This window comes from Anarhichas minor, unplaced genomic scaffold (assembly GCF_050575085.1).
Source record: "Anarhichas minor isolate MPS153535 unplaced genomic scaffold, ASM5057508v1 ptg000007l, whole genome shotgun sequence".
Taxonomy (NCBI): Eukaryota; Metazoa; Chordata; class Actinopteri; order Perciformes; family Anarhichadidae; genus Anarhichas; species Anarhichas minor.
This window is the reverse complement of record NW_027466453.1, coordinates 19,132,310-19,254,205: the sequence shown is the minus strand read 5'-3', so window position 1 is coordinate 19,254,205 and position 121,896 is coordinate 19,132,310. Positions and strand designations below refer to the sequence as shown.

At 41.9% G+C, this 121,896-nt stretch overlaps 5 protein-coding genes across 9 annotated transcripts; 3 read left to right on the top strand and 2 right to left on the bottom strand.

Moving 5' to 3' along the window:
- The first annotated feature begins 471 nt into the window (after nt 1-471).
- lfng (LFNG O-fucosylpeptide 3-beta-N-acetylglucosaminyltransferase) lies at nt 472-7,504 on the top strand. The gene is made up of 8 exons (XM_076086429.1): nt 472-1,007; nt 4,583-4,631; nt 4,791-4,893; nt 4,982-5,135; nt 5,245-5,330; nt 5,479-5,644; nt 5,738-5,823; nt 5,919-7,504. The coding sequence occupies exons 1-8, from the start codon at nt 609-611 to the stop codon at nt 5,983-5,985; spliced, it is 1,110 nt and encodes a 369-aa protein (XP_075942544.1). The 5' UTR covers nt 472-608; the 3' UTR covers nt 5,986-7,504.
- Nucleotides 7,505-16,389: 8,885 nt separating this feature from the next.
- ttyh3a (tweety family member 3a) lies at nt 16,390-35,575 on the bottom strand. Of its 3 annotated transcripts, XM_076086428.1 has the most exons (16): nt 35,104-35,575; nt 34,545-34,715; nt 31,305-31,474; nt 29,461-29,572; nt 29,081-29,301; nt 28,626-28,721; nt 27,770-27,842; nt 26,905-26,980; nt 24,772-24,827; nt 24,084-24,176; nt 23,168-23,260; nt 22,292-22,428; nt 20,826-20,999; nt 20,369-20,444; nt 19,198-19,294; nt 16,390-18,445 (listed from the first exon to the last, which is right to left on the bottom strand). In XM_076086428.1, the coding sequence occupies exons 2-15, from the start codon at nt 34,668-34,670 to the stop codon at nt 19,214-19,216; spliced, it is 1,584 nt and encodes a 527-aa protein (XP_075942543.1). In that variant the 5' UTR covers nt 34,671-34,715; nt 35,104-35,575; the 3' UTR covers nt 16,390-18,445; nt 19,198-19,213. The 3 variants fall into 3 exon arrangements, with proteins under 3 accessions (XP_075942543.1, XP_075942541.1, XP_075942542.1); XM_076086426.1 differs by lacking the exon at nt 19,198-19,294; XM_076086427.1 differs by lacking the exon at nt 19,198-19,294 and having other exon boundaries at nt 35,229-35,575.
- A 487-nt stretch (nt 35,576-36,062) lies between these two features.
- On the top strand, nt 36,063-45,120 carry snx8a (sorting nexin 8a). Of its 3 annotated transcripts, none has more exons than XM_076086421.1 (12): nt 36,063-36,301; nt 37,766-37,895; nt 38,728-38,918; nt 39,108-39,228; nt 39,809-39,945; nt 40,106-40,186; nt 40,276-40,436; nt 40,643-40,772; nt 40,870-40,938; nt 41,439-41,588; nt 43,379-43,528; nt 43,985-45,120. In XM_076086421.1, the coding sequence occupies exons 1-12, from the start codon at nt 36,296-36,298 to the stop codon at nt 44,063-44,065; spliced, it is 1,407 nt and encodes a 468-aa protein (XP_075942536.1). In that variant the 5' UTR covers nt 36,063-36,295; the 3' UTR covers nt 44,066-45,120. The 3 variants fall into 3 exon arrangements, with proteins under 3 accessions (XP_075942536.1, XP_075942538.1, XP_075942537.1); XM_076086423.1 differs by lacking the exon at nt 36,063-36,301 and adding an exon at nt 37,049-37,172; XM_076086422.1 differs by lacking the exons at nt 36,063-36,301; nt 37,766-37,895 and adding an exon at nt 38,264-38,634.
- Nucleotides 45,121-45,315: 195 nt separating this feature from the next.
- nudt1 (nudix (nucleoside diphosphate linked moiety X)-type motif 1) lies at nt 45,316-48,779 on the bottom strand. Its single transcript, XM_076086425.1, has 4 exons — nt 48,487-48,779; nt 48,240-48,403; nt 47,166-47,311; nt 45,316-45,773 (listed from the first exon to the last, which is right to left on the bottom strand). Exons 2-4 carry the CDS (start codon nt 48,392-48,394, stop codon nt 45,601-45,603), a joined length of 474 nt encoding a protein of 157 aa, XP_075942540.1. The 5' UTR covers nt 48,395-48,403; nt 48,487-48,779; the 3' UTR covers nt 45,316-45,600.
- Nucleotides 48,780-48,896: 117 nt separating this feature from the next.
- Nucleotides 48,897-52,090, top strand: mrm2 (mitochondrial rRNA methyltransferase 2). Its single transcript, XM_076086420.1, has 2 exons — nt 48,897-49,224; nt 50,249-52,090. Exons 1-2 carry the CDS (start codon nt 48,900-48,902, stop codon nt 50,677-50,679), a joined length of 756 nt encoding a protein of 251 aa, XP_075942535.1. The 5' UTR covers nt 48,897-48,899; the 3' UTR covers nt 50,680-52,090.
- Nucleotides 52,091-121,896: the final 69,806 nt, after the last annotated feature.

The following is a 121,896-nucleotide window of genomic DNA, read 5'->3' as shown; positions in this document are numbered from 1 at the left end:
GTCTTTTGGTCAGCCTCCCGGCACCAGACGGCACTCGGTTGTGAGAGCCAGAATTTGAATAACAAGTGTTGTCAGGAATGGCCAACTGTTTAGAGTCCTCACAAGGTCAGTGAAGAACAATAGAGCCCGTTTCTCTGGTGAACACCCGGCAGAATTCAAATAGCTTCACCTTGAAAAGAAGACAAATGCAAATTTAGATCTGGAGGAACTTCTTTTTCCTCCAGGTGCATTTTGAAACACACCTTTCCTCGTGACCACCTGCAGCTCTGTGTTCTCTGGGTCAATATTTTACTCCTATTATCTCTGTAAAAGCCAAACTGAACTCTGCATAACACACACACGCACACGCACACACACACGCACACACTAACCACGCCCTGTTGCTGGCATGCTGCATTCAAGGCCCTCCCACGAGGCGTGGCCAGCATGGAAGCTGATATATTCTCCCCTGTAACAAACTACTTACTTGCGATTCCGCTATGCACAGGGACGGAGCTGTTCATCCTTTTGTTTTACTGAGAGAATAAAACACCTTATGGACTTTGCATTGGGGATTTGTTGCGCCGCTTCATAGTTTTTTTTTTAGTCTTTTAAAAAAAAGTTGAATCATGTCGATGAATAGCAATAAGAAGACAGCCATCTCTGTCGCCAGCACAGCGTGCCTCTGCCTGCTGCTGCTGGTCCTGGTCGCCGTGCAGCATCACCGCGGTCAGGTGGACGACGAGGCCACCGGAGGGGACGCCGGCACGCGCTCTCTGCTCCAGGATGCCGCGCGGCACGACGAGAGCGACGCGCAAACTAAGAAGGGATTCTCGGCGTACTTCACCAAACTCACGCGGGGACGGAGGGAGGCGGAGCAGCCCGCGCGCTCCTCCGCCGCCGAGCCGCCTCCAGCCGAGGACATCAGCGCCGACGACGTCTTCATCGCCGTGAAGACCACCAAGAAGTTCCACCAGTCCAGACTGAATCTGCTGCTGGACACGTGGATCTCACGAAACATGCAACAGGTAAAGGAAAATGTGGGATGCATGTGTGCAGCTGGAAGTGTAGATATGATGGGGGGCTTGTTTGTGGGCTGCAGAGCTGAACAATAAGTGATGCAGGTGATGCCTGTTTGATGGCTGCTTACAGTGCTGCATTGTTCCCCCTTGTCACCACATGACACACTGAAATAGCCACACAAGCCCTGTTAACCGTGCTGAGTCTCCTCGGCTCTGTCACTTTTTATTCTCCTCTGAGTGATGTCCCTGAGAACGAGAGGGAGCAGATTCAGGACTCCCACTTCTCCCTCTCTCACCCCCCTCTCTCCCTCTCTATTATCCCTCCTCTCTTTGGGTGTCCCTGTGAATGCCCCCGGTGCAATGGATGCTTCACAGCACCGACTCCAGTGCTGTCCCCCTTCCAGCACTAACAAAGCGTCTTTCTGAAGGGGAAAGAAAAGCTTTCCCAGCCCCTTGTCTCCCCTCTCTCCATGGGAACGTGGGAGCCGAGTCTGGGTCAAGCTCACTGGAGGGATGGGAAAACGGGGGCTTCGTTTGAGGGGATGCCTGGGACAAAGGGGTGTGTCTATAGGCGAGTTTATGCGGCACGCTGAGTGTGAAAATGTGGCCTTGAGAAGCAAGCTCCTTCAGAGAGTGCACAAAGACACGCACGGCTATAATGTGGAGGAAACGGCTGCTATTCAAAGTGGTTTTGTCCTGCTCCCAGATGTGCGTTTTTAATTTGCCTCGGCCGCTGTCACACACAGGTTCTCCTCTCTGGTAAAGTTTGGGGTTTCTTCTCTAGTGTCTGATGTCAGTAAAACTGTAAAGATAACAGGCCCGGCACAATCACCTGCACGGCTCACGTTAATGCCCAAACCTTGCACCGCAACATCTGCTCGGATGAGACTTGACTGTGCTAATTGGTTGTAATCACTGCACTGGATGATGTTAGTTAACCCAGCCGACAGAGTTAACAGCAGGGCTTGTGGGCGGGCAGCTGGTGGGTGGCTGCGTGGACAAAAAAAAGGACAGAGCGGGACCCACAATGCAAGAGGGAGTTCCTGGAGGAAGGGTGCCAGGTGGTCAGGAGCGACGGAACAAAGGACGGTCCCTAATGCCAGCCATATGATGCTCCGAGTTCCCACCGTGTACATATGGCCATCCTCGGTCGATTCTCACGCTCAGCTGATGGACATCTGTGGAGTTTGGATCACTTTTGTAGAAGCACACACGAGGGACAAAAGTGTTATTCATGCAAACTGCTCTTTAAAAGACTTCTTGTTCTGCTCCTCTTCCGCTCAGAGGGACATCTCTTTCTCTCGTGTGCAGATGGCGCCGCTATCTGCTGGTGTTTACATGAGAACAGAGAGGGAAGATTATCTCTGCGATAGATGTGTTGACACAATAGCGCCTGTGGCCGCCTTAATCTTTGAGCCCATTCAGAGCACTAACAGCCTTTTTTGTAGTGTCTTTATGTAAAATGTTACCCTCTGAGGCTATTAAACGCCAGACCCACTTTATCTGTGAATTGGCGCTTTTGATGAGAAAGCCTCTTTCTCATCAAAAGTCATTTCAACTCTTTCTTGTACAAAACGCCTTCCTGTTCTCTATTAATCACCCTTGAGCGATATGACTTCGTACTGAGAGCAGGGCCATAAAACAAGAAGAAGAAAATGGATCACAACCGCTCCAGAGAGTAGATCGGATTGATTTGTAAAACTTGCACGTACCGTCTTCAGATGCATTCAGCAGCTGGCACCGGCGTCTTCACGGTGTGCCATGCATTCCTCTCTTAAGAGTATGATAATTAGCCAGCACTCCTAACAATGGGCGCTTTTTAAAAATGTCTTCGCTGTGAAGTACAACTGGGAGGGTGTCATTGAAGAGGACAGATGGCTATAAAAAATATGTGACTAATATGTGCACGCCATTTACCCCATCCTGTGCAGCGGTGGTACAAATAATTTGTCCTGATGAAATGGGCTACAAAGGCTTTGAATCAGGAGGGTGTGGAAGTGGTTGCAGGAGGGGGTGTGTGTGTGGGGGGGGTCTGATGCCCTTCCTTCCCGTGGAGCTGGAGACAGCCAGCCAGGCACCACGTTCAGCTCAGACAGGACCGTGCCAGGTCTTCCTGTGGTCAGGAGTGCAGCTCTCATCTCCCTCCTCTCCTCTTATCTCTGCTTCACACACGGCCATCTGGTGCTTTTTTCTTTTTTTTGTGGTATGAATTAGTATTCCGAGAAAGTAAGTGTTCTCTTTAAGTTTCAGTTCAGAAACAAAGACGGAGGGGGAAAAAAGCCTTCCCAGGGAGGTTTCTCTTCAGTTAACTGCTGCAGCTGTATGCAAATGCTGGCAAACATATTTAGAATTTACCCAGTGGAGACTTTACCCAGCATGAAAACTCACAGCATTGTTCTATTCAAGAGGCTCTGGCCGTGTACGTGGGCCTAAGGGGGGGGGTGAATGGCCACACACGGTTTTCAATTTACTAATCAGCAGTGAGATTCCTCCCCTCTCTCCCCCAGCCTCCCTCCCTCCCTCCCTCTCTTTCTGTCAGTGCCCTGGCAGCTCTGGCAGCTGCCTCAGTGATTAGGCCGTCTATTCAACGGGCTTTAAAGCAAACAGCGCCAGCCTCTGATCCCTTCTCCTCTCAAACCACCACTCTTCCTTAAACAAATACCGGCTCATGGCTTCAGCATCGAGCAACATCTGCTTCCACGAACTGTTTCGGTCGGCCGGGAAAAGAAAAAAGTAGAAAGATGAGTCTTTTCATCCGAGTGAAGTCAGCGGCCTGTTTTCTGGATGCAGAGCATAGAAATGGCAGTTGCTCGGCGGCAGCAGGGCAGAGACGTTGCAGGAGTGCGAGTCATAGTTGACACCGGCGTGTAGGGACACGTGGCGCAGATAAGGTAGCGTGACGTTGGGCAGGTGCTGCCTCACCTGAGGTGAAGAGTAAACACGAAGCTCGGGGCCCCTTTTCATCATCAGTCGCCATTCACCGGCTTGCACCTGCTCAGTGTGAGGCGTCATAAAGAGGAGTCTAATCCTTTTGTTGTTCACTCCTTTTATGAGTAACTGCTACATTTAACAAGCGCCTGCAGTCTCGTGGCTCGATTCACGGGTCTGTCAGTCGTACAGCGGCGAGCACACAGAGGATCGTGTTGGTAGTTTATCTGCTGTTTGCTTCTGTTTTAGCTGCATTCAACACGTTGAAGCCCGGCAGCAGGTCCGGGGGGGGGGGGCTCGGCATGGGATACATGAATGGGGTGTGTGTGGGGGCGGACAGTCTGCCTCCTGCTTTGTTCTATGTCTGGGATGCTTCGGGGCGGCAGCACAGTTGCCATGGAGAGAGTGAAACGCGGGACAAAAGGCCTTTCTTAGAGCCGGGGTTGTTTAACTCGATGTGTTTTCCGCTGCATAAAAGGCATGTTGATTGATGCTAATCACAGCGCACTGGATGGACGTGAGGAAGGAGGGCTTTGGACACACCGTTGAATTTGATCGTGTGACCGGGCGCTTCACATGACCGTCCAAAGCGCTTATCATTTTTTGTGGATTTAACGACCACTGATCTGAATTCTCCCTTTGTTTGTTTGCAGACGCACATCTTCACAGACGGAGAGGATGCGGAGCTGAAAAAGAAAATTGGTAAGTGTCATGTTGGGAACTGAGATGCTCTTTGCTTTATTAGAAAGGGCACGCTGAATTAATGAGAAATCTTATTTTTAAAAGGTCATTCTTCTGTGAAAGCCTCTATTCATGGTGTCATCTTTCATTAATAACCTGTTTATTGAATTGTTGCCACAGGAAGTCACGCAATCAACACAAACTGCTCTGCAGCTCACAGCCGACAAGCTCTCTCGTGCAAGATGGCGGTGGAATACGATAAGTTCATAGAGTCGGGGAAAAAGTGAGTCCTTGATATTTATTTGAATTGTGATTTTTTTGTATTTATTAGTGTGAATATCTCAGGATCTAACGGTTCTTCTGTTTCTTAGGTGGTTCTGTCACGTAGATGATGACAACTACGTGAACGTTCGGACTCTGGTGAAGCACCTGTCCCAGTACCCCCACACCCAGGACATGTACATCGGTAAACCCAGTCTGGACCGGCCCATCGAGGCCACAGAGAGGCTGGGCGACAACAAGATGGTACGCAGAAGATTCTTATATTTGTTGAATTGTAACTTCCAGATCATACAGGCTCGTATTTGTCGGATGATTCTGCATATTGACCAACTTCTTCTCTGTGTCCTTACAGAAACCAGTCAACTTCTGGTTTGCTACTGGAGGAGCAGGCTTCTGTGTGAGCCGAGGTCTGGCGCTGAAGATGAGCCCGTGGGCCAGGTGAGATACCGAGACACACACACACACACACACACACACACACACACACACACACACACACACACACACCCTGTGTTATCTACAGAGCGCTCAGGGTGAAAACAGCAAAACTCAGCACTGACCAAGTGTGTATTTTCTGTTCCTCCAGCGGCGGCCACTTCATGAACACGGCGGAGAAGATCCGGCTGCCCGACGACTGCACCATCGGCTACATCATCGAGTCGGTTCTGGGGGTTCCTCTGACCCGCAGCAACCTGTTCCACTCCCACCTGGAGAACCTGCAACAAGTGTCCAGATCGGAGATAAACAAGCAGGTGAGAGGCTTATTAAATACACAGTCCGTGTCCAGTATTCTTGGTGTTTTTCTTCTTCTATGTTCTAAGTCTCCCCTGTAATTGTTGTTCCAGATCACCCTCAGTTATGGGATGTTCGAAAACAAGAGTAATATCATCAATTTCAAAGGGGCTTATCCTGTGGAGGAGGATCCATCGAGGTGAGCGATTGTTCTGGATTTAATGACATAGATTTAAATCAGTTTCAACACTTTTCAACAAGTCTGACTCCAACGTTCTTCTCGCTGTCTTCCAGGTTCAAGTCGGTGCACTGTCTCCTGTACCCAGACACCCCATGGTGTCCCCCTCAGGTTGCCTTCTAGGGCGACCGCTCCTTTCTCATCCTCGTCCCCGTCGTGCCTCGGTATCTGAAAGGCTCGCGGGGACCAGTGTTTGTTGTTAGACCGCACGGCTGCTGTATTGTTGCTGTGCGGTCTTTAATAGTTTTACTGGGCTGCTGTGCGGCCCGCCTCGGGACTATTCCTTCCTGTCCGGAGCCAGGACCTCGCCCCATTATGTTCTGGTGGAAGGACCCCGGCTCTCGGCAGGAAGTAGCTTTCAGCGTTAAGCTTTGCAGGCAATCAGTTGAGCTTTGTGATGTATATGTTGCTTGTAAATGTATCTGCAATTCTCATAGAATGTATTGACATATATTCAAGCCTTTTTGCCAGCTTCACATTAACTTTTTAATTTTATTTTTTTCGCTTTTTAAAAATGCAAAGCCATACAGGTCTTTGTTTCTAGGCTTTTGTTGGCTTTTATCGCATATAATTGGCTTTTTTGTTTAGATGTTTTTACTCCGATGACTCCGGACAAATGTGCTAATATGAAGATTTTGTTGTGCTTTTAAGTTAACTGTTATTTCTCCCATGAACTGAGCTGGCAGACTCCCTAATGCATCCTTTGGTGACCTAATCTGAGGTATATCAGGACTAAGCACTTTTCCCTTTGCGATAGTTTTTTGGTCAACTGACCTAATTTATGTCCTTTTTAATGACATGCCTCAGATTTATGTCCAAACTATAACAAAGAAAAGAGAAATAACCCGTCGCAATCTCTCATCCATTCATGTTTTTAATAACACTCCTTGCATTTGTTACAAAGGAGGATGAATAACGAGTGGAAGAGATTTTGATGCAGGGTTACAATCAGCTTTTAAATTGCTTTTGAAATGTTTTTTTATTGTTGTTTGAAAAATTGCACAGCTGACTTTCAAATGAGCTGATGATTGCTCCTGAAAAGTTGCTCACCTCAAAAAAAGGTTCAACAGTGAAGAATTAGTGAAAAGCAAAGAAAGAAAGAAACAATGGCATCTAAATAATAACCACGTGTGTAACGTGAGCCACAGTCTATAATAGTTTGCACAAAAGACTGCTGAGCTTCTCTGTTGTCCTCAACATGAATGTTCTTTATTTACACATAATATTTATGGGCTGGTTGCCGCTGAGGTGAGAACTTTACAGGAGCAACATGAGTGTTTCCACATGGAGGGGTCCGTTCCCTCCGTGTCGTCTCTCACCCATATTGGGTGGCCCTGTACATTTTGACTGCAGTATTGTGTACTGTGCCCTTTGTTTTAAATGCGTAGTATAATGTGTAGGATGGAATTTCCCCTTTGTGGTTTACATATGCGTTTATTGACCCGGACATGATATTTTTGTACTGCCTTGAACTGCGTTAAGTGACTGTGGTGTTTATTCTCCAGTATCTGGAGGGTTCGAGCGGTTCATTCCCAATACTGGCTTCTCAGGGATTATGAGCTGATCCTGGTATTAACTACCATGGGACCCACGGTGGGACCGACAACTTTGAATAAAAGTGCATAACCACTGAGAAACATTACATATTTGGTCGTGTTTTTATTTGACTTTGTCTTCCAAGTTCAAGATAATGGATCTTCTTTTAGTGTTATTGATTTATTAATGCAGTGGTGGAAAGTAACGGTAGCCTACATTTAGTCAAGCACTGACTGCTATACAAATAAAGTTATTATTATTACTGTTCTTAAGTATTTGTACTTTAGTATTTCCATTTCATGCTACTTTATATGCGTCTACTTCATTTGACAGTTACAGACACAGTTACCTTGAAGACAATTTCACGTAAACATGATAACCTTGTAAAACAATGCATTATTAAAGATTAAACAACTCTTGAGTGATGTCACCTTTAAATAACAGGTTTAAAGAAGCAATAATTAACATTTTACACAAAACAAATCGAACATCAGTGATTAGTCCAAAAATGCTAATTTGTGTAGCAGGACTTAAATTAAACCTCCTACATATTTCATATTCTAACCTAACCGCTGGTTGGGAACCACTGGACTGAAATATATCACTGTGTATAAATGATTATTCACTTTCTATCATTCTGGTATTTAGAGTTTTGACTATTTTATGCTTCTACCCTGAGGAAAGTATTTTACTCTTTACTCCACTACACTTATTGGAGAACGTAGTTGCTAATCTATTTGCTGATTAAGAGTTGAAATATCTGTATTAAACATAGAAAATATGATTTGTTTAATTATACAGTAAAGTAAAGCAGCCAACGATCAATAAAAATGGGTCAAATTAGCTTCACAACAGACAAATATAACGATAAGACGCTGCTTACATGTTAATGCATCAATCCTATTATATAATACATGATAAAGTAACACTGTAAGGAGTCCTTCTCTGACTTTTACTTCTAATGGACTATTTCTTTCCACATTATATCATCTCTGAATGAATTTTAGGGTTGAATTTTGGTCTAAAAAACTGCCTGAATCAGAATTATCAGAATTATATTCTCTGATTATATTCTCTGTCGAGAATATAATTCTGACTAAAAGACAGATTACTTGCAGTTTTACTAATTATCAGCACAAAAGTGCAGTTTAAAACGTTATCATCCTGCATGTGCACATGCTGGCTGAACTCTGGCACACACAGAGCAGAGGATCCATCACCAAAGCCTTGCATGGGAGACAAATTACTCGGTGCAAACATCCTCACCACAAACCCATAACCACAGCTTTGCCTTCCAGAGACGTGAAGTGGGAAAAACTGCAGTCTTTCATGTGTCTAAATCTCATGTTCAAACAGACATCTGCACCCTCTCTCTCTTCTCTCTGTTGACTTGTATAACGTTTACAATAAATCTGTGCAGAAGTTTCCAATCATACATTGTATGACAAAGAACAATCAAAGCAGTCTGAGTTATAATCACCATGTATTCAGTGGCAAACGCTTGATCAGCTTCACAGAATAGGAAGAGAGAGAGATGCCTCCTCTGGCACTGCACATGGGAAAGAAGGGCATGAGGCTTAAGTTAAAACTCTTGTCTTAATAAACTGGCAAGCTGTGGATGTGCAAACAGTAATCACATCTGCAGCACATTGATCTTTTCCTACAAAAGATAAAGGTTTTTACATACATAACAAATCATTAAAGTGTTGGTCTAACGCGCCCCTAATCTTTTTAAACTCTCAAAACTGTCACTTAGATGTAACATTTTTTAAAATCATAACAGAAGAGATGTGCACACTATCACAGAGTTAAGAGTGTTTTTGTTCACTGGTAAAACATTAAAAAGGCAAGTTTGTTTGTGTACTATTACAAAGAGGGGAAATAAAGTAGAAAGTCTGAGATTTAAATTAGCCTAAAACTGTTTCCTCCCACTCATTTCTAATCCCTCTGCGTCAGTAATCCTTCAAACACACTAATCTGTTATTATGTGATTACTGTACTTTGGTGCTTTTCCACTGTTTATCTTTTCTTAACGTTTGCTACTGCAATTATGACTGTTTCCATACCAGAAGACGCAGAATAATATATACAGTCGGAGTGAGCTTTAAAGTGTAGCTACACTATTAGCATTTAAATTTACACTCCGAGCTGAGGCCAAGATTTCAGCTTCACACAGAGACATGGCAGCATTTCTACTACTGGTAGTATAGTGAATCAGTTGCTAGTATGGATACTTAAATTCAAGTACACAAGTTTGTTAACGTTATTAATTCATACAAACTGAAAAATGTGTTGGTCTGGGCCCAGTTGCCCAATGACCAGCTGCACATTACCCAAAGAAAAACAGCCAATTGATGTTTTTACATTCCTATTTTTATGCCGATTTAACAAGCAAGATACAGCGTGTTAATTAGTGAGCTTTAATGGTGCTAACAGGCCGTTTTCTTACCTTTGGACAGAGCCAGGCTAGCTGATTCCCCCTGTTTCATGATGGTAAGCTAAGCTAACCAGTTGCTAGCTGTAACGTTAGCTTAACATTTAGCGAGCTAACTGACAGATCTCGCTACCATGTTAAACTATTCCTTGAAGTACATGTTTTAATGTAGTATGTTAACATTGAGGTATTATAACTAAAGCAAGGGTTTTCAGTAGTTCTTCCACGCTAAACTGCGTTTGTTTTAATATATTTAGACAGTGTAAAATATGGACGTGAAGTCCGTGTTAGTTTTAAAACGGCCGTTGTGAGGCTCAAAGTTGGGTCGCTCCGGTTGCCGCCGCCATCTTGGCAGTTACGACGACACCCAACTGTCACTTAAAGCGGCCACGCCCACAATTATGCCTAACTTTAAGCCTTTCATTTTATTTAAACGGGTGAGTTATATAAAAATTCAACCCCCGTACAGTTGTCATGAATGGGGATATTGGCTGTAGAGACCAAACCCGTTTTTTGTACCAGTCTGTTAGCACGTTTATTTCAGCTGTAGAGTTGGACATTTTAACATGGTGGTCTATGGGGATTGAGTCGCTTTTGGAACCAGCCTCAAGTGGCCATTTGAGGAACTGCAGTTGTTGGCACTTCCTTATTGTCTTCACTTTTCAGCACAGGAGGCTGCCGCATGGTGAAAAGTATAACTCAGTTGTAACGTCTCCAAAGATCTGTCATTCAATGGAATGATTTTAATAATTCCAGCTGTTTTGCATACGAGACAGGTAAGAGATTAGAAGAACACAAACATCCAACTGTAGACATGGCTGACCAACTGTCAGCAAGCCGCACATGGTGAAATATGACTGGAGGCTGTTGCTGATTATCTTCCAGTGATAAAGGATCCATTATCCAAAAAGTCGATCATGCTCTGTATACAAAACATAAAAAGTCCCGCATGACTTGCGTCTGTCTCAGTTTGAGTCACACTTGAGGAGAAATCTGCCCGCCTACAGTTTTTCGCCTCAGGGAGAAACCCTAACCCTAACCGTTTTTTCATTTGGCAAAGCCTGGTTCTGTATGGTTTTTGTACTTGTTAAAAAAAATTTTCATGAGCAAAAATAAGTTATAATAAAGGTGAGCTTTGAACCCTGGGCTCCGGATCTTAAACCACTATACTATCATAGCTTTAAAAGAGAAAAATGTGATTGTATTTGCAGGCAAATTACTATTTAATTAAAGCAGCACGTTTGGGTTATAAAATTTTTTATTGTTAATGTTCAAAGATGAACCAGATCGGTCATTAGAGGATGGTGAGGAAGAGCATCATGGTGCTGGTCCTGCTGCTCCTAAACCACTCACGGGTAGCTCTTAAAAGAGCCGTTTTGGATGTGCTTGGGCATTGCACGGCTTTACCGTGGCCGCAGGACCGTCGCTGGGTAGCCAAGGCAGAGTGTCTGCAGTGTCCGAGACCAGCTGAGAATCTACGGAGGTGAGTGTCAGCAAGACTGGAATATAGCATAAATGACATCTGCTTCGACTGGGCCGCCGCCATGGATACACCGTCCAGGCGGTGGAAGACGTCCCTTAACTGCAAGTATGATAGTTTGCAGTGACATAGCCATACTATGAGTAGAGTCCAAGAAAAAAGTTTAAAAGTACGGTGGACAACTCAATATACAGAAGGATAAAAGCAATCCAACGATCGGAGTAGCGCTACAATCGGCTGTCACCTGGCCTCGTGACGTCCATGTTGGGATGATTTCCTGCTTCCGTGGGTTTCTCCTTCAGTTCACTCGAAGTGAAACGGAAACAAGGATTCGCAACATGTCTCCAGATAGATAAGACGACGGATAGATAGGTAACGACGACAGATAGATCGTCGTACCGGCTACCTGTGTGGAAGCCGGTACGACGATCTATCCGATAGCGACGACGAATAGATAGATAAAGACGACGGATAGGGTTAGGGTTAGGGTTAGGGTTAGATTTAGATTTGTTTGGGGACATATGATAAAAAGGGTTTTGCCTTTTAAAGGTAGCTTTGGTTAGGTGGTTAGGGTTTAGGGTTCGGGGTTAGGGTTAGTGGTAGGCACAGCCATAAACTCCTCCACAAGGCAGTCCCAAATAGCTGTGGCAACATCTGGGACAATACTGGAGACAGTGGAGACCTCAACACGGAAGCTGTTTGCAATGGTCCTAAAGGAGTCAGATAGTAAGATATCTGCAGCACAGAAAAACATTCAATTTAACAGAGTTATATTGAAGATACTGTAGCTGCTAATAGAAGTAGTTTTTTATTGATATGAAAGCACAGCTGCTATCATGAATAATAAACATCTTAAATGCTGGTGATTTTACAGGCTTATCAGACACCAGGCCAGCGGCCCCTAGACCAGTCTCTATATGAGGTGACTGGTAACGTTTGTTGATGGAAAGTCGATCAAATAACCACAAAGTCATGCAAAACAAGAGGCAAAATGAATAAAAAGTAATGCAAAATGACTAAAAGGGATGCATTAAATGATTGAAGTGACCCAAAACGGCCACAAAGATGCACCAAACGACTATAAATAAACATTGCAGGATTACAAATAAATGCAAAATGACTAAAAAGCAATGTAAAACCACCAACTAAATAACTAAAAAGAGACATTAAAAGACTGAAGAGACAAAATAATCACAAAAAACAGCACTCATTTTGACGTGTCAAGGTAGGAAAAGCACAGATGTTACTAATAACACTAACGATGGCTCGGTTTGAGTCAGCGTGTACAACACCAGCAACCCTAAAGCCAGGCAGCTAAATGCAGCAACCATCAGTCCTGTGCTGTTCCTACTGTGACAAGTCAGAATGTGGCCTATTGATATTTATTAATATTTTCTGCATATTAAAGTATAGACACACCTTTAATGCACTAGATATCGAGGCTTCACACTGACATCATTTCAGCCCTGCTTCAAGGTGGACTGACAGGAAACACTTAAGTCTGTTAACGGTTCGTCTCCTGCTGATTACAACACAAACACCTGGGTGTGCTTTCTTGCACCTCCCATCAGTGCAACATGTGAAATTTCACAACTCTGCAAAGTCGCTCTCTTTGTGTTTGTTATGACTCGGAAGAAAAACAACCCGAAACAGCGACTCTTAACTGTCAGTAAAAGGGAAAACCCCAGAGTGTGAGGTGGATGTGGTGGAGTGTGGATGGCTGCCACAGAGGGACATTCCTCACAGTGCAGGGGATTACAGAGACGCTGGCCACTCGCACATTGTCTTCATGACTGCCCTCTGCTATATCAGTCAGTCTCCAATTAACAGGCAGCATTGTCTGCAGGATTAGGAGCGGCGGGACACGTCCCACCGGCCCGCAGGGACATCTCACAGCAACTGGCTCAGGCCTTAATCCTGAGTTTACCATAATCCAGGTATCACGTATCCCTGCTGGAGACTGGAGAGGGACTTGAACTTCCTTATGAGCAGCACTTGAGTGAAGGACTTGAGGAATTTGGAGGAAGACATTTTCTTTTTTTTTTTCTCAGTTGGAAGAGGCATTACAGGAAACCATTGATTTTCACATTAAGTGTTGTTGTTTTAAACCAAATTCATTTCATCCTGCAAAGATCTGCACAAAATGTGTTTAAGATTTAAACATTAAGACTTTTAACAGAACACCATGAATGCCAAATATGAAACAGTATATACTGTTTATGCATGTTAAATGTTAATGATTCTAACCAATGCTAGGTTATATTTTTAATGTCGACACCTTTGCACACGGCGTTTAAGAAGCATTAACAGTGATTTGTTGTATACGTAGGTCAGTTGTATTAGTTTCACTTTTATTAACTCAATCATTGTGTAATATTCCTCATCCTGCTGGTTTGTTTTTTTTAAAGGAAAAGGTCAAACTGTTACATACAAATAACACATTGTTATCTAATGATATCCCTACATTAATTACAGTTTATATTGTCTGTAAAATGTGTTATTTGATGGTCATTTGCATCAAAGTAAAATAACTGAGTCATGGTACTTTGCAGAAATGCAAATCCGGATGCAGATGAGGTTGTAAGAGCCGTGTGGCATTGTGTTATGCCTTTTAAAATGAATCGTTACATCAAGAAGAGGTGAAGAAGGTTTCACGACAGATGTTGTGCAACCTCAGTCAGAGATACCTCATCACTGTCATAAGAATATGGAAAATACTTTGACTGTATCTGAATGCAAAAGCCTCGACTCTGTCCTTTGTATTGTAACCGTGGTTAGCTTAGATAATGTGGTTAAATCGCTCATGTGGTTCATTTTTAAAGGTGCTGGTGAACCACTGGGATCAAGACAGATTCTTCACACAGATGACTTTAAGAGAACAGGAAGGAGAGGGAAGAGCTGTGAGAAAGCCCTGAAGCATCAAGGTGAGGACGGGGATAAGCAGACAGCTCCATAAATCCTTCATGTACGTGCTCCCTCTGACTGGAGGAGGTGAGGTGTGAATAACTTGAGCGGCGGCTCCCAGGACACAGCTGCCTCCCTCTGAGCCCGGCCACAAAGGAGACAAACCAGGCACGTCCCCCCCCCCCCCTCCCTCGCATAAGCATGGCAGCAACAAAGCAGCAGGACTCCCTCCACAAGCGGGACATGAACGTCCTGTGTTTGCATTCAGTGTTCCGGAGCCTCATCCGTCCTGCGATGACACGGCGATCATGTCGAGAAACGGGAGCAGAAAGTGAACATTATGAGCAGTGAAAGGCAGGAGAGACGAGGTACTTCTGACTTCATTACATGTGTCTGTAGTCACTAGTGCTCATTAGTTACCTTTCAAATTGAGATTTTACATACACAAATATGAAAGATTATCATTATTGTTGAGGATTAAACCAGTGGATCTGAATCTTTTTGTCTTGCGACCACACACACACACACACACACACACACACACACACACACACACACACACACACACACACACACACACACACACACACACACACACACACACACACACACACACACACACACACACACACACACACACAGCTTTGGAAAATGTATTTGTATTTACGTACAAACCCACAGGTTTATGCTCTGATACATAATTCGTTTTTCCGGCGGCTTAAACAGAAGTTTTTTTTTAAATGGAAGTCTTGCCTCGTGCAGCTTTAAATCTCTGGAGTGTCTCCTGGCCGTCCTGCAGCTGCCTGGCATCGAGGAGAAGGAGAGCCGTGGTCCGACCACCTGGCAGAGAGCCCAGCCAGTCTCGGGAAGTCTGGCTGGGGGGGGGCAACCACCCTCCTCCTCCCCCCCTCTCCATTCAGCTCCTCACCTCAAAGCATTAGTAATGCATTCCTCCAGTCCAGCAACAAGCCGGGTAATTCAATTTCCTCGACAGTGAGACCGTGTGAATTGTTCATTTGCATCTCTGGGTGTCTGTGTAAACCCCCCCCCCCCCCCTCTATCACGCTTTGTTTGTTTACTGCTTTGTTTAGCTCGGCCCCCACAATAAACAGCAGGGAACCCAGGAGAAGATGTAATCTCGATATTCATCTTTTCAGACAGGAAATACCTTGAAAGATTAGAGGAAAGTATTGTAGTTACTGCAGAGAAATGGGTACGCTTTAATCATTTTGTCGTCTGTTTGTAGTTACATTTTGTATGAATAATGAAAGATTTGTAGAGCAAATAACTAAAGTGACGCCTGTAAGAGGAAGGACCACTTCCTCCGTCTCTCTATAATCCAGACTTCAGACACGAGACGTCAGAGTTTGGGGCGACAGCAGCTGGCTGGCGGGATGAAGGAAGTAGAATAAACCAGACTGGTGGAGCCGACACTGACCTCCCGCCTGCTGTCGGCCCAGAGAGGTCATGAACACAGGACGGCCTTTCTGCTCCTCTCAGACTGATCTGCATGCAGCTTGCGGCCCGTCGCTGCACTGCAGAAACCAAATAGCAGATATATACACACACAGTCTCCAGGAGAAATACCAGCACTAAGAAGTAGTTCACTATTCTGTGTATCCGTCGATAGTGTTTGTATTTAGCCTCGTTGAATCACTTCTTGCTGTCGCTTTAACCAAATGTTCACGCAGCCGCCACCTCTTCATCTCACTCATGGTTCTGATGTCAGTAGTCAGTGGATCTGCGTGGTTATCCAGGATCACCAGTGAGCCAGAATAAGTTCCATTTGCTTCGTCTTACAGACCCCAGATCATCTTCAGTGTCTCAGAGGGTCTGAGCCACTTCGGTCAGGCCTCTCTTGTGAAATAGAAAATGTAATTTAAGAAACTTCAGATTAAAAACACACTAAATGCAACAATAAAATCCTCCGGGAAGCATTAACTGTATAAATCTAATACAAACAAGTCACTATTTGTTGGTATGAGTGAAAACATCTTTCATGTGTATAATTGTATTGAATCCCTGGCTATTAACATTTCATATTTTGTATTATTTCCCTCTTAAAGAGACGCATCTTCTGTGTTCTAGCTAGTGAACGTGGTGAGATCAGAGCAGTGCTGCCCCCTGGTGTCTGCTTCAGCTTTTACATCCAATGATGCACCGAGCAGGTCTCTACAGTTAAAAGGTTGTTTAATTTTAAAACACAGCATTCAAGCTCAATATAACCACAGGTTTTACATGAACACATTTCAGAGATTGCAATAAAAAGGATGTATAAAATAAAAATTACAAAATGACATCTAGTGAAAAAAACTCAAATAAAAATTCAAATCTATTGACCGTATTCACATTAATGAAGCAACACATTGTGCTCGCTAGAGAGTCTGAAAGCAAATCATAAAACTAAAAGCAAATCAAATAAAAACAATATTTAAAAATGTGGAATAAGTTTTTTAAGAAATTGAAAATGAAATTCTTTTCTCCTTCATTTGTAAATGTTTATAATCTGTACAAACAACAAAGAGAATATGACCACTACCCAAAAACACAAAGACTGCGTCAGTGTAATAATGTTTAAAGAGCATAAATGATTTGGAAAAAAAGTCTCATTTGATTACACGAGCAACCAGGAGCGGTCAACGTTACAAAGTGGCCTCAAGTTAAGACATTTTAGAAGATATTCAGAGAGTAGAAGAGTTGCGCTGCACTCGTTGGCACAGAGTCAGCTCTTGTACTGGTCACAATGCACATCTAAGAGAAGCAAGCAGGAGTACAAACATCTCGCGTCACGTTTCAACAGGAAGTCAGCAGGTTTCCAGATTGTAGAGAGAGAGAGAGCAGAGTTCTCTCAATCCCTTCACAGCATCCGCTCTCTCATCTACGTAGTTAGAAATGCTAAAACACATTTGTGAGACGCTGCATTGCCAATGCATTAAGATTATCTCTCCATATGCAAACTGTCGCATAAACCTGCATTAAGATTCTCGTGAGACGAGGTTCTGACTCTTAAGCTGCTGCAGTTGGTGGCAAAGATCAAGTGTGTGTGTGTGTGTGGGGGGGGGGGGGGACAATTCCCAGTTCTGTTCAGGGAGACGAGGCTTTACAACCCAACAGGAACATGGAGAGAATAACAAGCAGTCTGGTGAAGAGGCAACGTATCCTTAAAAAGTCTGGAGTAATGTTGCAGAAGACGGCACGCGCAACTCTGCCTCTGCGTCGTCTACAAAGGGCTGTAAAAATAATAAAAACTTCTTCCAGTAGTATAAAAACCTCTCGTCTTGGTTGAACGTCGTCATCCTGCTGAGACTCTTCTTGCCAAACAGCTGCATTTCCATCATGCAGCTCTTCTTTGTCCTCTGGGAGCATGTGCCACAATACAGTTCACAGCTTCACAAGTCACAGTCTTTTACTGTAGAATAGTGGCTCATCAATGTATATGTGAAAAGAACTATTTCATACCTGCAAGACGTGCTGCAGGAAAACTGGTCCCAGACGTCGGATTTAACACAAATACAAGCCCGTGTGTGTGTAATATACAGTACGGTAACTTTAACTGGAGAGATTCAAACATAGAGCTGCATTTTAAATTCCTCGAGCAGAGAGACTGTGGGCTGTGAAAGGAGTCTAATCTACGCTGAGTGAGAAACAACGTCCACACGTCAGGTGGGACAACAGTGGATTCCTCCCACATTCATGTGTGAGGCTTTTCCCTCCCACAGCAAGGAGAGCGTGCAGTACAGTACACAACAAAATCAACAGCCAGTAGTAGTCGGTGTTAGTCTACGAGCACTTCCAGAGTCCACTGCAATGCCTTGTTAGATGTGTCGCGGTGCGTTCACGTGTAAAGAAATAACAAGTTGGAGTGTAAAAGTCAGTTCAGGCTCCGTCACATCAGAGCTGCAGATGAATTCATCGAGTCCCGTAATAGTAAACATCAGCCAAGGATTGTGGAGAAAGTATGAGCACTATGACGCGCGAGATTCATCAAGTTTTGCTTCAACTGAACAGCAAAAAAACCCCCGCACATTTTGGTTTTTCCGTTTGAAGTCACGTGAGATGGTGGAGGAGTGACCGAGAGAGGTGACAGAAGAAGACTGACTGGGTGAGAGGCTTCAGAGACGTCAGTGCTGCGGACGGGAGGAGTCCAGCGGGGTCTGGTGAGCTGGAGGAGGGTCGGTGGGCTCTGGTCGGCCGGTGGCCAGATACTTGGCCCGCATGCTGGAGGTGTACTGGGTTCAAACAAAGAAGAGAACCAAACATGACGAACGCTTTCACTCTTTATGGTTAAAATAAGTAGGACAAAATAAGGATAAAATCACTCCTTAAAACCATGTAGGTAAAATGGATCTGTTCCAAACAGACTCAGAGCCAGTGCTTTGCTGAGTGAGAAGAAACCCTTCAGGTAAATAAAACATCAAAAAGCAACTCTACTTTCAATCATTTCACTTTTTGCTTTTGACCTTCGTGCACATTCATAAACATTTAGGATGCACCCATGCATTTTGTTTTTTTAAATACAGGCGATACAAGCATGAAAAGGCTGCATTTCAAACTCAAGTGGAAACACGAAGTTGACTTTGTTGCTTTTTTAGTTGTAATATATTTTTCTTATGTTGCGATCGGGCTTCAGAGCCTCTTGGACAGCCTGCTGAGGATGTGCACCAACATGGGCTCAAGACTCACCTCGCATGTTGAAGAAAAATATGTAGAGCTGTGATTAAAGATTGTTTCATCATCATTCATTTCTGTTCTGCCGATAATATGTCGGTGTTTTTATTTCCCACAGCCTAAGGTGGTCTCCAAAACATGCAGCCCAGGGCCACAGGAAACAAAACGTCAGGTGAGACAGCAGGTGGGACACGTAGCAAGAGTCAGGACACGGGGGAGGGACCTGAATAGAGGGTGAGTGGAGCTGGGAGTGTGGGAGGTGGCACAGAGGAGGAGCAGGCCAGCAGGTGGAGGAGGCGGGCATGTTTAGTACCTGTTAGCAGACGAGGTTACCAAAACGATCTTGAACTCTCCGACGGCTTTAACTGCCAGCTGTGACCGCTGTTACTGTCCGCGGCAGTCAAATACAACTGGATGGATACGCAGGAAAACAAAAAAAACAAAAAAAACAAAAAAGAACGACAAGAAGAGAGTATAGAGAAGATACACAAAGCAGCTCCAGCTCCAGGCTGTCCTTCACTTATTTTATTAAGTCAAGTTGCACCATACGTACGTATAAAGGCCGTAAACATAAACTGTAAGAATGTAACTGAGCTCTTCAAATAGAAACTCAAGCCTGTTGTCTACATATGAACGCTGCTGTTTGTCTATCATGTGCCCGGTGAAGGTCTGAGGACATTAAACTAGTACAAATGACGGAGCACGTGTGCAGGATTCTGTATTTTCTTTCCAACTTGTATCAAATAAAAGACAAGAAACAAACACGGCTATCTAAGATACATATAATGTCAGGTGTGACACTTCCCATCACATACTGATGCATGAAGGGAAATTCATTTTAGTTTCGCCTCCCTATCCATGAAAAAGGGTCGAGTACAGAGCTGGAGGAGACTCGCTGTGTCTCTGTGACTGTGTCTAGCAGGATGGAGGAGCGGTACGTTGCGATGGTTCAGGCATTATTAGGGCTGACTGTCGCTGATTGGTCAAACAGACACCGCGGCTGCTTCAACTTGTGCTCACAAAACAAGTACTGCGTGTTACTGGTATTAATACTTCTCTTGATATTCATTTAACTTAAAAACAAAGTTAGTGTGTGTGTGTGTGAACGAGAGAGAGGAAGCGACGATGAGGAAACAAAGTGAGCGATAAAAAAACACGAGCTGATGGTTTGAAATGAGCATCAAACACAGATTACTGTGGAGACAAACACTCACAGAAGGACGACTCTTTATGATAACTGTGTTTCAAACACCGCCATTGTTTTTTAATTCTTTATTGGTCTAATTTGCCTCACCGTCACGGTTCTTCAGATGTGTTGGAAACGCAAACAGGAACGTGCAAAGTTCCTAGTTTAGTCCTGATGTTAGTTTCTGGATCATTAGTAGAATAGGGGGCGGATGGTCACTCCCTTACCAGAGACCCAGAGGTGTTCCTACAGCTCTCGTGTGTTTTTTTGTGTTTTCGTTACAGGACACGACACTTACCGAGGGCGGCGGAGACTCTCGTCCTATCAGAGGCGTGTTCTCACAGCGAGAGTTCTGAAAGTTGGCGTTCTGAGCCCTGTTGAAATCAAAACACACATTGAGATCAAACACAACAAGCTGAGAGGTGCATAAACCCCGACACAGCGCTCTAGAGATTATGAAACTATACACCGCACACAAGGAACTCTCCACGTCAGCTTTCAGCATACCGAGGCCCTAAGAACACAGAGAACGGATCCCCTCCCCCAGCTTCCCCAACACATGAGCTTGACTCATGAGGCTCCACAGCTGGAGAGCAACAGCTGCATCTGCTGCCCACTGCATGGCTTTCTATAGGAGAGCTTAGCTCCTCTCTGGGGACAAACTGGCTCATGAGTACATCGAGTATCGAATATCAGCCACACAACCTTGACACCGGGCCTTCTGCCTTTCACTATCGCATGAAGCGGTGACTTACATGTACTCGGTGACGGGTGCGTTGCTGACGGTGTGGGCGGCGGCGGGGATGGAGGTCTCGCTGCCGTAGCTGCTGCCGCAGCTGTACAGGCTGGGCATGTGGACCCGGTACAGGTTGTCCTGGTTCTGCCTCCCCCCGTGGCTCAGGGACTCGTCCTCGCTGTCCTCCTCGTTCCTGCAAAACATCACACAGCACTGCAGTGAAAACCACCACCACCAGCAGAGGGACCCCCTGTCCCGTCTGACTGATAACAAAGGAGCAGGAAGAAGCCACGTGGTCCCCGCTTTGATTCACGCTCAGCGCTGCCTGAGGGGGGAGAGAACCAGATGAATCCTCTGCTGCGTGAAGCAAAGACGACGCAGTCTTTCCCGCTGACCTTAATGGGACTGAACAAAGGCGGTAAAAATAGCCTCGTGTAATTGGATCAGGGTTTTTTTTTTTTGCAGGAAAATTAAAAGCCCTAATTTAGCGTCAGGACAATAAATGCATCGGTTCACGTTGTCACACAGAAGCAGGAGCTTTCTCACGCAGAGAGAATGTGAGTCCACTGGATTCTTTTCAAACAAGGAGGCCCAATATGTGAGATACAACAATGCACTCAACATGGTCAAAACAGAGCAACATGGAGCCTGTCTCCCTCTAGTGGTCACCCCTCAGGCTTCTTAAAGCAGAGATAATCCATCAATCCACAGAGATTCATTCAGTGCATGAATGTACAAAACATATTTACCGTAGTGTGCATATCAGAGAAAACAGCGTCTTACTAACTGATCAGCTCTTATTAATATTAATAATCCTACAATAGGTAAACTAACGCAGCATAATAATTATTAGTCTTCATATAATTCCAGAAGGGTAAAATTAATTAAACAGTAACACTGAACAAGCTTAGGACCACTGAGACAACACACTGGTAGCGTGTCAGCTTTGTTTTATAACAGGAAGCACCAGCTGAGATCAAACTGATGAACACGGCTCCCAATTGTCAGCAGAGATCAGTTAATTACGCGGTGCAGCTGAGCCGACGCCTGCGTCTGGGAGACCACTTTCCTTATCTGCTGCTGACGGGACGAAGACAATCAGGATGATTTTAACCCATCTGCTGCAGAAAGAGCCACCGGGCCAGGCGGTGGTTACGATAGATTTAGGCCAACTCGGCACAATTAGGGGGGGGGGTAACGGGAAGCGATGTATTTGAGGAAGCAGCTGGAGCCTTCTGGACGAGTCCCGGTGATAAAAACAGCCTTATTTATCCCAAATTACTTGGTCTGCGTCATTCTCATGCTGCGCGAGTGCTGAAGAGGAATAGGAGGAATGCCATGAAAGCATCATTTATTGATAGGCTTATGTTCTTAAATTATTTCTCACTGTATACGCAGTCCCGCACACAAACTCTGCTTAAAAGCCTTTTTTTTTTTATGCGGTGGGGAGTTGAAGGGCGAGTGTGTGGCCGGTGGACGTCTCACCTCTTGCTGTGCCAGGTGTGAGGCACGCTGCAAACAATGGAGCTGAACATGAGAGCCGTGATGAAGGAGAAGAGCACGAGGTAGATGAGGCCCTCGAGTCCGTCGTAACACAGCCCCGTCATGGCCTGGACAAAGTCCTGCAGCAAGGAGAGACAGCTCGGTCATTATGGCACGTGTGATTAGGTCAGGGTCATTAAAAACAGCAGGACATTTGAGAAACACGGGAAGGAAAGAAAGCAAAACAAAAATGCAGAAGAAGTAAAAAAAGGGCTAGAGTTTTCTAAGAATCTTTAAAATGCATCTGCTGTGATTTCTCCTTTAAACTAGGTCACACCAATGAGCTCATGGTTGGCAAACTAGATGGAAGGCCACGCATTTCTTTGAGAAGAAGCACTACACCCAACAGTATCACGGTGGAGAATCTCTATTCTGTGTGCACGGCACAGCAGAAACACAGTCCGTATTCTGCCGGAGACGCCCCGATTTTCATCAAGTAATAAGCTCGGTCGGGGGGGATGTTCAGGAGAGACGGCGGGAAGCAGGAAGCAGAAAGCACGTGTGCACTTGGAGTTTGGAAGCCACTGAGGGACGACCCTCCTCAGCATTGCAAGAAGCAAAGGACTTGTCGTTCAGCCCGCTTCAGAAACGGCACAAAGCCAGCATCAACTGGACAAGAACTCACACACGGGACGGCAAACGTTATTGGTGGTGACAGGTGTAGTCGGCTGCACTCGCATGAAAAGAAAGGTTGCTGTTATACAACCGAGCTGCACTACGAAGCCGTCGCAGCTGATCAATCAGCAGGCCCCCCGTTTATCATCCGACGTGGAGCGACTCTATGAGAACGGTTTGCAAGTCTTCCTCCTCCCTGCTCACCATGTGCAGGCTGCGACAGTCCACCAGGGCAGTGAGCTGATGGAGACTGATCTCCGTGGTGTTCAGGATCCCCTGGATCTCTTCTAAACTTCCCTGGAATTAAAAACAAACAAACACACAATTAGCACTTTGGAAACAGGCTTAACTTGAAGTCCAACTTTGGCATCTGGGCATGCTTGGATGACAGAACCCCCCCCAAAAAAAGAGCTTTGGAACTAGTGTAATTCTCATTATCTGCATTATAAAAATGTCACTAAGTGGTCGTTTCCTGCCTGTCAATGGTACAAAAAGTCAAGAATAGAAGACGCAAACATTCGCAAAAAAAGAAGGAAGCAGGTGACGAGTAAATCAAATTCTTTATCAGCGTCTCTCATCAACATACAACAGAACACAGCAGCTCCAGCTGAACAAGCAGATTTGACTGTATGATACATCTGAATAGACTCTTCCTCCAGCGGAAAACCCGTCTGATAGCCAGATAGAAACATTTCCACAACCTCAGCACATTTCTATGTGTGGGCATGTGAAGTGGAAATATGTCCCTCTCTATTCCCGATGTCAGCCCTCGTTTGTGCCTCTGTCAACGCAGCGCAAGGACCGGCGCTGGGACAATACGGCAGTGTTGTATTGACGAGGGCCGGTGAAAGCCTAAAGCGCCTAAATGGACATAATGCGGGTCCCAGGTGGGCCGTCAGCACATCTTTATGTGGAGGCAGGTGCACTTCACTCCTCTGCAGCTCAGTCGTTTGGTCTCATTCACTGAGAGTCACAAACAGTACAATAGTACGGGACAGCTTGTGGCCTGGTGGGGGATGTGTGTGTGTGTGTGTGTGTGGGGGGGGGGGGGGTACCCAGGGGGTACCCTGTGAATGTGCCATGTCTGGTAAAGAGTGTAGTGACGGGGCCAGAAACATACCTGAGTCTGTTTGTACTCTCTGGTGGCAGAGCGCAGGAGTTCAGACACGTCGTCCTGCATCTCCACCAATGCTTTGTGGCTCCCGGAGAGTTTCTGAAATCAATTATGAAGACTGTAGTCGGCATCGCAAAAGAATTCCCATTATTTCACTCATTAAGGGCCTTCGGTTGTCTCCCTTTGTAGTCACGTGGACGTCTAGTGAAAGCTTGCCGACAGCTCATAGATGCGAGCTGAAAGGCTTCTATATCGTATCTATAGCTTCCTTTCCTGTCGTACTCACAATAGACGGCTGGACTTCAGCAGCACTCACAAGCTGTGATTTATTCATATGGTGTGCTGAAGGAAGTCCATTAAAGCAAGAGTGCCATTCTCCTTCTCCGGCTTCTAACACACATTTTCTTATGTAAGCGCATTCTATCAGCACGCACTCACTCACTCACTCACTCACTCACTCACTCACTCACTCACTCACTCACTCACTCTCACACACACACACACACCTTCTCTGCATCACTCTTCCTGCTGGCAGGATGGGTCGTATTGTACTATTACATGGAAAAACATACATGTGTAGAATGTTGTTGCTGCTGAGATTTGAGTATTATCATCACACTGCACATTTCAGCCCGTTTCTGACCCGATTGTTGAACCGCGCGACTCATTCCAGAGTCAACAATAAACAACAAACCTGCTGGAAGGGGTTCGTTCGTTCCAAACTGCAACTAAGGTAGTGCTGCAGGATGTCTGTGGATAACAAGAACAGTAGGAACAGAAGATGTCAGCAGAGTCGCATAAGTTCACGTGTAGAAAAGAATGATTTTCATCCATCAACAGTCTGACCAGATAAATCGGCTGGTATTAGCTGACTACAGATATATTAGTATCTATGGATATGTTGGCCGATAAGCAACAAGAAATAAAAAAACAAGGTCTAAGGTCATTTATAAACAGTGTCGCCATCATCAGCCCATATATATGTATATCGCTATGGGATGTATTTAAATGCCAGAATATCAATATAGTCCCCAAACATACAGTGTTGGTCGAGCAGTGATACGTTTGGGCTTTGGACTGTTAGTTGGTTGTGATAGTTGGTGTTCGTTGTGACATAGTCCGTCATTTTATTGACCAAACAAATAATCGTTTAAAGGAGAAATAAACTGGCAGATGAATCGATAATGAAAACAATCTTTAGCTGCAGCCTCACAATATTTGACTAAGAAGAAGAACTGACATGGAGGCGTGTCAGATATTTGAACACAATGTTTTAGGACTAGAATGAGCACGGTGCACTAATGGCGTTAAATACTGTGTTTTATTGAATCAGAGCTGCTCATCCCTATCTCACTAATGAAAACCTAGATTTCTGCGTCTGGTATTTCCCGATGCATTGTGCCTCCTCTTCCTCGAGTCACTGCTTCCTCCACCCCCTTGTTGCTCGGTGAAAGAGGCCGACAGTCCGGTCGCGTCGTATTTTGTTCCCCGCTCGCCTCGTTAGAGCTCGACTGCTTCTGTAACTGTGCTCCCGCTGAGCTAATCCTGAGCTCTGCAGCGAAATGTTCCAAAAGAACAAAGTTCACACGTGCTGTGACAGTATACACGAGAGTGTATTTCCCATGATGCAGCAGCAACAAGAATACAAAAGGTAAAACCCTTCTTACTGCACACAGGCTCTAGCTACACATCCCTCCAGAGCGGTTTAATCCTCTCTGGGCTTATTGTTTAAACTGCAACATGACCAAACCTGTATTCTGTTCACAGAACACCAGGAAGCAAAACAAGCTATAATTGAGGTTTTGGACTTTTCACATGCTGTTACAGCCCACTCGGGCTGCTAACCCACAGCAGTGAGTAGGATCGGATGAGGAATCCTCGCCGAGTGACTCAAAGGCAACAGCAAAGCGTCCACAAATACAAGCTGCGAGAACACCACCGCCGCCGACCCGGCTCATGGCGAGAGTGACGTCGGCTCTCGCTTGCGGTGTCAGGAGCTGCTTTCCCACGCAGCCGAGCGGACTTCCGGTACAGAGAAGTACAAATCAGGCCACGCATGCACCCACACACAGAGATATCAGGAGGAGCAGATTTCTTCATAATAGACGGAGCTACTGAAGTTCTTCATACAATAATAATAAACATAATTCAAAATAGAAAAAGATTTCTTTCAACGGCTGAATGTGTTACAGGGTTAAATATAGAAGAGAAAACCCCCATTCTGCACAACTCAGCCCTGGAGCCACACACAGCTTCAGAATACGGTTTAGTGCAAAGAGGAGGTTTACAGCTCTGCTTTTCTGGCCTGATTAACCAAAACGCTCGGTTCGTGCATTAAAGCAATCGGCATATTCTAGAGAGGAGAGCAGGAAAAAGAGACATTGTGAAGCAGGAAGTCTTTGGAGGGAGGGCTGTTGGAAACATATCGTGTCTTTGATCCTCCTCTCCGCTGCTCTTATCTCCCTCATACACAACCGAGGCGCTCATCATTTCTGCCCCCATCACGGGACAGATTGGGTAATTACTAAGCGGAGATGTGTTAGAGGCTTCTGTACTGCGTATAAAAGGCAGCGCATTGCCCTCCTGACCCCGTCGCAGATGTGGCAGTCATTTCTGGAGACTTTTTATGGGCCGTGGACAACACGGAGCCCCGGCTCTTCAGAACAATGCCGCCTCACTGCTGCACCATAATCAGAGCATTGAGAGCAGGAAGGGGGAGGGGACTAACTCCGGCTAAAGTGTCCTCTTCAGTGTGAGACGGCTAATATTCACCATGTCAAAGAGATCTCATTACACCGCCCCAGCAGCCTATGAGTGTTATTCATACCTTGATTGATGACGCCATACTGGGCTGCCACTTTGGTCACGTACGTGTCAGGAGACGCACAGAAGTCACTGGAGGTCTAGAAAAACAAACAGGACAACACTGTCATGTTGGATGGAACGAGGGAGGGATTGATTGCAGCTTCAAATCTGCAACGACGTGACAGGCCGAGTCCTTCCCAGCTGAGGTCCAAGCATCAATAAAGTTGTTTTTGTCCTCCATACAGCAGCCAAATGAGCTGCTTTGGTCTTCTGTGAACAGCGGCTGCAATAGTACGACAATGCTAATCACAATCATTTGGCTTGACGAGAAAAATGTAAAACCTTGTAATCGTGACGGAACCAAATACGACAACTCTGTAGTTGTTCAACGTAAATCCCTCCTTGCTTTGTTAGTTCACTTGGATGTTTGAGCTTCACTGTGCAGATTATACAACTTACACAAGTGTGATGAGGAAACATGAAACCTCCAGCGCTCATAACATGAGAACGGGCTTTTCAGAGAAGTAAGAGACAAATATTTGAAATGAACGATATTTACATATTCATAGATTTGGGGTTTTTCAATGAGGGAGAAGGAGAAGAACTTTGATGTGTGGAAAAAAACATCCGATGATGTTTACGTGTTGAACATGTCTGGAGGGGAGGTTACTGCATTACATCATACAGGTGTTTCTATTCGCCACATTTCATCAACCTCTCTCCACTCTTCACCTCTCCAGATTAAGCGAAATAAAACATCCCTCTAAGGCCACATTCTGCAGTCCTCGGCTGAGCACACACACAAAAATCGTGTTACCCAATTATACGTAATGAACTGTGCAGCTCTACCCCGAAAAACAGGATCACGCTCCGGTGGAGACACTTACCGCTGAGACGGCCAGCTCCAGCCCCAGGGAGACCCAGCTGATCACCAGAGCGACTACGCCAAACAAGCACACCCTGGGGGGAGAGAGGGGGGGAGGGGGTTAAGTACCTTTAACCTGCAGTGTCACAGCACTACTGGTCATCTGTACAGCGGAGCAGGAGACATGTTTAAGCGAACTACGGTGGTCCTTTAGTACGCGTCAAGACCGCTCATGCGTCACATTGGACCAGCTTTCTTTAGTCAGTAAACACGAATCTCATGTCAACAAACAAACACTGTGTTGACATCGTGAACGTTTAAATACGGCTTAAAAAAGATGATGTGCAAAGTGTGAAATGGGGGAAAACAAACTACTTGTTGAATTACCTTAGAAGATTATAAAATCTTAAACTAAGCATTTTTATGACTTATTTAACGTACTGTGTGCAATGTATTTGATTACCCATTTGCTTAAATCTGCCCTGATCTACCCTTAAAAGGGAAAGACTGAGTGGTCCAAGTGGTCTCACTTTCTTTTGCAGACTTTACAGCATTTACAGTATTATTTTTAGTGCCTATAAAATGCAAATAGCCTTCTTTATAGCTGCTCTATTGAATATACAACAGATTTAAGGGCAAAGCTGCAGATTTAAGTGAGTCATTAAGGGTCATTAGATCCCCCAAATACTGAGGATCTCAGGGCCATGATGCTGGATGAATGGTGACTGGGCTGACATCTTTATGGGACATAAATTCATCCCGACTAAACGATAATGACAAGGTGGCCTTGATGGCTTCATGTACATTTATTACCACTCATTCTGTGAACAGCTAAAATAATCTTGCGGGGCAGAATGAAGTGAAGCGATGAGACTCACCCTATGAGCGTTGCCTTGGAGTTGCGTATGAGGCCAAACAGCACCAGGAGGCAGATGAGGACGTCGAACAGTAGCAGGCCTATGTAGCCCAGCCACCTGTGAGGACACATGTCGTTAACAACAGATGGCCACGAGCAGCACAGCACACCATCTCCTAAAAATATATATAGAGCTCAATCTTTAGAGCAAGCACAATAATCTCTCTGCTCATAAAAGAAAATTCTTAAATAATAAACAATTAACTAGATAAATGTGCTCACAAACAGGAGTCATTAGTCGCATCTGCTTCCTAATTCGTCTCATAAAGAGAAGAAGCACATGAATCTTGGTCTGTTGTTGTCTGCGTGGCTCACTGCTGCCCCGCCTTGCTCTGCAGCATCAGACAGGAGCTGAGTATGTAATGTGTTGCATTATGGGGCTCTTTTGTTTGAACGACTGCTCTACCACGGCCTTACCTGTACCAGTCGTACAGCTCGATGGTGACGGCCAGCTCCTCCAGGGAGATGTCGGCTCTTTCCCAGAAGGGGATCTCCACCATCTGCCCGACCAGCTCGTCCAGCTGGCCCTGCAGCTTCTGGATGATGGACAGGTAGTCGGCGTGCTCCGCATACTGGCCCTCGAGCTGCTGCAGATTGTTTTCTACCGTCTGGTTCAGTGAGGATGTGCTGTCGTACACCTAGAGCCAGCACGGGGATGAACAAGGACATGGTGGAGTTGAAAGAAGAATGGTGATTCACTACAAAGCTCTGCTGGTTGGGGGGGGGGGGGGGGGCTCATGGCAGACGGGCGATGAATTATTAAACAGGTTGGTGGAATTTGCGCCTTCGGGTCTTACCAGCGTCTCCACTCCAGTGATTGTGCGGTTAGCGTGGCGCAGCGAATACGTCAGCCGGTTCACTCCATCGCAGGTCTCGCCGTTCCCATAGAAACCGACAGCAATGCCAGCGCTGAGGGGAGACAAAAGGGAAGGGGGGGCGGGGGGGTTGGGATCAGCCAAAAGAGACTCAGAGAGGAGGCAGAGGAGAGAGGCCAGTCAACAGGCTCCTTTCAGCTGCAGCAGAAAGAGCCCATACAGAACCATGGAAACACTCAGGAATGGACCAGCTATGCCCCCCAAACCCCCCCCCCCCCCCCCCACGGCTGACAAAGGCCGTACTGAGGCGGGAGATTGGCTCCGGTTCGAGCAGACAGACGGGCCTCAGGTGGACAGAAAAACAGTTCCGGCGACTGCATGGGAAACAGTTCGTACAGGTGCATCAACCAAAATAAATTAAATATTCTGAGAATTCATCCGTGTGCACTTTGTGATCCTCTGACCTGATGTACACGAGAGAGGAGACGCCTCTCACAGTGATATTGCTTAAAATAAACTCCCTTTCTGATCCCCGAGAAGCAATTTGAAGCAAGAGCCGATATCTCGTCCTGTGTGCCCCCCCCCCCCCCCTATAACAGAGTGGATTTTATCAAGAGGCATGATGGTGATGATGGTGATGATAAACGAATCACTCCAAGCTGAAGTCGGACCAAGTGGAAGCCAACAGCACTCAGTGAATCAATGGGTTTCCCCGCTTCCTGGAGGGCTGCTAATCTCTTCCTCTCACACTCTGCAGTGTGGAAAAGGTGAACAGGAGCAGTTGTCACAGCAAACCCCCTGTTGAGAATGTTGTTTGTGTCGGTTTCAGTGCTTTGTGCAATGACGCAAAGCACTGACTCCCTCAAAGAACAAACGCAAAACAAAGAAATGAAGGATCTCTTCCTGTTTTCAGTCAAACACACTTAAACAGATGCAGTGATTGTGATGCAGTTCTTGTACTCGTCGGCTCCCCGAAGCTCTTTGTGCTGCTCTGAATCAGCCGGGATGGCTCTCCAGTCGCCCATCAACCGGAGGAGCAAAACAGGAAACTAGTGCAGAGTTCAGTGATAGGAAGCATGTGCAGATGGAACAGTTCTAGCACGATCTACTTCAAAACTAAATATTACAAAACATAAAAAACGTTTATAGTAATGCTGTCGCCATTTGTGCTTTAAGTGTGCACACAGACGAATGTAATTTCCCACAGGACTACTGTACAGTCCCCACTGTGACTTCTACAACCCCAAATTAATATGTATTCAGCAGTTTTCATTAAAAATTCCAATTAACTTTGTACTTGTTTATCAATGCAATTGTGTGGCTGTCAGTCTGAGTGTACGTCTGGCCTTAGATGCTCAGTTTGGGGGAAATTAAGTCCTTCATCTATTTCATAGAACTGTGATTTCATTTGACCATGGCATCCTTCTGTGTGTTGAATTATAAAGAATATTTTTCTTTTATTGAGCGACTGAAGAACGTTTCAACCCTCTGCTGTTAGATGGTTTAGTGTCTGAATGAGACAGAGGAGCAGGCTGTTTCAGGATGTATCTGTAGCTTTCCATGGTGTTTACTGCCGACCACATCATCCACATGCGATTTACATATTCAGCTGTGATTGGTCCGTTGTTGACTGGTGCCCTGCCTCTTCCTGCATCTCTGTCTCTAGGTGTGTGAATGCAAAGCAGCGAGCAGCAACGGTACAACTGGTGAACTCATCTTAAAGATGATTCGCTCCAGAGATATAGATACGTTTTCAGGATAAAATTAATCGCCTTCCTGTGGTTAAATATGTTCGGGGATCTGAAGAACACGGCCTGAATCCTCACCTGCAGACGAGCGTTGCGATGATGACGCACCACGCCGTGCAGCAGCAGTCGGCGTTGGGCCGATCCTCGTTTTTGCTCCGCCGGCAGCACAGACAAATGGAGTAGAAGAGCAGGAACAGGAGGTCCAGGGCCAGACAGGCCAGCGCCACACCTCCCAGTAACAGGATGGACTGGTGGACAGAGGGACGGGGTTATGGACACTTCACAGCTGATACCACTTTCACATCAATAACAGAGGGGATAATGGGCCTCCACAGTGTCCCACAGAGAAGAAGAGCACAGAGCTCCAAATGCATTGCCTTCTTGTCTGCAGAATATATTACACTTTTAGCTTTAATAAATATATTAGATGTCCTAAATGAAACTGAGGGCAGGTGTAGTGGAGTGGAGCATGCTCTCTAATCAGGTGAAAACATCTCTAAAGTAAGACGTCTCATCTTTCTCTGTGATTTGAAAAGAAACCGATGCTCGATGTACTCGATGACGTACAGAACAGTCCGTTCATTTAGGCACAATAACGCGGTCATAACCGCGGGGAAGGAAACAACAAAAACAATCTATGAGGTGATATAGTATTGAAGAGAATTTAAGAGATAAATGTAGGTCAGACAGAGGGCCTCTGCGTTCACTGAACACTCCTGAGGACTGACGGCCGGGCGGACCTCCACCCCGACACTCTGCTTTGTAAGAAGCCGGGTTTGATGTTTGATCTGCTCGTTCAGTTTTCTCAGCGATGCATCACAGCGACCGACACGCCCCGATGCAGCGGCCGTGGACCCGTTTCATGGCAGCGGATGAGCTCGATCTTGGAACAATTGCGGGCTCAAAGCACCGTCTTGACAACATAATATGTGGAGAGACTCTGTGTAGTGTCGACTGTGATACTGTGAATAAATGACAGACTGGATGATCACATACACAAATACCATTGAACATGTTGCTCTGCACAGTTCAACCAAACAAAGCTCACCGAGTGCCACAGCGATCCAGGAGTACGGCCAAACATATATTATACTGACATCATGATATGAGACTACGTATTGTCTGAGGTTTTGGATATTGTAATATGGCATTAGTGTATTCTTTCCCTGGTTTTAAAGGCTGCCGTACAGCACAGTGATGTTATTTCTGACTGTTTTAGCTGCTCTATTATTTGACTTTACCTGCTTAGTCATCATATCCTCATTACTGATGATTATAGATCACAAATCACATTGTTTAAATATATAGTGAAAGCATCTATAGCTAACCCTACTACATCGGCGCAATATCCACATCGAGGATTTTGGACTAAAATATTGTGATACTTGATGTCCTCCATGTCGTCAGACCCTACCCAGGAGTTAAACCCAGGAGTTAAACCAGAAGCGTGCTGCATGTTACTTTTGGTGCATTGCCTCCACATCATCTGTGCAAAGGCACCCAGGGCTGCTTATTCATGAAGGCGTCTCAACGCGTCTCAACGCGAGCACTACAGCCTGTCATCACCGTGTGATAATAAGTGTGGTTAATGATGACCTCTTATGTTTTGTTCTTGTTGAGATAACGGTGTGAAGGGAGTGACAATGTGCTCCAACAGCTGTATCACCTGCATGTTATTCAAATATGCTTCGTGTTTCCACTGAACATCCTCTTTAAATAGTGATGTTGTTACATTGAACTTCTAGCCGTACACACTGAGTGCCAAACAGCTGCAGCCATTATCCAGCCAATGATTCCTTCCTGCATCCGACCAGGAAAAGGGCTTCGATCAGACTTCAGAGAGCCGAACAAATGTTCACAATGTCGTAAAATGACCTGTTTCAGTAAACGGACTCCAGGGACACTTCAGGTGAACAATACGTTCCTTGAAATACTCGTTTTGTCTGAACTAGATCATTCTTTCTACTAAAGAAACCTGACGGCAAACATCTGACACCTACACAAGTTAGTCAAAGTGAACCGTGGATTTATAGCGTTTGACACTTTAGATTACTTTCATTTTCAAACACGAATGTCTGCACAAGCTTCAACACATCCCCCCCCCCCCCCCCGCTGATGACGATGCATGTCAGGAACCCGTCTTCCTGTTTCTCAGGAGCGATGATTTTCACTTCTGCTGTTTGTGAATCATACCGCCACTGTAAAATGGACGCACCACTCTCTTATGCCAATTTCTCCCTTGTGTTTAAAACGCCCCTCTGTCCTCAGTAGTCTCTGAAGCTAGAAGGCCACACACTCAACAAGCAGTCTCTCAGAGCCTTTTAAAAACCCACAGCAACACAGAAATGATGTTGGCACATTTAACTCTTTCTCACACCGGTGATGAATTAAACAACCTCCCATCCGACGAGACGGAAGATTAACAGTTGACTCAACAGTTTCCACAGAATTTCTTAGGAGGATTTCTTTGTTGAACAGAAAGAGTTCATCTGAAGTTAATGCTGTGCCATCTGACATGATCAGAGATTCTGGTTTTCTCATTTTTCAAACAGGATACATGTGCAGAGTTATTTCACTGGATCCTGTGGGTGAAAGCTAGTGGGTGTGAGTTCTGAGAGGCAAAACCTGCACACCAACCGAGGCGTAACAGAAACCAACGACATCTGCATCAATGCCAATATGGTAAACACCTAAAAAACCACAATAAAAGCATCACTTGACCTAAATGTAGAGAGTCTCTTTAATATTAAACTTGTGAACACATGCCCTGCTGCTCTCCCCTCCCCCAGCCTCAGCTGATCTCCAGCCTCTACAGTCTACTTATGGACCTCTGCTACCATGGACCTCTTTAATCCACACACCTTGAGGAGTTACGGTTGTCTGCAAAGCTACTCCAGAGTCCACATGCCCCTTATATAGTATAACCAATACAGGTTAGAATTATATATTGATAAAATATAAAGAATTAGGCGGTTTAGGTCAATTAAAGTGGCTCGGATCACACTACACCATGCCAGCTGGTTGATGTCTGTCAAAGGTCAAGACGTGGACAGAACAGCTACACACAGATGGTGACATGGATCACAAGGTGAAGAGGGGGAACAGGTGCAAACAGGTCATCTGTCACTGAGAAACACCGATACATTCTAACTTCAATATAAGGCTGCAGACCTGCAGAAAGTCGTATTGTCCTGTTCCAGAATGTGGAGGATATATTCATCTTAAATACTGAACACTTAAAGTAAACATCTGTAGTAAACATCTGTAGAATGGGTCATTTGATGCAAGACAAAGGGGATCAGTGAGGGTTTATTTTACCTGTTGATACGTCCAGTCCTCCGGTCGGAAATCACTGCTCGTTCGCTCGAACATGAGGTTGAAATGTGGAAGTCTGTGCAGAACGTTCACCCACCATGGTGGAGAGTAGCTCACCACTGCTGCCATGGCGAGCCAACGTCACCGGGATCCACTCAGAGAGGATGCTAGAAGCTGTAAACACACAGAGAGGAGAATCCACTTCACTGAGTCCGTCTGTGTCCGAGATGAAACACGGAACAAGAGCAGCGCTGCTCATCTAGTGCGAGGAACGAAGTTAGTCAGGATCAAAGTGTTATTTGGACTGGGACAATCCAAAAAAAAGTCTGATTGTTGATTTTAAGGAATACATACGTTAAAAACTGGCCATATTAGATTATATAAATTAGTAATAACAACCACAACTGCTCGCTAACTTCACAAACACTGATGTAGCGTTATGTGGTAGCTAACTTAGTTAGCTTATGTGGTAGCTAGTTAGCTTGCTAACATTAACTAGTAGCTATAACGCTAGCTTTAACGTTAACCCGAAGCTATTTAGCTCGTTAACACGTCAACTTACGTCAATGTTGCATCGCGGACTGTGGTCCTGTTGTAATGTTAGATGTAAAGTCCCGACTGCACGTGATCCATTTAGTTTTTTTGTTTAAAAAAATAAGGAGTTTTTTTTTTTAGAGCTAGTTATACCCGTAATGTAGCTTAGCGTTAACTCGGCTAATGTTAGCCGGTTTAGCTGCCCCGGTTAGTTCAGTCCGCTGAGACTCGGAGTAGAAACACAAGAAGAAGAAGTCTCTTTTGTTCCACTTGTCATTCTGGTCCGCGGTTGTTTACATCCTGTTTTTGTTTAGTTGGTATTTCCTCGGTTCCTCTCTTGCGGTTTTATTCCACTTCCACCGATCAGACAAGACAAAACCTCCATCCAGTTACTGGACGCAGAGAGAGAGACTGGAGCCAAACACAGCGACTGTTCACGACATTCACCCAGCTGGCAGTTCACCCGGCCCGGCCCGCACACAGCCCACCTCACCGGCACAAAACTGACCCAGCAGCGCCCCCCAGAGGCCCAGAGGCGCCATAGTGTCGCGCTGATGAGAGATTCAGGTAGCGTCGGAAATATTATAACTACTTATAGACGTGAATTCAACCAAGACTGGCCAATTTCTGAGATTTGACAGCAGCTAAAGCATATATCCCTCATCTCAACCAAAACGATGTGCATAAGAAACCATAACGGGTTTATTTCAAATCCTAAATTGTTATAGCTGTGCCACTTCATACCTGCAAATACTCTGATCGTGGCATGTATTTTCGACATTAGAAATAAAGGAGCTGAAACATACAAGGAGCATTTTAAGGCAACGTTAGTTATTAGACTGAGTTTCAAGAATGTCAAATATAAAATCAAACTGGTTTTCAAAAGTGAAACCAGGAAACAAACAGGTCTCAACAACACAATATTCCTTCATGAACAGAGCAGCTGATTGAGCTGCTTCGATACAAGCTCATGCACCAGCGCTTCTCCACCTCTTAAAACAACTTAAACATTTAGATTACTGTATGAAATGCCATGCTCATGAGCTGCCAGTGCGTCAGTTTAGAGTGTCAGTTTATATTGCTCCACTCCGCACTTGGACTTTAACCAGCGCCCTCTACAACTTTAAGAAACAAATTACTTGTTTTTCCTTTTCTGCAGGAAATCACATGGAGGTGCTCTTGCGCTCACATGACAGTGTGAGCGATGGCAGGAGAGATCAATGAAGGTACAGTGCGAGAACTTCTTACACTCTTCTTAACGCATTGTTGCCAAATCCTTTCCTTAATAACGACGTTGTTGTTGTTGTTGTTGTTGTTGCTATTCGGCGTTGCAGTCGAAACTCTTGTATTCGATGTTTTTAAAAACGTGGATAATCCTGCTCGCTGAAGGCGCGGTGGGAGCGAACCGATGAGAACTTTTGGGTACATAAAGATCTCAAAATGACGTTGCTCCATCTTAAAACCCTCCACGAGTGGTTGACGTTATATCGATTCGCCTGTTTTGTGTTTTCTTGATACTCGATGACCCACAGTAACAATAACTGTTAAAGATAATGCCAGAGGAGAAAAGGCTTTATGGAAGTTGTCATGCTTTTCCCCCCATGCCACGTGAAAAAGGCATTGCAGTACTTTAGTAGTATATGAGTTAGAACTCAGATTTCATATCTTCATTTTATCTGCTTTCCACTGTAAAGCTATGATAAGGTTGAATCTCTAAGCTTGTCTGTTTTGTACACCGTTTAAACTATCAAAACGGTACAATCTGTTTTGGGACAAAGTCATGTGATGGGAAATGAAACGAGTTGTCCTATAAAAGGTGATACGATGGCCATAACCTCAGTATTGAGTACCGCTGGTGTTAAGTTAGACCCTAAAGTTAAAGGGGGGCATTAATAGGGGTTTGCTGCAGATCAAATATTTCTCCCACTTGGGAGGCTGTGATGCTATGTAGGTGTTGATCCTCTTTTAGGCTCAGTTCTTGCCTATTACAGGGAAGTATATGAGGCCATCCGCTGTAGGACAGATGAGAGAGTGCAGGTTGAAGTGTTTCAGCGGTTACTCCAAAGGACCGATATCTCCGAGACGGTTGTAGGCCAGGTGAGGGGTTCACACAGCAACAATCTATAAAAACATGTGTTATACAGCTGTAATGAGAAAGAGGCAGCACCTACCAGAAACAATCAAATATCACTCTCTGATTCTTGTCTTTTACTATAATAACTTATACAGCTTGTGTATCCATCCATCCAGCCACACACTCTTTAGATCCACTGATTGGCTCTTGAAGGGGCTGGAATATGAAACGTGCTAATACTTATTTGATTCTGATAAGACGTTGTATGTTTTGTAAATTTGTATTAGGCAATGCAGATAATATAGATACAGGTGTAATGTCTTATCAGCAGGGGGTTTGTGAAAGCTTGGTGTAGGCTAGCAGACTGTTATTATTCACAATCTGTCCGATTTGGTTCCGGTCATGCTGAGACATAAGCTAATGTCACAACACATCTGAGTGTGTTATGCCTGTCATGGTTCAGTAGAATTTCCCTTTTATACATCATCACCTTTGTGTCTAGCGAGCACTTTCTGTTTTTTTTTTGGCGTGGAGGAATGCAAACCACAGTTTGAATTGTGAATCTCGGACTGAGAAACAGGGACCTTCATCGTCACGTCGTCTTTGTCCTCCTCAGATTGCTGAGCATGTTGACTCCTCAGACGGATTCCTGAGCAAGCTGTCCCTCTATAAAGCGCTCGCTTTGATCGCCCTCGCTCAGCAAGGAAAGCCACCGAGTCCCAAACTCCTGGAGAACTGCATACAAGGTAGGCGACAGTGACAGCGGAGCAGTAAAGCTTTTGCTTAATGAGTAGCTCGATGATTCCTCTGATTGTCTGAGGGCAACCTCAGCGATCCTCCTACTGTTAAGAAATGTCATCACTCTTTTATTGGCTAACAGAAGTTCTCTGTGACAGTTTACCACTGGGCTGCACCCACTTATCTCTTTAAATTAGATACACGACAGCATACAATCATAATGATTATAAAGTAACAGAGGGACATTTGGGAGTATTTTATATACTGTATACACTTTCAATCCATACTTTAAGTTTCTTTTACAACAAAAGAAAATGTACTTAAATTCAGCTGTTTGTTTTATTTTATTTTCGTAGGGAAGCCTGAGCTGTGTGCAAGTGTTGCATTCTTTCACTGTGCTACAGTGGGAAGATGATAGGGGGAGTTTCATGGTTTTCATAGAGGTAGCCATTATGCTGGCTTGAGATTCATTCCCGACCTTCTGTGATTATTTAAGGCTCTCTCTGTTATTTCAGGTGGGGCCCCTATGGCAGCCAGCTGCCTGCCACTTCCTCAAGTGCACAAGAACAAGCTTTCTGCGTTTTGTCGCGGCACATTACATTCAATTCATGAACCTCTTGGAATCTACAGAAAGGGACGAACAACAGACGGCATGCACAATACTGTGCTAGCTAAAGACAAACAGAGCGAGACACGTAGTTATCTGTTGATAAGAGAAAAGTGGTTTTAACACCAGCATTCCTCACGGTTAGGAAACTCAGTTCATTCAAGAGTTATTGATTTAATCATACAAAAAAAAAAATCAAATTTTAAAGTTGGTGCTGCTTTTGTGCTCGGCAGAGTTACCAAAACCTCAGCTCGGGGAGCCGAGGGACCTGAACGCATTGAGGATGCAGCCGGCTCAGGAGGACGTCCTGACGATGTCCCAGACGCTGGACAAACTGCTGGTCAGCGACACGGTCCATTTGGAGCTCATACCTGAGAAGAAGGGCTTGTTCCTCAAACACGTGGAGTACCAGGTCACCAGCCAGGCAAGGGGTCCCGTAAAATCCCACCGCATGTAAATGAGTGTGTTAGAAATTACACTGTTCCAGTGTAATTTGTTGAGTTTGCAGTCTACATGAATAAAAGTACAGATGTACCTTCTATTATTATGTAACTAAGTTTGCAACAGAAAACTTTTATTCTGATTATTTTCTTTCTCTGCTTTTTGTTTTCAGCGTTATAAGGTATCAGTTTACCGGCGCTACAGTGATTTTGATGTCTTCCACGAGGTTTTGCTTCAGAGGTTTGCCTACAGAGTGGTGCCGGCGCTGCCGCCTAAAAGGATGTTAAAGGGAGGTACGTTACACATTCATCAGTGTATTCCTTTGTTCCTGCATTTCCTGCATCTTTCTTTCTGATCCCATTAATGTTTTCAGAGCATTGTTTGGAATATTTGGGTTCGTACGCTTTACTGAAAGGTAGTTGTAAATATCCAGGTGCCTTTGGATTTTCTTTTTTGTGCTTGATGATTTTTCCTTGTCAAAACCTGGTGCCTACATTACCCACAATGCAACTTGACCACGGATATTTGAGTTGGAGATTCAGGTGTTTTATGCTAGCAGCAGCTAAAGTAGCTTAGCTACTGAGCTAGCCTCAGGCCGAGAGGAGGAGCAGCACTTTTTTCTAAAAAGTTATCTGATTTGTAACGGCTCCCTATGAAGCCACATAAAGATATATACAACTTATTTTCACATATGCAGTAGTACACCTGTCAAGAGGTGGAGTTGTCATCTGATATTTCTATTTATTTATTATTATTTTATTTATTTCAAATGGTAAATCAACCGTAAACATTTGACATTAGTTTTTGACAACTGTCTAATCCTTTTATAGTGTGTCCTCGTCTCATGGTGTTTTTTCTGGTGTCCGTCCACAGTGCTGACCTCCGTCTCTGAGCGCGACTTCATCGAGGGGAGGAGACGTGCTCTTGGCAGATTCATTAACCTGGTGGCACGGCATCCCTTCTTCTCAGAGGACGAGCTGGTCAAGACCTTCCTCACCTTCAGCGGCTCCGTACGTAGTGTCATTGTAACTCGCTGCCTCGTGCCGTGGCACCGGCTGTTGCACAATAAAGCGTTATCGTAATGATGACTGACAGTGAGGAGCATCCTGTTCCAGTTACTCACTGTCTTTTTCCACTCACACACTCCTCACCCCCGTCCTCCCAAAACAGGATGTTCAGAGCAAGCTGCGCGACACTTACAAGAAAACGGGCGATGAGTTCATGACCAACAGACTCGCAACCCAGGCGAAGGTTTGTCACATGTGTGCAATGAGGGTGGAAAAAAATACTTTTTTCACAAACAATCCGCTGCATTTTAAAGGATTGGATTTGTTTTGTAGGAATATCTCCCCGCTGACATCCAGGCTCAGTTCTCGACAAGCAGAGAGCTGATTAGAAATATTCACAACAGCTTCCAGAAGCTGCGGGACAGAGCTGAGAAGATGGCAGAGCGCTCTAAGGAGAATGCAACTGATCTCCTCATGTTTGGCAGAGAGCTCAGGTATTTTTATTACTGTGGGTATAAAGTCTTTCTCTACAATCCAGATGTTTTGGACTGAGAAAACAAATGTTAATGAGATTCCAAATCCTCGGTGTTGTTGTGTCTCTTCGTGGTTGTTAGTTTGAAATTAGTTTGGCAGCTAAGATGCCACAATGTCACATTCTGGCTCTTTAATAATGCTTCTTTTATTTTATTTTTTTCATCAGTACTCTGGGCTCAGATGCTTCGACTCTTCCCTCCTTGGCCTCCTCTCAAAGCACCTGGGGGACGCTTCGTCAGTCTCTGAAGAGTCTGTCTGTGGAGTTCGCTGTGCTGTCTGACAAAGCCGCTCAGCAGGTACGGCCCTCGGCCCTTCATGCCCACCACCTGCTCTGCCGCGCTTGTCCGAGACTGGCACCGGGTAATGAATGTTGTTTTGTTTTTGTGTCCTCAGGGCAGACGGGAAGAGGATGATGTTGTGGAAAAACTGAATCTTTTCCTGGATTTGCTGCAGTCGTACAGAGTAAGTCAGTTTCACTTTTTTATTTTATTGTGCTCATTTTAACCTGAGCATGGACAGGTGGTTCTGTACTGACGTTTGCACATTTGTAATCACAGTCTAATGATGGTTCACTTTATGAAGCACTGTTTTTATCCATCAAGGCAATACAAATATCAATCTCCTGTTTTCTGACGGAGAGACACAACGAGGAGCTGTATAGTTGAAGTAAATTCCGGTTCAGTTAGTAATTAATTCAGGATATTATGCAATGAGTCATTTAACAACAATGCACCCTATTTTTTTCATCTCACTTGGAACCATAGTTCTTAGTAGTGGGTGGTTTGCAGAGATTAAACAAGGGCACTGGTGGGCAGATAAAGTGGCATTTTCTATAGCCTCTATTAACTGTAATATGGTAATGTCATAATTTGTACAAACAATTCTCCTATCGTCCTTGGCTGTTGTGTATTATATAACCGTGCCATTTTGCGAGACATAAGCTTCATGTGTTCTTTCTCTAGGACCTCTGCGAGCGGCACGAGAAAGGCGTGCTCCACGAGCACCAGAGAGCTCTGCACAAGTACGGCATGATGAAGAGGCAGATGATGAGCGCCACGGTGCAGCCCAAAGAGCAGGCGTCTGTGGAGCAGCTGGAGTCACGAATTGTTCAGGTGGCCAATCTCTTTCCACACTTTTAGACCGTCAGGATGCTTCCTGATTGATAGCACACTGTGTTAGTTTAGTAGTAGATAAGCAAGATGCTACATTGGCCCGGGTGTATCTGTTGCTAATACACACACACAAACCTCCTAATACTCCACTAGCCAAAACTCAAATATATGCATGTTTTAACCATGGATGAGAACTAGAAACAGCGTTCATTACTAAGCAAGTTGCTCAGTGGCACATGAAGCAGAAAAAGTTAAGTATAAAATTCAGATAAAATCAATATTTAAAAAATGATCGGCTGAGATACAGACCTCTCTTTCCCAATGTTAGTTTCTATATACAGTTTAAAATGCTCACACTTTCATATTTCCCAGGTTGAGAAATTAAATCAAAAACAAAAATACAAATTCTATTGAAAAAGTCATTGTGAGGAGGCTGATACAATGATATTACTTCATGAATAATACGTTTGAATGAACCAAGTGACCATTTCAAACAATACCAATCATCATTATGTGTCACTGTTGCTGGATACTGCTGTTGGTTTTCATCTTGTGACTGTCGTTCCTCTTAGTCAGTGTGGTTTGTGAGTGTTTGACCTATCTGTGTCATGAGTTTCAAGAGTGGCAGTTGGCAGTTTTCTTACCAATGTACCTTCAGTCTGGGCCCAGAGGACTGTTCTGTCAGTCATTAGCTGTGATTCAGTTACTTAAGTGTTTAGATTATTACATCATTATCACAGACAGAGTGTTTGATATGCTGCCGAAATGAGCAGCATTTTGTTTTTTAAGGGACATTTATCAAATAAAAGCTGCCGTAAGTCTGATTTAGGCCTCAAAGCAGTTAGAGAATAATTGCTGAGTTTCGGAGATTTGCGCATTAACTTGTAGATGTTTGTCGATTGAGTCACAAGGAAACTATTGCTCAACAACTAATGTTAGATGTGCTACGTTATTCAAAAGATGTCTACACATCTCAGCTAGCAGCTCTACGACTCTGTAGCTACTTGTGCACAGTGATGCTTTGAGCTAACTGCTAATCAGCATGCTAACACGCTCAGAATGAAAATGCTAACATGCTGATGTGAATACATCGTTTACCATGTTCACCAACTTAGTTTAGCGTGTTAGCATGCTAACATCTGCTAATTAGCACTAAACACAAAGTACAGCTGAGGTCGACGGGGATGTCACGAGTTTATCAGGTCGGCTTTTTGGTCACAAAGCTCACCAAAGTTATTACAAATCATCCTGAGGGAAATATGATTGTGTGTACCAAATGTAAATATATCTAATGGTTATTGAGACATTTCATAAAAAAACACAAATGTGATACTAGAGTAACAGCCAGGGGATCACCAGAGGATTCATCTTCTCATGAATGTCTGAGGTTTCTAGTCGGACTGAAGTGACCGTTGGCATTTTAATAATAGAAGAGTAATATGCTGAGATTAATGCATCCTGGCATTTCATTTTGAATATCTGCTCAGTCCTATAACTGTGACTGCAAACTTCCACGAGGCTTCTTCGTCAGTGACAGACAGCAGTGTTGGTGTCAGTAATGGAGAGTGAGTCGGTGATGAACAAGATTAAGAAATAGTTCACATGTGAATCAAACGTGGAGCCAATTAATGACCTAATGGAATGATTTATGGGCATCTCCCTGTTTGAGCAGAGCTTCATCAGCCTCATCTCTGGTATCGTTTGAGGAAAATGTATTTTTTTCATTACTCATAATTTGATGAGCGGTGCTAATGTCACACTGAGTTCCTTTTTCATTATTCTGTTAATAGCAAGAAAACGCCATTCAGACCATGGAGCTGCGTAACTACTTCTCCCTGTTCTGCCTCCACCAAGAGACACAGCTCATCTTCATCTACCTCCCAATCACATCCCACATTCTGGGGGCTTTTGTTAACTCCCAGGTCCAAGGACACAGAGAGGTGAGGCTGCTTGTCTGGAATTCATTTCTCCACAGACCCTTCAGGAGGGTCAAATCACTTTTAAATTGGCTTTTAAAGTCCAACAAAAGAACTAATAATGGTGGATGGTATCACTGCAAAGAAACCCTCTCCTTCTGTAGCTTTGAGCTGACTTTCATTCCACAGGAACAAGTGAACCTCTCATATACCTCTTCCTGTTTTAAAATCAAATAAAGCACACCAGTATGTATTTCTTTGGTTGGATGTTTTTTTTATCTGAAGCTAATCTTTTTTACTCAAATTCCAATATGGCAACATTTTGAGAGGGTTTCTGTAGATACTTGAACTTAGATGTTTCCTGAAAAGGATAACTTGCGAACCACTACAAGTAATGTTTTGAATGCTTGAGATTATATTAGTATGATGAGTTTCGAGGAAATGTAGGTAAAGAGAAGTGGCTATTTGCTTTCTTTCCAGATGGGAGCGGTGTGGAATGAACTCCAGCCAAAGCTCGGATGTCTCTTTGGTGGAAATAACGGATTGAAACCTCTCACCTGAAACCTAAATACAGCAGAGAACCACTGCCGCCGACGAGGATCACAAACTGGAAAATAACTTGCTCTGTGAGCTAAAGAGAAGTCTTCTTTTACACCATTTACATTCCATTCAACAAGAGTATTTCTTTTTATGTAAATGGGTTCTCATCTTATTTTTGGGGGTTTTGATCATCAACCATGTGGGTCCATTTAATGCCATGCTTGATGAGGAAATATAAATGCTGTTTTTCAAGGGACCCGTCAGAATGTCAGACGTGAGGGATGACAGTATATTAATGCGGTCCATCTCCTTTCCTAAATCACCTGTTTCTAACTTGTGAGGAGTTTTATACACTAAGATAGTTCAGAAACATTGAGAGAGCGACAGCAAGTTTTAGTTTATTAAAGGATGGGATTCTTTTAAATCTCCAGTCATGAAGGTTTTACTTTCAGAATAACTTCAGACCAATGTCTTTTTTATACAGATTTCAGTTCATCAGGTTGTGTGGCAGCGTACTTTATATGTTTAATGGACAATTTTGGCATTTATCTTACTTTTACATTGTTTACTTTTTTGTAAAGCAACATATTTGCTTCCTCTGCTTAAATTGACTCCCAGTTTTATATCATAAACTGCTTTGAAAGGCCGATGCTCCAAGTACAATACTACACAGAGTAAGCAGATTAAAAATGACAACCTTTAGCTCTAGTGGCATAATGTCAATAATAACACTATAAGATATTGATTTACTACCAAAGGGAAATTATATAAATCCACACAGCGGTGCATAAATCATGTAACAGGATCACTGCACAGTGTGAATTTAGACCTTTAATAATCAGCACTTTTTGACCATGTCACATTGTAGATGGAGGCTATTTTTCAGTTAGAGAAATCCTAATTAAAATTTGTTTTATAAGGGTTAGGGTTAGGCTTATCAGGAAAAACAAGATCTGGTTATTGCCTTTCTACTCAGACATTTGGCATGAAAACAATCATGCACCTTTATGTCTGCACATACATAGTTTATCAGAACTTTATGTATTTTTCGAAATAATAAAATCAAAGGGACAAGTTGCCGTATATGTGCTCATGTTACCTCACAAACTGATATCTCAAATACACCGAACTGACTACATGCAAATCAGGAAATGTGCGCATAGATCGACTTTTGTTTGATGAAGAAACTGTGATAGTGTGCAAAAGAAACTCATCTGGAATCATATAACTAACCTGCACACTATATGAAATCCAATAAAATGATTACTGTAGATATTGTAAATATTTTATTGAACAAGTCCTTGTTGAATTGTGTTAAATCAATTATCCTGAAAATAAAATCACAGAATGGATATTTCTGTCAGTATAATTCTGCTTTGATTGATTTTTATCAGAAAACAAAGAGTTAAATCTCAATGTGTCATTTCACATGTAAACGTTTCCTCCCACAACAAACACTGAACAGCGGGATTACTTTTGCATTTAAGGAAGAACTTTGGAAGGCCGATGGTTTTCTTTTGTCACCGTCATAAATGTCCTCTGAAACGCAGGTCTTCTCACAGTTCCTCCACCTCTTCCAGTTTTTGGCTGAGGATCACATCGTGACCCTGAAACTTAAAGTATCCGACAAATTTCTTCTTCTGGAGCATCAGCGGGAACCACAGGATGTCGTCGGCCCACATTTGACTGAAAGGAATTTGGTCCCAATCGAACCACTGAGGCCGCATTTCTAGAAGACAATAGAGGACAAAATTAGTAGACCTAAGAATTAAACCCATTTTATCATCTGACACGACCTGTTAGAGGAGGGTCAAGAATTATTGAGTTGAGAACGTATTTTTTTGTGAACTCATTCTTTCTCTGAACTCCTTATCTGTTCTATACAAGGAAAAACCTTTTATAAAAGGTCCCACCTGGAACCCTTTCAGAGGGTTATACCTAAAACCAAACAGAAAGGGTTAAGGGTTTCATCTAGAAACCACACAGGGGGTCTATTCAGAACCCTTTTTATTCCGAGGGTTTCATCTAGAACCCACCCACAGGGATCTACCGAGAACACTTTTCTATTCCAAGGGGTTTCATCAAGGGCTGATGTGGTGCAGCTGAACCCAATACAGTCATGGTTCACAATCACAGTTTTTTGGGGGGGTTTGTAGGCTGGATTGTGGATCGTTCCCTTTTAACACACTCATGCTTTCAACAATCCTTGAAGAACCATTTATTAAAAAAAGGGTTCTTCAGAAGCAAATGGTTCTGGGTCGAAGCCTTTCAGGCTGAACCTTTCTAGAGTCCTCTCTTGTGAAATCAGTGTCAACACCTCCACATTCTTTCTTTCCACTAACTTCAGCACATCTGCTTTTCCCTCCATTTGTCTCTTCGCCCCTTGGCTGTTTGGCCTCTCTTGACCTCCCGACTCTTTGGTCGAGTGCTGCACTCTGCTGCGTGTCTCTAAACTTCCCCCAGTTGACTTTTGACTGAACTCTCAGGAAACCCTTCAGGTCTCTGCATTCCTTCTGCTGGGGGCCTCTTCATCCCTTTGTGTGTTTACAGTCTTTTAAACGTCACCTCTGAGAGCACATTCTCAAAGACTCCTCTTTACTAATGTGCTCTCCCTGCTCACTGGCATGTCTGTGAGAAGTGTCTCAATCAGTTTACTTAGAAGGATCGCTGGTCAATGTGGTTTTAAAAGTTGAACCGAAAACTGTTTCGATTCTCAGAAGGTCTCATTATCTCAACTTTAAGGACAAAGTAGTGCTAAGTGCTGAACTGGAAGTCATGATTAAGGGGAACCAAAAGTGAAAAGATTGTTTTTCTGCAGAATCACATGTTTTTGTTTTTATTTACACATCAGCAACTTGAAATTATGTACAACAACAATGTGGAGTTCTTCTTCGACTCCACAGATGTTTCTTTTCATGGTAATAAAGGGCACTTCTATTTTCTAAGCGTTTTAAAACTGATGCTGTGTGAATCTCATAGAGCTGTTTTCTAGCTCCACTGATCCATAATATTTATTATCACTTTTCATAAAACACAAAACCCTGAAAAGAAATGATGCCGCAATTGTAACACGACCGTCTTTCTCCACAGTTGAGTGTGGTGCAGTAGAAAATCATACAACCTTCTGACTCCGTCGGTTCTCCGTTATAAGCGTCGGCTCTGAAAACGTGGACGTCGAGCAGCTGCGTTTCACCGACAAATTCAAATTTGATGTTTCCGACCTTCTCGAGAGCGTCCACCGTGAGCCCGCTTTCTTCCAGCAGCTCTCTGAAAATGAAAAACATCAAATGAATATTTAATGAGGTGGATTTTAAAACGTGAACTCACAGTAGACTTCACACAGACACTAAAAGCAAGTAAAGTGATAATATTGGTGTTTTCCAGACCGGACATCTTAGCTGAACAGTATAAAGTATCTTCACCGATACAAAGAGGAAGGACTGGTCTCTTGCTTCCGAACACTAACGCTGGCTTGAGATGTTCCTGATTTATTTATCCTGCCTGTATTCTTCACACAGAGCAGGTCTCTTTCTATATCTGAGAGCAAACATCTTGGCCTTCAGGGTTTCCTTCCTTTAGCTTTGGAGCAAACTTCCTGCTGATGACTGATGACACTTAGACTCTGCAGAAGTGTGCACTCCAGATTAAAATTTGTACAGAGTTATAAAGAGAGTGATCAAGGGTGGGGGCCTGTTTCATCCCATGCAGGCCGTGCATAAATAAGTGCTTTATCTGTGCAACAACAGACACACAGATGCATACGTTCTATCCTTAAGGCACAGAACATGTGAACATACAATAGGTACTTGTTATCCAACAGGAAGAAGAAGAGGACATGTGTGCAGGCAGTTAGCTGCATGGATCACAAGTTACATGATGCAAGCTTATGATAGTCTGTGACACAAGTTATAAAACAGTTGTATTTTATAAGAATATAAAATACACATGAGAATATCAGGTTGGCATGATGTAATGCAGCTGAAAAGTTGATTGTGAAATCAATTAAATCTATAAGAAAACACATAATTGAAAGTAATACTTTGTTTTTCATACTTTTTTAAAGGAGGAATACATATAGAAGTTTCTGCTTTTATAGCTTGTTTTCATTCAGACTTTGCTTACCTGTCAAACCTGTGAACTGCATCTTAACAACAACAACAACAACAACAACAACAACTGGAGAGACAGTTTTTACCTTCTTGCACCATCTTCAATAGTTTCTCCAGGCTGAACTTTGCCTCCAAACCCGTTCCACTTCCCAGCCCCAAATCCTCTCTTCTTCATGCCGAGCAGCACTCTGCCCGGCTGGACCACCAGCACCAGGGTCAGCAGCTTGCTGGATCTCAACATCTCACCTGTCTATTCCAGTAAACACAATGTAAACAAAGCCTGACGCAACGTGGTCTGATGTTCATGTACTGTATGAGCTCAGTCCTCCTCACCTGTTCAAATTCTGCTCTGTGGTACCAGAAGAAGACAGCAGAAGAATATATATATTATATAGAAACAAGACTTCACGTTGAAAGACTCCCGCGTGCAGCGCCGCAGACGTCGTCACGTGACGCGCTGACGTGTAGGAGCGCGGATTGGTCTGATCAACGTCAGACTTGAACCACGAGTCCCATCGTTTGAATGAGGTGTGTTACCTTAAAGTATGTCCGACTAGAAACTGTACCGGACCAACGTGTCCTCCAGTCAAACCCATTTTAAAAACAGAGACGTGAAACATGACTGTCCCAGATAGGAACTACTGTTGTTAACGTTTTGTAGTAAGGGGATATATAAGAATGACGCACAGTATTGAGCCAATGGGGAGTTGCATTTGCACGCAGGCGCAGTTTACCAGACGTTACACATGCACCCTGTACCATTGACCGCAGTAAACACAGTAATGTGGTGCGTGTCCCTCCAGAGGAGACCCCTCCACTCCTCGTGGAGTTTAATGAAGAAGTTAACGGGGAAAAGTCCCGCCGAGCAGCGGTGGCTGCAGCGGCAGCTCAAAGACCCGTATGTCAAAGCTTCCCACGCACAACACTTCCGGTGCAGAAGCGCCTTCAAGCTGCTGGAGATAGATGACAAGTTCAGGCTCCTGCAGCCGGGATGCAGTGTGGTGGACTGCGGAGCTGCACCCGGAGCCTGGAGCCAGGTGGCCGTCCGGAGGGTCAACTCAGCCGGGACAGGTGAGGGGGGTGAGACGGGTCCACAGACATTTAAAATACCCTCCTGACTGCAGTCCTCTGTGGATGGAAAGGCCTAAATAAAGCAGTTTGATCATTATTTATCATTAGTGGTCCTGGAGGATGTGGTCATTTTGCACCACATTAACATTACAAGAACACTTATTATATGTTTTACTCAGTAGGCTACGTCTGTTTAAGTAATACTTTACATGTAATACATGATGTGTTATTGTGGCACAAGTAAGCAGTTTGTTATACATTGTATAAATATTATTTCTGCTAAAAAACAATCAATAAATAATAACGTACAGCAATGAGAGACTCATTTTACAAGTTTTATTCATAAAGCATCACTGTAGTTGACATTTGGCTGTAGCCTCTAAACTTTATACAAATGCAGGAAACCCACGTTGCTGCAGTTTAATAGTATCTGTGATGTAGAACATAATGAGAAGTATAATTCTTATGTAGTAGATAGATGACACAGTTGATGCCAAATGTTTTAGTCCATGCAATCGTAGTCCTAACCCAACTGTCACCTACATTTCTTACTTTTGTTATTCTTGAGATTTGTTTCCCCCACCTTGCAGTCAGTCTCTGGTTTTTATTTACTTTATTAAGAATCAACATCAACATTTTATTATTGTTGCTTTATGTGGAGTTGTAGGTGCAGATTTTTTCGAAAAGTCTGATGCTAAATGAGATGGTTTGTTCCAAACTCTAAATTCAACCAACGGAAGCTAAACAACGTTGTTTTATAACCTTGAATAACAGCTTTTGAAGGATCCATGGCCGTTGTAGTATAGGAGGTTTTGAATGCATTTCTTTTGGAAGATGTATTTGTTTAGACAGGGAAAGAAGTGACGGGTAGCAGGGAGGTAATACTATATTATAATTAGCTTGTATTTGTTACATGACCACATTGCTTGGGATTCATTAAATCTGATGGAAGAAACCCAAATAACACTCTCTCGTACACACAGAATTATCTACGTTCCAGCTGACAGGTTTTCTTGCGTCCTAGATCCGGCGCTACCACATGGTACGGTGGTCGGCATTGACCTGCTGAACATACCACTGCTAGACGGTGCCCACTTCCTGTCCAGCCACGATGTCACCGACCCCGTCACGCACGCCAAGCTGCTGGAGCTGCTCCCCGGCGGCCGGGCCCACGTCATCCTGAGCGACATGGCGCCCAACGCCAGCGGTTTCCGGGAGATGGACCACGAGAAACTCGTCACAATGTGTTTGTCTTTGATAGACATGGCTGAGAGGGTTTTACAGCCGGGGGGCTCCCTGGTTTGTAAATACTGGGACGGGATCCTCGCTCACAAACTCCAGGAGAAGCTCTCGAGTGTGTTCGGTAAGGTTCAGACTTTAAAGCCCAACGCCAGCAGGAAGGAGTCAGCTGAGAGGTATTTCCTCGCTCGAATGTACAGAAAGGCAGCAAAATGATCACCAGGAACATGAAGAAGAGGCTTACTTAATATCTTTGATCAAAAGGTGGCACTGTTGAGGCACCGGTGAGGCTCACAGCTGCAGGCGCAGTCTCATCACACGCTGCTGGATGCTGATTTCTATCCCTGCAAACGCAACACAGCGGCAGCAGTGAATCAGTAACATGCAAACTTATGCGAGAATCATCAGTGTGGTATTCCTCAAAAGCCCCGTTTTCTCTGAAGTTATTGTTTGCCCCACAGTGTTTGTTCTACACAGTCACTCCGGTATTTGCTTTGTTACAGAAAGTCATTTACCAGTTCTGCTTATGCTAATAATTTGCACTGCCAGCCATGTAGAAATATGTAATCATTCTCTCATTGAGAGCTTATGAAGGGACGAGCCAATACAGAGTCACATACAGCATGACTAATGGGAAGTGGGATGATACGGAATCTTGGCACGCCGCAAGTGTTGTCGGGCTCTGCTCTCTGAGAGTGCAGAGATGTCCGTTTCCTGTGCGGAATATTTTCAGCCCAGTAGACAGATTTCCTCTCGAGAGTCTTCTTTAAATCACGGTGTTGGACACTGTGGGAAAGTCCTATTTATTGTCTTTGTTTCATTGCTTTCTCACACTGATATGATTCTGGTGAAGCCAGAGTTCAGAACCACTGGTGATGGAATAAAAGGATGCTTTCTGTCAAAGCTGCATTATAGAAGACACAACTCATATATTTGATGTCACAGAGATCTATGGAGGGATTGACAGAATGGCTTTTCTAATATAACATTGTCTACAGTGACATGTGTACAATTGTTCTTCTTTGACTTGCAGTCCAGTGTCTCTGTTTATCAGGGACGTAGCACCAATATTTGGGCCCGGTGCCGAGGTCTCAGTGGGCCCCCTTCCCTTCTTCATACGTCCTTTCTCATGCATGTGCAAATCATTTTTTTGGTGCAGTTTATGCCTCAATTATAGCCAGAGAGAAATGGCAACATTGTTTTAGATACAAAGAATAATCCATCAAACTAGTTTATTTATCCACCGATAATTCACCAATGTGGCTGACAATGTGAAATTTAAAATTACAGATGGAAAGAAACTTTGACTCACAGGCTTCGTGAGTGGTTGGTTCCACCTTTGCCCTCACCGTGAGGCTCCTGCTCATTCACAGATTAATAACAGGCCCGATAAGCAACAATTAGAGGACGTTATGAGTTATGGATGCTGCATAATGTGTGGAGATAACCTTTTGAGAAGAGGTGATTGTACATATGTATTGTTCTTGGGTTTAAGATCAAGTATATTTAGATAAACGACATATTTTCTGGAAGTTTTATTAAATTGCCTTTTCCATCTGAATTCACGTTTCTAATAATGTAACTGTATAATCATATTACTTATTAAAACAAACATTCTTCAAATGACCGATGGCTTATCATTATCATTGAAATCATATTACTCATAACTATCTTAAAAGTCTGATTGTTCCACAAAATATAAATTAGAAGCTTAATTAAGACTGAATTAGCATCTATGGCAGCAAAAGGAAGCGATGGCTCACATGAATACATTAATAAAGCTGCTATTTAGCCTTTCTGTCTCAGGAGTGATGAGTAATACAGAAGGAAGTGAAACATTCATGCCTCTTGGTTAAATAAACTGCAGAGACTGACCTCTAAATATGATTGTTTGGAATGAATGGGGAGCAGCCGAGGCCGTTGATGAAGCCGATGGTGAAAGATGTGAACAGATGACCAATTCTACTTCTCATTACTTGTTGATTATTGAGCCGTTTGCTATTTAGATTCAAATTATTCTCAAATTACTGTGGGATTTATGTTAATTCCACCGAGCCGAGCAGCCCGGTTTAGGATGAATGATGATTCATTCGCAGGTTAATTGATTCTTATCCGGCCAGCTGCAGGTTCGGATGTAAATATTAGTAAATTAAGGGGAAAAACAGTCGCAAATTTCCAATTCAGAGCGAACGCTGAGATGCTGCAATCGACTCAATGATTGCTTGAATTTTGCAAACAAATCTGCCGCACAAAAAACCTCTTTGAACTGCTGTGATTGTTTTCTTATTGAATTTGTTTGCGTGCAGTTGATATTCATGATATCAAAGGTGACGTAATATACAACAGCTTAAATACTATTAATATAGTTAATATGTATTGAACACATAGCTGCTGAATATCTCTAAGTTCCTCCTTCAGTTTATACGTAAGAGGGGATTTTTGATCACGTTATGAAGATGAGTATAATCAGCTGCCACTTAGTGTCACCTTAATGAAGTATAAGCTGGAGATGTCTGTGCATGAGGAAGGTGTTTCTTTTTACAGGTTCTTATGAATATAATTGCGTTCATTAGTGAGCTCTTAATAGATGCATCTGCCTCCTGTGTGCTCTCCCGTTATGTGCTGTGGTGTCAGAGGCCTAAAGGAGACACAAAGTTAGAAAAAGCTCCGAATCGATCTGTTCCCCCGCATGCATGCTTTCATAAACACTGCACGGCGTTTTCAGACGAGCAAATGATGATCATGAGATGCAACGAAACTCCTTTTCAAATGTTGCTCCGTCTCTCCAATGAAAACAAACAGTCTCTCGAATATGAACACGGTGGGAGTCTGAAATTGACAGGAAATTAAAGAAACGGTAATATCATTTTGAACCATCGTGGTATTCATTCCCTCGGCTGACCTGAGCTCCCAAAATGAATTGCCCGTCTGACAACATTCATCACTCCCTGAGCCAAGCAGGCATTCACTGACACAACGTAATGACTGCTATTATGATGATCATCTCATACCATCTTCACGGCTAAATGCATCTGAAATCTCAGGACGGTATGACGAGTGAAACTCTTTTTTTTTTTTTCGCTCTCAGTTTATGATGTCGATGTTTTTGCAAGCTGTTTGACAAAATGACACTGAGAAGTTTCCCCGTAAGCAACGGAGAGGCTCAGAACACGTGGGAGTTTTCAAATGAAGCATGCCATTTTGAATATGCATGTCCGTTCTCACGTGACGATGGAGCCGCAGCGCTGCAGTGCCTCTCTCACCACGACGTGTTCAAGTTTGCCAAACACTTCCAGGTATTTTGTATCACACAAAAGGGACCCACGTGAATAATCAAGCAATCTCCTCTTGATCTTTGCCTTTTTCTCGCTGTGCACTTTTGTTGCGTCAGTCCTGCGGAAAAATGTCAGGAACATTATTGCAAACAGGGTGAAGGATTGTTGTGGGAGGAGGGTTAAAGGGACACGGGCGACAACCAAACACAGGCTATACGGAGAACAAACAAAGCACAGGTTGCACTCAGTGGCACCATTTGCATCCTCGTATCAGCCAGGCCTGACATTTACTAGCGAGTATGGAAAGTGACTGCGGAGCGAAAGTGAAAGCTAATGACCTTATGTTAACATTCTCACTGCCAATCTGCATTTCCTTCAGGTAATGTATCAGAGGAACGTCTGTCAGGCAAAGGAAGAGGAGGAAGGGGATCATATAGAGTTGGTCTTTTCTTTTCTTCATTGATGTCTACTGTGTTCTTTGCATTTGCACTCAAACACTGGTTTCTTTTCTTTTCTTCCATTGATGAACTAGTCATAATTAGTACTTACTTGGTTCTACGCAGATTAAACATTATGGCTTAAAGTGGCAGCTTAAAGAGGAGTACAGCTTTAAACCCTCTGGAGCTCATGAATACTAGTGCTTCATATCATCATCAGCTATCCTTTGAAGAGCACAAAGAAAAGATCAGTTATCAACTTTGTAAACACCTCAAGCGTCTGTATTAATACGTTTCCCATGAATCGGCTAATGAGTCGGAATCAGATGTTTCCCCTCGTTTCTTGTGCAGACGTTGTCCGTTTCTGCAGTAATGTGTGCGTAAAGCCAGACGACTTGTTTTCGTCAAGATACTGATCGGTTTACATCGTTTTCAACCTTTTGCAGTCTGTGACTGGAGAAGACCGAGGAGGTTCCAGCTGGCGTCAACTCCAAAATACAGAAAAACAAACTATAAAAGCTCACCGAGTGAAAGGCTCTGCCCTGTTATTGGCATCAAACACAGATGTTTTTTGATTATGCATCTATATTCTGCTATAAAAGTCTAACCCTTTTACAAAAGATTGCTCATTGGCTCATGGGTAATGTCCGTGCATCTGAACCTGCACATCGCTCAGCAATGAGTTATGTCTGTATGAAATAAGCTGCAGTTGTTGCAGCAAGTTTAAAGAGCAGTTTCGACTTCTCTAATGGAGTCCAGCATGCGGATGTGTTTGGGTGCAGCACAGGAGACGCCCTGGCACCCGTTGTGCTGAGGTTGATGGCTGCTGGTGCCAGTAGAAATACTGCATTAAAGCTGCTGTTGTGAACTTTGAGAGAGCACCCCCGCCCCCCTACTGCACTTCAGTCTGTACATGTTTTGACCCAAATCAACCTCTCTATTATATTCTTCTCAAAAAGGAGACAGTGGAGACGTTCAGATCTGCACACTGATGCAAAGAAAACAAGTGGTGTTTGCAGAATAGAATAGTGTCTGATTTAGATTTATCATTTCAGGAATTCATCAAAATGAAATAAATACGAAAGATCCGGAACCAAAAACAAAGATGGTATCTATTCATATCTTGTCAACTGATCATTTTCTTAAATGATCTTGTCTTTATGGATTATGTATTCAATGGTAAAATTGAAACACCATTTAAAATCCTCAACAACATGAATGACGTATCAGATGTTAGTTTACGTAGACGTTGAGGAGTCTTTCCTTCTTTTCCTTCTTCAGCTTGGGTAAAAAAAACACAAAATATGAGACTTAATTTTGATAGTAGAGAGGTGACGGAGAGAAGGAATGTCATGCAATAAAGATCCCCGGGCAGGTTTGGAGATGGGGAAGTTGCGATTACATGATCGGTGTCGTAAAGCCCCCAAAGCCATCGTGACGCCCGCATGATGTTGGTCCGTTGAGACACTTGTTTGTGATTTTGGGCGATACAAATAAACTTGACTTGAGTTGACGTGGCTGCAACGTTTGCAATTTCATCTTTATTTTACATCTCTGCGGCTCCACTGTGTTTAAAGGTTGTGGGGCATGTTTCTTACCTCACCTATAAGAATCATTGTTTCTTCTTAGTGAACAAAGCAAGAAAAAGCCTCATCACTGAATGAATCATCGCTTCGTCAGAAGAGGCAACAGCTGAGCTGCATGCAATATTTCTCAGTTTAAGTGCTCTGTGCAAAGAGCAGAAACATGGAGGTTTTAATGAGGTTTTTGTTTTCTTTTCCATTTAATTAACTTGTCATGGGACGGTGGGGCAGTCTTCTGGGCATCGTGGGGCCGATCTGCTTGCTGGTGGGTTGAAAACGAGGAAATACTACTGGGAATGACGACTGGGCAGAAGACAGATGGTGCAAAGGCTAATTGTGTGACATCTCACTTCATGTAACTGTTCACATATTCACATGTTATACAGAGGAGCTTACGGTGTCTATACTCCCACTCAGGCAAAAGTTGCTGCTTTGCAAAAAAATCAAAATAAAAACGCACAATAGTTTTGATAACTGTTTTTTTTTACTATTAACTTGCAAATACATATTTTCTCTCAGCTAGCAAACATTTTCTCATTTAATTTGGAAAAATGTGTTAGTCGTTGGGGCAATATTACACTTATGCTGCCACCATCTCCATCTTATGGAAGTCTGCTGGGCTGTAATTATATAAATGAAGAAATGTTGATCAAATCCAAGACTTTGAAGTAAATTCCACCCACTCAACATCCCAGGTAATGGCTGCAATCCCTCCTGGATTACTTAGAAAGCGAGAGAGGAAGCAGGGGAGTCTTTTGGAGTGTGCTTGCTCATTAATCTTTCCAAAAGATGCTGAAGGCAGGACTTGACATGGTTGTACAGCGGGCTCATGTCAGCACTGTGTGGAGAGCCGGTTGCACAACCAGCGGAATGGGAGAGAGATCGGTCTCTCTGTGCTTCCTCGGAGCTCTACTGGTTGTTATGGTTGACTCGTCTCATTGCTGGAAGGTGTAAAACTCCTACCAGCAGGAGGGGAACACAGCACTTTTGGCAAAGCATCTCCGATTGTCTCAGAGTCGAGAGCAGCGGGAGGTTGATGAATGTAGAGGAAAAACGTCCTCGTTGTTATGAAAGACGCTTGAATTATACGTGCTACTTTTTTTTCTCTTCAGAGTTTCCGTGGATTCAAGCTGTGATTTGAAATATTCATATAATTTGCAAAGATCCTGTTAACGTGGAGGACTTTTCCATTTTCAAGAGGATGTGGATTATGAGTGTCAGTGTTGACATACAATCATCATCAAAACAAACAACTTATCACTCGTCCTTTTAACAATCCCACATGTATGATTGTCTGCAGTGCAACAGGATAAGAAATCCAGAGTCTCCAGGGAAAATAGTCAACTGGTATTTCTACATTCTGTACGGTATTAATGCCAAAGGAACCCCTGAAAACGCCTTTGAAGTGAACAATATAAGAGTCTGTTTATGATTCACTCGTCAGAATTAGTGAATCTAGCGGGCTCTAAGTGCAAACCAACAAGAAAAGGGGGCTTCAAATGAGTTCCTTTCCATATTCTACAGCTTTGAAACAAATCGAAAAACATAATATTCAAACATTGCGAAAGGAAAGAAAATGAGAAAAGAGAAAAGATGGATGAGTGTGGCGTAGCGGGGCCGAGGCGGGTTGTTGGTCAGGAGGCAGTGAGAGGTGAGGGGCGGCCTGATGAGACAACCAGCAGCACCTGAGTCCCATTAACTCTCTATATCTGTCCCCGTCCCTCCGCACAGTCGCCACCGTGGCCTCATCCTTTTCTGCCCGGGTTTCTATCTATGACAATAGCATTATGCTGCCGTGCTTTTCATTTCTGTTCAGGTTCAGGAGAGCCTCGGCAGAAGCCACCATTTTGAAAACTTCTTCCTTTGTGACTCGCCTCCACATGCAGGGCGAGCGGTCTCTTTGTTTCCACTTTTATTGTTCTGATTTTGTTTCAGAATCGCTCTGTCGTCCACTTTTCCTCAGCCGTCTGTGAAATGAAAGAACATCTCTTGCCATGGTCTTTTGGCTTTGTGAAATAAAAAAAGGAAAGAAAGAGCAAAAATCAAAGACAATACATGAAAAAATAAAAACTCTGCACCTCGTTTCCCAAGGGCGTCGTTTTCAGTTTATTGAAGGCTTATTCAAGGTTGCTGAGATGTTTGAAGAGGCAGAAGAAGAAATGCCGGGCATTTGTTGTTTCCTGTCACATAATGAAATAATCACCTTATTTTTGATTGTGATGAATTTAACGTACCAAACCTAGATTTATGAATTGAAAAGTGTGCGTCACTGTTCGGTAATGAGGGATCAAACCTGCTGTATTCTTGCCTGTGTCATGCTTGTTTGCACTCACATCTCAGTGCTGCAGGAGAACTCATCCACCCAAAACCCCATGTAGTTAAAATGAATGTTTTAAAACTTTATCATTATAATGTTTGTGGTTTTAGGTGGGTTTATGTGGCGTAATCATTTCTTGGTGAAGTGACTTCCCAGAGTCTTACCGTCACTGTGAGGTTATCAGGCAACCAGCAGAGAAGCTGCGAATTGAATTTAGTTTTTAAAATCGGCCATGCGTTAACAGAATCTTGATTCATATTTGATCAGCGCTGCCTAGTTTGACAGTTTGACCGGAATTGATCAACAGCTGTGTTAGAGACTGCTCGGCTCTGATTGGTTGTTTTTCTTCGGGCGCAGTGAAATCTTGCAAATGCCAATTAAGAACACTAATCACAGATTATCGGCCTACTGTCGGGATATAGTGACAGTTTGAGCAAATATTAATTTAGCTAAACTTAATACAGTATAACTGGAGCTTTAATGCACAGTATCTATAACTCCCACACCACCACATCTCTAATCATACAACTGTCTTGAGTTGTTTGTTAATATGGAATCTTTCCCATCCATCCCATACAACCAGGATGCAGCATAAACTAAGCTAATGGCTCTCCAGCTCCAACTCCGTACTTAATGTCTCATCTCATCTAACTCACAGAAAGATATAGTGAATAAGATGAACTATGCAAAATCAGCAGTTGCTACCAGTTCGTCTTTGCTCAGACAATCATGTACTTCAATGTCCACCTACACTCAGTGGAAAGTACATTCCTGTATGTATGTATATATGTATGCATAAGCATCAAATGCTCATATTAGTGGTATGGATTTGATACAGGAAAGAGCAGGAAAGTTAACCCTTCCCTATCTGACTTGATAAATACATGGCACATTAAATAGAGAATATATAATATTCTTAATTTTCACTATATTATGTTATTATAAAAGGTCGTCCACCCTTAACGGGACTTTCTTGCTTCTCTCACAACGCGTGACAACCTCTGTGAGGACTGTTGTGTAACCACCTCACTGCTTCTCTCATGCTGTGATAGCAAATTATGCCAGATAACTTCCTTTATAAAGTCTTAAACTAAAGCTAATGGATCCTAATAGTGAAAAAGCGCCATTGTCAAGGCAGCCGAAATGAAAGGACCTCTCACCACAGCCTCTGTGCGGGTCGCTCCGTCCTTGTCTTTTCCTGCCTTCCGTTCCTCCAGACGAACTGAGACTCACGCATGCAGAGCAGAGAGACATCCTGTATATCCAAGTGCCTCATCTATACCTGCTTTACATAATATGTGCTTATGTTGCAGGATGCCATGTGATTATATGCATGTATTTCATATTCAGTCCTTTTGGTCGTCTGAAATCAGCAAATGCAAATGTTTCAATGTTTCCCAGGAAACGGTTTATTTGATGCATTTTTTTCCTCTTCATCTTTTGTCCTTTCTGGTTATATTGATTCTTTGTTGGTTTATGTAATATAATGTTTTGCTGCAATTTTACCCAGGACTATGTAAAACATATAGCATTTTTAATTAGATTCAGAAATGAAGAGGTGTGTTTGCATACGCACTCTTTTATCATCAATGTTTCTCACTTTCAATGTGACCACAAATAATTATTTTCACTTCCACTGTAATGTGGAGCAGGCGTTGACTAATTGAAGTGTCTTATCTCTCCTGGTGAAGATGATCTCAGCTGGACCGGAGACACACGACGAATAACAAACTCACTCTGTGGTAGAATCTCCCGCTCTTTTATTTAGTCGGTCCGTGCAGCAGCTGCAGGAAACCAGAGGCTCGAGGTTTGGTGTACATGCCGCTTATTTGATATTCATATGAGTGCTCTGCTGTGACACTGTCGCCTCTGCATGTGATGCATCAGAATACATGTATTATACTCATAATCAATTCCTATTTCATAGTCCAGCTCGTCTACGTGTGACACAATGAATATAAATACTTAAATCAACCTGTGTAAGCTGGATGAAAACTTTATACCTGAAATATCAAGTGTTTGGATTGAATAAATTGGATGGCTTGCCGTGAAAGTTGGTGCTCACATTCACGTCCAACTCAGGATGAACTACAATAATTTTGTCCATCCTGTATAACTTTTCACAGCACCTTCATGAGGTCAAATTTGAATTTATTTTAGTGATAAAAAATCAGCAAAAATCCCACATTTCCATCATTCAAAGTCTGACTTTGTGTTCAGTGCTAATTAGCAAATGTTAGCATGCTTACAGTGCATGCTATAAACTAAGATGGTGAAGTGGTAAACATAATACCTGCTTCATGTTACTGTGAGTAAATAATAAATCAGTTAATCTTGGAAAATAATGAATAACAGCAATATCTTTGATTGTTGTAACATAAACAGCAGTAGTCCTAAACCTTTGCTGCTCTTCCTTCAAATCATTCCTGTGTTAAATTGATTGTAAAAAAGTATTTGCTGCATGTTGCTGGTGTTCATGCGAAACAATTGGATGCTTTTCTCAGTGGGAGATGTGATTTAAGTGTATTAATAAAAAAATAAAAAAGTGACCTCTGCTGAGAAAAGGCCGCTCGTTTGTCTGGATGGATAAATTATCGATGCCGGTCTATTGTCAGTTTGCTCCAACGGACTTGATGGCACGCTGCTGGAGACCAGAACATTGATGTCTAGTGCTGGCACATCAGTCTTTAGCGTCATGCGTGGACTAATTTATCTTTACACTTACACTTCCCTAACCGCAGAGCCATTTCCATATGTAAAACCGTATATCTTAGGTAAAATTCATGGCGGTTATTGTTCTAAATTACTGTCTCAACTACAATCTAGCAGGCTGCATCCATCCATCACATTAACTGTTACTGACAATCACTGTCAATGCTGCAGCTTACCAGTCCTCCAGAGATTTGTGGCTCTGTGGTTTCGGCTGTCGGAGAGGACCTCGGTCCACATTCATACAGAAGGAACTGGATCATTACGAAGTGAGGTCAGCCTGAAAGTCATGGGAATAACACGTCTCAATTCCCAATGATTTTCTCTTTAATGAAGAGAAATTGTCAAAGTAATTGTCCTGCTTTATTTCCTCTCGGTTACAAAGACTCATCAGTCGACTACAAAGACCAAACAACTACAGAATTATGTGCTTAGAAACTGGAATACAATAGTGAGGCTTTGAATTAAGTGATAATGTAATATAAGTACATTATGAGGGCACTTTTGGTTGCATAATGCTGAAAATCTGAAGTCGGAGAGAAAGTCAGGTCATGACGTACAGCAGTTTGCCATTTGCCTGACGCTGCTGCCTTCACATTTTATAGCAGGCATAAAGAATTGACCACATAATCTGGAATCAGCATGGCAATGCAATAAATGATGGTGGTGCCGGCGCTAAAAATACAAGGAGGATCATGTGACTGTTTAATAAACAGAAAGGGTCATCGATTGGAGTCGGACTGAAACAAGCCCAGGAGAGTAGATCCGAATGAAGTGAGTTAATCAAAGGAGCAAGTTGCAGATAGAACATCCATATTATTGATGTTCCATAAATAAGAGGCATATGTTTTACCTTTTGACAGGCTTCCTACTTACTGAGCCGTTTCAGATCGGAACATTATTTTGGCCAAAATATAATGCTGGTACACAAAATAATGCGATTTATGGTTAAAATTCAACATCTACGGGCATTGGCAGCTTGAGACAATGTACCCCACCCATCCTACATCGAAGCAAGACTCACGGTCACGTCGATTGTAGGCATAATGTGTCTCTTTCTGACCATTTTGCATCTCTTTGTGGTTGTTTTGTATAAAACCAAAATATATTCTATTAAACAATACTTTACATCCTTCATGGTACTATAAAGAAACAGCAGTTAGGTTTCACAGATTTGTGTATTTCCGTCCTGTGGACAGTGATTCACCTTCGCTCAGCTCAAGGAATGGCTTCAACTCTTTTCTTTTCATCAGATTTTCCAAGTTGAGTTGCAAATAAAAAAGGCCAGAATCCTGCGAGGCCAACAGCCTCCGTTTGTGTTTTGTGTTGTTTTCCTGGAGAGTGGCGAGTATTAGTGTCTAGTGTTGATGAAACACTGCAAGTCTGGCCCACTGATAGCAAACACGACGTGATTTGCCTGATCGATTTGAAGCTTTATCACTCAAGAGGGTTTATACAGCTTGCAGTCATGGTGATAACACAACTGCTCCACTGCTGTTAAATAATGCTACATGTGCTTCACATTTAATTCAGAAAAACACAGTCGATAGAAGAAAATGCTGATAAGAAACAAGACAAAAATCTTGAGTTAAAAGTGAAAATGGTCTGTATGACCGCCCTCATTGAACTGACAACACACACACACACACACACACACACACACACACACACACACACACACACACACACACACCTGAGGCAGTCGTTTTACATTGCTGGTTTTAAAAGTCATTACTGTTTTGCAATAAACAGTTGTGTTTTATACGGAGGCCGCTCCAGCAGCATTGAGTTATTTGAAAATGCAACAATAATTTAAGCGAAAGTCTTTAAGCGATTAAAAAAAAAAATTGAATATCTGTAAAAAACAACAATCTGTCCAATCGTTAAGAACCAGAAGAACAGCTTTTCTCCCCCTACCATACCCTCCATATGATACCTGCACGCTTTCAAGCCGCTCAACTTTATTCACGGCTGAATCGGCAGAACACACTCATTGATTATTCTCGGCCGAAGTCTCGTGTGTTTTCATGAAGCGGGAAATCTGTCTCCAAGCCAGTGGTGCATCAGTGTTCAATGAAATCCTGTGTTCATCCAAACATGTGAGTCATGTAGCTGAAAGTTGTTTCTCATCACTGCGTCTCCAAAGGCCCCGGGCGCTTACGCACACACACAACATACAGAAAAACACACATACACACACACACACACACATACAGAAAAACACACACACACACACACACACACACACGGCAGGCGAATCCTGAAAATCATCCAGGAGCACTTAAAAGGGAAAATAACTTTTAGCCAGGAGTTTCATATTTACCCTCCTATGAATTTTGAAACTAATTGAATCTAATTTAACACTGCTGTCACTGCTGTTTGTTGTTTACATCGTTGCACAGAAAGCAATTGCAAGTTATGAAAAACAAATGGAATGAAATGTCACTATTAATCAATGTAATTGTGGACACTAATAGAAGTGGAAGAAGAAGATATAACTGATGATCTGACGCCAAACGTGGGTCTGATGCTGCTGAGCTTGAGTCAGCGCGCGGCCAAGGTGCCGTGTGACTCAGCATTTATTATCTTTATGTGTATTTGTTTTTAAATACCCTGTCAGGGATGATTTATGTGGATTGTTTTGTTGAGATTCAGCAGCAGAAAATCAGGTGGCCTTATCCATGACAAAATTGAAATTAGCTTAGTCTCCATCATCACAGTGGATGTGCAATCATAGTGACGATGGAGTAACCTATCACCGGGAGACAAAAACAAATCTACTCTGGTTGAGCAATTGTGAGTGTCACCTAAATTGCATTTCTAAACCTTGAGAGACGGTGAGTCTGCACTAATGTTTAGTGCAGACAGTTGATGTTATTTAAGCTGTGAAAATCATTTTTGTATTAAAGTATGAGGTAATAGGAATACTATATATACTTGGGTAATGAATTGTGTTAAAATGTTAAAAGGTATAATTCCACTCCTTTTTCCAATCTCAATAATGTTAAATTGTGTTTTGTCAGTGTGGAGCCGATAGCCGAGTTAACGCAGACCAGACGGGCTCAGATGTCCCCCGTCTGCTGCACGTCAAAGCCCTACTTTCTTTTTATTACATTCCTTGTCTCTCTCCACTTTCACTGTCAAATAAAAGCACACAATGCCCCGAAATGACCTTTAAATATATTGTTTTTATGAGACACAGCAGTTATGATTATTCTTTGGCAGCTGAAACACAAAGGGGGCATAATTCATGTCAACACGCATTGACTCAGGAGTAAAATGAAACATTTCATTTCCACGTATCTCTCTCCCTCAGTCTCAGCCTCCTGGACCGTATTCATCCATTTTGCATGCTTCAGTCTTTAAAGGCTCCTCTTTCAACAGTATTCCACCTGAAGTGGGTGTAAAACGTCGTCGCTGTTCAAAGTACAGACTGTCCTTTTCCCACGGCACAGCCAGAGGCATCAAACGGCTAATTCAGGTCAGCAGTCAGGGATTGTCCCATGTGTCTATGGCAGCGACTATAAACCAGTGGAGCTTTGTGTGTTTTAATGGGATGTTTAAAGCTTCTACAGGTAGGTTACATCTGCTGGTGACCTTTACCGAGGTGTGATGCATCGAGCTGCAGACTGTCTTAAATCTCAATTTAAGATTCAAAGCTATACTCAAACCAATATCTTTATACTAGCCAAGGATCACATAACTATACGTGTATTTGAAAGTTGTCACCGTTGTCACATTTAGCAGCTGATGGAGATCAAAACAGGGTTTAAAGGAAAACTTTGCCAGGTGAAAAGAAACACAAGTAAATATGTGTATTACCAGCTTAACACTTTACACACCATTATAGTCACTAAACGTTTGTTCACACCTCTACATATATTTGTATAACATTTTGAATAACACAATTCATACAAGTAAGTACATTCAAAGTTCCAGATGAATTGGAAACAAATGTGTGAACGTACACATTTGCAGTTATTACTGATATATATATATGTATAAAAAAAGACATTTAAACAAAATCAGAGTAATAAATATGCTGAAAATAACAGAACTTTATGTCTTGACTGGAAACTTCAATATTCTTTGTGCAAACTTTAAGATTTCCCTTGTAGCATATTTGTGGGTTTGAAATAAATCATCTTGTGTCAGGTGTAATATTGTGTTTGAGGTTTTAGCTAAATTACCTTCTGGATTGAGAGGATATGAGAGTTCAGAGTCTGAGCAACTGCAACTTGTTAAATAAAGTCTCAGAAGCTGTAACTCATCTGCAGGGCAATAGCTTCATTATGTTAAAGTTAAAACAGGATTTCTCTTCCTTCTTTATGTTATTTCTGCTGAGGTTTATGACTGGAGGAGGCGCTGATGCTCATATTACAGAGATAGATTTGAATAAGTGCCATGTTAGCAGTGAAGGTAATGGACACGTTATCTCTGATTATTGAAAGTGGAGGAGTCTTCATGCTACAGCTCCTTTGGTTGTGGCAAATTATGACTTTTATGTTTTACACCAAATCTAATAATGCCAGAGATTTATTTTTACAATCACAACAAAACGCTGCGCCTTCACAAAGCATCTGTGCCTTCAGTGCTAAACATTTCGTTATTGGCCAATTTGTGCTACAATGAAAGATGTATGAAATATAACAGTTATTCACGCACAGTCCTTGATAGTTATTGTGGGATATATAGAGTGTATCAGAACTTTGTAAAAGGAAGCACCACCTTAAATGTAGGTTTTCACCAATCATCTACAAAAGTAAAGTTTAATGTACATCATAATGGCTTTAAGAGGGAACACAATTGTCTTCAGGCTGATCTCAAATGGGAAAAATCCCCATTAAAATGCAAAAATAATGAACAAAACCTACTGCACGTGAATGGAAGCTGTGGTCAAAACAATTATGAACCTAAATGTCCACCAGGTTTCTACCACATTGCATCATCCTTTTTTTTCTATATTAAAAGTGACATTGTAATCTGCTGTTCATTAAAAATAAAACCGCAGCATGCTTGTTCGGGATTATTAAAATAATATTATATTAAAAACATGTACAGCAAACTGCAGAGCAAGTCGTACAGTAAGTGGATTAAAGTTAATTGAAAGAGTTGTTTACCTGCCATGCATGCTCCTGGACACTCTGTATTATGCTCATTTTACAGTCTTATTTTATATTTGCCCTGTGTGTTTCCATGATTGTTTTTTTAAATAACATTTAGATTTAGTACTTCTTTAAATCTTCAATCACATTTATACTGACGTCACTGCTGTCTCTGCCATGTCAGACCTGTGTGGTGACAGTGCAGACATGTGACCTGCTTGTGTGACATGCAACTCACCTTCTGCAGAAAGGCGGGGCGTTTAAACCGGCGAGGCCTTGACGGCTGTTACGCTCCTCTGCTGCAGGTGAAGCTTTTAAAAGGTCACTTTATTATAAGAAAGCTGGCCCGAAAACAGACACTTTTGTTTAGGGAGGAAATAATGGTGGTGCTCTTTATTATTCAGATTATTGGTGGAACTCAAAATGTCACTTAAAAAACTGGAGATTTCCTCTGCTGTCTGCTCACCAGTTCTGCAAAAGGAGATGAACAGCTTTGACGTTAACTGTTAAAGGAACTTCACGTCAACGAGGTAAGGTGACGTAATGTCTCCTGAGCTCTAAATAGAAGTGAGCTAGTAGGCTAAGCTAACCTCTTCTTCTGATCTCTTAAAGGACTTTTTCCAAGATCGAGAGGGAACTCCCAACTCAAAGTAAGCGCACGTGAAGAGGCCACGATGATGCTGTTGTTTTTAATCACGTGTTGTTTGATGTTTGTTGGGCAACGTGTTAGCATCTGCTGGCTGCTAATTGCTGCTGTGTTTGGTGCTAATTGCGAAATGCTTTGCTCGCTCTTTTTCTGTTCTTTTCTGTGTCCTTCATGCTGTTTTCATTGTTATTTATATCAGACACTATTTCCTGTTTGTTGTCCCGCTGCAGACTGTGTCGAGGAACTACTACACATAGCATTTGTAAACGTTGTTGTCTTGAACACAACCCATTGACGTAGCTTTCACGTCATTATTCTCTTGTCTTGTGCACCGTCCTCAAACTCACATTTTAATATTCAGCTGAGCGTTACCGAATCTTTTCCAGTGGCTTTATGTGTTACTTTCTTTGCTCTTCATATCATAATTACATCTAAACTACTGAGCTTCTGTTTCATGCCACATTGCTCTTTAATCTCACAGTTGTGTACTGATGGTCATCTGCAGCTTATCATCGCTTCATAACCTTTCATAAGAGAAGACTATCTGCTACAAGCCGTGAATATTAAGATGCTGTTAGCGTCTGCCTCCTCGTAGCCCGCTGCTGCCTACCAGGTGGGATCCTGTGTTTTTGGATCTGTGTCTCCGGCCGACACACTTGAAATTCCACAAACTCCCCTGAGTTTAATGCAGTGTGTTGTGTCTAAAGCAGCACTGGTGAGAAGCTTCTCCCCACTCTCTGCTATGCAAAGCTTGGTGCAAGTGGGGAATACTCTGTATTCACATAATAACACCATTCCATGTGAGTTTGATAATGAAAGTACAGTTACCTACCAATATTTCATCCAATGTGAGTTCTTCCACATCTACTATATTCACTTAAATCAGTGAAAGAAGATAAATCTCTTCTTCTTACATTTTAATATTCTGTTAATCTTCTTTATCTTCTCGTCTTTGATTATCTCTCTAAGAACGTTGCAGTGTTCAGGGCTACACCGGACTATTCTTTTCATTTTCGAGTAATCTGCTGATTATTTTTTTTCTTGATCAATCAATATTTGGTCGATAACCTCCGAAAATAGTGAAAAATAACTGTCATGATTTGCTACAATTGAGATGCTGGAACACAGTAGATTTTGTGCATTCTTTGCACAAAAAATGTCAAACAGTTATACATTTATTGTCATGGCACAGGTAGTGTTGTGACAGTTATCTAAACTGTTGCTGATTAATTGTCCGTAGATCGACTCTTTAATTAATCAACTAATAGTTTCAGTTAATAAGTACAATGAAGAGATGCCTCTGAATAAATATCAGCACATGTTCATTCATTAAATATGATAGTGAAGTCATAATAATAATAAAATTAACTTAATACTTAAGTCCGTCATCACGGGTAAGTCACATTTTTCACAATCATTTAGTTTTTTCCCGAATAAGCTTTTACAATTCAGAGAGAGATTTATTTTCCATCCCAGTATTGTTGCTAAAGTCAGTGAAGTGGATACTGTATGTAAATACATTTTTATGTAACTAACAATTTGGTTTCTTGAACTTTAAATGAAGCCATTCTTCATGCTTTCATCATCGGCTGCTGATGGAGTACCGAAAGCTGTCACAAAATTGTTCCATTTGTTGCTCTGAAGAACAACAATGTGTCGTGAAATGTGACCGAAACAACTGAAAGTTCTCCTCGACTATCCTCCTCTAATCTTAGAAGTTAGGATCAAAATGACAACAACTACAATATCTAAGTGTGGAATGTTTTTTCCTCTGATTTTGCTGCTGGAAAGCGTACTTTTCTGCTGTTTCTCATGAATTGATTACGAATGCATTGAGACCGTGACGAAATATTGCATATCTGGAAAAAGCAAAGTTACAAAACCAAAACAATTTTAATGAATTACATTTTTTTTTTTTAGTGATCTCAGGACATTTCCCCTCAAGCTGGAGCATATTTTCCATTTTTTTAAAAAGTGGACTGAAAAGACTATCTCTAATGGATCCAAGAGCAATATATAACAGAACAGCCTGAAGGATTTGTTTCCATAATTGCCCCCTCAATTAATGAGCTAACTAAAACAGTGTGTCCCGCAGCAGTTTCCTCCGCTTTGTCCTCAAACTTCAGCCATATTAAGTTGTGCCCAAATTCAAAATGACACATTTCCTTTGGAAGATAAACACTCCCTCTATTGCTGCTGGCCCATTAATTCCTGCTTGCTGTAGTCTGGAACAATCCCCAATGTATTTCTCAGTCGTATTAAACAGCAAACATTTCAAATTTCAAAGTCAAACACATTTGCAGTGGAACAAAAAAATGTTTAACAGAGAAATTCCTTTTCCATATTTATTGAAGCTCCACTGTTGGAAGCTAGAAGGTAGCAAAGTGGCAACAGGTTCTGCTGGTTCAAATGTTACAAGCTCGGAAAATGTGTGCCGGGAAGTGAAGAATCTCTGAAACCATCGTCTGTCTGTCTAACGATGATTCAGTAACATCTGTGACGAGATATCTGCATATGAACGCCTCCGTCTGTATTTCACAGACGTGAGCATCGTTGGTATTAGGCTTCTATTTTACTGTCATCTCTGAGTTGATCTATTGGGGATATTTGGTGAGAATCCTTCATAATTGTGTGGAAAAACAACGACAGCAGCTACATTATCAATGTGTGGAATGTCTCCTCTGATTTCGCTTTAAATAAGTTATGAAGTATACATTGACACTATGAAGAAATATTGTGTATCTGGAAAGTCCTAAAACCAATATCTTTTTAATAATGAACTACATTTTTCGTGATCTCAGGATAATTCCCTTCAGCCTCTGAGCTTCTTTTATATTCTTTAAAACTGGACGGATCACTAATGGATGGAAGCGTAACATGTAACAGCATTCAGTGCAGCAGCAGAAAGCTGAACAGCCTGAAGGATTTGTTTCCATAATTGAGAATGTTGCATTATTTGTGGCGGACTCCCCGTGTGCATTAGTTTTAATGTCTGGCTTGTAATTAACAGGGTTACCAAAATATGTGCAACACTGAAGCTGCAGCTTGTTTTTTTTTGTTTTTTTATACCTTATCATGGGGTTCAAACTTTTCTCCGGCAAACACTAACAACTAAAGCACTCACACATAACATATCGATCACTCAGCGGACAAATTGCATCAAAACTACTTCAACGCTGTATTCTTCCCTTATTATGTCACTGACCACTCTTAACTTACATGTAGATGCCGTAACTATCATATGAAATACAGAGCATTACGCTCCATTCCTCCAGGTTCAGTTCACCTCTGGCCTGTTACTGCCTGTGCGGCTCTCGTGCTGTGGTGATGTGATGTGATCGTAACGTTCGTCTCTGGTGGTCTTAGTCGTCCACACATCGCACGTCAGGGCTACTCTCTCTGCGGGGGGGGGGGGGGGGGAGAGAGCCATGTTTTGACACGTTTCTTCACCTCTTCGTAAATGCTGCCAGTACACTGCACCATTCCGTCATGTGTCGGCGAGTCGGGATCACAAAGTGCGACTCTACAGTTTAAGCCCGCTTCGCTTGTGAGACGCCATGTTGCGGCATCACTCACGGAGCTGCCATGCTGTAAATATCAAGAGACGAGAGACATTCGGCTCTTGGTTTGTAGATATGTGGACCGGCTGGATGTGCTGTACGTGCTTTATGAAACTGTGATATGTCACGTCTGCTTGCATCTCATCTGATCATTATTGTCGGCTGAGATGAATCAGTCTTGCATGTTGAACGCCTTCTTACAGTAAAATGTGATGTCCAGGTTGTTCACCAGAAAATGACCCAAAACATGTTATTTGCTTGTTATGTGCTTTTCAATGAAAGCACTGGTTTCTAAGGACAAGGACACGGACACGGACACGGGCATGGTACGATATTATAGATCCTTGTTTACTTTGAGTATGTTGTTAGTGAGAGCAGGTCAATATACCCACAATATGCACTGTGTATGATTTAAAAACTGTCCATCTGTAATTTAGCAGATCTAATTAGACAACGTTGTGTTTTATGGTTAGAAATGATCTGTTGGAAAGTGGGTTAAAGGACAAACTGTATTTTGATGTAAGGTGTCTGTAAATGGCTTCTGGGTTACTTTATTAGAATGTCATCGGTATACAAAACCATTGTTCCTCACTGGATCAATGAGAAACGCAGGTAGAGCAGGATGAAAAGGGAACCAGCTGTTGTGTGACATTTCACAATGTATTTACATTTCAGCTCGTTTTGTTTGCAGAACTGTTTCATTCCTAACTTCCTTTTTAATTCACCTCAAAGCTGAGTTGGCGCCTCGTTCTCTAGGTGGAAAAACATCTCGCAGGCATTCCCGACATGACTGAGAATCTAGAGTAATCTCATTAAGTTGCCGCCTCGTCGTATTGCTGTAACTCTTGATGGTTTTCTGTTTGCTTCAGCTTCGACACATCCTCCATAATGTGCCGACCCATTGAGATGTTAAACATTTGTCTGTGAAGCAACTGAAACAGGCCTGAATCTTTCTTCCTCAAGATTTTAGCAGTTGTGGATGAAAACAGTTTCGACAAAAACATTTAACAAAAGGGCACAAAAGTTTTTGCCTGAAAGAGCCTTGGGATGTAAATGACTTTGTCTAATTGCTGCATTTAGACACCCAGTGTGGTTGAAAAGAGAGCAATTAGAAGGAAGACATGCTGCAGGTGCAGTGGAAAAAGGATGAAGTGTGACGTCTGCTTCCTTTGTAAGAAAAGTGCAATACTGAGGGAAAATGTGTTGCCTCGTTTTCCCGATAAGATGATGTGTATGCCAGCTACTGCTACAGTTACTGCCGTTAAACCTCCATGCTATTCCCCTCAAATGATGCAGACAAAAAACAAATACGTCATCTTGTTACTGAACTCGTACGTGATTTATGTTCGACTGTAAAGTCTCATGTTTGTCTGAGAAAAATCCTCACGGCTGGTTTTCTTTGCTGGAATTGTTTTGCAGAATGTATCGTGCACAGATGTTTGAGAAACACCTCATTTCAATAAAACATTTATATTCATGCACTCTTCGTGGCACATTGACTGGCTGATATTCGCCTATTTGCTGCGAGCAGCAACACGATGAGAAACAGAGTGGAGCCTTTCTTTCTTTTTTCCTACAAACATCATCGCGGTCCTTCTTTTCCAATGTTTTCAGCTCGTTGAAGCAGTGCACAATATAACAGGTGAGTGAGCCGTTTAACCATTTTAGATAAATGGTCGACTCGCTCAACCCGGAGGTTCATTTACGCAAATCTATTCATCGACTAAATGGAAAGTATTGATCCGCATTGATGTTAATGTGAGGATGTCCTCCGGAAAGTTGCTTTGCAGAGAGAAATGACTCCTGAGTCATACGAATACAACTTCGATTCAAAAGTTTTATTTCCCCACTTTCTGACTTGGTAAACATGAAGTGAAAGAAATTAACTGTTTTGTAATTGGACGCACTGCACCTCCGGGGCTGTAAGATATTCTGACTTGCTCAATAAACAGCTTTGGGAACTTACATTTGACTTAATAATCAGAAAATGTTGTTTCGAGTGGAATTTGTCAAATGGAAGCTGCAGACACTTTGCAGCAGGCTGTGTTTTAAGTGGGAACAGATTGCTTTTCTAGGCTTTAGATGGTATACATGCTGCATAATCTTCTCTTTGTTGGTTAGATTCTTAGACATGAAAGGGAAAAGCTCTTTGTTAGACTGCACAAATGTGCTCCGTCTCCCTACTGTAGCTGTAATGAACAGCAATTCTATCTGAAGAAAACAAAGATGCTGGCATTGTTTGGCAAAAAAACAAAACAAAACCCCCACCTTTCCACTACTTCAAGTCATCAGAATATTAACTAAAATGTGAAGGAATAAATCTTGAAATAGAAACCTTACAAGGTTGTATTGTGGCCTTTAATCTGAATAAAGCCTGCATGCGTCAGATTTATCTGCTTTGTTCTCCACATCTGATGCTTACATAATTGAAATTAACTCATCTTAAAGACATCAGCAGCCACTTGATGACTAAGTTGTTATCAGCTTGTTAAATCAAAAACAGAATTCTTCACAGCAGTCTGCAGCTGTTTTTTGTCTAGAGAGGAAGGGTTTAAGTTGAAATAGAGGGCTTTAGAGACACAGTTTCAACACGTTACATTGGTGAAAATAGAAAAGTTTAACAATGACATTGATATCAAAATCCATGTCTTTCTGTGTCTTAAAAAATATAATTTCACCTTCAAAACTTCTATTTAAAAACAAGAAAATGAGTAAAACTGCAGAATGAATCAGGTGATAAAAATACAGGGTAGCATTTAGCAGCTGAAGGAGTTGGTAGCAACAAAAAAACAGAGCTAAAGCTGCCCTGTTACTGCTGCATGTTTACTTAAGCAACTTTCTGCCAACAAGTTCACCATATAGACGTCAACGGTGATGATATGTGGCCCCCCACGGGGGCAAGAGATCAGTTAGAGCAGCTTTAAAGCACAATGACACATGTTGTGTATAGCTTTCCCAACCATTGTCATGATGTGGAAAATGATTCTTCTGTGTTCTACATGAAAACGAACCCTGTAGTAAACTCATAAAAGAGCTGCATGACCTGCAGCCATGTTTGTTCTCATTGCTGTTCCATGGATGTGTAGAGTCCGTGCTCCAAGGAAATCATTCATTTACATTTTCCACTCCATTGCATCTATTTTATCTACATTTTGTTGTTGCGGAAAATAAGTACATAATGCCTTAACACCAAGCAGTGCAGTGTCGTCAAATAGGTGCTTTAACTGTAAAGGAATATAACAAACTGTGTTCATGAGAACTGAGAAGTAACAAATTGAGATTACCAAATGGTGTCCTTGGAATAAGCATTTGTTCAGTGTCTGTAAACCTTTCTCACACACAGAATCACAAGTGTATCATTAACTGGCAGCTTCCTCCAACATATTATCACACTGGTAGAGTGCTCTGAATAGATTATTCATAGAGCCTGATAACTGTGTGGGATGTCTGCGTAGGAGTGGAGATAGAAGCAGGATCCACTGAACGACTACCAACAGCTGATGTCTTCATCACATTTGCAGCAGGTCTTTATTTGAGCAATCAGACGTTTTAGCAGTAACTTTGTAGCACGAATTTACTGGGAGAGAATTAGAATAGTGGAAGCTTCACCACAGTCTTCTGTTGAAAATCAATCGGTGTCAACAAGTCAGTGATGTAAGACAACCTGTGTGGGCCCTTGGAATAAGGGCTGTGATCATAGACTGTATATAAGAAGTGGACATATAGTCACTGTGACATCACCCATTGGTCGGTGGACTGCCATTTTAAAGCCTCGAGTTCAGCATCTTGGCCGTCACCATCTTGTTTTTTGGCTGTTGCCATCTTGGCTTTTTGCAACCAGAAGTGACACAAGAGTGCCAAGTACAACTGAACACAGAATAAGACATATTTAGGCGACCGAAATGTTACGAGTTGGAAGACGAAAACACACACAACTCCCAGAACCAACAATGCTGTGGTAGCGACCTGTCAACCCCGAGGTAGCCCCGCCCTAAAGCATACTCCGCTTTATGGTCTACCTGTATCAATCGATTAAGTATCGATATCGTGATATTCTCCACATCAAACAGCCCTAGCTTCAACATATGCAACCGTAGTGCTTATTAGTGTTCTTGGAGCATTTGGAGAGGTTAAAGGCTTTGTTTGAGATGTAATCAAGTCTCAAATTAATACAACAAAAGATTTAAGTTTGATGCTCCCCGGAGGTCAAATAGAGACACTCCCTGGAGACGAGACGGGCAGGTAAAGGTGGTGGGCGACACCAAGAACACTATGTAGGTGTACTAAGCTGTATATCAGGAATACTAATGATGAACAGGGCCCGGAAATTCTAATTGTGTTCCTGTTAATCAACAAGACTGACAACAGGCGGGGCGAGCTCCAGAGGACTGGCAGGGAATCAATTAACATACAATGTGTTGTTGTGCTTGTTAAAATAATGGAAAAGCTTTGGGACGGGGGTGGCTGCGGTAGGTGCATTGTTCTCCTCACTGTCGCTTTAGTTAATTGCAAATGCGGACCTTTTAAAGCCGTATGGAAGTTTGTGCAGTTTGTCGCGCTTCATGAAGACTACACTCCTGATGAATTGTGTCTCTGGGTAATCCTAATTGAACATATATTGGCCATGCAGCTTACGTTGTTTTGGGCACTTATTAATAACATGTCGAAGGAGAATTCTAATGTGGTTTCTACAGTTGAAATAAGAGATAAACAAGAGTCCAGATGTCTTTGGCCTGCAAAGACCAGTAATGCTTGACCTGTCACTACAACTCCTCTAATTGGGCCCTAGGTGAAGACCGCATAGGGCTTTAGGGACTGACTGGTTTTATATTTCAGATCTATTCTTATAAAGCAGTCGTTGTTTAGATTTGAATGCCTTTGTTCTCTAATGAGAAGTTCTATGGATTGCAGTCTGCCCTAGGCATTAGTTTTACCATTTAACAGGATATCTGCACGAAAAAACCCCATTGCATTCAATTCCCTAAAAAAACAAGTATTTCTAGTTCTTAAGGTGCTATGTACAAGTTTGGGAGCATTTCTGTTGCCTCTCAGCGGCTCATTCAACAATGCTAACAGCGCTAAAGGTACAAACGACAGCAGAAGTGCTGACAGTGTTTACCTGAGGGGGAACCGGAGGTTGGGTCGGCGTTATCAGTTGTAAGCACCGTATGAGCGCAGTGCAGAGCGGCGACCTGGACCTAACCAGTGTGGCACGCTCACAAAGAAATTCTTGCGTGCTGTAGTCAGACACTTTAATTTTATTTTGTATGTGTCTGTGGGCTGTCGAGAGACGTTATACATCTACAGTTTAAACTACAAGTGACACCGGTGCAACTGGGTTGTGCATCCAGGAGGTTAATCAGGCCTTTTTGTGGAGTTTGTGTCAGCGGCGTTAAAGCGATCAAACACTGCTGCTAATGCTAGCCACAGGAACTAGGAACCTAATCGTCTCATAATGGGCAACTGTCATTTCCAGCAAATGTTTTCTCAAATTATTTTTGAATAGGTTGATCCATCTCTCAATCTTCTGCTTCTTATCTGGGTCATGCTAATTGATTGATTATATATTTTACAGCTGGGAATTTACACAATGTGACATAATGTACAAAAATAAACATTTGTAAGCCTAAAACTATGTTTTTTAGAAAATTTGTTATGTCTTTAAAAGTCTTAAATTTGATTTGGTGAACACTGCAGAAACCCACAGTAATATATTACAAATTCAGCTTTTGGCAAAATAGTCCAAATTAGTCCAAAGGATCATTGTCTTGTTTTAAAGTTGCAGGTGGGAGATTAATGAAAATAGAAAGCAAACTGTAATTAATGTTTGCCTGTTAAATCTGGAACATACAGACTCATTAAAGCCTCTGCTGGAGTATATGTAACGGAGTAAACTGTGCCTGACGTGGGTGCTCACTGGTTTTGACAGAGAGCTCACAAGCCTGGGTCCCAGGGGTGCTGTGCAGAGAGGCTTCACCACCGTGCCTCAGCCTCTCTGTAGACACAGACAGTAGAGTGTGGCAGCCCCGAGGGAGGGCCACTCAGTCCTGTCTGCTTACTGGCCGAGGCACAGACATGTACTGTCAGATATGCCTTTCCACTGGGTAGCCAAACTTTTGTGGTTACATGAAACTGCATGACCTCTTTACCCCTCATCTCTGTAGACTTTTGGCAGGTTTAGAAAATGTTTACCATTTCCGGGACCCTCGGGTTCAAGCTCGGACAGGGAAAGTGTGAAACTGCCCCAAAAGTTGATTTGAGGCCAAGATAAAAGGTGTGACGATGTCCTCTCCTGGCAAATACAGAAACCGCCTTTTGTGGGTGTTCAAACCCAAAATAGCACCAACATATATTTATATACTCTTCAGGCTGCATTGGTGTGGGCGTGTTGCTACAGGTACCGGTGAGAAGGTGAAAGTCCAACTGGAAAGGACCAGTAATATGTGTAATACTAATAGATCCATCAATTTGAAGGTATAACAGATGCAAAAACAGCAGTTTATAATACAATGAGACAGGATTTTAAAACTGTATATAATTAGTCTTTTCTAATCCCTTAGACACCACAAATTATTCAAAGAAATCATATTTTGCAAGATAATTTAACACTGGACTTCTTTGTTTTCTGATACATCTTTTCTGCACAGCTAAATTATTGATAAATTGACATTGCTTTTTGAAATAAATACAAGATATGTTAGATTCAAAGTTTAACAAATTGGAGTTCCAACTGGAACTGTCCATCAGAACCCACAGTTGTTACTACTGTGTGCCTCCCATACGCCTTGAATTTTGGGCCACTACCCCTGGACAGTTCAAGCCAAACATTTCAGCAATGCCATGCATTTAATTAATGTTACTCTGGATGATTGAACTGCTCCACTGTCAGGAAAAAAATAGTACACGGGTCTTCAGGGCAGTAAAAGTAGGCCAAATGCCTGAGGAGGCCAAGTGTTTCATTAGGGTTGTAAAGTTGGCACCTCCATTCAGACCTGGTTCAGCAACATGGGCCCAAGCATTTCATTCTGTCACCTTCATACCAACTCTGGGCGCTCATTGGAGCTTCAGCATACTCTATTTACCGCAGTGTGCATTCCTTAAAGTTCAGAATTATCCCACGGTATATTAAAACTAATAATCCCCAAAGTTAACATCAGTGTCAGCAACAGTAGGCTGCTGGGTAATGGACTAATTACCCTGCTGCTTGAAAGGATCCAGTCAGCCAATTAAGTTTCCAGTTTAAAATGGTTCCTCCAGCTGTCATTGGCTCTGAGAGCGGTGGTTTACAGTTAGATGGAAATTGCTTGTCCAGCAATTCAGAAATTGCACATCATAAACAATCAATAGGATGAACAATGCAGAGAGGCTGTGGACACTTTTCAATACCTACCTATACTACTGTACCATAGAGACTATATTATGTCAATAGTGCCCCCAGAAAACAAATGTTTGTGGTCAAGTGACAAAGCCCTCTCGCTGCCACATACACTTATGTGTCTTTCTAGTTGGACACGTCAAGGGATGCCATTTCATTTGGAGGACTTGTTGGCACCAAAGCATGGAAGATTAAAGCATCCATCTGTAACTGTTTACCTGCATTTTCACATTTTTGGACCCAAACTTGGGTCCAGACACATCAAAGCTGATAGAAGCTTTGCCGAGTGCTTAGAAATGCTTGTAAATCTATAGACGTTCCGTAAAGTTACTGCTCATACATTAGTGAAATGCACGCTGTGAGTGGCAGGTTCACAACCCATGCACAGCAATGTCGTTGGGGAAAGTGCAGTTTCAGCATTTCTAGCCTTTCAGAATTTTGTTTCTTGATGTCAGTTAGAATCTCAGATATGTAATCTTGCCAAAACCAATTAGGCTACGGCAAATCTGTGTCTAGAATTCCCACATCAAAATGGAAGCACTCTTCCGAGACACATGCCAGGACTGCGAAGTTAATTAATCCCTGCAATCCGAGGTCTGATGAAATAAGAGCTGAATGTTGCCCCTCCCAAGGCAACTGTTAACAAAGCTGTTCTGCTCTTATTAGTTCTGCAAACTGCTTATCAGACAGCTCCCAATCTAAAGCCCAACACAACAAGTGTTGCTCTCAGGAATTGAGCTGAAAGTATGATTGTGGCCCAAAGTATTCGCTTCAGGACCGTTGAATTGTAGCGCTGTGGGAACTGCATTGATGGCAAACACAGTTTCTAAGGAGCATCAGCATGGTCGGTTATTGCAAGGACCTGTAGCCCAAACTGGAGTCTTAGCTTTTCCTTCAAATTCAATGGAAATGTTAACTCTTTACTTACATTTTGCTCATTATTTTATTGTTACAATGATTTTGCCAGCTTTTGAAAACGGCGACAATGACTGAATTTAAATCTGTGAATGTTTCATGTGTAGCTCGCAAAGTATTACCATGTATACTTATAAGCCCCTTTCAGACATGCACTCTAAACAGACAGCAATTTAACACGTTGGCCTCATGTCTGAGTGCCCGAGTCACTTGCACATAAAGGTCACATAGTCGGCCCTACTAACATTTCTGTATCTCATTCCGTCTGACCACAACTTCAATGCCATCAGATAAACTTAAAGACAGCAGCACAAGGCAACGGAAATATGATCAGTTGACATTCACATCAGTCTATTGTATGACACATTTTTTATTATATTCATTCCAGCTTCGTAGCTGAATAAATGAATGTACAGTAAAAAAGCACTTTATGAGCGCAAACGAGAGACCCCACTTAACATCCTGTCATTCAATGCATGTGCACTTGATTATTATAGAATCACATGCATATGGACTCTCTCTGTAAATGTGTTGTTGCATTGATATACAAGTCACTCATGTCGGAATGATATAAGATTCACCTTAACAGGTAGATGAAGTCAGCAATTTACTCCATGTCTGAAAAGGGAATTCGATTGAGATGTAATTTTACACAGGCAGCACACGCGCACAACAATCTTAACCACTTTGCAGAGAACACAGTGTTCATACGCTCAGCCTGTTTGAAAGCCACCTTTCAAAAGCTGTCTGTGTTTTTGTCAGGTTTCCTTTGGTTTCGTTTGAAATTCCGGCTTCAATCACAGTGTTCTCTGCATTTTTCCAGATAGTACCAAGTGACGGTGTATAAACCTAAATGAAAAAAAGAAGAACAGTTAGGCTACAATGAGACAGTTCATACTGAGAAAGAGTGGGGATGCTAAAAAGCTGGAACAAATACTTTAAGACAGCGTAATCCAAATTTAACTGTGTTGTCAGTGTGATAAATCACTTTTACATCGGTATTAAATACAATTGGAGGCCATGTTAATGTGATCGTAACTGCAGGCAATTTATTTGTAGCTTGTAAACTTAATTGATTACATTTAGGAACTAAGCGCTCCCTGATGTTTAGTGTCATGTGAGTAAATTCACCGGTGCTCACTGTACGGTGAATCAGGCTGCTGTATTTCTCACTCCATATAGTTTGTTCCATTTAGATAAAAGAGCAACAATCTTTCATTTCACAGTGCAGACTAGCGTTAAGTGTTGTGAGTCTAATTTATTAGCTGCAGTAAACGTGTCTGAGGCCAGAAGCAAACACAGACCCTCACAATCTCCTGCCAGACACAAATTCACTACGAGTCTCAAATACATCAACATAAGCACTCTTCAGCCATCTGAGAAGGCCGTCCCCAGAGCGTAACCTCACTGCACCCCTCATCTGTGCCGGGTTTTCGATTTTATATTGCTGTGAAAACATTTCCTTTAAACAACTTTGTTTATTCAATTTTCTCGCCAAAACTTACATTTTGCTTGGTAACATTGGAACACCTCATGATAACTTTAGAATTACCATTACCCAATACTAGTTTTTACTGAAGTGCCTGAACGCATCACAAGGTAAATCAGTGGCCCGTACCGTTAGCTCCGTGCTGGACTGTGCTGCTTACTGGCTGCTAACAGCTAACGTTAACTAGCTCTCGTCCTGCCAATTTCAACGCTGATGCACTAACCCCACTGTCAAGAACACTTTTCTTGATAGAAAGCTGATAAATTGCTATTATGTTGTAAAAAACATATTTGACTTTTTCCCAGTGTTAACAGTGAACCTTTAAACTCAATAATGAATGCTTTATTTACATCTTTACTATTAACAGCACTGTCTTTTTCTTTTTTGTGAACTGTAAATAGATGTCTAAGAATGCATATAGGATGTGTGTGTGTGTTGCTCAAAGGCATCCTGATGCCACACACATTTTCCCGTTTGGGATTTGTTGCCAATGCAAAAAGCCAAAAAAAACTACTATTGCTAAACCAAATTGCTGCCAGTGGTGCATATTGAAAAAGCCTACAGTTTGTAAATTACTTTGCGCTTCTATCTCCTTGAACAGCAATGCAAATCTTAGTTGTAAATTATAGGCCCCCAGAAGATGACAATGAAGGCTCCTGAAGACTATGTTTAGTATCGTGCTTCCAGAAGGCCATGCTCTTCACATGCCAGCAAGCTATTATTCTGAGCGTAATTAGAATAAAGGTGGATAGTGACATCAATATTGGGCGTATATGCTGAGAGGCGACAATAAAGCTCAATGAGCAACATGACAGTGATAATTGCTTCTTTTATCACTCTGCCACTGTAACGTGTTTGATGTATTAAACCGGTTTCTTCCCTCTATTGTTGTCATAGTGCGATAATGAGACTAACATGAGAAAATGACAGGGATTTTACTTAAAACAATGTTCCAATCAAATGTTCCCATTGTGTAACGCAGGAGAAGTTGGGAAAGTAAAAGCACAACATTTCAATCAGTCTCTTATTTGTGCACAGGTCCTCTCTGGTGTATTGCTGTGTACCTGTCAGGGATTTCTTTCTTTTTTCCAACCGACTTTCATCACTCATGAAATGAAGCACCTGGGGCTGAAGACAGGTATTTGTGTCCTGAGTACTGTTCGACAGGGGAATGGTTTCTGGGCTGCAACAGATGAGAGTGGGTGTTTCGTTTTAGAGAACAGTAAAATTTGTAGAAAACAGCCTGAGATAAAACACTTGAGAATAGATGAAAGTCTGTTTTGATCCGGAGTGAAATGGCACATCAAAATATAATGAACACCATACTACACCATACTACTATTTGCATTGACGTATATGTTGGCACTTATTACACAAAGAGTACCCTCACCTCAAAAATGTGGCAATAAAATGAAGGTCAGTGAGGAATTTCAAGATATTTAATCATCATCACACAGTGTTTGTGATATGCCCACAATTACGTCAATGATATACAGTTATTAATAGCTTTTACAATGCTATAAAACAAATTAAGTGTGTGGGACAAAATGACGACATTCAATTAGTGTTAGTGTCTCAGTTTTATGTAATTATACGTGCAAACTTTGGTTCGTTAGAGAGAGAAGCTAAAGTAAACCAAGGCTAAGATTATAAGCCATGACGGTGGCTCTGTGATGTATTATCATGTTCACCATCCTAATTAAGCATGTTAGCATGCTAGTTTCCTAATTATTACCAAACACAGTGCAGAGGATTCTGATGACGATAGTCAATAGCTTTGCCCATATTTGGTCATAAATCAAAGTATTGACCAAATATATAATGAAAGCCCTGGATGAAAAGTCAGATATCACCAAAGGTATTACAATTCATCCTCTTGGGAACATGAATGTGTGTAATGAATTTCATGGCAATCCACTCAGTAGCTGCTGAGACATTTCACTCAAAACCACAAATGTCAATATCTTAGTGATTCTCAAATAAAAGTCAGGGGATTACCAAAGTCACTAGGACTCATCCTCTGGGGACCAGGAATGTACAAAACGTTACGCCAATACATCAAGTATTCTATTTCACAGGATAAGTGATAACTCTGACCTGCTAATGGCGCCAGATGCAAAGTCAGGGGATCACTAACGTCATTTGGAATAATTCTTCGGGAACCATGAATGTCCCTAAAAGATGTCATAGTTATGGAGATATTTCAGTCTGGACCAATCGGCTGACCTACAGACTGACATTGTCATCCCTAGAGCCCAGGCACTAGCATGGCTATAAACCTTCACTTTATTTAATATGCTCCAAAAAGCATGTTGCTCTCTTTGGTTATTATGGCCACTTAGTTTCAACCAGTGTTTGCTGTCTTACATGCATACAACAATGCATCAACACCGTTGAGGAGTAAGACGCATATCTAGATCTATCTTGATCTTATAACAACAATACTACCAGTGATACAGATTAGATTAATTTGAACACCATGATGCAATTCCCAGAATAAAACAGCTTTGTTTCAGTACTTATCTGGAACATTAGAGATTAAACAAATGTTCTTTCCACCACAGCAGGGTGTTAGTGAGTTGTTTGTTTGCTTGTCCTTTGCTCAGTCAAAGATCCATTTACTTTGTCATCAATTTAACCACTGACTCAGCTGCTCAATCATTTTGACAGGAACCTGTTGCTCAGGAGGTGATTGGACCCTCATTCATCCACGTGTAGTCCGTGTATTAAATGATCTTGAACCTGGAAGAGCTCATTTGTCATCTCTATTTAGTTTTGACGCGGCATGACAACCATGACAAAACATAGTTTGTCCTGCAAATTAGCAGCCAATGCTTTACAAACAGCAACAGTTTAAAGGAAAGAGTTCTACAAATACCAATCAAGCAGCTATTTGTCCAGAAGGAGATCAGGATTTGAATGCTGCCACAGCTTTTGGGTGGAAAAACAAGAGAAAACTAAATTAAAATTGGGCGAAATTGTTTCCCTGACGACTTCAGTTTTCAAAAGCATTTGAAGGATTTTGATGTTTACGTTCAGTCAGTATAGCCCTTCTCTTTGATTTGTCTTCATCGCATGAATTCAGCGAGAAGAAATGTAAAGCCTGCCACATTGCTGTTCATCCTGTCTTGTCATTTTCTTGCCGCTGGCAGCGTGAAGCCCCAGGAGGGGAGAAGAATCCAATCCAGCAGCCCTACCTACGCTTCAGAAAGGATGCAAATCAGACTCTAAAGGCTCATTCAAATGCTTATTCTGTTCATTCAATAATCATACGCTTAAACCACAAGTGTTCTTGGTTGGACTAAAGCTTGCTATATAATATCATAAGCTCTTTTTTTATGTGCTCATCCATTGATTTACACCAATATAGATAGAGGAGCATGAGGTAATTCTTGGTCTGTGTGCACGGAATTTCTCTATGCAGGCTTCTGTGGTCTGGAGGGAAGTTCATAGTAAAATTACCTTTAACCTTGTACAACACAAGAAAAGGGTTACACATAAACAAACGAAAAACGAAAATAGCTGATGTTCAGACATTTAGCTTATTTCTTGAAGCTGTAAACAAATGGCAAACGTACTTTGCTGTAAGCCTTGTTATCCTATCGATGAAACAATACTTTAGCCACACTAGAGGCATGACTCTAGGAATAGTAACGTCGGTCGGTTGGCCCACCATTTTCATCCAGACTGCAATATGAAGTTTAATTCTGCCAACTTTTTTTTCTGGAGCTTCTTGTTCCAATTACTGAAAGTCCTGATTGAAAACTATAAAGCTGATGAGGCTGAATTATTGCTGTGATGGAAGTTTAAGTTGACTCCTGAAACTGATCTGCTAGAGAGACGACGTGTCACTCTGTCGGAGTTATTGGAACCACAGAAACACTGTCGTGTCACATTGTTACGGAGTGATGCTTCTTTTAAATCATAAATGATCTTTGACTGAGTACAGACACCAGCTTGCAGCGAGCACACAAACCCGACAACAGCCAAGTTTTATTTTGGCCTGTTGTCAAGTTGCTCATTGAATTAATGTTGATTAGTGATGCTGATGTGACCTGCCGCCACCAACGTTGGGCATTTTAACTGGTTAAAGTGATGGTCGGTACAATACATTATCATGGGGTTAAAACATGCAGGGTGCATGCATGATTATTAAAAGCATGATGCTTAACATTTATTGTAAACTTATTTGATTTTAAGTCCTTTATTTCTTTTCATAAATTACTTTTCTGCTTTTTGCAGTTTCAGAGCTTAGATAATCATATTTGCACTCTCTTCAAATGACTTCACACAGTTTCCCTTGTGATCTGTTTATTCCGTCTAAATTAAAAGACATAAAAGTCACAGGTTAAGACGTTCATTGACTCTGAAAGCCTCGTGAGTCACGATTTCTGGTCTGACATGATTACCAGCAGAGCTGATTGAGGCGGATGACCTTCACGAATGCTTATCCGGGGCTGCTGCTCAGGGCAACCTAATATTGGCATTGGATTATTCCTACATTCCTAATTGGTGCGCTTGGGCTTTAGATCAGGCAACCTCCATCAAGCAACATCCCATGCAATTATATTTATCACAAATCTAAACCTAAATAGGCCGGTGGACAAAAAGGTTGTTTGTTAAGAAAGGATTTGGAAATGGTATTGATCTTCCTGTTGAAAATCTTCCCAGCAGTGCTGCCCGTATGGAAACATAATTCAGGTTCGGACCTGGACTCCATTTCCTCCTTTATTTTAATACCAAACAGTCCAGAATTGTGTGCTTTATTTTCGAGCTACTGCACCTTCATTTTCTTTTCAGGGAGTGTGCAGCTCCCAGTGCTCTCCTCAAGGGCCTGCATCTTAGAAAGCAAAAGACAAGTAGCTCTGTAGTGGAGTGATGGTCGGACTTTGGCCAGAATCGCTCTGCATGATGAGTGCAGGCTGAAGACCGAGTGTTTTTCCAGACCTCCTTTGTTGCATTAGACCATAAATCAAGGAAGCGCATGGGGAGCGATCAGCTGTTAAGATATCAATAAAAGTCTTCAGCATGATTCCTTGAAGAATTAGAACAGGATTTACTTCAATAAAAGCATGTGCTCCTGCCACATGTACAGGCGGTTTACCTTATCATGTACCTTCAGTGAGTTGGAGGGCTACATCTGACAGGATTGTTAGGTTCATGGAACCTCTAGACTGTGGGGAAACCACATGTAATCCAGCCTCTTACACAAAGAGAACCGGTTTCAATTATAAACAAAGCATTTAATACCTCTCATGCTAAAACAATTGCATAGTGGAGTACATTATTTACAGTTACACCGAATATGACCTGCTCACCCCAAAAAGCGTTACCACCCACCCAGTGGTACAGGAGCAAGAGGCCGGACTTTCTTTCTTCCCCGCCTTACATAGTTCAAAAAACATCCCCTCGTGTCCGTAGTTCCTATTGGCTAAATCCAGTTGGCTCCTCCTCCTCGCACGGGTATGACCTGTAATTGCCTATCTAGAAATCTATCTGTCCCTTACTCCCAACATACTATTCTTTACAGTTTAAAACATTCAATGACTGTATTTTATGGCTTAACACTTCTATGGTAAACATTCTATATAAAGATAAGGATTTGCAACTTTTGGCAAAAACCTTCACAAGTTTCACAAGCAAATATAAAGGTGCTACTAAGATACACTTCTAACTACAAATTCTAAAACTACAAATCCTAAAACACTTCTACAATTATGAATCTTCTAATTATGTATTCCAAGACACTTCTAATTATGATTTCTTAATTATGAATTATTAAACACTATTATAATTTCTTAAAGCACAGTTCTAAACCCAAATTTCCTACAGGATCCTCCCTGTGGGTAAGAAGTGTAATGAGAGAGGCCTAACTTCTAATGAGGGAAACCTTTGAAGAAGTAGACTGGCACTCCAGTATTTCATTAAACTTAATGATTTCCTTTAATTGTGCTTTAAAGGTTGAGCAATAACCTGGTTAATCAATGGGATATCTTACTTTTCACCTATTCAGTGAGAATGGAAAGAACTTAAAAAGACAAACACAAAATATAGAGTGGATGAACACGATGGTAAATGACTGAAACTGTCTCTGCCAAGTCACTTGAGATATTAAGACGGTCAGGCTCTCTGCCAATGACTTCATTTAAGCATATTTTGAAATGTGGCCGCTGTCGTCCTGCAGATTTGGTCGTCTTCTGTACTTTGGTCCACAGCACTAAGCAGCCATCTTTAAAAACAGTCTTAAGATTATTTTGTCAATATATAACTACTACCAACAGGCTGCAGATAACAGTATGAGAGTGGGATGTCTGATTTTAAAATGGCAATGTTGGTTTATCTTCTAGATTCATTATTTATTTATTTTTTCCTCACTTGGTTAAACTTCTGATGGATAAGCGTTTGCATCCTCAGAGAAGCGGGGCTGTATTGAATGCGTGCTACAGCCTCTGATTCTGTGTACCTTTGATCAATGTTTGTCAGATTGACTGAGTTGACAGTAGCCTGGAGTGCGCACCTGCGACCTGGCTGCAGAGATTATTCTACGTCTCTGTTCATTAAGCCCGAACAGTTCAAACCAGCAGGACTCGTTTTGTGTGACTCTGCCTGCTCATCGTTTGTCTGTCGCAGATCATACAACACACAGGAGCGTCGTATTTGAATTACCACGATCAACGCTGATTAAGTTCGGATGCGAGGTGTGAAGTTCGTGGGAAGCTTCTAAAACCTTGAGTTTATAGCAAATTTAGCCCCTCGCATGTTCTCCCTTTGTGAACGTGGGTTTCTTGTGGGGATTCCGGTTTCCTTTTGGTATTAAGTCTATTCCCGCCATAGCTCTTGATCCCGGAGCTGACATTAGAGGTGAAGGGAGCTGCTGTGGCTGCTCACAGCTCCTGAACAGTCAGAGTAAGCTCAACAATTTTCCCACGAGGGTCAATGAAGTAACATAATGCAGGCGGGGATTGCATTTGTGAGATAGGATCAAGAAATGAGTTGGTCAAAACATAGTTTTAATGATAAGATACTCTATAGTGAAAGCCTAGTTTAATTGTATATATTTCACATTTACATTTTAAATGCTATTGGAACGCTCTTAAGCTTAATTACAGTTTGCTGAATTGAAAAAAAAAGCATTTTCTGAGTAACGGCAACTGTTCATTGAACAATATCTACTAAATGAAAGGGTTCTGTTGTGAAAGTTTCACCTTCGCATCTGGACTGCTCATTTCCATATACCAGCACTAAATCTATTGTGCAGCATCTGCTTCTGTATAAAAGACTCAAAGATAAAAACATGCTCTTTATGCCCATATACTTTTTTAAAATCATGGTATACTTTTGGAAGGCATTGTATATATGTTACATCCATTATTGAGTCAAAAATAAGTGATGAATATAAAAACAAAATGAACCGTGTGTGGTGCACAATGAGGTAAAATAGACCGTGGAGCTGAATGCACCACTGTGCTGCTCTGAGTTTCCGTATTGAGGCGTCTCTGTCACTCTGTTCATGATAGTGATGCATCGATACTACTTACAGTTGGGTACTTGCCGATACCAAGTATCGATATCACTACTTAATAATATCATTACAGTGCTGACAATGACTTTAGCCACGTTTTATTTTCATCAGATTTTATATACAAGATCATGCTTTGGCTGACATTTTTACATTCAGCTTTTTGTTACTCCTGATATGAACAGAGCTTGGTTCTTGAGGAGTTGTAAAATGTATTCACAGCTATAATGTTACTGCTAACTTCATACGTGACGTAGATGCTGGCACGCAGCTGACAACCTCGCAGCTAAACTAACTGATGCTGTGGAGACTTATTGGGAAAGTGTCTGATACTCGATACTGGTATCGGTGCATCCCTGCTTCAGAGAGTAGTGTTTGTCCATCTGCTACATTCGACTTACTTCACTTTAGCACCATGTGTTCCCTTTTGATTTGTAGAACTCCAACCAACTGTCAAACACATCTTAGTGTTATCTCTTTCCATTTCACAGCGCTCCCTCCTGTTGTGCCCGTTGCAGTAAACATCTCTGAGCAGTAACTTCGAGTCTCTGCTCTTGTAATGTGCAACCAGGGAGCAACTCCAAATTGCAAAAACACTGTTGTTTCTGCTGTTTTTAATGTGTTTTTGCAACATTCTTCACGAAGGATATACACAACCAATAAATGCAATGTCAACAAGGGTGATAGTGTTATTAAGTGCCTATAAATATATAAAGAGATGTTTGCCTTGGATTTATTCAATTAATTGCAGATTTATTCAACTTTCGATTACATGAGAGGACATAAAGTCAGGGCTCAGATGTGTCCTGGCTCCCTGGTGGTCTCCTAGGTGGTCTTAGTTTGAATGCACCGCAGAGGTTTGGATGAATATTGGTTCTGTTGGAGCCAAAATCTTCTCTGCTGCTGTTGGAAATATCAGCCATATATTGTGTGATAATAAACCTGTTGTATGAGCAGAGGCTGTACAATGAAGAGATGAAGAGTAGCTGCTTAGCATATGTTGTTTGCTCGTGCTGTGGACCACGATGTCCAGAAGGCTTGTTCCAAAAGATTCAAGCACCAGACAGCCGTAGCCCCTCTGGCTGTGTTTGCTTGTGGACCCAGCTCATGTGAAATTGATGCGTGGAGGACATTGATCCATGCTGAAATGGGACAACACCCGAAACAAATGTCAAAAACATTCTCATCCGTGCCTTCCTCTAAGCTCCACCATTTTTCTTGTCCACATCTCTGGCAGCTACGGGAGGTCAGGCATTCAAATTAAAGGAGTAAAGGGCCCAGTTGTAACAACCCTTGCATGCTTCATGAATCACGGGTAAGCCAAGCACATAGATGAAAGGGGTTGGTTTCTTCCCTTCAGGGACATCTGGCACGGGTGGGAATGTGCAGCTATAACATTCTTCCCAGAGGACCCTCTCAGCTACATGAGTATTACAGTACAGCTCAACAACAAACATGCCATGTTGTGTTTGCTAGTTTGAGGCAAGCGGTTTTGGACAAGTTTTGTGACAATATCTCGACCACCACCAACTTGGAAGAGCATTCTAGCGATGTTGCTCTAGGGATGGCAATGTCGGTCGGTCGGTTGGTTTGGTCGGTTGGTTTGGTCCAGACTGAAATATCTTAACAACTACTCAATGGATTCCTAAAATGTTGGGCACAGACATCAAGGGTTCCCAAAGGAAGGATATTACTGACTTTGGTGATTTCTTGACTTTTCATCTTGTGCCATAATCAGGTAAACATACTATTTTGTCCAGGCGACAACCCCCGGTTCTGACGAGTGAAGCCAATGTTGAAGTGTTTTAAACGTGCATTCTCTCTACTGACCAGCAGGGGGCGACTCATCCGGATGCAAAAATAAGTCTGATTGTATGTAAGTCTTGGTAAACATGAGTTTATGGTCTCAATCTCTAGTTTCAAGTCTTCTTCAATACAGCATGATGTTCATTTTGTAAGCTATGGTCCATTTAGAGTAAAACAGACTATAAAGCAGGGGATGCTTTAGGGCGGGCTTACTGTGATTGACAGGTTGCTACAGATACCAGAGCCGCAAACAGCATCTCTGCCAAGATGGTGATGGCCAAATCTCTGAACTCGACACTTCTTAACCGAAGGCCACAAACCAATCGGTGACGTCACGATGACTACGTCCACTTCTTATATACAGTCTTATTTTTTTATTTTTTTATATACTTTGTTTTTTGATCTGAAAACACTTATGGCATTCTCATCAGCCTCAGCTGTGTGTTTACTGCTTATTAACAAATGTTAGCATGCTAAAACGCTACAGCTGGCGAACATGGTAAATGTTACACCTGCTTATCGGCATGGTGGCATCGTCATTGTGAGCATGTTGGCATGCCAACCTTAGCATTTAACTCAAAGCATTGTTGTCCCTAAATACATTCACTCTCATCCGCTAGCATGGCTGTTTCTCTTTTTTATTGCATTCAAGCTTTAATTTGGTCACCATTAAATGTTGAATAACTTGCTTTTAATATACTTGTGTCCTTCAAATAAGCTAAAAACAACTAAAATGTTGCATTCTATCCTCTCTCCCCTGCAGTTTCCTCGTGCTTTATTGTGGAACTTTTCAGCCCCCTCTTCTGTACCGCTGTTGAGACCCAGTGACCCGATAACGTCCCCTCATCCCTGCATTCAAAGTGACTCTTTACCACCAGACCGCTATTGTTTAACCCAGTCTCAATTTCATCAGTGCAAGTAATTGATACTCCGTCTGCAAGCACCCGGCGGGTCACAGCACACAGCAAAAGAAATATCTTGTGTTATCAGTTGTTGGAGAATGTGTTTTGTTCTGCCCACAAAGGGTCAGAGGCCATGAGTGTCAGTCGAAAAGTCCTGGACCTCTCAGGGATTCAGTGCTTTGGGCAGTCTGCTCGATGAACAGACTTATTATTATGTGCAGTATTACACCTCATGGAAAGCCCTTTCAAATGCCCAGTTCTTTGCCATGAAAACACACTCCTCAGTCATATTGGTCTTTCGCACCAACCCTATGCATGTATTATTCATTATATGCACATGAAAAATAATGACATTGATATTTAAGCCCGGCTGTAAGAAGCCAAGGCCGCTGCTACATTGTCAAAAAAGAGAAAGCCCTCTTTCCAAAAACGAGGCTTGCTGTGTGGAAGTGTTATCACCAGCTCTCTCGACGCACGGCTGAGTTTTCTGATGAAGCTGCCCATTGCCTGAGAGCAATGATGCAGTTTGCTGGAAAGCAAGCTTTTATGTGATGGCCGCTGTATCAGCGGGCAGCAGATGACAATCTTGCCGAGTCGACGTTGAAAAGGATAATCAACTCGCTTATGGCCATCACGAGGGGGAACAATGCACGAGGAGAGACGTGGAGCTCCTTTAATTATTAATTCTCTGGCAGCAGCATTTTCCATGTGGGCAGCGTTAACCTGCTGCTCGGCCATTCACAGACAGAAAGACACCATAGGCGGTTCTCATGCCCTAATGTGGTCTGTAAAGAGGCCCTGCTCAGGCCACAGAGAAAACCCATTTTCATCATCGTTATCTCATGTAAATTCTAGCGGCCCCAAACACTTGTAAACTTCCATCTGTCCTAGTTGTCTAACACAGAAAGAAACTCTTTTTTTCTGGTTCCCCGTTTTCTTTGTTGTGCTCTCTTTGTTGCATTTTGTTTTGAAGCTTTTGGCATGTCATCTTAGCAAGTTTACATATTTACATAATATTCACTGTATTTACATAACTGAGCTTTGGTGAGATACACAGTGTGTGATTTTCCGGTACATCAAACTTTGTTTAACCCAAAAACGGTGCTAAAGGAACGACAACAAACAGATTTCACTTATTCAGTAGAGACAGAATATTACAGATTAGAGAGAAAGGGAACTATTTAAAAACGGCAAAACTAGGCTAGAGGATTGGTTAGTTAAAGAATAGTTAGGTTCTTTTAGTTAAAGATGTAAAATAATCTACAATGTGTGAACACAACATGTCAATGCACCAGGCTGGAGCCAACAAAAGGTCAATGCAGTACAGATGAAAACACACACAGACACGCAAACTCAAAATTAAAGTGCACAGTACAGACGCAGCCAACTGCATTAAGCATGCAGTGAACTGAGTGGACTAGTCTCATGGAAAGGATGCTGTCTGAGAACAAATGCAAGAAAAGAAGCAAAACCAGAAAAACTCTGAAAACCAGAGCAAAGCTAAAGGTGATCAGTGGATATAAAACAGCTGTCACTGCTAAAGGAAGGAAAGAACAGAGGTTAGATGGTATGAGCCAACTACCTGCTAATAACCATGTTACTTCTGTTTCCAGTCTTTATGCTAAGCTAAGCTAACAAACTGCAGGCTCCAGCTGTATATTCACCGTGTAGACACGAGAGCTTTAACAACCTTTTCTTATGGCAAATGAAATTCTTTTTACAGCTTGTGGACATAACACAATAATTCGACCACTTCAAGACCACAGCTATAGTACTGAGTAAGGTCAGAGCCAGAGAAGAGCCTGCGTGATGTCAGGATGAAGCAGCTGCCACACCGGCTGACCCTGCAGTGCAGCAGGAGGCTTGGCCCCTGAGGTTAATTAGCCAGGACAGGCTCGTGGTCTATCATGCCCTGTGCAGGAGTTAGCATCTCTCTGTCTCCCTGACAGCGGTCTGGCAGAATATTGACATAAATACACATCAGGATGTCCTTTGTTGTAAATGGTGTTAAAGTAAAATACAATACAATTACTAAAGTCTGGAACGAGCTATAGGAGAAACATGAAAACCCCAGTGACAGCTCAATTATCCACACATCAATCAGCGGGGGATGTGATTGGTTCTGTAAATGGAGCTGGAGTGATGTGGCGTGGTAGATCGATGGCCCTGCAGTCTGCTTCTCAGACAAGTCCGACCCCCACAGAGCTGCTTGCATCCTGTTTCTGAACATGCTGATGACTTAAAAAGAATGCAGATTGTGCAGAGTAACTCTTTGATCAGATCGTTTTGTGTCAAAACTGGCGATGTGTGCAGACAGAGTCCAAGTCCAGAATGCATTATTCTGCTGCTCAACTCCTGAGGGAAATATCTGTCTCTGTAGCTGTTCAAGGCTCCACTATGTTGAGCAGCTAAGCGTGCATACGGTGGAATCTGATTGGTCAAGTCTTCTCTATTGTCGACTGATCGTCAAATCATGTTTGTTTGTTTTTAAGCTTTAGTTTCTCTAAAAAAGGAAATAGCAAAACAACAAAATGATTGGTCCAGATACATGTTACTATTGTTTTTCTGTTGTTTCTATTTATTGAACAGCACTGTGTGTGTGTGTGTGTGTGTGTGTGTGTGTGTGTGTGTGTCTGTGCGGCGCTGTCCAGAGTACTAAAACAGAGATCGATAGACAGAGACACAGTTTCTTGAGCTGCTCCGATTTTGGATAGTGTAACTTAGTCTACGTGGTGATTTATTCACGTACATTAAGGAGATTGATTGAAGGCACATATGTTTTATAATCAGTATTATTAATAGTCTGATATTTATACCAAAAAAAGGGCTTTATATGATGATTCATTGGGAGAAACCAAGACATTTTGGGGTAAATCAGACATTCAGCACTCTAATATAGCCAGAATAGAATGATCTTTCTTTTCATAACCATATTTATGCGCCAATGCGAAGATTCGACTGAAATTATTAGTTGAATCAGGCTTTCTAGATCTAATATTTCACCATTTGGGGTCACCCTTACCAGCTAGTGTCTGACTGTGTCTCTGCTCTATCTGTTATCTTCTCTCTTTGGTGCTGCTGCTGTGGCCAAAACCGCAAAGTTGCATCCGGCAGGTAAACATTGAGCTGAAATTCCCTTTAAAGCTCTGACGAGTATACTTTCACATTGTCACATTGTCATTTGATGCATCATTTCATAAAATGATAGACTATAACTGCTATTGGTGTACAGCAACGAGTCCACATTATCCTGTATTGTAATTGCAGCCCATGTTGCATCCTTATGGCCTCTGAATGTGTGAACTCATTTTGAGTTGTGAAGTTCCGCATGACGTCTTTACAAGTCTTTTATGTAGTTTAATTTCGTAATTGCCAAACTAAACACGGTCTAATCAATTTACTTGTCTGCTTCAGTGTCACAAAAATCCATGAACTCTATGAGATACGAATAGTTTTCTCAGCTTTATGGTATCTTTTCGCCGTACATGCTTTAATAACGATGGTTTAAAGGGGCTCATTTATCGTATCTTATGGTAACCTAAAAGGCTGATGTAGGAACCTTTCTTGGTGTGTCATGCGTTTTTCTTTTTTGTTCTTACGGCTTTGTTGAGAGGTTTTCAGCCAGCATAAAAGTGATGGTGAGTATCGCCAAAAGGGCGTTCTTGACGGAGGCCATAAGTGCGATCTAATGGAATAGGTGAGAGGCAGAGCTATACATACTCGTGACGGGAGGTTGGTCGCAATGCCATTATCCATCATGGCTGAGAATGGAGAGCTCTCACATCCATTTCTGATATCATCACCCCTCTGAGTTCTCAACATCCCTCTGATGTCGTCTCCTCCTGTACATCACAGAGAAGACAATGTGGGCTTTTAAGGAGTAATTTGCTGTTCACTGCTTCCCCCCCCCCCACACCTCCTTATTTCATCTTGACCCCAGGCCCAGCTTCTGTCCCCCAAAATTGTCTTTCTGTTCATGATCAGCTCAGATAACAGGGGGGGCGCTAGGTTTTTAATCTGCAATTGAACAAATAATACACGTCTCCCTGCATTAGTCATCATACTCTTGCTTTGAATGCAGCTCCTCCCCGTTAATCAACCGTGTTCACGCATGACGCTCCATCACTCAGCTGCTGCAATAAGATAGGATGTGTAGAAAATGGCCTCATTAAATTTCACAAAAGTCTCCATCACTGGAAAAAAACAAACCCATCCACATCCAATTTGAAAACATTGTTCAAGAAAAACAGCAAACTCTATGAAAAATGTTTGGACAAATGTGTCTCCGCTTCGTCAACTCGTCGCACCCATTGTATGAAAAAGTTTTCAAATTAAGATTCTGGTTTTGAAGTTCAGCGTGGCGTTTCCGCCTTTCTGCCGGTGATAATCAAATGCAGCAGGTGGTGAGGAAATGTGCATCTCGGCAATCATCTCTATTGACATGTGTTAATAGCTCATCAGACTAAATTGTACTAATAACTGCTTTCAGGAATCATGATTGCACATACTTCAAGGTCTCGGTGCCTAATAAGGCTGTGTTTAATTCCTGAGCCGTGCATCTATGAAATGTTTTGAGAACCTTTGCTCATGTGTGATAGATAATTAAAATGCGTGTTCTTTTTGGTGAATGGTGACATATCCTTATCTTTAGCTTGCTCACAATCATACTGTCGTAGACTCAGACTAATGCTCTTCCATTCCCAGCAGCTGTCTATTGTATTTTCATTGAATTTACTGGCTACTGCACTTAAATGTGAATTTGGCCACAACCTGCCTTGCGGCTGCATGCTTGTGGCTATAAGCTTGATGGGCCGGAGCTGAGGCACCACTACCATACATCATTTAGAATTATTCTTTAGCTTTTCAGTCCGAATAGATTTCTGCAGACAGACTGTCTTGAGATTTAAGTAGATATACGGCATGCGGTTTGATAAAAGGCTTTATTTAGCATTCTATGGGTGTCAAGAACACAGAGAGCTTCATAGCAAGACACGATGTCTTAGCGAGGAAAGAGAAATTTAAAGATAAATAATAATTGCTGTTTCAAACCAGCAGTAACAGATTTTTTGGGCCACGGAAACAAGTTGTCAACACAAAGTATGCACATATAATCATCTTTTAAATGACCATTGTGTAGCATTTATGGAAATATATTGTCAGAAATGGACATAATAGTGCAGGTATAAATGACTCATAGTATTTTAAAAAGGTTCATACGACCACAAACCTTTAAAAAAATAAAAAATCTTATGCTCTCCACTCATTAAGATATGCATATTGATATTTAATAAAACAGATTTATAGCTTGAAGAGCTGGATGTTTCTCAGTTACACATTTATCAACAGTAGACAAGATATGACAGAAACAGAACTGTGTGTAGCATTTAGGGGGATCTATTGGCAGAAATGCAATATATTGTTAATGTTTTTTTTGTTTATGATTTGTTATGTTTTTGTTACCTAAAATGAGCTGTTTACATCTACATAGCGAAACGAGCTGGCTACCATTGTTTCTACAGTAGCCCAGAACGGACAAACCAAGCACTGGCTCTAGAGAGGGACGTTCGTATTTGACTCCTCCTACACGCTTGGCACACGGGAGAAGTTTCAGTTAGTTGCAATCTGTAATCTCACCACTAGACGTCGCCAAATCCTACACATTGCACCTTTAACTGGGAATTAGAATATATGTCAGAAATTTTAATTATTAACCCACAAGTATAAGATCATGCCGTCATTCCCTTCAGGGCATTCTGACAGAAAGGCTTTATTTGAACCCAAAGCACCATCTTTTCCTAAATGTAACAAAGTAGGTTTGTTGCCTGAACCGAAGGAGATTTCTGGATGAAAGGAATGCTGAGGGCAAACTTCAGTCAAACAGCCTTCTTCTATACATCACTCTCAGCCCTAATATTTTCATGTTAAATCAGATGAACACACTCTCTGTTGACTCCACATTTACACTACAATATAGTTTCATTTGCTGCAGTATCGGTGTACAATTTCTACAGGAAGCTAGTTTCTCACTTCCTCAACACGGCCCTTTTATATCTGCAACAGAAGCAAACTGTTCAGCGACTCAGTCTATCTGCTCTCATTAAGACAGAGTGGTGCTCTCCCCTTCTACAGTAATTGACATGCGGGTGAGCAATGACTTACAGTGGAGAGTCTCACAGACAGCCCAGCAGAAGGGAATATCAAGAAGTAATCAATATCGATAGCAAACAGCCCAAATTAGAGGAGCAGATGTAGGGAGGGTCCTGTTTAATAGTCAGCAGGGCTGAGAGACTTGGTGGGTAGCATTGGGAGTTTTAATAACACAGAATCAATGCACGCTGACCACAAACCTTTCACAGTGAAGTTATTAATTAGAGAATGAACAATACAAAACTGTCACTGCAGAGTTGTGGGCTTGCAGCAATTTAAACAGGGTCCATTTACCAAGGCAGGAAAGATCCCTATGTATTCATGTTTTGTAGCGCTACAGCCAGACTCTCTGTCTCTCGTTAACGCTCATGGATTTGGAAGCGGTGGGAAAAATTCAATCCACGGTCTCCTGTGTAAAATGTTGATGTGAGAAACCTCCAGCAGCATCTTGTTAGTGCTTTACATGATGTAGAGGTTACAAAGTATGGGAGCTTTGTCCTCTGTTATCCCGTCAGCCCAGCATTACTCGCCAAACAAAGCTGCGTGATTTATCTCAAAATCTATTATCAAAATGAGTAGGCAGAAACCAGGACTCATAACTCAACTGATGCTGCACGGCGTTTGCCATTGGGAGCTGAGGGGTGGGGGCACATACAGATGCTGAAATATAGCCGCTGACAGAGTCGCTAATAGAGCAAAGTTAAAACACACACGGAGCGCCCTCACTTTGGAAGTAGCCTGCTGAGGGTGGAGGAAAGTGACAAAGTAAATGAGCTGCTTGGTGTGTGTTTGACAAAGCTCAGCCAGCGCACATGGACCTTGATGGACAGGCACTTGTAAATGAGGGCGGATGATATTTAGAGCAGCAACATCATTCTGTGCATGTCAGCTCATAATGCAGCTCAGCGTTATGGCGTAGAAGAATTCTTAGCCCGAGGCATCGACTCACAGTCTTTACGGTCGAGTAATCTGAAATCCTTTTAACAGTTGACCATCTTTGAACCACCATGATTCTCCTCATTTCAGTTGTCACATTGGATTTAAAGATTTTTTTTCCCCCTGTAAAACCTCCCAGGAGGGAGCGAGTTCCCATCCTGAAGGCTGCTGAAGCCAAGGTTAGACTCTATTTCAAAGCTGCTTGTTGAGGACGGTTCAGAATAAATGGCTTTTGTGCTTGAGATGCTGTTCACACCTCACAACAGAGACACTCACAAGAGGAAGAGATGTAGAACAATACTCAGTTCTCTGTTTCTTTTTTTGCAAAAACCTCGTGTCCTCTGATTTCGAATTTAATTTCAGGTTGACTCAATATCTGACAAGATGCCAAATAAGGAAAAATGTGCAAACTGAAACACTAAATAAACATATTGGCTTTTCAGTCCTGTAACCACTACAGGTCTATCAGCCCTAAACATATTTACATAACATGCACAATACGTTCAATTAACGTCCATACAAAAAAAAACCTCTGTTCAAACTTACCAATTATGGCAAATTCCATTATTTTCCTGGAAAGTTACTTCAAGACGCCTTTGCCTCTAACCTGTTTAGCTCAGCCCGTTACTATTATTATTATTGGCATACCTTTACATAAAGTGCATATGTTATGAACAATTTTCATTCAATATTATCATTATTTTCATTATCTGTCAATTAATATTATTATTAATATTGTCAATTCTATTTTGAAATGTCAGAAAAAGTGAAAAATGTCCATCACAATTTCCCAAAAGTGACTTCTTCAAATTGCTTAAATTGTACAACTAACTTTTCAAAACCCAAATTATTTGGTATGATATAAGAATCTGGAAAGTTTGGTATTTTTGCTTGAAAAATAACTTAGACTAATTGTTGCAGCTCTAATGAACTTTATGTCAAAGATCTTAAAAATGTAAAAACGTGTCCGCGTTAGGTTATCAGTGGCACGTGTTGCCTCTTCTGATATTACGATCTCGTTCTGTTGCTTTGGTCGTGACACCAACGAGTGAGTAAATAGAGCAGACGCCTCTGTAAATGGAGCAGACACTCCCATCTCTGTAATTTCAAAGACTGATTAGAGATCTGTTATCTCATGTGAATTCTCCATTAACATTACAGATGTCCTGCGATTGAAATTACTTTGAGGACCATCTCTGTGACGACCCAGTCTGTTCAAAGAGGGCCTCAGATCGTTGTGAAGAGGTGTGTCAAAAGTCACGTGTTGATGTTGTGCGCTTGTGTTGCTTTGTTTCCTGGCTGCTGAACCCATTAGTCTCCTTGAATGTGGTGATAAATGCACCCTCGTCGGTCTTTACTGTTTGATGCTGAGATAATTAGAGGAAGACGACGCCTAAAGTTCACGAGGATTATTAGAATCATGATATCGAGTACATGTAAACCGACGCACTTCAGGTTTCATGAATGCTGACACTTGGCGTCTCGTCAGAGCGACATGTTCCAATCTGGAGAGAGTGCAGGTGTTGATAGGAGGAGCCGGTGTGACGGCCGCCTCGCCCCAGTCGGCTGCTGCAGGGAGCCCGATGAGCTGAATGGGCTCCGGGCTGCTGTTACCCTGCTGATCTGTTGTTGAGAGTGAAAAGCAGCAGAGGTGAGAGGGCTCGCAACCAGTGCAACCGAGTTCAAATCCAGAGCTTAGAATAGAGTTTCAGCATGAATTAATGCCACTGCGCTTGAGGGAATATAATATAAATGGTTTTCACGAGGGCTGAAAAGGTCATTGCACCAAAATGTGGGCCAGCTGTGAGATGTTGTTGTAATTTCCTGAGAGACATTGTACTTAAATGCAATGTGAATGGTCAGATAGTAAACACAACTGTATTGGCAGATTTGAAATGGCTCCTGTGTAACTCAGAAGGCTTAAAGGTCCCAGGAAATGAAAAATGTCTCTTCTGTAGTGTTACCGAGTGGCCCGAGGAGTATTGTTCAGCTGTCTGTCATTTTACAATGAAAACATGTCAAAAACGTTTTGTTTTTATATCAAACCTGTCGTCGTTCTTGTGACGATTCTTTTTTTCTTCCATTGACTCATTTTTTGCACTCTGGGACCAGTAAGAGGTGATTATAGATTTTAGGGTGAATGACGGAACACCTGCAGGTTTACCTCCACCGTAAAGCCCCGAGCAAAAGTAGCAGTAATTTGAGTTTGAGCTTTATTGTATCGGTTTGAAAACGATGTGAAAGGAGTGTCTTGTAGTGATTAACCGACAGATAATTATCACCCAAATCTGCCCAGCTGTGCATCTCAAGCAGGTGTCTGATCTCTTACATGTCAGGCTATAGTATCATCTTATCTCATTTATATGTGCAGTGCTGTTCAAAAGACTGGAGTGGTCTGTTATATGTTCTTCTTTCTGTCAATAATAACTATTCCAACAGGGACAAAACCTGTTTATTTATGACACAAAATGTATTATTTACATTTGAAATATTTTTGGCCTCAAAACAAGAACAATTAAATGATAAAAACTTAAGTTTAGTTGATGTTCCCTTGTTTTACATGTCAGAGGAGATTTTGGCATGGTTTAATTTTTGATTTAGCTTTTTTCTGAAAAGCATAAGTGACCCTAGATCGTCATTGAACAACAACAGCGCATGCATTTATTTTCTGAATATCAAAGGTCGGGAGTTTTTCTTTGGGCTCTCTGCATTCGATTGAGTGGTTAGATGGAAAAGGTCTAAACTGTGATTTGTTCAGCTGATATTCTGTGATCCAAATCAAATAGTGCTGACGCTACACTAACCTTCTCTTTCCACTGTGATGTGTGAAGAATACACCTGCTAATACTCCTGCTTGTTACAGGCTGCGTTATTATGTACTTGACACTGAAACAGGAAGTTGTTCCTACATCTGCACATTTAACAATGGCTGTTGATTTCTTATTCAACTGTTGCTCAGAAGCATCTTCGTCTCTTTCTACCCTTTGAGTCGGGTTGAAGTCTGTTCTTCATGTACAAAACATGACGTCTTTTGCAAACCCTTCATATGAAATAACATTGTACGAGGCAATTTGGCCTTGTGTGCTCCGATTAATTTGGCATGCAGTTAACATGGCACCAATTTCACAGAATGTTTCGCCATCCTGGACACCAGCATGGAGCGCCGCCAGGGAAAGAGACTTTTCCTCGGCTGGACTTGTGACAGCAGAGGACAGAAGCAGCCATCTGTTATGACTGCAAAACGCGATAGAGACTCTCAGCATCCAGTAGTTTTATATCACATGACGTTTTTTGTTTAAACGTTTTACCCATCAGTGCGCTTGGCGGGTGTTCATTTCCGACCCTGGTGGTGCAGAGGGAACCACGTACTCCTGAGCTAGAAACCAAAACCAAGGAGTTGATCACAGACTTCAGGAGATCTGCCGCTGATCCCATCAACATTCTGTGAGAGGTGTTGCACAAGTTCTTTCAAGTCTCAAGATTCGAGTTCACCTTGACAACAGACTGGACTGGAAATGAAACACAGAGGCTGTTTACAAGAAAGGAGGGAGCAGACTCTACATTCTGAGGACTTGCTGTTGCATGTACAATCTTTTTTTGCTGCTTTGTGCTGCGGCGTCAAAGCCAGCGACCGAAACAAACTGAACAAAACCCTCAGAAAGGCCGCCTCTGTTCTGTCTTTCTTAATTCAGCTGTTTCGTTTACCTTTGTGTATACAGAGTTAGCTTGCGTACCCGTTCTTTAAACAGTGTTGAGCTCATAATTCACATAGTTTAAAATATTCACATCTGGGAGCTGCCCAAGAGAACTATTGTTTTCTTGTGTCAACTTTCGACCAATTAACAGCTCCACTGGAGCAGTTAGGGATGTTAATAATTAGCTCAAGGGCACTTTGACAGTTGTGACTGAGGAAGAGGAGAGCGTGTCTCGCTCACTTTTTTACTAGGCGATGTGGGGATTCAAATTTGTAACCTTCTATAGCCTGTAGCTTCCTGCTGCCTCCATATTTATTGTAGAATATTTGGGGAAAATGTCAAAAATGAGCGTGCAAAAAGGGATTTATTACAGTGCTTCAAGCCAAAGAGTACTTCACAGCTTCACTGTAGAATAAAGACAATATTATAGGGTCGCGGTGAAAACAGTATACTGGATAAGCTCTGATGTTTTTATTTAAATTTTAACAAAGACATTTCTAAGATCACACATTCACTATTTCAGTTGTCATGATCGTAATGAAGGAAAAAACAAAACAAAATTTGGTTGATTGTTGAATCTTAAGCCATCTTTTACATCTTTTTCTTGGCTGTGAGTCAGGTGATTGACAGCATAGTGAGAGAGTGATGTCACTCCTGTAGCGAGACACCGTGGCGATGCAGTAAAACAAAATCTCACAAAAGGAAATGAAATGCTGTAAATGTGAATTGGGTTCAATTGCTCTTTGTTTTTAATTGAGCAACTCACCTGTAGCGTGACTATTATTTATTTAATTGTTTAGTTATTTTATGTGTCCATTATTTTTGTGTGTTGAGTTGTGTTGCCAGGCCTCCTTATATGCTGTTAGTCAGCTGTGCCAGGCTAAGACTTCATGCTGTTGACCTGCCACTCACTTGTAGTCGGTTAATGCTGAATTAATTACACGCTGCATTGTTTTCATACGAATCCCTCAATTTTAATCCTCATGCTACAATGGCAGACTCTGCCACTAACAATGACAACTACCATTTAAAGAAGTAATTAGTGTATGTAAAATGGTTATTTCAAAAAACAAAACACAAACGTAGACCGTCAACACTTTCAAATGCGCGGTTTGGTTTCATGAAAACCGTAAGAATTATAACAACAAAAGGATTTTTGTTATGGTTTGGGGAATTTTGCTGTCATGAAAAGGAATCATTTACTGTCAGTAGGAGACAGAAAAGGAACCGCCTCCAGCTTTGAAATTGCATGTTTTTATCGATCATCCACCCCATCCTCCTCCCAAAGAAATCAAAAGATCTAAAGTTGGTTTAAACAAACAATCAATGTCTTCTCAGGTCAATCTCTATCTATACATACATGAGATATGCAGCATTCATAAAGAATGCAAGATGTAGTTTTCTATGTGCACACCACTCAGTCAAATAACTGTCTAGTTGATTTCTGTATACTCTGAAGTAGTGACCTGAGGTCATAAGCTCAAATATAAGAATCAGACAACCTTGACATTTTTACTCCCCACTCAGATTTTGGCTGAAGCTGCCAAGTCCGGCTTCACAAGGAGTTGAAAACTGATTTAGTGAAACAAGGTTTGCATTTTGCCACAAGCACAACCATTTAAAGGTGCAACATCCGGGATTCAGGGCGTTGTTATAGCAGCAAACAGTGGAGCTGTCGTGGAGTAAGGTCTACCTGAGCAGAGAACGAAGCAGCTCTCCCTCTGTGTGTGTTGTGATATGTAGTAAGTGTTTTTATTGCATGTAAAAGTGCCCCTCTGGTTAGGTCACCCCCCATCTCCCCTTCTGGTAAACACTGTTAGCTCTGTCAGGACTGTTAGCTGCTAGCCGCCGGAGAGCTGTTGAGAGGCAACAGAAATGCTTTAAAACTCATACAAAGTGCATTTTAAGCAGTTTAATTAGTTTCATTTAAGTTTGATTTAAGTAAATAGTAATTACTGCTCCGCTTTATCACAGATCTGCTCCGGTATTTGTCTAAAAGCAACTCCTGTTCGCAGCCACATCCACCACTGCTGCCTTACATATATTAATTCAATATCCTATTATAGTGGGTGTTAGATTATGATACAACAACGCAAGAGAGCCGTGGGAAGTGACCACAGAGCAAAAGGAACAAATCAAGAGAGTCCGTAAATAGACAAGTGCGAACTGGTTCATGTCAGACAGTCGGATAACAACTGTGAATCTTTAAAACGGCCTGTGGATGTCGTGGGGAGAGAAAAATGACTCTGCTTTGATCTATAACCTCTTTAGCCATATTTGTTAGCAAACGTCTGCCCAAGACATGGACTCCATCAAAGGTTATCCAACATTGACACTTAAAGTGTAGTCCCTCAGGAGAAACACACTTTCACAAGTGCAGTTTTTGAGAGTGGGTGGACATGCTCAATGTTGTGGGAAATGTGCTTTAATGTTTCTAATGGCCTTTCATTATAAAGTCATGAGTACTTTGACCATCTTGTTAGGCAACATGCTGTCTGATACCATGCTGAATATGAACCCCCTGCAGATCAGAGCCAAATGAAGAGATGCATTTTCCTTTAATTGCATTCTCATTTGCAATAAAAAAGACGTGCGTATCTATCGGGATCCACAGACACTTAGAACACGAGGTCTTTCATAAGACGACTTTCTGCTGTTCAACTTTTAAGATGTTGCAATAAAAGCAAAAACACATTATTTCTACATTACTTTAAATATTTACAAAGAAAATGTGTCTCTTTGCAAACTCTCAATAGTTCAGATATTAAAGTGTTTTCTGATTGTCGGTCCTCAGTTTGATATCAGCTGCTGCATCATTTTCTTTTTGTTCATCATATTGTAATTATGTTTTGTTTGCATCACTATGAGGATGATATTAACATGTATGTTAAAGGAGTTACTGAAGACCAGAGACAAATCTATGAAGTGGATTGTTTTGCAGTCAGTAGTAGTATTGCAGTATTTAAGTCAGAAAATGCTGAGGCGAAGTTTGTTGAAGGAAATCATCAAACAAGCTGAGAAGAAGCTTGCCTTAGCAGAAGCTTTGAAAAATGGCTGACACATTTCCAGTGCATCACCCCCCCCCCCCCCCCCCCCCCCCCCGGTGTCTGTGAGCTTGTTTAGAAGCTATAACACTGTGGTTATGGGTGCCCACCAGGGCTTGAAATTAGCACCTGCCCACCCACCAATATGTTTAAAAATTAATTGAAGCAAGTTGTGTCTTCAGGTTACCAGCCAACTTGGCAAGCGATGAATATAAAACTGATACTTCTGCGAAGGCGCAAACACAGTGACCAAAACAAAGTGCACTATGCACAAAACAGGTGAAGTGAAATATCAATTAGATGAGATGTTTAGAGATGTTCTGTGCTTTTTAATTATTAGCTGATTAATGTCAGAAACGAGTGGAGATAAAAAGCTAGTTCTGGTTTCCTAGGTGACATCTTTAAATGTCTTGATTTGTCCAAACAACAGATCTAATAGTAGAAAGAAGATCTTACTGTAAGAAACATAATTATTTTCTGGATTCGTGTCTGTACATCAGCCTGATGACTTCCCAGCATGCTCATATCATGGTGGTGCACTAATATGAAACAGTGATACGACCACTCCATCAAAGCTGTATGCCGCTATCTGAAATTAATCAACACCCCTCGAGTCATTCAGAATCCAGTATTCACGGCGGCCTGGGTATGAACGTGTAATGAAATTTATTAGATCTAAAATGGGTGTGACCCTATAAGCAGACTTATTGAGTTTTCGCACATCTCAGAAGACAGAAATGGCTTTTCATCCTCCACAGACATTTCTAGTTCTATTCACTGCTGCACCAGAGGCTTTGATGTGAGATGTATTTACCTAATATCTTTCCAGTGCCTGCACGGTGCATTGGAAGATTTAGGGGAGTTTAGCTTCTTAAAAGTTGGTCACAGTCTGCAAATATGAACATCAAGTCAGTGTCAGTACTTGTCTGCAAGTGTTCTGTGCTGAAGTTGAAAATGCATTTAAAAGGAAACCGAGTAGATGAATACAGACGCTGGAAACATTGCAAGAGCATCACATAGTCACCACATCTTGAACCTCAGTCCACCTACACTTTATGAATAAAGACTGCTGCCAGGAGCCACATTATGAAACGATTCTGTTCAGAGAGCTGACGGAGACGACAAAGGTGTCAGAGTCCAAGCTCCCCGGTGACTGACGCGCTGACCTGAACAATGAATGAAAGGCAAATTAGTTTTCCATGGCTCTGTTTTGGAGACAGTTGACATTAATGTGGATGTTTTAGTCGATAACTGTTCTTAGGAGGTCTCTCTGTGTCTTTGTTGTTAATGAGTGCTAGCAGTGTCTCGGCGAGAGCTGTGCTCGGGTTTGTCAGTAGTTGTCACGACGCGCTTCGTGGTGCATGTTGTTAAAATGCAGCACAGTGTTTGATCTGTAACTCTGCTTTATGGTTTTAGATATAAGATATTATTATATTATCTATCTATTCCCCGCTCTCATTACTCACCGTGATTACTGTAAACAGTGCATGGACGTTATAAATGTGATTTTTCAGTGATGTAAAGTTTCTGTGTAAAGTTTGCAGCTTCGGGTCATGTTTGTGTTTCGTCTCAGTAGACCTGCATGTCACAGTTGGAGACTCGCATCAATTTTCTTGCCCACAGATGTGATTTGTCTTTGTTAGCTCCGTCACAGACTGACGGTGTGTGGAGAGTGTTTCCGTCCTTTTGCCCACTTTGTACCGGTCGAAGGTACAGACTTCTGTCAGCCTACAGGTGGGGAGGAATATTGTAAATGATTGTTCTGCCTCTTGACGTATTTCTTTTGCATCTGTGTTTCTGTATTTTTTATCTTAAAAGAGCCCAACATTGCCAATAGGGAGTCACAAGAACATCATTTATTGTATTCTTTGTCATTATTTTACTTTCTGTATGACGTTATGTTGCGAGAAAGAACTACTGAAAAAGACACATTAAGGAGGTCGTCTCCGAACAAAGTCAAGGTTTAAAGAGTACAGATTGCCAGACATGCTCAATAAGTATCACTTCTGTACAAGTGGGAGAAGAAGTATCTTTCAGGCTGTTACATCTTTTAGCAGGTACTCTCTGGGGAAAACAGAGTGGCTTTGATTCTAATTAGTCCTGACAATATATCTGCTGCTCTTCATTTGCTTTACTAATAAGCATATGTCAGCTGTTTGTGAGTCTCGTAATGGGTGGGAAAGCAAGGGCGACGTTCATTTGAGCCTCATCAATGAATATTTCTGTTTAAAACACAACACTCTGATGTTACTGCTGTTTCTAAATATCTTTACTGCGGCAAATAAAACAGCACAATTAAAACTTCACTATGACTTATAAGTTAAAACTTACCCAGCTAATTATCTTTTCAATTGGGACTTTTTTTTTCTTCTTCTCAATTATTGGGTCAAATAAGCCTTGAGGTAGAGGGGAAGACACATGATGATCTTCAGGACCTACGAATTTAAGACGAAAAAAATAAATAAACTGAAAACGTCTTGTCGCCACAGGTTTGGCGCTTGGTTCTACATGCTTGAAGGAGTTTGGCATTAGCAGACTTAAGGCGTCGGGAGGAGTCGTGCTGGTGGGGGAGGTCGGAGAGGTGGGGGGCAGCCAGGTTGTTGAGGGCCTTGCCAGGTGGTGTATAACCTGAAAGGAAAGCCTGGAGAGTTTAAAAAGACTCTGTGAGGTTCTCTAACATTTCTGGAGACACAGTATTCAAATAAGTATTGAACCCAACTGTCACGCATGAGTCAGACATGTTTGTTTGATGCTGTTTTTTTTCTCCTTCTTTTTATCCCGCACTTTCAAAATAAATTGATACACAAGGGAAGTCATTTATTCCCTCTTTGCAACTGTCTTGTCTTTAAAAGAACAAAAACAAAATGCTGAAGTGTTTTTTATTTATGGCTATTTCTGTGAAAAGGTGCATGCTCTGAATAAATGAGTGGGTATGGGGGTGGGGGGGTGGGCTGATCTGGCCTCTATATGTCATTATATTCAGTACATTGTTGCATTATTTAGTCCAAGGACTGTGTTACAAAACCGGTAAAGATAAAACCAAACTAGAATGTGTGTGGTATTCAAGGAGGGTTGAGGACATTCGACTGTGGTTATTAAAAATGATGGATTATTATCACCAAGGCAACTGCTTAAGATTTTTAATGGCTTTATGGAAATAATGGGCCCTTGAGGTAAAGTAAACCTGCAGAGGATCACACACTAGCCTCTGAATGAGGTAATTGAGCAGCTTTAGACACTTGGGAAGTGATTCTTAGCCTAGTGTCTAATCTGCTGTTTTTCGCACAAGAATCCAGCGTATTTTGACAGAAGTTTTTTCCAGCACAAAGTAAACAGACTTGGCTGAACAAGACGGATTAACCAATGGGAAATCATATTCGTACGAGCCTCGAGTCAAAGCAGCTCATTGAAAAATGTGTGAATCTGAGACGGATGATCTGCTGCCCTGCGAGTGCAGCTACTGTGAAGGAGTTTTAATACATACTGTACACAAACCACATCTGAGCTCAGAATGGGCCGAGAGCACAGTGGTACAGACGGAGTGGAGGGACCAGAGGATGAAGGGTTCTCTAAACCTCTGTGGGTCACGCTGCATCTAAAGAACTGCTACAATAATCAGAGGCTTTCAGATTGCTTCATTGATTGTTGCTGTAATATGACATAACTATGTGAATTTATTTTGGCATATCTGCTAAGGCTGGGATCACTGTAGCATGTTTTACACCAGACCAATGACCACCTGAACAACACTGTTCTAACAAGTCTAAAGAAACAACAATGAAAAAATAAAATAAATTTGAGGTTCCAATAATGGCCCCTAGAGGCAGGAATGTGACCCGCGATAAAAGCGGCTAGTAGCTTGTTTTGTTCAAACAAAGGTATAAAGCCCAAATATATATTCAATTAAATGTGATATTAAAAAGAAAACACTCACATTTTAAAGGCCTGAACCAGCATTTTTACTTGATAATGACAAAAGAAGAATCAATCATCTGAATCTTTTAGGATTACCTTTCTGTCAACTTCGATGAATTGCTTAATCATTTCAACACTACACTAATGCTTAATTGCATTTCAGCACTAAAGTGCTCAGGAAACTTAATGGGAATGTGCCCATTCGATTATGAGTAGTCTTGACCCTATGGGTGGTGCTGAAGTGAAAGCTTATTGGTTATCGAAATTGTAGCTTGTACATTTTATAGCAAGTGAAGGTTTTGGACGGTGGCGGAGGAAGAAAGGTCATTGGTCATTCAGGGCCAATATGGATTATACAGAACAAACTGGACCAGACGGGATAAACACATATACAGGACCTGAAAGGGTCCAATGAAAAACACTCCTTTTTTTATAACTGTAGTCTTCTGTTGAGTCACCGTTTTGCCTTCAGCTTCTGATTACTGAGTGTAGTTGGGGAAGTACAGAGGGACACGGGGGACAGCAGAGAGCAGGTGGATCTAATTGTCATAATCACATCCTGTGCTATCCTGGCATCGATGACATTGAATCATTTTAGTGTTTGGATTGAGTAAGATTATTTTTACTTTCTCATTTACGTGACACAACTGCTGAAAGGAGCAATGTTTGTCATTAACTGAACCTGTTCCAAACTTTTTAGAACCAACTTTTTCATGATGGCTCTGTTGCATTCAGGTGCAGGTCTCATTCTTGTCTGGCCTTGAGCCAGCATGCACAATACCAGGAAATTGGAACGAGAGTACCTAAATGGAATTGAGCCATAATTAATGTCATTAGTTACTGTCTAGAAGGTATATTTGGTTTCTCTGGCTGTATTGTAGCTGGAATTGCAATACGAGTAGAAATAGTACGGTGGCCCTGAGGTGCAAAACACAACAGTATTACAGAAAACAACATTACAGAAAACACAATGATATTTCATAAAATCCTTGAGTGTCAAAGTCAATTTCTCCCCGGAAATGTTGATGTACACAAGTACACAGGTTAGTACATTTGGCGAGTTATCAAGGAACCCGATATCTCCACCTGCAGTTGTTGATCTTCCAGACTGACGATTCAACCCAAACAGTGAGCCAGCAGGGTCCTAAAACTGGAGCAGCTAAATGGAATTCAGCCCACGTCAGTGTTATCATTTACACTTACACTGTGGAAATGTCTTCAAATGTCTTCAATGAAAAGAGGCAGTGAAGCAGTAATTGAATCATGTGCTGCATATGTTTACAGAGATTTTAAAGAGTTGCTGACTAATTAGCATCATGCAGTCCCAAGAAATGTTCAGCCAGCAGCCACTACTACCAATATTATATTGTGATTCAACCTCTCCCCAAACAAAAGAACTAAACATGCTACAATTGTTGAGAAATACCACCGCAAATAGCATCACCATTTTTAACATATTTTCAGAAGTTTACAATGTTTTTGTATTCAGTCAGTGCTTCCAGCAATCACCTTGTGTTCATGGTTTGTTTACACAACGTGTACCTTCCTGTCGAGAGGAGGTTTTTTGAGGGAGGAGGATGTTCCTAAAGAAAAACACACTTCGAGTTATATAGAAACAAAGCTGCAGAAGTTAACTGATCATTCTGTGCTGTTGTCATCTAACTTTGACAACAGCACAGAGGGCTGATATGTAAACTTGATGAATGAATGAAGGATTTACTTTCTGGATCCATGAGGTGCTTCTCATCAAAACATTTGAAAGGTTTTCCTTGTTTAGAGCATCATTTTTAAACATAATTTCCCCTCTGTGGTGTTTAAATTCCTCAAACCTCTTTGAGGAATCACACTTCAGAATCTTGTCGTCTTATTATAATGATTTTGAACTAGCACCACCTTTGTCACTCTCTTAGTGTTTGGAACACTTACAGGTTTTGTTCAGCAAGATAATCTTCACATCAATACCACAAATGAAAACCACTTTTATCACTTTTGAAGCGTAAATGCAATCTTCAGAAGTAAAAAGCTAACAATATTCTATAAACAAGCGACACCAGAGTCACATGATTTCATGTCACCACCACAAAGGTGAAGGCGGACCAGTGTTCGGCGTGTGGACGTTTTGTAGTCTCGTTTAGACACTTTTTTGTGTCTAAACGAGACACAAAAAATCTCTTTGTGAGATTTTGGCTCACACCCTGCAGCCGTCCATACCAACTCATTTCAGTCAGGGTCGTGGGGGGCTGGAGTCTATCCCAGAATGCATTGGGTGAGAGTCAGGGTACACTGCTGGAGAAATCGCCAGTCTATCTCAGGGCTAATACATACAGACAGACAAACACTCACATTCACACCTACGGGCCATTTAGAGTTTCTTTCACCTGACCTGCTTGTCTGTGGACTGTGTGAGGAAGCCAGAGCACCCGCAGGAACAACATGGAGACACGCTGAGAGCATGCTCACACCGAGACGGACAAAAAAACCCAAATTCTCATAATGTGAAACTTGACTTTTCCCATCAGTCAAAGAAAAAAGGTTGACAAGTTGGACGTCTTTCAATAATTGCAATTCTCCTGCTTTGATTTCACATCAACATCATTTCATTTTTTAACTCTTCTGTCAATGAGAACCATGAACATCATGTACAGAATATTGGGATCTCTGTAAACACTTTCAAGATAAATAATGAATTCATGCACGGCCACCTGCAGGAGCTATTTCTGTAGAATTCCGATTTCTCTGCATGCCAAGGATGTTAAGTGAAGAACAAATGAAGAACAAAGCTTGATTTCAGTCACAATGCATACTAACACACCATTCCCTGGACTGATGCGTCTCATTCTCTATTCAGCAAGAGTGTTGTTGTTAAATAGAATGCAGAGGAGGTTCAGTCCAAATTATCACTTGTTTTTTTCACACTTCTTCCTTCAAAACTAGTTTCTGTTGCAGTGACAGAGCACATTCTTTAGACTTAAAAATCAAATATACAAAATGCAGTGTCTTAACTGCAGGATCATTTGAGTACTTGCTCATATCATAGGCTATTTGACCTCAGTATGAGTTCCGTTTGCATGTTCTTTCCTCTAAAATGCCCATAGGAATGCATGTGTGCAGAGGCAGGGCCAGAGGGGTGGAAAGGGGTAGCACCAGGCGGCAACCTCCAGTTCTGAAAAGGGAAGCCAATGCTGAAATATATTAAACCTGCATTCTTTCTAATGGCCAGCAGGGGGCGACTCCTCTGGTTACAAATATTAGTCTATAAAGTCTATGAGAAAATGACTCTACTTCTACACTTGATTTAATACCTTAATAAACATTGTAAACATGAGTTTATGTTCTCAATCACTAGTTTCAAGTCTTCTTCCATACAGCATGATGTTCATTGAGTAAATTGTGGTCCCATTCAGAGCAAAATAGATCATAAAACAGGGTATGCTTTAGGGCGGGGCTACTAAACTTGACCGGTGTGTTTTTAGGCCCTCAGCCCAATGCATGCTGGGAAAGACCCCATTTGACCTGATCAGATTTGATACGAGTAGTACGTCTCTCTCATTTTGACTCTGTGCAGATGTTCCATTCATGTTCATCAGCGTCTTCACTTCCTAATGTCTCCGTTCTCGTTGCTATCGCACTCTCATGAATGCTGGGATTCATACACTAAGAGAGAAAGAAGGATAAACAGGAGTATTTAGTGTTTGTGCAGAATATGTGGCAGCCTGCAGAGTGAGAGAGAGCTCCTGCTAATGAAAATCATGGCGCTTCCTTCCTTTTCTGTGTGGTTAAACAGTCAATAGAATTGGGATAATAGAGAATTGTTTTTCACTAAAGAGAGAAAAATAATGCACCAAAGCGTCACGTATTCAGAGAATTCTTGAAACGCTTTCAGCGTGTGATGGGAAAGTGCCACTTCTTAATGGATTGCAATCTAAGCTATTTAAAATCATGAAGCCTCTGACTAATTGCATTCTCCTCTGCACCACAAAGTCATTTCACATGTCAAAGGCTGCACATTTTAGAGTTGATCATTCTAAAAAAAACAACATTCATTACTCATAGATAAAGGTTGACATGTAAATACTACCAACTAAAACATTCTGTAATGGACGGGTAGTGTTTACGATACTGAAAATCACTTTAGATTGTGAATATTGTTATTATCATTATTTTTTTTTTTACAAAAACATCATGCTGTTAGACGTGAGTTTATATTGGTTATAAGTGCCTTTCATTGACAATGAGTGACTCATTTCATTTTTTAGACATCTTCTGAAAGGGTGTCCCTATCAGGGCAATCAGTGAAAGCTTCCAGAGGCTGTGTGATTGCTGGACAGATTAGAGGACTGTAGTATGCATCAGAGCCTCATCCAGGAAATAACAAGTGCCTCAGCAATCAGAAACTCGTTCCCTGAGAGCGAAAAAAAAAAAAGAAAAGCCAGTGTGATTGCCGCATTTTGAGATTAAAAGACATCACGCAGAGGACATAGCTATGGTGAATTCCCAGCTGAGACAGAAGCACCAACAAGGTGTGACAGAAAGAAATCTCATTGTGTGACATCATTGCTCCGATTCTTGTCGTGACACATTCACAGCACAGGACAGCAGCAGGACATCGTTTCACGCAACACAGCGAGTTACTTCTCAGCACACACGGCCCTCACACAAAATGATTCAGTCCCTCAGATTCAGTGAAATCTGAAATGTTCCCCTTTTGGGTTACATTGAAATCTTTGATGCATTTTTCATGAATGTGCTCTGCTGTATATGACAGTACAACTCTCGGCACACGAGCCTTCCATCTGAGAAAGACGGGCTGTGTATGCTTCTCAGATGATAAGCATTACCACATTTTCTTTTATACTGGAGAGCCTTCATTTATTATCTCCGCCAGGAGGATCATGGCATCGGTTGCTTGTGTGAGTGAGTAAGTGAGTGTGTGTGTGTGTGTATGTCTCTGTGTCTGTCCATGGCAAATCTCGCACTCTGCTGCAGCAAACTGCATAATATTTTGGATGCTCATTTTATGGCTGCATGCTCAAGAACCACTCATGGTTTCAGTGATTCACACTTTCTCAAAATACCTTTTATTACCTGTTTTATACTGCTGTTGACTGCGTGCTGACTCCTCACTCGCTACTCTCAACCGTCCCCCGGCTGATAGAGGCCCCTAGTGATAACTCAGCTGAGTGCATTGCCGCCTCTCAGCCTCTGCGCTGCAGCCAGAGACACTGTGGGGCCAAACAGTGTGTTCAGTAGACTTGAAGCCTAAATAAACACTTTAGGTCACGGTTACAGAGTCGCTGCAGACATCTGTATAGATAACAGAGTATCTGTTGTTTGTGGGACGTGAAAGTGAAAAGCACATCTGATACACTTGCAGTCTATAGGGGGGGTTATATTCATTCAATTAAACATTATAGCAGCGGCCAATGCAGACAGACCTGGTGGAGATCCGCCCCCTACTGACAGCACCTTTCTAGTTGTTTATTCATTCATTCAGGCCTTTTTCTAAGCAGTGATTCTGACTTTTTTTTGCAGAAACAGCACAGGCGTTACTGATTACATTAAAGAAAGATGGCTCTGCTCTATTCAAGTGTCTCAGTAAGCTATGACGGTGTGACAGTCAGCGAAAATACCAGGACCCCGAAGCTAACTTGCTTTTTTTTACACCTGTGCTTTTGTCACATGTTACATCATTCACTCAATATTTATACAAAGACCAATACAAACACAATACTTAAAACCTGCTTGTTTGTTGACTTTTTGAGTTTTAAGTCAGATTTTTCTCACCGGTTTTAATAAAATGATCAACATGCTCCATTAATGTGGTGAAAGGAAATGAACTGACCCGGCCTTTTGTAAGTGTGTTCAAGGGAGTCCTCATCTCTGAATTGAGTGGTAAGCAAATTCATAAAGCTACAGGGAGGAAATAATTAAAGCCTAAAAGTATTTTATCTTCCACCAGAATGGGACCATTGATTTTCTTTCTTTTTCTTTTTGCTCAGCCTCCTCTCATTTGTACTCCGCTATGATCAGAGGAGTCTTTGTTTGGCAGGAAAAAAAAAACAGGACCAAAGATGAGGGGAAGAGACAGGCAGGCTCATTATCGCCAGAAGCAAAAGTTCTGGGAATAAAAGTCATGTGACCCGTGTGGGCACACGTCTCATATATCCCAGTGTGTGAAGACTCTTTGATTTCTTTGACTTTCATATCGTAATGAGCCGTTGGGTCTCTCCTGCTCCAACATGTAATGTGCACAGCGGTTCCTCCTCTCCTTCCTGCCGGTGTACTGTTGACTGCTGGTCCCTGTGACCTGCCTCTGCACGGCGCTCATTTGAAGGATCATTCACTAGTTCTGCTTGGCGATCACTCGAGCTCTCGTCTCTGCTGTGCCGCGTATTAATGAGTGGGTCCTGGGTCTTTCTGGCTCGTCGGAATAATCTGTCAGCATAAATCTGCCCTAACAAGAGTGAGGAGTTTCAACCCATCAACGAGAAGGTGCTCATCGATCACAGGCTTCGACACCTCTTGGTAAAAACATAAAAGATTCATTCATAATGCTCTTTCTTGGGGGATACACCACAACAGTATCCCCCCGCAGCACATCACACATTTAGCTACATATAGAAATGCTACTGCTATATGACATCACTATATTAATAATCAATGAATTAACCATATTCAATATGAAATGTGACTCATAACTCTTATTCAAATATATTTTCAGAATTCATTTGCAAGGCATGTTTTGGTCACTGTCCATGATGGACTTGTTATTATCTTATTTGATCACCCTTCAAAGCAGCTTTCTATGAGTTCGATCTGTTAATTACATCAGCTATTTGAGCTTTGATCTGCGTGCAGATCCCATTTTTCCGCCCACTGTAGGTCCTCTGTTCTTCACAGCTCATCACCCGTATCTAATGCGACAAGAGCAGAGAAACTTCTGGTGTTTCCTCTCCTCAATTACTTTAAACTCAGAGCTTTAGTCTTGCTGTGCTGGCAGCTAATTAATGCACTGCATGTGCCATGTCCAGGGATAGAGGGTCTCAGTCGCCAAACTTAACAGAGAAGATGATGGGCAGGTGTGTTTGTGTGCAAAAAGCAATCTTTCTTACAGGGAAGGTTTTTTTATTTTATTTTTTTATGTCATGAAACAAAAGTCGCTTGTATTCCACCTCGATTATGGACATGGTCTTTTCACAATGCCACTCTTCCAGGGAAGAAAACATTGTGTTGGAGGATTAGGTTGATCTTTTTTGTCATTATTATCTTGCTGTTATGCAGTGTCCCCTCAAAATATTTGTTAGTTCAGGATCAACATAAAGCCTTTGGGTAAAGTCCCAGTTCTGTGATCACACTGCTTTCTCAACTGTGACATGTTGGAGCGCCATGTCTGAATCACTCACCAGTTCTGGCATTCATTATTCCCTTCATAATAAACACTCAGGAGGCTATTTGATAGAGAGCATTTACCAATCTTCTTCAGCTGTAATGCTCAACACAATTCTTCATTAGCGTTGGTGATGGTCAGATCTGTTGATACTTCATAACTGTTGTTTTCAAACAGATAGCGGTGCCAAACAACCAGACACCAAGCGTCGAGCATAAAGGCTTTAGGACTACAAGTCTGGTATTGTTTTTAAAAAAAATTATGGATTTGGATGGATTTCAAGTTCAAAGACTGACCCTGCTCTAAAGCAGACTATATACTATACTTACTGCTAATTAGCAAATGTTAGCATGTTCACATGCATAACTAATGTTAATGTTTGCAATAGCTCAAGTCATCACTGTGCTCCACTGTTAAGTAAATTTAGAAGCAGTAAATTGAGATTTCGGAATCTAAAATGATAATTTTTGCATCTATAAAATGTGACGCATTGCATTGTGGGATCGTTAAGAGAAAGTAGTGCACATGCCATCGACAGTTCTTTTTTAGTTGTTTTGTTGTTTTTTGAGGTAACTATATAGTGACACTTTTACGTCTGTTGGCACTGTTGCCATTTTTTGCCGTACTCCATGTTGAGAGCCGTGTGGAGGCAATGGCCCCCCAGGCCTTAAACTCAGGAACTTAACTGACGTCACCTGGTAAAATTGAGTGTCAGAGGCTGCAGGGTCTTGAAATGCTAAAACTAGGAATGGGACAGCAGTTTGCGGCAACATATCACGTTATCTTGATGATACCTTTATGAACATGTTATATACAATTGTGGGTTTTTAGTTTATGCTTTTCACTGATTTTAAATTTTTCAAGGCCTGTCCAGATGAGAGGTATCATTTTTTTGTCAAAAAGGCTTCAGTAAGCAAATAAATGGTTGATAAATAAACCAGGTGTGTCATAGCCTCTGCTTACATTCCTCTGATTTAATGAACTATGTGAAATCATTAATGTTTCTGTGTAAATTGAATATGCCAGACTGAACACCCATGTGCCATCCTCTTTTTTTTTTTTTAAACCTCTGTGCTTCTCCTGGTATCAACGCTATGAATTGTGGGTAATTGTTTCAGGCAAGTCTGCAGAAGTACAGACTTATGGATAGTGTGCGTAAAGGGCTCAAAATACTGGAAAGTACCTCAAAGTTTGTGAGTCCGTTAGTGTGAACATTGGGATTGGGCCTCATTCTAGATATGCTCTGAATTCAGAATTTTGCCCCTTCATAAATAATTGAATTTTAATTATGAACTGGAACAATCAACATTGAAAATTCTAATTTGTGTGCAGCTGTACAACTTCCCACTCCTAGAGGTCGATCCAGCTCTGCTCTTGCCGTACAAAGATCGAGCGAGGAGTTACGAGTTGAGTCTGTGTGTAATTTGTGCCTTAATGCTAACCTCTGTTGCTCAGTGATGTGAATACCAACAACAAATCAAAGTCCACGCCTTCCTCAGCCTCTCCCCTTCATTTCCCTCGAGGGAAGCCAAACAAGCAAATTGCAATAGAAAGGCAGCAAAAGCAGCGCTGTAAACAAGCTATCGATGGCCGAGGTGAGTCAAGCAAAGTAAAGTCAAGCAATATGGTTATTGCTTTGTTGTTCAATTTCATTGCATTTTTTAGAAAGGAAAGACTCCTTTTAGCTTCAGGTAATGAACTGTTGTTGTTTATCAGGAGAATTAGAATTGCTGTGGTTTGATGAGGACAGAAGTGAACTAAGTGAGATAGTTGTAAAATACATTGAAAAACACAGCGTTGACCTGCTGCCGTAATTTTGAAGGCAGTCTGGACATGAACCTCGGCTTGTTTACTTGCCTCTATAATGAAGAAGCCCTGCAGGTATATATTTACTACTCATATTAAGCTCCAAGAAAGCAAAAATAGGGCCAGGAAGCACACAGAATCTTTAATATTGGAATTTTCACTCTCTGAATGGGCCTAGACTTTTGCTTTTAGTCAAAGGTGGGAGTAAGGACATTAAAAAAAAAGCTTTCAAAAGAAGCTTTTTACCTTCTGTCATAGTTGTAATTGTGGATTCATGACAACGGCAGAGCTCCTGCAACATGCAGCTACATTTTGTCATGGTCTATTGAGGCTGTGAGAAGAGAAGTAATGTATGTACGCTCCCGTTCTCCCTGTGTGATGGCTGTTAAATGGCCAGGAAAGACACTTTGATATTGACATCGACACCTTACATTTACTGTTCATGTTTTCAGTACATGTGAAAGATTGTATCGCTGGAAATGTCACCACCAATTATTAAATTATTATTTAAATTATTATTATTTAAATATTACTGTATTGTATTAAAACTAATCTTTGAGTCAAATGAGGGGGTGAAAAGAATCCACCCGGAAAGTCACACTTGCGATGTGTGTAGCAGGAAATGGGGTTTAATTACTCAAGGACAAGTCAAGGTTCATACTTAAGTCAAAGGTTGAATTCATAGTGTAGATTTGATTTAGATTATTGAGCACCTTGCTGCATAAATTTGTGCATTAATGAAGAAAAATGGCAGTGCAGGTCTGAACAGGTTTTGCTGTGTCAAGGGGCGGGTTTCTCCTAAACTAATGGAGGTGTTTGACTAATTATACTTGAATAAAAAGTATTACAATATTATAATGCTTACTGTCAGGAACGTTTAGCTGGTTGTGAAACAGTTTGAATTTAATTCGGATGCCTCTATATGACCTGATTATAAATAAACCAGCGGAAGGATTGGCTATTTCTGTATAGTTTGTCACTGGAGCCACTGGGCCCAGTTCCGGCAAGATCCAATGAAATCATTCAAGTTTACCAGAACCTCCTTCACCTCAGACTCCATTGGGGACTCCAGCAGCAACCAGCCTGCTGCGGACAGACCCAGATCCGGCTTCACCTGCAGTCGGAAGCTGTGGCGGCCGCGTTCCGGCAGCAGCAGCTCATCCTTCGGCCAGTAGCAGAGCGTCAGCTCGCTGCTCCGTTGGTCCCCATTGGGAGCCAACATCAACACTATGCGGCTCAAGACTCAGGCTGTATTCTTTTGCCCAACGGAGGCACAGGGTAACCAGAACCAGGACTGCGCGGGGTAGCCTGTCAGACCCTGCTGCAGTAAAATTTAAAGTTTTTCAAAAGGACTCTGGTGCTCGGGAAAACTACCACTTTTGTCCACAGGGGCCGCCCAAATCACCATAAAATTTAAATTCCTCATAGTAGCTTTAAGTATAGCCTCATGCCATCTTATTCTTTATGTCAACTGGATCTTACAGTCTCGTGTAGGGCTGCCCCCTCTTAGTCAATTAGTCGACTAATCTGTCGACTAATCTCTGGTAAACACTAGTTTTAAAGTGGTGCTACTGTGTGATTTCTTGTTGGGGAAACTTGGTTCTACAAATCGGTTGATTAAATCAACTAATCGGTAAGTCGTCAAAATAGTTTAAGCCCTTGTGTCATGTTCTGGTTGTGCTTTGGCTCAGTCATGGTTTCAATGTCAACTGGAACCATCTCAAAAGAATAAAATCTGTTTTTTAGCACCTACATTTATATATGTGTGTGTGTGTGTGTGTTTTACAAGCATGCACACATTTCCTTTAGCTGTGGTATCAGATGTTTAGTGGCTGTACCTTTTGTCATCTGTAATTGTCCCTGTCATCACTCATTTTAAATGGCAAAATATAGCTGATCACACAGCACAGCTGTTGTCATTAGCCGGATTTTTGTTTGTTTCGTGTGACGCTGCCCCAGTGGAGCAGCTTGGTAATGATTATTGGTCAACATTGTGTTTATTTATCAAATTTCATATCTGTCCATTACCTGACAACAGAAACAGAAAATCTGTAAATTTAGACATCTAAACACTATATTTGTGATCACAGAGCTTTGTCCCTACCTTTTCTCTTTCATGCATTTTTATTTTCCCTCTCTACCTTTATCTCACGACTGCAAACATGAATAATTATTTCTGCTGTATGTGTTAAGAGCAAGTTGATAACAAATGCAATGCACCATTAACTATTAGATAAACTTGCAATACATTTGTGCTTTTATATACATTCCAGAGGTCAATATGTACCCAACAATGCGGTGCAGAAATGCCAGACGAGGTTTGAGGTCATTTGGAAACACTGTCTCTCTCATGTAGTTTGTACCACACAGAGCACTGACAAGTGGATTTTTTAAAATTGTAAAAAGTCTTTCTTAGTATGTATCTTCGTCACAGTTCTTAAAAAAACACACTTATCTAAGATTGTGGAAAAACTACTATTGTAATTTTTTCCCCCCTAAACTCTCAAAAAAACGGCGGTAGGGCTAAAAATAGTCCCGGCTCATGAATAGCAGAGTGGAGAAAAAAAAGCGTTGACCGTCGCTCATGTCGCAGAGCAGGTGGTCATTTCCATACCGGTCAGAATGGCAGCACATCGTCTCCTGGCAGCCACGGCGGATCTGGACCCAGTGGTTAGCAGCCTTGAAGTGATTCTGGCCTGAAGTCATAATAACGATGCTGGCGTATATTGTATGTGCACCCTTAACTTTATTTCACAGTACTTTGTCTGATAGCAGATAACATAGTATTAAGAAATAAAATAAAAAAAACACATTTTTGTGCTCTTGTTTGTTTTGATGCACTTGAACAACAACTGTCGATCTTTCTAAAGGTTTTATCAACACTCTTATTAGACACAGAAGTGCTACAATATGCAGTATAAAAAACATGTCGCTAAATAGCCAAATGAACTAGAAACCTGACAGCTCTCAGAGGATACTGAAATGCTTTTATAAAAATAACAACGAATGGAAACTCGTCAACAATATCAACATTGAAATGAAACAAAAGGAAATTTACACTTATACACATCCCAAAATCTTAAGGCGGTTGAAATATTAAGTCAGACAACCAAGTTAACACTTTAGAAGGTGCTTACGTAACACATTCACATCAGGCTCATGAATGCTTCATTTCACATCAATGAGTAAAAGCAGCGTCATGACGCACTTCCATGAAATGGACGCATCATTGTGACAGAGAAAATACAAAAGGGCTAACTCATGCCCGCAGTTATACTTACATACTCAGTGACTAAAGGGAGAATAAAGAGTTGATAAGAAAATATGTCACCGGATAAATGAAGTCCCTCAAGTCAACTATGCTATCGCCTCAATACACAGCACATAGAGTTTGTCTGTCCTGCTTTTCATTCATGGCTGTTGAAGTGTTTAATATTCACGCAAAGGGCTGATGTTCACTGTTTAACCTCAAAAAGCTGTTCTCTACTTTTTAATAAACCCCCGTCCTGCATTGACAATACATTTAGAGTTACTTCATTACAATTCTTCAGATGAGTGGGAGAGTTGAAATACAAATGTGTTAATCAACCATGAATATGAATAGTGAGTCATCATGAGCCTGTTTTGGAATAAGTTACATAAACACCTTACAAAGAAAAAGCATCAATATTTACTAAAATAAAATGTCATGATATACAAATTCACAGCCAGTAAGTCAGAGGATTCAGTTTCACATTCTCAAATTTTACTCTAGCACGTTGATATTCGTCTGGTACGTAGCTTTCATAATATACAAAAAGATTTAACAGCCTAGCAGTTTAAGAATAAAACGAAACCTCTCAGCAAGCAACAAGGCCCATCCGGAGAACAAACTACTTTCCTGCATTAATTGGATCAGACATTATGGAATTTAATACATGGGAAGAAATATTGAAGCAAAGGAAAAAACACAGTTGGTAATAGCATGAAATTAATATTTTTTTTACATAAAAGCTGGCATAGACAGATCAGAATATGTATCTGTTACATTCATCCATCGGGCTCTCCTGCAGGGAAGAGCAGCAGCCTCTACCTAAACAACAGGTGACAAAGAATAGCTGCCTCCCCTTTAAAATGTTAGAGATTAATATAGGCTTTCAATACCATATCCTGTATGTGGATATTATTGTTTCCCAATGTCTTCAGTAACTGATACAATAAAAAAGGAGAGACACATGGACCTACGGCTGTATGTTCTTACGATTCCCATATTGTAAACATTTCAGCCTTTTCTACTTTGGTACTAAAGATACAAATGATGGTTCAAGAAACTGATGATTGAGACTTTCATTACAGCATGGAGTATACCGCATCTTGTCTGCATGAAGTCTATCAGATCCATGCAGTGAACACTGCGTTGTGTGATAAAGGGGACATTAAAACGGAATCCGTCTGGATCTTTTAAATGCATGTAAAAGCTTTACAAAAAGAAAAGAATAAAAAAACAGGCGGTGATGGTTAAAATGACAAAAGGTTTAAAGTGTCTGTTCTTCAGCAACAAGTTCTTCTAAATGAACAGCGCTCCGTTTGATAAACCTGATTCATCCACTAATACTTATCCATTTACACAGCAAACATTGCAAATATAGATACCCATATCTGTACATAGTTTTTGTTGAATTAAATATATAGGGAGGGAAGAAAAAAAAAGTTATTTTTGAATGAAGGGTCCAAATAATTCCTCAAAAACTGTTGAGGTTTCAGTCGACATATCTTCATATAGTAGTTTCATATTACACAACAGCAAATCCACTGTCACAGGACTTGGCCATGCGATACCCAAAAACCTATAATCCATTGTAACATATATATATATATTATTAATT

Bases quoted from the DNA above. Each gene is read 5' to 3' on its own strand.
- lfng (XM_076086429.1), top strand. From the start codon at position 609: ATGTCGATGAATAGCAATAAGAAGACAGCCATCTCTGTCGCCAGCACA. The intron at 1,008-4,582 runs GTAAAGGAAAAT...GTTTGTTTGCAG, and splicing joins TCTCACGAAACATGCAACAG to ACGCACATCTTCACAGACGG. The intron at 5,645-5,737 runs GTGAGAGGCTTA...TTGTTGTTCCAG, and splicing joins GATCGGAGATAAACAAGCAG to ATCACCCTCAGTTATGGGAT.
- ttyh3a (XM_076086426.1), bottom strand. From the start codon at position 34,670: ATGGCAGCAGTGGTGAGCTACTCTCCACCATGGTGGGTGAACGTTCTG. The intron at 31,475-34,544 runs GTAAAATAAACC...TCTGTCCACCAG, and splicing joins AGGACTGGACGTATCAACAG to TCCATCCTGTTACTGGGAGG. The intron at 26,981-27,769 runs GTAAGTGTCTCC...TTGTTTTTCTAG, and splicing joins TGGAGCTGGCCGTCTCAGCG to ACCTCCAGTGACTTCTGTGC.
- snx8a (XM_076086421.1), top strand. The intron at 39,946-40,105 runs GTACGTAGTGTC...CTCCCAAAACAG, and splicing joins TCCTCACCTTCAGCGGCTCC to GATGTTCAGAGCAAGCTGCG. The intron at 40,187-40,275 runs GTTTGTCACATG...TTTGTTTTGTAG, and splicing joins GACTCGCAACCCAGGCGAAG to GAATATCTCCCCGCTGACAT.
- nudt1 (XM_076086425.1), bottom strand. From the start codon at position 48,394: ATGTTGAGATCCAGCAAGCTGCTGACCCTGGTGCTGGTGGTCCAGCCG. The intron at 47,312-48,239 runs GTAAAAACTGTC...TTTCATTTTCAG, and splicing joins ATTGAAGATGGTGCAAGAAG to AGAGCTGCTGGAAGAAAGCG. The intron at 45,774-47,165 runs GTTGTATGATTT...ATTGTCTTCTAG, and splicing joins AGAACCGACGGAGTCAGAAG to AAATGCGGCCTCAGTGGTTC.
- mrm2 (XM_076086420.1), top strand. From the start codon at position 48,900: ATGCACCCTGTACCATTGACCGCAGTAAACACAGTAATGTGGTGCGTG. The intron at 49,225-50,248 runs GTGAGGGGGGTG...CTTGCGTCCTAG, and splicing joins GGTCAACTCAGCCGGGACAG to ATCCGGCGCTACCACATGGT.